The 144179-nt window shown below is 42.0% G+C and overlaps 1 protein-coding gene across 28 annotated transcripts; it reads left to right on the top strand.

Moving 5' to 3' along the window:
- Positions 1-31046: 31046 nt before the first annotated feature.
- LOC103695484 (putative peptide/nitrate transporter At3g43790) lies at positions 31047-97138 on the top strand. Of its 28 annotated transcripts, XR_005509712.3 has the most exons (19): positions 31344-31513; positions 31644-31917; positions 35143-35183; positions 36233-36293; positions 36433-36535; positions 36658-36760; positions 36871-36924; positions 37007-37069; positions 43864-43913; positions 43994-44069; positions 47004-47216; positions 47529-47616; positions 48444-48529; positions 48619-48726; positions 61640-61684; positions 61826-61914; positions 65127-65306; positions 66201-66244; positions 77615-77936. XR_005509712.3 is itself a non-coding variant. In XM_008776824.6 (18 exons), exons 2-18 carry the CDS (start codon positions 31776-31778, stop codon positions 77716-77718), a joined length of 1470 nt encoding a protein of 489 aa, XP_008775046.3. In that variant the 5' UTR covers positions 31190-31513; positions 31644-31775; the 3' UTR covers positions 77719-77936. The 28 variants fall into 28 exon arrangements, 25 of the variants coding, with proteins under 25 accessions (XP_088571666.2, XP_008775046.3, XP_088571663.2 ...); XM_008776824.6 differs by lacking the exon at positions 65127-65306 and having other exon boundaries at positions 31190-31513; XM_088715535.2 differs by lacking the exons at positions 65127-65306; positions 77615-77936 and adding an exon at positions 96812-97134 and having other exon boundaries at positions 31257-31513; positions 31667-31917.
- Positions 97139-144179: the final 47041 nt, after the last annotated feature.

Raw genomic sequence — 144179 nt, 5'->3', positions numbered from 1 at the left:
TGCTTTTTCAATTGGTAGATATCGTGATAAAGTGCTGTGTGATGTAGTCCCTATGCATGCTGGTCATATATTTTTGGGGAGACCTTGGCAATTTGATAGAAAGGTGATACATGATGGGTTTAAGAATAGGTACTCATTTGTAAAAGATATCCAAAAGGTTACTCTTGTACCATTAACTCCAAAACAGGTCTATGAAGACCAATTGAAGTCGAAGAGAGAAAGTAAGGTAGAGAGTTCAAAAAGAAAGGAGAGTGAAAATGCTAGTAAGACTAAGAATTAAAAAAAAGAAATTCAAAAAGAAAAGAATGAAGTGGCGCAAAAAAAGGAAAGGCCACAAGAGAGAAAAGAAAAAGAAAGAGAGGAAAGAAAAGAAAAAGAAAGAGGAGAGAAAAGAAAAGGAAAAGGTGAGTTTTTATGCAAAAGAGAGTGATGTGAAAGTTGCTTATCTTGCTAAACAGCCTTTGTTTGTACTTGTGTACAAAGAGGCTTGTTTTGTTGCTAATGACCTTAACCCTTCTCTTCCTAGTGTTGTTGTTTCTTTTTTGCAGGAATTTGAGGATGTGTTTCCTAAGGATGTTCCTAGTGGGTTACCTCCCATTAGGGGCATAGAACATCAGATTGATCTCATTCCTGGAGGTGCCATTTCGAACCATCCAGCCTATAGAAGTAATCCGGAGGAGACAAAGTAACTTCAGAGGCAAGTGGAAGAGATCATGTTAAAGGGATATGTTAGAGAGAGTTTGAGTCCTTGCACAGTTCCTGTACTTCTTGTTCCTAAAAAAGATGGTTCATGGAGGATGTGCATTGATTGCAGAGCTGTGAACAACATAATGGTAAAGTATCACCATCCTATTCCTAGGTTAGATGATATGCTAGATGAGCTGCATGGATCTAGTATGTTCACTAAAATCGATTTGAAGTCTGCATATCATCAAATTAGGATGAGGGAAGGAGATGAGTGGAAAACTGCATTCAAAACTAAGCATGGACTTTATGAATGGTTAGTAATGCCATTTGAACTCACTAATGCACTGAGCACTTTTATGAGGTTAATGAATCATGTTTTGCGTGCATTCACTGGGAAGTTTGTTATGGTATACTTTGATGACATTTTAGTGTACAGTAGAGATTTTGATGAACATATGCGTCATTTACGTTGTGTATGTGCTAAGGAAAGAAAAACTGTATGCTAACCATAAAAAGTGTAGTTTCTCCATGAACAAGGTTATTTTTCTTGGTTTTGTTGCGAGTGCATAAGGAATAGAGGTTGATGACGAGAAGATAAGGGCAATTAAAGAGTGGCCAACACCTAAAAGCATAACCGAGGTAAGAAGTTTTCATGGTTTAGCTAGTTTTTATAGGCCTTTTGTCAAGGATTTTAGCACACTTGCCGCACCTCTCACTGAAGTCATTAAAAAATCTGTTCGTTTTAAAAGGGGCAATGAACAGGAGTATACATTTAATGTTATTAAAGACAGGTTATATTCTGCATCTGTAGTAGCCTTACCTAACTTTGATAAAATTTTTGAAATTGAGTGTGATGCCTCGGAAGTTGGTATAGGAGCTGTCTTGATGCAGGAGATGCAGCCTATTGCTTATTTCAGTGAAAAGTCAAACAGGGCAGCCTTGAACTATCCAACATATGACAAGAAGCTTTATGCACTTGTGAGGGTGTTAGAGACTTGGCAACACTATCTTTGGTCCAAAGAATTTGTCATTCACACAGATCATGAATCTTTGAAGCATCTTAAGGGTCAAGGAAAGTTGAACAAAAGGCATGCTCGATGGCTGGAATTTATTGAAATCTTTCGATACGTCATCAAATACAAGCAAGGTAAGGAGAATATAGTTGCAGACGCCTTATCCCGAAGGTATGTTCTTCTTACTTCTCTAAATGCAAGGTTGCTTGGTTTTGAGTATGTCAAAGAATTGTATGCCAATGATCATGACTCTGATGTGTTTGTTCCTTGTGAAAAGGGAGCATTTGGTAAATTTTATAGAGTTGATGGGTATTGTTCAAGGAAAATAAGTTGTGTGTGCCACAATACTATATGCGTGAATTGCTTGTCAAAGAATCACGTGGGGGAGGGTTATTGGGGCACTTTGGTGTCAAAAAGACCTTAGCAGTCTTGCTTGAACATTTCTTTTAGCCTAGGATGCGACGTGATGTAGAACGAATCTGTGATAGATGTATCACCTGTAAGAAGGCTAAATCCAAGGTCTTACCACATGGGTTTTATACGCCTTTGCCTGTACCTAGTGAACCATGGTAGATATCTCAATGGACTTCATTCTGGGGCTGTCTAGATCAAAGAAAGGTAAGGATTCAATTTTTGTGGTAGTTGATAGGTTTTCTAAAATGGCTCATTTTATTCCTTATCATAAAACTGATGATGCCACTCATATTGCTGATTTGTTCTTCAAGAAAATTGTGAGACTTCATGGTGTCCCTAAAAGTATTGTTTCTGATAGGGATGTAAAGTTTCTTAGTTACTTTTGGAAGGTCCAGTAGGGAAAGCTTGGTACTAAGTTGTTATTTTCTACAGCTTATCATCCACAGACTGACGGTCAAATTGAGGTCGTTAATTGAACTTAACTCAATTGCTTCGAACTGTTATTCAAAAGAATTTGAAGAGTTGGAAAGATTGCTTGCCTTTCATTGAGTTTGCATATAATAGAATTGTACATTCATCTACTGCATATTCACATTTTGAGATAGTTTATGGTTTTAATCCACTAACTCCTTTGGATTTGCTACCTTTGCCTATCGATGCAAGAGTTAGCCTTGATGGGAAGAAGAAAGCTAAAATGGTGAAGGAACTTCATGAACGTGTTAAATAGCACATTGAGAAGAAAAATAAGCAATATGCATCTAAGGCTAACAAAGGATTAAAGCAGGTTGTTTTTGAGCCAGGTGATTGGGTGTGGGTGCATATGAGAAAGGAGAGGTTTCCAGCACAAAGGAAGTGCAAACTGAATCCAAGAGGGGATGGTCCATTTCAAGTTCTTGAGAAGATCAATGACAATGCTTAAAAGATAGATCTTCCAGGTGAGTATAACATTAGTGCTACATTCAATGTTGCTGATCTTTCTCCCTTTGATGTAGTCACGATTTGGGGACGAATCCTTTTAAGTAAAGGGGGAATGATGCGACTCATCAAAAGGAACAAGCTGAGTCAAGTATATCAAGTGATCCTTTGCACATTCCAAGTGGGCCTATTACAAGGTCCCAAGCTAAAAGACTTAGAGAAGCTCTGATTGGGCTTGCTCTAAACAAATGGGCTAGGCAAGCTTCGAGTGGATCTACAAATATAAAGCTAGGCTTGAGCAATTCACAAGAAGTCATCAATGTCATTCAAGTAGAAAAGATGGGAGCTGTTGATGATACTTGGGCCAAATCTGCCATAAATGAAGAAGTCTTGTTGAATTTCATACATGGGCTAATTCATTTGAACCTGGACTTTATTAATTTGAGCTCAACATGTTTTTATCTTCATTTAGTGGCCTGCACGAATTCATGAAGACTTTTCATCATTTGAAACTTCTCATTAGTTGCTTTGTGTTTCCCATGCTTGGAGGGGCTGTCACGTACGAAGGGATTTCAAAGCGGATCCCAACAACGTGCGGCTCGGTTTACCGAAGATAACCGATCAGCCTTCCAGGCGTGGGAACCTAGTCTCTATGACTTAGGTCATGCCTAACAACAATAATGCAGCGAAGTACAACACCAGAAAATATCATGAAGGAGAGAGAGAAATGTAGGGGAAGAGAACTTTATTGAATAACCACTCAATTGTTTACAATGAGCTCTCCTGGTCTCTCTGGTCTCTCGATCTCTATCCGATACCAATCCCTCCCCTTTGAGGGTCCTCTTATAGAGGAGCAACCTCCAATTTCAAGTCCCTCACGAACTCAACTTCCCATGTATAAGATAAGGATCAAACCTAGGTAAGATAGGATAACCCCCATTTCCGCAGGATTCTGCGCAATCAGATAAAACGGCCCATTTCATGCCCCAAACGAACTCGGATTACCATGAAACTAGATTTGTTGGATTCGGGACCAAAAACCCCTCCAGATGCCCCCTTTCTCACTTTGAACGGACTTCTGTAGAGTTTCCAAAATGCCCCTCAAAGTAAAAGCGCATGGAAACAGCGTTACAGCCACGTCTTCTAACCATACACGTTTTCAGTTATAAAAACATGTTAAAACGTGTCCCTTGCCTTCTGGAGACTTATGCCACGTTCCTCCATCAGTGGCACATATTTCGATGCATCTCAATTTCCCGAATTCAGTCCATGCTTCGAGATAAGCCCACAATGCTGAATCAGTCTCGTTGCAGCAGCTTTTCTCCTGTGATGAACTAGCATGTATTCTCAACAATAGACGCCACGTGCCCACGGCCCCATGCTCTTGGGTATTCCTCCTAGATCTTGCGCACATTTTCCTAGGTGATCCTAGGGTCTAGATTTGGTCTCCAAGTTGCCCAAATCTTCAGAGAGCACGGTCAGACCTCGAACCCGTCCAGCGAGCAGATCTGGTTTATACCTTGATCCGTGTCCGATCCAGCCCCGATTCGAGGTGCCGTGACATATGTACGTGGATTGGGACAACCCAATTAACCTTATAGATCTATCTCTATAGATCTTCATCCCTAGGATGTGGGATACTTCTTCCAAATTCTTCATGGAGAATTGTGATATAGCCAAACTTTTATTCCTTGTAATGCAGGGATGTCATTCCCGGATAAGAGAATGTCATCCACATACAAAACAAAAAATACAATCACTGAACCATTAGCCCATTTATATATGCAAGGTTCTTCTTCATTCCTAATGAAGCCATACGTTCTGATCACTTTATCAAAACGTATGTTCCAACTCTGAGAAGCTTGCTTTAATCCATATATAGATCTCTGAAGCTTGCACACTTTTGATTCCTCTGTGGATGTAAAGCCTTCAGGTTGTATCATATATACCTCTTCTTCCAAATCTCTTTTCAAGAAAGCGGTTTTCTCATCCATCTGCCAGATTTCACAATCAAAATGTGCTGCAATCGCAAGCATAATCTGAATGGATTTGGGCATTGCCACAGGCAAAAATGTATCGTTATAGTCAATACCATAACGTTGACGATATCACTTGGCAATCAGACGACCTTTGTAGGTCTCCACCTTTCCGTGTGCGCCCCTTTTCTTTTAAAAAATCCATTTACACCCTGATAGGGGGAAAATGGATCGTCCAGCCCACAACTAAAGGCCGCCCTGCTTCAGCCAAATAAACATCAACACCAACCAGTCAAATCCACAGTTCAATCTAGAGTCAGCTCGCCTTCGGGACTTCGCCGAAGGCTCCACCAACTTCAGATAATTTGCCGACTCCTCCGACCAAGTTCGAGATGCCTTCAATATTCACCGACCTGCCCCGACTAAGCTCGGGTCGCCTACCTCAATTGTACGCCCCGACCCTCGAGCTCGGGGTGCTCCACCGAGCACGCCTCGGAACCCAGAAAGCCGAGCTACTCCCAGCACCCGCCAAGCCGACCTTGTCAAACGCATGATGCGACCTTTTAATGAGCTCGTTCTCGCCAACGACCGCACCCATGTGCGTGCCTACGTCCATCTGCGTGGCCGTACTATACAATACTACCGTTGTCAAGAATGGGTAGTACTACATGCCACCAGCCAGTCTAAGCTGCATGCCATCTAGCTCAGAGCCACGCCTCCTCATGATGAGGACTCACAGTGCCTCTATTAGCTAGGCCACTCCACTGAAACTATAAATAGCTCGGTCTACCGAAGATAACCGATCAGCCTTTCTGGGGTGGGAACCTAGTCTCTATGACTTAGGTCACGCCTAACAACAATAATGTAGCGAAGCACAACACCAGAAAATACCACAAAGGAGAGAGAGAAATACAGGGGAAGAGAACCTTATTGAATAACCACTCAACTCATTATAGTAAGCTCTCCTGGTCTCTCGAGCTCTACCCGATACCAATCCCTCCCCTTTGAGGGTCCTCTTATAGAGGAGCAACCTCAATTACAAGTCCCTCACAAACTCAACTTCCCATGTACAAGATAAGGATGAATCCTAGATAAGATAGGAAAACCCCCATTCCCGCAGGATTTTGCGCAATCAGATGAAACGGCCAATTTCGTGCCCCAACCGAACTCGAATTACAGCGAAACTGGATTCGTTGGATTTAGGACGTAATATCTTCTAGATGGTACCTTTCCCACTTTGAACGGACTTCTGTAGAGGTCCCCAAATGCCCCTCAACGTGAGAACGCGTGGAAACAGCGTTACAGCCACGTTTTCCAACCATCCATCTTTTGGTTATGAAAACGTGTTAAAACATGTCCCTTGCCTTCTGGAGACTTCTGCCACGTACCCCCATCAGTGGCACATATTTCTATGCATCCCAATTTCCCGCATTCAGCCCATACTTCGAGATAAGCCCTCAACACTAAATCAGACTCGTTGCAGCAGCTTTCCTCCTAATGATGAACGAGCATGTATTTCTTGCCAATACACGCCTTGGAGGATGTGCCCCCGGCCCCATGCTCTTAGGTATTCCTCCTAGATCTTGCACACGTTTCCTTTGGTGATCCTAGGGCCCAGATTTGGTCTCCAGGTTGCCCAAATCTCTAGAAAGCACGGTCAGACCTCGAACCCGTCCAACGACTCGATCTGGTTTATACCTTGATCCGCGTCAGGTCCAGCCCCGATTCGAGGTGCCGTGACACCCTCTCCCACCTAAGCCGAAGTCGCCCCTGACGAGGCTAGGCGGTACTCATTGATGTTGTCCTCGAACTGCCATAGTTCGTCACCATACTCCCTGCTTGCTTCTGAATCTGATAGTCCTTTCCATCAGACTAAGAAGTATTGCACACGGTTACCCTTTTTCCTATCCGCCTTGATTTCAGAAACCTTCTTGGTGTAATGAACTCGTACGGCCACTGGAGCTCGCCCGCTTTGAGCCCAAGAAGGGTCAGTTGTGTCCTCTTTGAACAGTTTCAACAGGGACACGTGGAACACTGGGTGCACTTTCAATTTGGAAGGCAGCGACAATCGGTACCCTGTCTCTTCAATTCGATGTGTGATGATGAAGGGACCTTCATACCTCCTCACGAGTGCTTTGTGGTAGCCTGACTTCAATTTCATGTGATGGTAAAGCTTCACCAATACCCGATCACCAACCGAAAATTCAGCTGCCCGCCACTTTATGTCAGCCCACTTCTTCATCCGTTTGGTCGCCTTCAACAAGGAGACCTGAACCAAATCTGTATCCTCCTTCAGATCCCTCACGAACCTGTAGGCAGTCGGACAGCTTAGTGCCCTTTCCATCCCCTATTTGATGTCTAATGCATCCATGAGCCAGCTCTCTAACTGATAGGATACTTCTCAAAACCCTAGAAGAAAAGTGGGGTTAACTTCAACCTCCCAAATGGACTGATTCTTCAGATATTTCTGTTGAAGCAATTGTGCCAGCTCAAGGGGATTGAAGACCAAGGCAGGGCTCTTGTTGACAAAGAAAGTCTAAAAAGGCAAATTAACGCATTTGAAGGTAACTGCCCTATGTACGTATAGTAGAAAGACCCATCGGACCTGTGAAAGTCTCGTTTTTGACTAAACTAAGAAACACGGGCTTTGCTGCGATGAGGATGCCTTTTTTAATCAGCCAGCGTCAAGACCTACAACAGAGTCCTACCATGTTAAGGGAGAGTACCCAACTTGCTCGTTGACACATGAGGGGAAAAGATAAAGAAGGAGTTCCAGCAGCAGGCTTTGGGGGAACTCATGGCATTCATAACCCTCTTTTGACTTATGTCCCATGTAGTCCGCTGCGATACTTCCCGGAGTGTCTGGTTGTAGCCCTGTAATCATCTCAAAGAGTGATTTACCCGTCGACTCTGATCGCTGTAAGTTGTAGCCGAATTTGGCTTGGTCCAAGAGTCGCACCCAATCCCACTGGTTGGCACTCACATAGTGCCTCAAATACATCTCCAATAATGCATTGGTTCGCTCTATTTGGCCATCGGTCTGAGGGTGGAAGGCCGTGGACATCTTTAGCTCTATTCCGAGTATCCGAAATAACTCCGTCCAGAACCTTCCTGTGAAGCGAGCATCGCGATCAGAAACGATACCCTGTAGTATCCCCCAATATTTCACCACATATGTGAAGAACAACTATGCCACGTCCTCCGCATGGCAAGTAGTAGGTGCTGGAATGAAGACTCCGTACTTGAAGATGCGATCCACCACGACCATGATAGAACTGTTCCTATCCACTGGAGGTAGTCTGATGATGAAGTCCATGGAGACACTCTCCCACAAATGCTCTGGTATAGGTAATGGTTCCAACAACCCCGCAGGCTGTCGATGTTCGACCTTGTCTTGTTGGCATTGCAGACAAGTGCGAACATACTCCTCGATGTCATCCCGCATCATCGGCCAATAGTAGTTATGTTCCATGAGAGCTTGGGTCCGATGCACCCCCTGGTGTCCCGCCCACATAGAATCATGGTGTTCTCGCAACACCTCGCGCCTCAGCTCTCCACCTGAAGGCACATAGACACGTCGCCCTCGTGTCAAAATCAGCCCTCCTTTGGTCCAGAAACGGCACGCCTTGCCGTCTTTGATGAGTTCACCCATGGAAGTGGCCCATGGATCCTTCTCCATCTCGATTTTGACCCTCTCCGTTAGTTTACTTACTGGTCCGGAAAATGAAGAATAGCAGCCAACTGTACCTTCCTACTCAAGGCATCAGGAACCGAATTAGTTCGGCCCGGCTTGTTCTCGATTTCGAAATCGAATTCAGCGAGAAATTGCTGCCATCTCGCCTGCCTGAGGGTGAGCTTTGGCTGGGTCTGAAAGTAGCCTATGGCCACGTTATCCGTGCACACCACAAACTTAGATCCGAGTAGGTAATGATGCCAGGTTCGAAGACAGTGCACAATCGCTGTCATCTCCTTTTCATGAACTATATACCTGCGCTCGATGTCGTTCAACTTCCGACTCTTGTAGGCCACTGGGTACCCTTCCTGCATGAGCACCCCTCCAACGGCAAAATCCGATGCGTCGGTGTGGACTTCAAAAGAAGTGGAAAAGTCCAGTAGCACGAGGACCAGCTCCACCATGACCGCCTGCTTGAGACGATCAAATGCCTCCTCACATTGGTTTGACCACCACCATGGTCGATCCTTCTTTAACAAATCCGTTAGTGGGGCGCATAACTTCGAATATCCGGTGATGAACCTCCTATAGTGATTTGCCAAGCCAAAAAAAGAGCGTGTGTAACTCGTGTAGGTACCTCCCACTCGGTTATGGCTGAAATTTTCGAGGGATCCATCATGAGCCTTCCATCCCCAATGATGTGCCCGAGGAACGGCACCCTTCGCTGCGCAAACACACACTTCTCCCTTTTTAGAAAGAGTTGGTGGTGCCGTAAGGTGGAGAAGACTTGCCTCAGGTGCGCCACATGCTCATCCAACATCCGGCTGTACACAACAATGTCATCTAAGTATACCACCATGAATTTATCAATGAAGTCGTCGAGTACATGCTGCATGAAAGCACAGAAAGTTGCTGGTGCGTTGGTGAGGCCAAAAGGCATGACAAGGTACTCGAAGCTCCCATACCTTGTCACACATGCAGTCTTCTCAATGTCCTCCTCCGCCACGCAGATCTGATAGTACCCGCTGCAAAGATCCAACTTGAAAATCCATCGTGCCTTACTAAGTTGATCGAACAAATCATCAATCGATGGAATGGGGTACTTGTTCTTCACCATGAGCTTGTTGAGGGCCCTGTAGTCGATGTAGAGTCACAACGAACCATCGTGCTTCTTCTGAAAAAGTACCGGTGCCCCATACGGACTCTTCGAAGGTCGAATGAACCCATTGTCCACCAACTCCGTTAGCTACCTCCTCAGCTACTGGAGTTTAGGTGGGGCCATTCTATATGGTGCTTGAGCTGGTGGACGTGCTCCATGCACCAAATCAATCTGATGATCGATTTCTCTTTTTGGCGGCAATCGCTTGAGTAACTCGAGGGGCATCACATCCTCGAATTCAGTGAGAACACCTTTGATGGGTGCTGGAATCTCCTCTCCTTCCAGTAGGTCTTCCTCCTGAAGGGACGCAATATATGTTGGAAGTCCTCTTCTCAACCCCTTAGCAAGTTGCATCGCCGATAGGACTCGCTGCGGAGGCTCTTTAATTCGCTTTCCTGGAACTACGCAAGCTCCACTCTAATTCAAGACCACACATCTGAATCCGGCTTTACCATGGCTTGTAACTGGGTAAGCAAAGACATACCAATGGCCACCTCGTAGTTGTCGATCGGGGCAACCACCACTGTCACCCGTTCGGTCCAAGTGCCGAATTGGATCTCGACATCCTTCGACATTCCGCTTGTAGCTACCTCTGTGTAGTTGACCGCCTTGAATGTGTGTTCATCAGGTTCAATCTTTAGATTGAGCCTCTTCGCTGGAGCTAAGCTCACAAAGAAGTTAGCGGCACCTGTATCAATGAGTGCCTGGAACATGTGACCACCAATGCTAGGTGCATAGAGCAGGCCTCGTGGCCCCTTGGCCTTCAGGGCATTGAGTCCGAGTGAGCCCATCCTTTGGTCGGTCTCTTGCTTCTCCTCCACCGCCATAGATGCTATCTTGCCCCTCAATTTCACCTTGTGCTGTCCATTGCAAATATAGCATGAGATAGTGCTGGTACCTTGCGCCACCCCTTTGCCCTTTGCTTGGGAAGCCCCTCCACTCGAGGAGCCCGGCTTCGAACCTTTTGCACCTTTCTTGTGACCTGATTTTGCTCCCCCACCTTTACCCTATTTCGATGCTTGGACTTTGGGAGCTGTAGGTTGAGTCTAGAACTCGATGAGAGCCTCCGCTTGAGCTATCGCCTCGTTCAAACTCTGGACTCCTCTTCGCTGCAGTTCCATCTTGGCCCACGGTTTGAGCCCGTCAAGGAAGGTGAAGAGAGAGTCTTCATTGCTGAGGTCTAGTACCTCCAACAATAATTCGCTGAATCTTGCACATACTCACGCACATCACCCTTTTGCGTGAATCGTCGTAGTCGTGCTATAGCATCATCCTTAGCGAACATGGGGAAGAATTGCTTTTGAAGTTCAGTTTGGAACTGTGCCCAAGTGGTGATTGGAACAGCCCCTCGCTTCACATCGTCAGCCCGACGTCGCCACCAAAGCATCGCCACGTCCCTCAAGAATATGGCCGCCGTGCTTACCTTCATGGCTTCCTCCCTCATGCCTGTAACCGGCAGGTATTGTTCCATGGCGAAAAGAAAGTTATCCACCTCCTTTGTGGACCGTCGTCCGCAGAACTCCTGTGGCTTGGGAACATCAAGCTTGTGCAGGGGGCGCGTAGCCTCTCTTGCGACCTCCATTGTCAATGGAGAAGAGGATACACCTGTGGTGGTACTCTCCTTTAAAAGGTCAACACCTGATTTTGGAGAGCCTTCACCATGATCTCCAACTCCTCTTTATGCCGCAGCACTTCCTTATAGCGCCACTCCATATCAAAGGAAATCGGGTTCAGCTGAGCGGCAATCTCACCTCGGAGGGTTGTGTACCTACCCTCAAGGTCCTCCATCCGCCCTTCAACCTCAGCTATTTGGGCCTCGCACCTCCGTAATCGATTGACGGCGGAGATAACCGGAGATGCAATATGTAACCCATGCAGGGAATCATCAACTGGATGTGCTCCACCCATCGCCGTACCTCCTCCTGAGGCTGGATTGGGATCCACGAAGATGCATCCGCCATTCCCATCATGGAAGTTACCGTAGAGGTCGTCTCCTTCATTTCTTGTATGGCTCTGATACCAAGTATCACGTACGAAGAAATTTCAGAGCGAATCCCAACAACGTGCGGCTCGGTCTACCAAAGATAACCGATCAGCCTTCCTGGCGTGGGAACCTAGTCTCTATGACTTAGGTCACGCCTAACAACAATAATGCAGCGAAGCACAATACCAGAAAATACCACGAAGGAGAGAGAGAAATACAGGGGAAGAGAACTTTATTGAATAACCACTCAACTGATTACAATAAGCTCTTCTGGTCTCTCTGGTCTCTCGAGCTCTACCCGACACCAATCCCTCCCCTTTGAGGGTCCTCTTATAGAGGAGCAACCTCCAATTACAAGTTCCTCATGAACTCAACTTCCCATGTACAAGATAAGAATGAATCCTAAATAAGATAGAAAAACCCCCATTCCCGCAAGATTCTGCGCAATCAGATGAAACGGCCAAGTTCGTACCCCAACCGAACTTGGATTACAATGAAACTGGATTCATTGGATTCAGCACGAAAAATTCTTCTAGATGGAACTTTTTCCACTTTGAACGGACTTCTGTAAAGTTTCCAAAATGCCCCTCAACGTGAGAATGCGTGGAAACAGTGTTACAGCCACGTTTTCTAACTATCCATCTTTCGATTATGAAAACGTGTTAAAACCTGTCCCTTGCCTTCTGGAGACTTATGCCACATACCCCCATCAGTGGCACACATTTCTATACATCCCAATTTTTCGAATTCAGCCCATGCTTCGAGATAAGCCCTCAACACTGAATTAGACTCGTTGCAGCAGCTTTCCTCCTAATGATGAACAAGTATGTATTCTTGCCAATACACGCCTTGGAACATGTGCCCCCGGCCGCATGCGCTTGAGTATTCCTTCTAGATCTTGCACACGTTTCCCTAGGTGATCCTAGGGCCCAGATTTGGTCTCCAAGTTGCGCAAATCTCTGGAAAGCTATTCCAAGGATGTCCTTTATTCTTTGGTTAGCCATCCGGGATACCTTGTATACTCAAGCTGCTTGCTTATATGCTTTGGCATTATTTAGGTCGCCCAATGTGTTTTGTGTGGGGGTGGACATGAGGATGTGGATCATTTATTTTTTGAGTGCCCATTCTCTCAGCGCATCTGATCCGTTCTTTGTGCTAAGTGTAATATTCCGTGGGCCTCGCGTAGATGGATGGATACGATCTCTTGGCTTTCTCATATGGTTGGTCGTTCACTCTTGGGTCGAACTGCAAAGCTTATGGTGGCAGCTGTGGTCTACTATATTTGGAGGGAACGTAATGCTCGTTTGCATGGCGATGGCCCTACACATGAGTGTGTTCTTCTGAGAGAGATTACTTTTTGTATTGTGACTCAGATTAATCTCACACGGGGTGTGATTCCATCTCCTGCTAATAGATGGCTTCACAATTCGTGGGGATTCTCTGATGATATCTTTTGACACTCTCGTCATTTTGTTCTTATAAGCTTTATAGTTAGTTGTTGTGGCTAGAGGGGTATGCCCTCCTAGCCTTTGATTTATGGGGTATGCCCCTGTGCATTTGTACGTCATTTCCTCAATTTGGATATATACACACTTACCTTTATCCCAAAAAAAAAAAATCTCTAGAAAGCACGGTCAGACCTCGAACCCGTCCAGTGACCCGATCTGGTTTATACCTTGATCCGTGTCCGGTCCAGCCCCGATTCGAGGTGCCGTGACAGGGCGTTCCAAGGTAGTTAATTAATGCTTTGTGTTTTCATGCTTGGGGGGATGTTCCAAGGTAGTTAATTTATGCTTTATGTTTCCCATGTTTGGAGGGGTTTTCCAAGGTAGTTAATTAATGCTTTGTGTTTTCCATGCTTGGAGGGGTGTTCCAAGACTAGTATTTATATTTGAGGTCATGTAAAGAATAGGACAATGAGTTTGTTTTGAATTTCAGATTTGAGAGAAGCTTTTTCTTATGTTCTTCATTGAACTGCCTAAACTTATCAAGGATTGATCAACTTTGTGGCGTTTCAGCACTTTGGATCCTTATTTCTTCATATTCAAGGGTTCTAGTGGATCATCCAAATCTGGTTTTAGCTTTCTTGGGGTTAGAATGCCATCTTGTTCGTGGGTTCTAAGGATCTAATCCTTGTGGGTTTGCATCACCAAACTTGTTGAAGCACCGGTCCTAGCACTACCAGATTTCTCTAAGCCATTCCAAGTGGAGCGTGATGCTTCCAAAGTTGGCATAGGAGCTGTTCTCTTGCAAGGGGGAAGATCTGTTGCTTATTTCAGTGAGAAATTCAGTAATGCAAAGCTGAAATATTCAACCTATGACAAGGAGCAATATGCAATTGTTCAATCCTTGCGGCATTGGGAACATTATCTTATTGGTGTCGAATTTGTGCTCTATTCCGACCATGAAGCTTTGAGATTCTTGAAGGGCCAAAAAAAGCTGAATTCTCGCCATGCCAGTTGGGTATCTTACCTTGACATTAATGTCATTCTAAATTTTTTTAGTTTGAATGAACCATCATTTTTCCCCAGATCAAACTGTAATCATCACCATCTACAGGCCTACGTGTGATGCCATATCTCCGTCGCCACTGTAGGTCCAGCCTAGCTATGGTAGGATGTAACGTTTCCTCCCCACTCATCTCAGTAGCCTAGCTATAATAGGATGTAAAAGAAGCCCGAGCTCGAGCCGAGCTCAGGCTCGGGCTCGAACTTGGGCTCATAATTGAAACGAGCTTCACAAGCTCAAGTCCGAGCTTTTGCTTTGCCAAGCAAGCTCGAGCTCGAGCCCAATACAGAGCTCGGTACCGAGTCCGAGCCCGAGCCCGAGCCCAGTTTCTGTAAAACGAGCCGAGCCCGAGCCTCCCCAAGCTCGGGCTCGGCTTGGCTCGTTAACAGGCCTACATCATAGGCTAGGTCATATTAACAAGAATTGGATGAATAGATTAAGTAAAGAGGGAATCCTCAATATTAATAATTGTGAATCATTGATAACCTGTGAGTCATGTCTTCTTGAAAAGATGACCAAATCACCTTCTACCGAAAAAGGTGAACGAGCCAGTGATTTATTGACCCTTGTACATACTGATGTATGTGGGCCAATGAGCACAAAAGCTAGAGGTGGATACTCGTATTTCATTATGTTTACAGACGATCTATCTAGGTATGGGTACGTCTATCATATGAAACATAAGTCAGAATCGTTTGAAATGTTCAAACTATTCCGTAATGAAGTGGAGAAACAAATTGGAAAGAGTATTAAAACTCTTCGATTAGATCGAGGAGGTGAATACCTCATCAGTGAGTTTATGACTTATCTAGGAGAGAATGGGATCCTCTCCCAGTGGACTCCTCCTAGTACACCATAGTATAATGGTGTGTCAGAAAGGAGAAATCAAACTCTATTAGACATGGTTCGATCCATGATGGGCTATGCAAGTCTACCGATATCCTTCTGGGGATATGCACTCAAGTCAGCATGTTATATTCTTAATAAGATTCCTAGTAAGTCTGTGAATAAAACACCACATGAGATATGGACAGGACGTAAACCGGTGCTCACTCACTTTAGGGTTTGGGGGTGTCCGGCCTATGTCAAACATTTGAAAGCGGATAAACTTGAAGCTAGGTCTGACAAATGTTTCTTTGTCAGTTATCCTAAAGAGACTAAGGCGTATTACTTCTATCTTACTGAAGAACAAAAGTTGTTCGTCAGCAATAGAGCAGTCTTCTTAGAGAAGAAATTCCTTGAAGAAGGAAGTAATAGTTCAAATGTTGAACTTAAGAAAATTCAACATGTAGAAGAACCGACACCAACCACTGAACGTTTAGAATATGAGTTGATTAGATCAAACCCAGAACCCATTATAGATACCCCATTAAGGCGATCAAGAAGAGTACCACGTCAAAGATACTACGATTTCTTGGTCCGGGATGGGGATCCTATCGAACTTTATAAAAACGATGAGGATCCGGTCACCTATATGGATGCAATGCAGAGGCATGACTCTGATAAATGGCTTGGAGCCATGCAATTCGAAATGGGGTCCGTGAAGGTCAATGATGTGTGGACATTAGTATTAGAAATGTGCCCTAGAAGCTAATGTGGCTGACGCATATTTGTAATCTGGGGCACAAATTTGTAATTTGACTTTTATTAATAAATAACATTGGGCAATTTATTTTTCATTCATCTTTGTATGTGTCCATGAATCATCTAAAAAATTAATAGATGATGACACATATTCTCAAGGAGTTGAGAATTTGAGGCACATGTCATTAGGGATTAATTTCTAAATGCTCCCAATCGATGGATCCATCACGAGGGTCGGTGATCGATTCGCTGAGATTAGTGCACAGATCACTTAGTTAGATGGACGAGTCTCGAGTCCACGGTGTAGAGACACTGGAGTGATTGTGCGAGTACTTGTTAGAGAATAAGATACTGAGCGTGACCAAAGAAAGTAGTCACATAGATGTCTATCCACTCGTCAGTGACTGCTTATGCAGTAGTTGTATGACTGATCATTTGACCTGCGATGCCTCAGCTATTCACTGTGAGGTTGCTGTAGTTTGACGAGCATGTGAACTTGGGCCCTAGCCATTCGGATCCTTCTAGTGCAGATTGGCTGCGGTAGGTTCATTTTGGAATAGAGTTGCATCTAGCTGGGATTTATCGACCTTTATAGATTTGGAGTGATCCTATGTGATTTATGAGACTAAGTTCGATAAATTCTTGGCTAGGTATTTTGAAAAAAGAGTTTTCCATATCTCGAACTCGAAGTCGAATAAATTTAACATATGACAGATAATGGGGTTTGACGAGTTATCTTTAACCTCTGTCATATCGAAATCCATGATACAGGAATTGTATCATACGCTAACTGCACCAAGAGGTTCAAATATTCCATTCTACTGAGTTGACATCACATACTGCTAGGTGTCATTAGTGGATTGTGAGACTCGAAGGCATTCACTTGGTGATCAGTGAACCCTAAGAGTAGAACTGAAATTGTTTTAGTCCACTGAAAGGAGTTTCAGTGATATTGAGATGGAGATGGATACGATCTCTTGGCTTTCTCACATGGATGGTCGTTCACTCTTGGGTCGAACTGCAAAGCTTATGGTGGCAGCTGCGGTCTACTACATTTGGAGGGAACGTAATGCTCGTTTGCATGGTGATGGCCCTACACATGAGTGTGTTCTTCTAAGAGAGATTACTTTTTGTATTATGACTCGGATTAATCTCACACGGGGTGTGATTCCTTTAATGTTTACACAATAATCTCAAATCAAAGCCTCTTTTGTCAATCCGGGGCAATACGAGTGGCATAATCTATTTCTTAGAAACGGGCTTTCGATGAGCAATTGGAGGACTACCGATTGACTGATTGACCCCGGGAGTCAAGAATCTAGGTTCGACGAGCTACCCACCAAATTGTTTGTATTCATGTCAGGATTTCGCGCTGAGGAGGCCTTCGCTCCGTTGGGACGAGCTGGTCGAGATGTGGTGCCCAGTCATGTGTTCTTCTGAGAGAGATTACTTTTTGTATTGTGACTCGGATTAATCTCACACGGGGTGTGATTCCATCTCCTACTAATAGATGGCTTCACAGTTCGCGAGGATTCTCTGATGATATCTTTTGACACTCTCGTCATTTTGTTCTTACAAGCTTTGTAGTTAGTTGTTGTGGCTAGAGGGGTATGCCCTCCTAGCCTTTGAATTTTGGGATATGCCCCTGTGCATTTGTACGTCATTTCTTCAATTTGGATATATACACACTTACCTTTATCCACAAAAAAAAGATGGAGATCTCAATATGTCTCATTACCAGTCAGAATAGAATCTACGGGGTCACACACATAGAGGATTTAATTAGTCAGACTATCATAATTGTGATTTAGAATCACAATAGATATCAATTATTTCTATGATTAGTGATTGAATTAATCCACTAAGTGTTAGTGAGTTAATGGAAGAAGAATTAAGCAGAATTGATTGCAATTGGATTGCAATTTGGGCTCGACCCAAATTAATTTGGGTTCATGATTGGGTCAATTTGATTAAACCAGAATTTGTACGGATTTTAAAGTCCACATGTCGTTGTAGGATGAATATGATTTAAGTCGTGCTCACACTATGCGGACTTTAAAATCCACATGGCATCGTAGGATGCATGCTCCCAATTAATTCTCCTAATAGGGTTAGGAGTTAGCCCAAGTCCTAATGTGATTAGGAATTGAGGATTAATCAAGTCCTAATGTGATTAAGAATTGGAGATTAATCAAGTTCTAATGTGATTAGGAATTGGAAAACCCTAGGGCCCTCATCTATAAATAGGAGGCGTGTGAGAGCCTTCTTCATGAAATTCCTCCCCATGCCTCCACCCTCTTCGTCTCCTTCTTCTCCACGACAGCAAGAGGAGATCTTCTCTCTCTTACGGCAGCAAGGTGAAGGTCCTTCTTCTTCCTTCAAGGCGTTGGAAAGAAAAGAAGAAGCAAGGAAAGAGCACTCCACACGGCAGCAAGGAAGAAGGAATTCTTCCTCATGCCAAGCCCCCTTCTTCCTTCTTCCCATGGCAGCAAGAGGGTCCTCTGCATCCTCTTCTTCCACGGCATCAAAGCAAGGAAGATTCCTGATTAAAGCTACCTCCATCTCTCCCTTAATTGCGAGGTTGAAGGAGAAAGCATTCTTCTTCAAAGAGGTATGCTGCAGATTTTTATCTTCTAAAATTATGATAATCATGAGAGGTCTTTGCAAGAAGCTAGCACTCCGGTAAGATCCTATCTCAGATGATTAGATCCTCATGTGGATACCTGTAAAGGCCGGACATATATGCGGCTTAACCAGGAACCTAGAAAGATCATCAGGCTGCGTTATTCTGCACCTACAGAATTTTTGAAGATGAAATCTTCAAATTTATCACTTCTGATTTTTATTTCAGTTTTATAAATCTTAATCAATCTTTCTCAGATCCTAATCTACCCTCCCTAATGAGTTCAAAGATCTTCTGGATTTGGATCTAGAAAAATTTTTGAATTGTACGATCCGAGGCACGTTCATGCGATGAACGACGTTCCGTACGAATTTCACTGCGAATGTCACATCGCACGGGGCGTATCTCAGCAGTGGTATGAAAGCCATGATTCTAGGGAGCATGATTAGGATTTAAGGATTGATTACCACATTATTAATCTGATTTTTAAGAGGATTATGCTTGCTGGATTTTCTGCGTGCTGAAATTTCATGTTGCTGAAATTTTCAGCATACAGATTTTTATTTTCCTTTGATCTTGTATCTTGTTTTTAGAATTGCAATAAGATTACAATGTTTGAAATCAAGTAATGCATGATCTGAAATCTAGAGAATAGCATAATAGGTTTAAAGTTTCAGATCTGAAAAATTATACATGAGATGCATGTGGTAATCATAATATTTATACTTGTTTAAAATTTTGTTTAATTCAATGTATGCATGAGATGTATGTATTAGTTAAACAAAATTTATTTGCATGAGATGTAAATAAAATTCTTAAACAATAGAACATTTACATAAGATGTAAACTGAAATAACTATGTCATTTACATAAGATGTAATCACATAATATATGAAAGAGTTTCATAATTACATAGGATGTAAACATAAACCAATGTGACATTTACATAATATGTAAATCAAATGACATATAGTATGGGGTAGATGGTTGCATTAGATGTAAATCCCAAGAGACCTAAAACCTTCCTGAATCAATCGAAAGTGAACGATACATTGAGCTAGCCATATTTGATTAATTGATCTAATTGGTGTTTAGAAAAGCTCAAAGGTGGTTGCTTAATTAGGACCTTACTCTCTAAGTAAGGGGAGCCTCCCACCTGCTTACCTGGCCAATTGATCGATTACCTTATATGAAAAGCTCAAAGTTGGAATCACTATGATCTGATTATCCAATATTAAGTCGATTGGTCTTCCACCATAGTAGAGTTGCTAAGATCTTTCCGGCGTTGATTAGTCTCAGCTGGATACAGTGGGCTAGTTGCATCGGACGATTGGACCTCTCTATTGATATAAGATGTTGTGGGGTAAAGATGGGGTTGGGCTCCAATAACTGTTAAGTGAGGATCCAATCACAGCTTTATTTCTGCGGGATATACAGTGGGTCTGACTTAACCAAGGAATGGGTCCAATAACTGTTAGATAAGGTCCTTATGATTTGGAGACCAGGTTAGCTCAATTTGCTTACGAAGCATTGTACAAGAGTTGTACACTCATCATCTATCTGTCTCCAATAACTGTTAGGTGAGGTGACATGTAGATTGGTGAGACCGTAACACCCCACTCGAAATCCTAAGTTGCAAGTTTCTGTATCTTTACCAGGAGAGTGTGAGAGATCCTAGAAATAGTGGAAGGATTTAATCCAATTTTGTTTTAAAAGTTTCTAAAATAAATTAATGTCAAATACAAATTTCTAATTCGAATCTTTACTCTCTGCAGATGCCAATGGCTTCCAACCCAATAGCTCGAATCCTAGATAACAATAGGTAGACCGGACCAAACTACAAAGATTAGCTTCGCAACTTAAAGATCGTCTTGAGTTGCGAAAAGATGCTTATGTACTCCCGGTGTTACCAGCCCGTGCAACCAATGAGCAGCGTGAGACGCATGCAAAATGGTTGGATGACGACAATAAGGTTAAGTGCTACATTTTGGCATCCATGTCCAATGAATTGTAATGCCAGCATGAGATCATGAAGACTGCTAAGGACATACTTGATCACCTACAAGACTTATATGGTGAACAGAGTCGAGCAGCGAGGTTTGAAGTGTCCAAGCGGCTCTTCAAAGCTAAGATGCACGATGGGCAGTCCGTCCATGAACATGGTTTGACCATGATAAAGGATCTTGAGGAGCTTGAGAAGCTTGGCATGACCATGCACAAGGATTTGCAAATGGATTTGATCCTACAATCATTGCCATCTTCATATGGGCAGTTTATTGTAAACTACCATATGAATAAAACTGAATGCACCAAGCTTGAATTGTTGAATATGTTGGTGACAACTGATGGAGTCTTGAAAAGTTCAAGGGGCACAGTTCTCACTGCTGAGCTAGCTTCTACTTCCAAGAGAAAGTCTACTAGGAAGAAGAAGAAGCCTGCGAAGAAGCAAAGACCAAGAAAAAGCCGAAGAAGGAAGTTCCTAAGAAGAAGGCAGAACCCAAAGAAAAATATTTCCATTGCAATGAAGATGGCCATTGGAAGAGGAACTGTCCTATCTACATGGGAAGCATAAAGAGCAAGAAGGGTGACACACCTTCTGAAGGTATGTCTAATATGCTCATTATTGAAACTAATCTAACGGTTTATTCTATTTCGAGTTGGGTTATAGACTCTAGTTCTAGTGTTCACTTGTGCACTACCATGCAGGATCTAAAGGAAAGTAGAAGGCTTACGGAAGATGCGGTAGCTCTACGGGTTGGCAATGGAGCAAGAGTTGCTGCTGTTGCTGTTGGTGCATTCTCTTTGCATTTACCGTCAGAATTTAGTTTGATATAGACTCTAGTTCTAGTGTTCACTTGTGCACTACCATGCAGGATCTAAAGAAAAGTAGAAGGCTTACGGAAGATGCGGTAGCTCTACGGGTTGGCAATGGAGCAAGAGTTGCTGCTGTTGCTGTTGGTGCATTCTCTTTGCATTTACCGTCAGAATTTAGTTTGATACTTCGAGATTGTTATTTTGTACCTAGTGCTAACAAAAATCTGATTTTTGTATCTTGTCTAGTACAGAAATATTATGAATTCAATTTCAATAAAGACTATATTTCCATTTATTTGCGAAATAAACTATTTGGACGTAGTTTTATGATTGACGGTCTCTATCACTTACATATGGATGTATCTGTGAACGTATCTGAGCATACAGTGAGTACCATAGGATCTAAAAGATCAAGAGACAAGATAAATCAAAAGTATTTGTGGCACCTCAGACTTGGTCATATAAGAGAAGACATAATTAACAAATTGGAGAAACATGGGCTTTTGAGCTCATTGACTTTTGAGTCTTATCCGATTTGTGAATCCTGCCTTCAAGAAAAGATGGCCAAATTACCCTTTGTAGGACACAAGGAGAGGTCCACCGAGATACTTGCCCTAGTACACACTGATGTGTGTGGCCCATTCGATGGGCAAGCTAGGGATCAATTTTTCTACTTTATTACTTTTACCGGTGATTACTCACTGTATGGTTATATCTATCTTATGAGATATAAATCTGAAGCATTTGAAAGGTTCAAAGAATTCAGATATAAGGTAGAAAAACAAACAGGAAAACTCATTAAAGTTCTTCGATCAGATCGAGGAGATGAATACCTTAGTGGAGAGTTTCGCGATTATCTCAAATAAAATGGTATAGTTTCATAATGGACACCTCCTGGTACACTTCAACTCAACGGAGTGTCAGAAAGGAGGAATCATATCCTATTGGATATGGTCAGATCCATGATGAGCTTTACTGACTTATCCTTATTCTTGTGGGGAGATGCCCTACTTACAGCTATCTACATATTGAATAGAGTTTCCTCTAAGTCCGTTCATACCACACCGTATGAGATATGGCATGGTAAAAAATCGAGTCTTGGTTATCTCAAGATTTGGGGATGTCCAGCCCAAGTTAAGCGACAACAGGCAGACGAGTTAGAGGCTAGGACAATTGGTGCTCGTTTCATTGGATATCCTAAAGAGTCGTTAGGATATAATTTTTACATCCCAGAGGATCACAAAGTATTTGTGAGCCGGCATGCCATCTTCTTGGAAAAACAGTTTATCCTTGATAGAGGCAATAGAAGAAAAATTGAGCTCGAAGAGAAAGTCTCTGAAGAGCAATGAGCAATGAGCAATTGAGCCTAGTGAACCTATCACATTGAACCAATACATGAAGAACCTCGTCTACTTCGTAAATCCAGTAGGATCTCCCATCCTCCTGAAAGATACTTAGATATGCTTACAGAGAAAATATAGAAAGAGTTCCTCATGGAAGAAAGAGATCATAGTGATGATCCCAAGACCTACAATGAAGTGATGTTAGACATCGACTCCGAAAAATGGATGGATGCGATGAAGTCAGAGATAGACTCCATGCATTCCAACCAAGTATGGACCTTAGTAGATCCACTTGAAGGTATAGTACCTATTGGGTGTAAATGGATCTACAAAAGAAAAATAGGTTTGGATGGCAAGGTAGAGACCTATAAGGCAAAGTTAGTGGCAAAAGGTTATAGTCAGCGCAAAGGTATTGACTATCAGGATACCTTTTTACCGGTAGCCATGCTGAAGTCCATTCGAATGTTGCTTGCCATTGCAGCTTATCATGATTATGAGATATGGCAGATTGATGTGAAAACTGCATTCCTTAATGGATATCTTGAGGAAGATATCTATATGAAGCAGCCTCAGGATTTCACTTCCAGTGATTGTGATCACAAGGTCTGCAAGCTGCAAAAATCCATTTATGAACTCAAGCAAGCATCTTGGAGTTGGAATACTCGTTTCAATGATGTGATCAAATCGTTTGATTTCATCAAGAACGAAGAGGAACCATGTGTGTGTAAAAAGGTCAGTGGGAGGGCTATAGTATTCCTCGTATTGTACATGGATGAGATACTCCTGATTGGGAATGATATTCCCATGCTCACATCGGTCAAGTTATGGTTGTTTAAAGAGTTCTCCATGAAAGACCTAGGGGAAGCATCCTATATTTTGGGGATTAAGGTCTATAGAGATAGATCTAAGAGGATGCTAGGCCTGTCACAAAAATTGTACATAGAGGAAGTGCTGAAGAGGTTCAGCATGGAAAACTCTAAGAGAAGATTGTTACCCCTAAGGCATGGGATAAATCTCTCCAAGAAGATGTGCCCCAAAACATCTGAAGAGATTCAGCGCATGAGCAGGATCCCTTATGCATCGGCAATAAGGAGCCTCATGTATGCCATGCTATGTACTCGACCTGATATAGCACATGCTCTGAGTGTCACGAGTAGATATCAGTCGAATCCAGACGAGGAGTAATAGATAGCTGTGAAAAATATCTTTAAGTACTTGAGAAGGACTAAGGATATGTTTTTAGTCTTTGGGGGAGGCACAGAGTTAAAGGTAGAAGGATATACTGATTCAGACTTCATGACTGACCTTGATGATAGAAAGTCTACATCAGGATATGTATTCTTATACAATGGAGGATCAGTAAATTGGAAGAGTTTCAAGCAACCGATTATTGCAAATTCTACCATGGAAGCAGAGTATATTGCCACATCGGATGTTACGAAGGAAGCGTTCTGGTACAAAAAGTTTGTCGAAGAGCTAGAAGTCATGTCATTAGATGCTATAACCCTTTTCTGCGACAACAACGGTGCTATAGCACTGGCTAAGGAGCCGAGGTCTCACCAGAAGTCCAAGCACATAGAGCGGCGATTTCATCTAATTCGCGACTACCTCGAAAAGAAGTATGTAGAGGTGCAGAGATTAGACTACACTGACAACATGGCGGACCCCTTCACTAAGCAGCTGAGTCAGAAGAAATTAGAAGTCCATCTTGACAAAATGGGACTTAACTACATGTCTGATTGGCTTTAGTGCAAGTGAGAGATTGTTAGAAGTATGCCCTAGAAGCCAATGTGGCTGACGTATATTTGTAATTTGGGGCACAAATTTATAATTTGACTCTTATCAATAAATAAGATTGGGCAATTTGTTTTTCATTCATATTTGTATGTGTCCATGAATCGTCCAAGAAATTAATAGATGATGACACATATTCTCAAGAAGTTGAGAATTTGAGGTACGTGTCATTAGGGATTAATTTCTAAATGCTCATGATCGATGGATCCATCATGAGGGATGGTGATCGATCCATTAAGATTAGTGCATAGATCACTTAGTCAGATGGACGAGTCTCGAGTCCACGGTGTAGAGACACTGGAGTGATTGTGCGAGTACTTGTTAGAGAACAAGATACTGAGCGTGACCAAAAAAAGTAGTCATATGGATGTCATCCACTCGTCAGTGACTGCTTATGCTGCAGTTGTATGACTGATCATTTGATCTGCGATGCCTTAACTATTCACTATAAGGTTGCTGTAGTTTAACGAGCATGTGAACTTGGGCCCTAGCCCTTCGGATCCTTGTAATGCAGATTGGCTGCAGTAGGTTCATTTGGAATAGGGTTGCATCTAGATGGGATCTATCAACCTTGATAAATTAGGAGTGATCCTATGTGATTTATGAGACTGGGTTCGATACCTGGCTAGGTATTTTGGAAAAAGAGTTTTCCATATCTCGAACTGTAAGTTGAATAATTTTAATATATGACAAATGATGGGGTTTGATGAGTTATCCATAACCTCCATTATATCGGGATCCATGATAGAGGAACTGTATCATACGCTAACTGCACCGAGAGATTCTGCTGGGTTGCCACCACATACTGCTAGGTGTCACTAGTGGATTGTGAGACTCGAAGGCATTCACTTGGTGATCAGTGAACCCTAAGAGTAGAACTGAAATTGTTTTAGTCCACTAAAAGGAGTTTCAGTGATATTGAGATGGAGATCTCAATATGTCTCACTACTAGTCAGAATAGAACCTACGGAGTCACACACATAGAGGATTTAATTAGTCAGACTATCATAATTATGATTTAGAATCACAATAGATATCAATTATTTCTATGATTGGTGATTGAATTAATCCACTAAGTGTTAGTGAGTTAATGGAAGAAGAATTAAGTGGAATTGATTGCAATTGGGCTGATTTAATGAGCCAAATCGAATTAGGTTCGATCCAAATTGATTTGAGTTCATGATTGGGTTAATTTGATTAAACTAGAGTTTGTGTGGATTTTAAAATCCACATATTATCGTAGGATGAATATGACTTAAGTCGTATTCACACTATGCGGACTTTAAAATCCACATGGCGTCGTAGGATGCATGCTCCCAATTAATTCTCCTAATGTGATTAGGAGTTAGCCTAAGTCCTAATGTGATTAGGAATTAGGGATTAATCAAGTCCTAATGTGATTAGGAATTGCAGATTAATCAAGTTCTAATGTGATTAGGAATTGAAAAACCCTAAGGCCCTCATCTATAAATAGGAGGCGTGTGAGAGCCTTCTTCATGAAATTCCTCCCCACGCCTCCACCCTCTTCCTCTCCTCCTTCTCCACGGCAGTAAGAGGAGTCCTTCTTCTCTCTCACGGTAGCAAGGTGAAGGCCCTTCTTCTTCCTCCAAGGTGTTGGAAAGAAAAGAAGAAGAAGCAAGGGAAGAGCACTCCACATGGCAGCAAGGAAGAAGGAGTTCTTCCTCACGCCAAGCCCCCTTCTTCCTTCTTCCCACGGTAGCAAGAGGGTCCTCTGCATCCTCTTCTTCCACAGCATCAAAGCAAGAAAGATCCACGATTAAAGCTACCTCCATCTCTCCCTTAATTGCGAACAAGGTTGAAGAAGAAAGCGTTCTTCTTCAAAGAAGTATGCTGCAGATTTTTATCTTCCAATATTATGATAGTCATGAAAGGTCTTTGCAAGGAGCTAGCACTCCGGTAAGATCCTATCTTAGATGATTAGATCCTCATGTGGATACCTGTAGAGGCCGGACACATGTGCGGCTTAACCAGGAACCTAAAAAGATCATCAGGCTATGGTGTTCTACACCTGCAGAATTTTTGAAGATGAGATCTTCAAATTTATAACTTCTGATTTTTGTTTCAGTTTTATGAATCTTAATCAATTTTTCTCAGATCCTAATCTACCCTCCCTAATGAGTTCAAAGGTCTTCTGGATTTAGATCCAGAAAATTTTTTGAATTGTACGATCCGAGGCGCGTTCATGCGATGACAACGTCCCGTGCGAATTCTGCTACGAATGTCGCATCGCACGGGGCGTATCTCAGTAATTAGTTGACCGACCCGAAGGAATAAAACCCATAGGGTGTAAGTGAATTTTCAAAAAGGAAAAGAGGCGCAGACGAAAAGGTGGAAACCTACAAAATTCGTCTGGTTGCAAAGGGATATCGTCAATGTTATGGTATTGACTATGACGAGACGTTTTCTCCTGTGGCAATGCTCAAGTTCATTCAGATTATGCTTGCGATGGCAGCACATTTAGATTATGAGATCTAGCAGATGAATGTAAAAAACTGCAATTCTAAATGGAGATTTAGAAGAAGAGGTGTATATGATACAACCTGAAGGTTTTACATCTATAGATGTATCTAAAGTGTGCAAGCTTTAGAGATCCATTTATGGATTAAAGCAAACTTCTCGAAGTTGGAACATACGTTTTGTTAAAATGATCAGAACGTATGGCTTCATTAAGAATGAAGAAGAACCTTGCCTTTATAAATGGGCAAATGGTTCAGTGATTGTATTTTTTATTTTGTATGTGGATGATATTCTCTTAATTAGGAATGACATCTCTGCATTACAGGGAATAAAAGTTTAACTTTCATTTTAATTTGCCATGAAGGATTTGGAAGAAGCATCTTACATCCTAGGGATGAAGATCTATAGAGATAGATCTAAAAGATTGCTTGGATTGTCCCAATCCACGTACATGATACTGTGCTGAAAAGATTCAACATGATTAATTCCAAAAAAGGCTATCTTCCGATGGGCCATGAAATTAACCTCTCGAAGAAGGATTGTCCGACAACTCCTCAAGAAAGAGAGAGTATGGATAGAATTCCATATGCTTCGGCAGTGGGATTTATAATGTACGCCATGACATGCACTAGACCAGATGTGGCATATTCACTAGGGGTAGTGAGTAGATACCAGTCTAATCCAGTTAGCAACCATTGAAAGGTTGTAAAAATCATTCTTAAGTATTTGAAAAATACTAAGGATCAGTGGCTTGTCTATGGTGATACTAACTTGAAACTAGTGGAATACACTAATTCCAGTTTTCAGTCAGATCGAGATGATAGCAAGAGCGTGTCGGATTATATATTTACCTTGAAAGGTGGTGCTGTCTGCTGAAAAAGTTTCAAGCAGCATACTGTGGCTGACTCAGTGTGCGAGGCAGAGTACCTCGAAGGAAAATCTGGCCAACCTATTTACTAAAGTCCTCGGCATCAAAGAGTTCAATGATCATAAGTTGAAGATGGGTATACGATACTATACCGATTGGCTTTAGTCTAAGTGGAAATTGCTGGGAATTGTGTCCTAAAAGTCAATCGTCAGCCTGTTGATGATTGAATTGTATATGAATTAATGAATTAATAAAAGATTATTTGGCATTATTCATCGCATATATTTTGTACATCTTCTTGAACTCTTGTAATGTGATGAATTTCTTAGAACTCTTTAAAAGATAAAGGAGGATTTGTTTATGAGTCCTTAAACTTGTTCGCGACCAAACGATGTGCTATTACTAGGATAATAGCATTATCAAGAATAGATCGTTGTGTGCCATATCGTTGGTTGTCCTCTTAACCAAGGAGTGTATAGATACTGATATGCCACATAGGTGAAGTATAGGAGTATACTTCACTAAACGTGACTAATTCCGGAATACTTTGCTGTCAAGAGATGTTCCGAGTGGATATGGATATATGTATCCCTCTGACCTGAGATCACCACGGTGACTAGCAAGCAACTCACTGTACTTTAGTACGAGACTATCTGAGTTTCTAATTTAGGGACGGAAGATTACTGAGTGCAGTCAAGTATTTGCGAAGTCGGTGTGCGAGTCAAGATGGAATTGACCCCTCCTGATGATAGGAGATAATTCCCTTGTGTTCAATTTAGCAAAACCTTGGCCAAGGTAATCCTTGTGAGGAGTCACAGAATTTCTAAGGTTGAATCTTAAGAGTGGATGTACTATTACAGAGTTGACAGAACTCTGATGTCATCCAGGCATTAGGAGTCATAGGGATGAATTATACGGTAACCATAGTCCAAGGGTTCCAGAATATTGCTTTGCAATTATTCGGCCTATCCGGACGTCGGGTACTATTGCTAGATGGTCACTTCAATTAGTATAGGAAGTCGTTCTTGTGCTACCGGCTTAGGTTCGAACCTATGGGGTCACATGCATAGAAGTTTCTAGGTTGATCAAATGGCTGATCGACGATTAAGAATCGTTCAAGGGTACATCGGTTAATTCGATTGATAAATTACCCTAAGCAAAAGTTGCAGTAAAATAATTATTGAATTATTGAAGGATTAATTAGCAATTACATTGCTAATGAACTCAGTTGATTGAATGATTGAGCTTAGGTTAAGCCAAATTGAATAAAATTCAATTTGGGCTATATCAGGGTTTGACCTAATTGGATTAGATTCGATCCGAGCTAATTAGGCTCGACCCAATTAATCGAACTTGACCCAATTGGATTGAGCTTGACCCAAGCCTATTAAAAGTCCTTATTTGATAAGGATTCTAAGTTCAAAAATTCAGAAATTGATAAGAAGAAGAATCCCTAAATTTTAGGACCCTAGCTTTCTTTTTTGGAGAAGAAATACACCTCATTCTTATCCCTAAAAGTAGTGATGCCTATCCTCTTTATTTTTGGCCAATTTTTGGCATGAGAAAAGAGGAGGAGTGGGGTTATTTTTCAGAAAAAATATGGCGCCTCAAATCTTCTTAAAAAGATAGGAATTAAATTCCTAATTTGTAGGGACTGCATGGCGCATCAAGCAGGGTGGCATACGGCTAAAGTTTGGGGTGCAATAACCCCATGATTTTTAGGGATTCATGGCACAAGAATAAAAGAGAATTTGTTCACCTCTTAGCTTTCGATTCACCAGAATTTTTTGAAAATTTTATTAGCCAAATTCGTTGGCCAAAAGAGGTGTGAGGCGTGGGGGGTCTTTTGGCTATAAAAAGACCTCCACACCTAGGGTTTGCATGAGATGGTCTTTAGAAAGGGCTCTAAATTTTGAAAAAATTCTGAGAGCCAGCCGCCCTCTCTCCTCCTTCTTCTCCTTCATCTCCATCCTTCATCCTCTCAAAGAAGAATCAAAAGTTGAGTATTTCAAGAGAGAAAAGTTCAGCCACTGTAGCATCTCTACACTGTAGCACCTCTACACGTGCTAGCACTCCTGCAGTTATAGATCTTCCTAGAGCTTCGCATGGACTATCCATAGAGGCCGGATGCATGTGCGGCTATACAAGGTGATCAAGGCATCATCAAAGTTCTCAAAGCAAAAAGGTATGAGATCTGTTCTCATTAGAAATTAGGATTAGAAATCAACTAGGTTGCTGAAATTCTACATGACTACATGATAGACATAAAATCATGCATACTTGTTTAGGATAAATGTTTAAAGTCCTGAATCTATTTTTGTTGTAGAGATATGATCTCTAGCATACATAGAAATTAAATAGTTTAATTTATGCTTCCGTTGTAAAATTTTTAAAAATATATGCATGCGACCACTAGGGGCTCGTTTGGTTCGCGGGAAAAGAAGGGGGGAAAGTGTGGTCAACGGGAAAGTAATGAGATGCCTCTTGTTTCGTTGGAGTTTTCAAAGGAGAGAGAAGGGAAAATTATATTCCCATGGGAATGTGATTCCCACATTTCATGGGAAAGTCTTTCCCATGAGAAACATGGGAAAGTTACTTTCCCATGAGGCGGGAATCACTCCATTTTTACTTTTTCCCAAAAAGTCCCTTCAGCATTAAAGAAGCATTAAAGAGGCATTAAAAACCTAATTTTTATTAAGGGCATAATAGAAATTATATATAACTTTCCTAGGAAAGTGGATGGCCAACCAAACATAAGCACCTTGGAAATTTGTCACTTTCCCATGGTCAACCAAACATGCCAAAAGTACTTTCTTAGGCATCCTTTTCCTAGGAATTTGTTTCCCAGGAATCATATTCCTAGGAAGGAAAATGCTTCCCGCGAACCAAACGAGCCCTAGAGTTCCCAACACTCCGACCACAGGGGCTTCACCATTGCTGTTGTTCGACCACCCTCTCCATCTGCCTTCACTGTCTCCGTCCCCTTCTCTCGCCCATCCACCGTCGCCTTGCTGCCATCTGCCGTCGCCCGCCGGTCCTCCTCCATCCTGTTGCCATGATCGGTCGTCGCCACCGCCTCCACCCCGCTCCCATGCGCCATCTCTCGCCCCACTAGCGCCGCCCCACCTTTTCACTCCAAGCCCCTCTCACGATGCACCAATTTCTCTTGGTCAGCCAGAAATAGCGGCCATAACCAGACCGCAGGATTTTCTCGTAACGGAGTTATAGCCGAACCGAAGACAGTCAAATAAATCAACGGCACGGCATCCAACTCCCGTAGTCTCCGGCTCTGCGGCATACTTTGTCGGATCTGGTTCGATGCACCTATGAATAGATATGAAAAGTGCCCAGAAACAGGGACACTACTTTGTCGGATCTGGTTCGATGTCTCTATGAATAGAGATGAACAGTGTCGAGAAAAGCGGACACGTTTGAAGCCCGGGCGTTCATGCCTGCTTGGGATACGATCACCTCCCCGTTATGTTTGCTCCTCTCCCCCTTTTTGATTTCGCTGTTCTCTACTTCTTCGATTTGGATTCTCCTCCATATTTTTTCGCCGCTGTTTATGGAGAGGAACAAGGAGGGCTATTTGTGGCTTTTTGACCGTCTGTTATTCTCATCGATCGGGAGGCCTGGACCACTTTCCTCAACCATCGTGACGCATGAGCTGATGCATATCGGTATGTAAAGTCTAAATAGGCGAGAGTTAGCCTTTCTTTTTCCCTTTTCCATTAAACAATAATTTGGAATAGAAGAGTGAGAAGATAAAAGAACCGGAATCTGATGCTATACTTTTTGACTTCTTGATAGTAGTGGATTCTTCTTTAATCCAGCGGACCTTTTGATCTCCTGATTCCTCTGGGGCTGGAAAGAGGCTTGTTTGGTTGAGCAGAGCCAGAGACGCTTTATTTATTTATTTATTTTCTCGGATTCCTGATAGCTATGGCGGCGAACACGAACCCATTGTTGAAGAAGGTGTACTATGAGAACTGCCCGGGTTGCAAGCAGGACCGGAGGAATGAGGTCCATCTGGGAATACCTTATAAAGAATTCTTTTATATATGGGTCGTCACACTGTGCTCTGGTAAAAGAATTTTCTGGAATCTAGTTTCTTCTCTTCTAACATCTTTAAGCTCTTTCATTTGTCATATGGCCTGTATATTAGTTGTTCTTTTACAAGCATGGCGCCAGAACATTTGCTAAAACTTTGAAGGACCCTCTTTGCGTATTTAGCTTGTGATATGATCATGAAGGTGTTTTCCTTCTTATTTTTGAATAATATTTCTACATTTTGTTTACATGTTATACGATTGAGAATTCATGTGCAATGAGTAATGAGCTGATATAAGTTCATCAAAGGGGTGGGTAACCTAGAATTGATCCATTATTTGAAGTTTGAACAGAGAAGGCGGAAAGTGGGATATCAATGAAACTTTTTATCATTTGGGCTTTTTGGAATTTGAAGCCATTACCCTTTGAAACCAGATAAGTAGATGCCTTTCTTGGCTTGATACAGTCCAATTTAAGATTTGGATGGATCTTTTTTCTAAGTTTCAACCCTTAAAATTTGTTACAACGGAGTATAAGAATTTGTAAATAAAAATAAACTAAAGATCCCTAATAGAAATTTGACAGCGAATTGATGGAGAACTTGGAAGCAGTTGCTTGGCCTGAATGGACTTGAATGCTCTGCACCAACTCTCTTTGATAGTGGAAGATATGATCTTTAAGCTCGCACTTAAAGCACTTGCATATTTCTTGTTTTTCTCTCTCTTTCTTTTCTTTTCTATTATCAACTCTTTTCTTCTCCTTATCACTTCTTTTTCACTCATTGTCTTCCTTAGGTATTCTTATACATTTATAACTTCAAAAAGTGGTTGGAAGACGTTTATAGCTGTTAGACAGGCCGAAAGAGCTGTTGGGAGGTGAAACAACCATTTTGATTTTATAGAAAAGCTAGCTGTTAATGTTGTCAGATGCAGACGGGTCGACTCGACTTCTTCAGAGGTCGACTTGTGATTTTCAGGATTCGACTCGAGATAGCTCTTGTTTCTGTTGTGCTCTATCTTTCACCTGTGGCCATTGTGGGTTTGACTCTTCTACTCTTTGGGGTCAACTCATCTATGACTAGGGATCGACTCGTTGTCCTCTAGGGTTAACTCGCTAATATATTGATTTTGGCTTCTTTCTGTCTTCTGTCTGTGGCCATTTTGGGGTCGACTTGTTAGCTTCTGGGGTCGACTTGTATTTAACAGGAGTCGGCTCGTGATCTTTAAGGGTCGACTCGCTAACATGCTGAGTTTGACTGATTTTTGTCTTTCTTCTGAGTCTGTTTTGAGGTCGACTTGATTGATCTAAGGGCCGACTCGTGAATGCATGGCAGTCTTTGTTGATATGCTGGGGTTGACTTGTGTTTTTCTGAGGTCGACTCTTAAAACTGCCCGAAATTGAAGTTTTCTATTTTTGCTTGTCGACATTGATGAGTCAGCTAGTAGTGTTTCTGGGGTCGACTCCTCTTAATTTAGAGCTTCATAAACTTGAGTTTCATTCTTCTACATTAAGAGTTTTGGATTGATATGTTTTTGGTTTTCTATGAGCATTCTAGGACACTCCAAATAGGTAATTAGTAAACTTTTTACTCAAACATTTTGTATCATCAAAATCAAACCTTTTAAGTCAATAGGTGCATTCCGTTCCATGGAAAAACTGGGATAGCTTTGTCCCACGAAATTTAAAACCTTGACATAGGTTCTCTAGGAAGAAGGCAATAGCTTCAATCAAGTTGCATTTATACTCTATTGATCCATTTGAGCTACTCTTGATTTGTTGAACTGCATGTATTGTATGTGATCAAACCAAGTAAGAGTAGAAAACCAAAAGTGAAAATTATCCTGATTCCTGATGTACCTTATGTGATCAAAACAAGTAAGAATAATAAACCAAAATTGAAAATTATCCTGATTACTGATGTCCTCCTAATTTTCCAAAAGATCTAATGAAGTGATTTCGCATAAAACTCATAAAATGGCAGTTTGTGAACAAGAGCAATAACTACCGCACGGTCGATTGATGGTAGTCCTTGCAACTAGAGCAGCATATCTCTTACAGGCTCTTGGAAAAAGACAAGGATATCAATCAAGTCTCATTACATTTGACTGATACTTTGAGGTATCCTTGCTTTTGTAGATGCACATGAATGAGATAAGGATATTGATCACCAATAAAGGAATAAGATCCCAAGCCTTAGTGTGCAAGTGAGAAGTAAAATTAGTTGTAACCATTTGCCATTCAGGAAGACCGGTACAATTGTGATATTTCTGTGGCTTCTAATGCGATTGGATAACTACAAATTGAAAAATTAACAACCTTAAGGAGTTTGCTATTCAAGAAATACTAATATGTAAACCTCTTTATAAATGGTGATCATAAATATGTTAATTAGATTCTAGAGAACTTGAAAGCCGGAACAAACAAACCTAAACTGAGAATATAATATGGACTATGAATGGCCTTTCAACAGACACGTCAACATCTAGTTGCCTAAAGAAAATCTCAAAGATGAAAGTCCCATTGATATTATAAATTGAATTGTCTATGATAGGGGCAGAGAAAAAGGATCAAGAAGAAAACTTAAATAAGAAGATTCCATCTTAGTTAAGAAAGTTTAGGTTAATGAAGACAAGTCAATTGATATGGGAAGGAAGATAACTGAGCATGATTGTGAAGGTATATTACCAATATAAACATGAATTTACAAAAGATCAACTGTAATATGTTAGTTGTTTTTATATGTTAAAAGGCAGATATAGCTGAAACAGACATGTGCATAGTTAACTCAAAATATGGAAGAAGAATGATGAATCATGCATGCATGTCCAAAAATGAGAAGAGTGATGAAAGTTGGTGGTACACTTTTGATAGGTTGACATGCCTGCAGTTAGCATTTGGCAGGCAAGCACTAATTTAAGAAACATGCACACACATGCACACATATATGCGCACACGTACACACACTTGTACCTGTATATGTATAAATACATGCTTAAGTTAAGACAGGAAAATATTTTACTTATAACATGAGCAGTACAAGGGTCGCCTGTTAACCTGTGTACATTCGTGCACCTTGTAATGGAAATATCTGTTGCAGATCATTCAATTTTTTTGTACTTTCTTTTGCTTGCTTGCATGCATCTCTTCTTGATTAGTTTATCCACATTAAATTTTGTTTTCAACAGTTTTCTCATATTTATTTTTCTCTCAACATATCCCTTAACTCGTCGTATTTTAATTTTGTGATTGCCTCTTTCAGCCCTACCAATATCATCATTGTTTCCCTTCCTTTATTTCATGGTATGTATACCACCATCCAAATTTTTTATTTTTCTTTTATTAGCCATGCTAATGTGTTTCATATAATCTTAAAATACTAAACTGATATAGTCAAGATTTCCTGATCTTTAGAGGGAAGAAAGCAAAAATTTGATATGCACCTTGACCTTAATCAACAAGGATCGGATAATAATCTATAAAATTTAGCAATCTTTCTCTTCTCAAATTTTGCAATTGTTTGGGATTACATTTCTCATTCTTGGCTAAGAAAACTAAGGACCTACCACGAAATCTCGAAGGTGAAGCTTTGTGGCAAGAGCATTAACTGAATGCCTGGTTTATTATAATGATTCTTTTTCTCGGCATATTTATTTGTCACTATGGTAGTTAATCAATTAATTTGCATAGCCTCTTCATGGAAGGACCATTCATTTCATCTAAAAAGTATGATATATTAAGCAAGGCAATTTTCCTCCTAGTTTCTTTAACAAGAAAAACAAGAAAGCACACATATACTTTGCCAATTATTCTTCCCAAGTATAGCTATCCCCTCAAAAGAAAAGAACTAGACATCATATTCTCCCTCAACAACTTCAGCACAACCTTTCCACCCTCAAAGGTGATTGCCATTACGATTGGCACCATGATATCCTTAGTTCCTATCTCTCCTTGTTTACCACATGGTAACTTTCACCATCATCACCTTGGTGCCACAAAAATTAACCAATTGTTGGTGCTACCATTTTCCCATTCACATTTCAATGACCACCATAATGACACGGAAAGATGGGCTGATGGGTGGGATTGCAAGATGGTGTTAATTGTCATAGTGGAGTAGTGGGATAAATGGGAACAATTGTGTGGTGCTTGACTGGTGATGTGAGTGGTGATTGTAATAACTGTATATTGGCTGATAGCTATGGAATATATGGAAGCAAGCCGGTATTAGTTTGGTGGGATCATGGCAGTGGTGGCCTGTACATTGAATGGAAGATGAATTAGTCCTAGAAAATTCTTTTTTAGATACCATAACTCATTAAATGCTGGATGTTTAATGACAACTGGCGCAGATAAGAGACTTGCATATTGCCAAAAGAGAAGAAGATATTGGATTTTATGCAGGCTTTGTGGGTGAGTTTTTTACATGCTGCATTTGTTACACTTTATGTTGCATATGCAATATGTTTCTCTTAAATGATCAAAGAAGAGTCCCTATGTCCCCCTTGATTTTATTCTAAAAAAAGATCTTCTTTTTTTTATTTATTTGAAGGATCTGCATTTATGTTTGGGAGAGCTTTGACATCTGTATTTTGGGGAATGGTTGCTGACCGATATGGGAGAAAACCAGTTATAGTGATTAGTATTGTTTCGGTGTAAGCATTTTTTGTCCTGTTCGCTAAACAATTTTAATTTGTTGAAGTTTGGTCTGTTCTTTGTTTGATGTATATGGCTTTTCCATTTCCTGATGTTGACCTTGTTACATTGACTGTGTCAGAATTGTGTTTAATACACTTTTTGGGCTCAGTACTAGCTATGTGATGGCGATTACCACAAGATCACTTCTTGGATTTTTATGCGGATTACTTGGCCCAGTAAAGGTACTCTTTAAAATGCATATGGATGGTCAAGTAGGTTAATTCAAATTGTTGAAGATGTTGGTTTTGTTTTGTATAGTTGTTTATCTCATTCTAAGCTTGTGCACTTGAAGGCTTATGCTTCAGAAGTCTGCCGAAAAGAACATCAAGCTTTGGGATTATCACTTGTATGCTCTTATACATTTTCTCCTTAGGCTTTTTTATTCGGGTTCCGTTTCACTTACTTTCCGAAATGTAATTGAATTTTAGGTTAGTACGTCACGGGGCATAGGTTTGATTGTTGGTCCAGCAATTGGAGGTTTCCTTGCACAGGTAATGATACATTTTAATCTTTTCCATGGATAACTTGTACAAGCACGTTGTTGGATATGTATAATTGCAGTTTGCATCATTATGTTTGATGTCGCTTGGGTGACGAAAGGGGTATGAAGGTTAAATACTGTTAAGAGTAATCCTAAACTAAAGGGATTTAACAACTCGGTGAAATAATTTGAATTGATATTATTGTTCCATGATTTGAAATTATATATAAACATTAGAATTGAGAGGAAACTAAGTTATGAATTGTTTTTACATGTATTATATATAGAGAATCCAGTATAATTTTGTGAAATTTTTACAACATTCATGCCAAACATGCAAACGAATACAGGAAAGCAAGTGTTGCTCCTCTTTCCTGGTTTTAGCAATTAGAAAGCGAGTTAATTGGCATCCTTGGGTAGATTGAGGGACGTCAAAAATATTTCAGCTGAAACTTGAGAAACTGATTTGCACTATTGCTAATGTTTGTTGCCTGGACACTTAGGCTATTGCCTGCACAATATATAGATGTCGACGAGCCCAGGCATCCTTGTCTACACTATCATTCATAGATATGTATGTGCATACGTTATAGACTATAGACACTATGTATATGTAAAGTGTAAACATATATATAGTTGGCATATTTGTGTTTGTGGACATGTACATATGTATGTGTGCTTGTAATTATATCTCAACTTTATGTACTCAAATCCTAGCAAACTCACCTAAGAAAGCCTTAATAATAAACCCAGAGTTAAAGGTACTTAAGTTGTATATACATCAAATGGCTCTTCTAGATGCTTTGCCTTTGATCAAAAATATAATATATACTCTTGACTCTTGAGTGTTGAGTTTGGGATTAGCAACTGAATCTGCTGGTAGCCCAAAAGCAGCAAAAATTTGATAATTTCTTGACAACTCAAATAGCTCTTCCCCCTACAGCAATATCATCTGGTCCTTCACAGTTTCTATTTCTTGTAACACCTTTAAGCAAAATACTTCTTTGTTGTGTGTGTGACTAAAGTGTTCTGTTCTTTTGATGAACTACACTTAGAAGTTTAAAAGGGATTCAAATATATCAGAATTGTGATCATAAGGAAAAATGGTTTTTTATTCAAAACTCTAGGTCTAAGCTCCACCCTCAAGCAAGATTGATGATTGAGTAGCTTGACAATTTCTACAACTTGAGTTAAAATAACAATGACTTGTTGTCGCTTATGTTATTTTTTATCTATGAACTACAATATGTTTTGAAAGTGTTTTTAATTATTTGAGTTTAATGTTGTGCCTCAAGACATGCTAAAATGTCTAATATTGAACTTTGAAAACTGGTATTGTCGTATGGAGTAGTGGGATTGAAGACTTGTTTGGTTACTTCATGCTAATCATGTTGCCTATCAGTCACCAGGATGATATGCTACGTCCATTGCCTAGGATCCCATGAACTACTTGATGGTATGCTAAATTGGATGGAATGCAGCATGTAATTGTACGTCAAAAAAATGTTGTATACATACAAAGCTCTTTCCTTCTTGTGGATACTGCTTGAAGGCCAAGCAAGGTCATTAAGGTCTGTAATTTCGGTACTAGGTTGTACTAGGTATTGGGTACCTTACTGGTACTATCAAATAATACCATATTGACACTCACCGGTTTAGTACTGGTACAACATTTTCTAATTTTTTGTTTTTTAAACTTTTTTTTGTTTTTGAGGATCATTTAAAGTTTTATAGATGTTTAAAAGGAAAAAAGGAGGGGAAGAAGAGAAAAAGAAAAGAAAGAATGGAAGGAAGGAGGATCTTATGAGAAAAGATCTTGGTTCCAGGATGTGAACCTAATATGTAAGGCTAATTTCATCTAAATGATAAGACCTGGATGAAGAATTACAAGATTTTAAATTATGCCTTTTGGTATATTGTCATCTTTATTTTTTTAATTTAATTTATGTAATCTTGAATAATAATGATCTTAGTATTTTATTTTGAGATTCATTTGGTGTTTATATGGATTTAATATCTAGTTTCGTCTTTGGAAAACATCTCATGCATCTATTGATGAATTTTAGAAAATAGAGAAAAAACATTAAGGGCTAGGCGTATTTTTATATATTTTAGGTTTTAGTAATTCATGCCATGTAGGCCCTCTATGATCTTTTCAGTTTTTTTCCTTCTTCTATAAATAGTGGTACTTAGAAATACAGTATCTTTTCTTATTTATGTTTTCCTCATATGCTGATTGTTTTGTATACTGCTTAACACCAAATTCAGGTAGCAAAGAAGAAGAAGGAAAGAAAGAAAAGGAAAGAATAGGAAAAGAAAAGAAAGAAAGGAAGGAAAGAATAAGGAAAGGAAAGAAGAAAGGAAGGGAAGAAGAAGAAAAGAGAAAGAAAGGAAGGAAGGAAGAAGAAAAAAGAAGGAAGGAAGAAAAAGAAAGAAAGAAGAAGAAAAAGGAAATAAAGAAAAGAAGAGAGAATAAAAAGGAACAAAGTAAGGAATGAAAGAAGGCAAAGGGAAGAAAGAAGAAGGCCAAACCGCTTCAAACAAGTGGAACTGGGTGGTTTTGCTCGGTTCCACCAAGTTCGAGTTAGTATGTCCTGAATTGGGCAGTTTGAGATGGTTTGGCTGATCCTGAAGGCCATGATTATAGGTAATACACATGGAGACAAGTATGTGGAACTCAAAATGTTTTTATCATCCCATAAACTGATGGTGAATCAACTACAAAGAGTTTTAGATATCAAAGGTAGAGTATGTATCTCACAAACAGATCCATAATTTGGAAAAATATCTCACATATAGAGATCTTTCCTTCTCATGGATAAGATGTTAAGATCATACTATCGGACCAAGTTTGCACTACTCTCTAGACTTTGGTGGGGGGTTGCTGCTATGTATAATATTAAAATGGGCTCCGCCATTGCATCCTACTACAGCAAAGCTCGATGATCACCATCAGACAGTTGGCTGTCGAGATGCCTTGACTTGCTTCAAGAGAAATGTGATAGTACGTGGGTCCAAAATTTCTGGGACAACGTACACCAATCCTAGGTGTTTTCGCAGGGATGACTGCAAAAGAAAGAGAGGGATTAGTCTACATAATGGAGTAAATCATTCAGTGAATGGATAAAAAAGACTGATACTAACATAAGCGACACATACTAGGAAGATTGGCAGGGAAGGAAATGGAAGTCACTATTTCTTTCCCTATTAAAACGTCCGAAACAAAAACAATATGTAGAAAATGATTGCCGTGTTATGCAGAGGTGTTATGCAGAGATTAACCAGAGCGCATGCATGAATTCAAAAGTGAGAACATTATAGGAGAAAAAGAAGAGAGAGGGTGGAGTCATGGAGAAGAATGAAGCAGCCCCTCAACGTATGATTGCCACCATTGCCTACACTTGGGGGAGGACCTTGCTGGAGTTCCCTTTTAGCTTCTGTAGGCATCGGAGCCATCACCAGATCCTTTCCATTGCTTACTCACTCTTAGATATTTCTTGGATGTGGATGTAATGCCTAGAGTGGCGGACTAAAGGGGTACTGATCATGGTCTGCCGTACCGGTCCGTACCGGCCGGTATGGGCTGATACGTACCGGTCCGGACTGGGACCGGTACCGGATCAGCGTGAAATCTGGTACCGGTAGTTTATTGTTGAAGAACCGGTACGGGGCCAGTACGGAACCGGTTCGGGACCGGTACGCCACCGGTACGCCACCGGTATGGATCCCGATTTCGTACCGGTCCGGGCCGCCACCGGTACCGATACGGCGGACCTTGGTACTGATAGTAGGGATCTCAGTGGGTAGATAAGCTCAAAATCCATTTAAAAAGGTCAATCAAAGTGGGGATCAGATAAGATAACTTAGTTACAATGTGTCTTTGCAAATAATGTTTCTTTGCAAAATATATTTGGATGGCAAGATTTTGCCATTAGAATGTTGGGACAGCTGTGCTGGCAGCTGGAGAATCAGACCTTGGGATGGCATGGTTCTACATCCAAGCATTTTGCTCTGTGCAATGCTCAGTAAATCGTTATAACTTTCAGTAGAAGCTTCATTCCTGAGTTGATGCCCTTTCCAACAGGTATAACATTGACTAAATTTGAATTTAATCCAAATTGAGTGTTGTAGAATATGCTGGTTTTTTGATTTAATGCCCTTTCCAAAAAGTATAATTTTGATTTCGTTTAGGCTCATAGAAAAATGTGAAGAATTTCCAAAAATCAGGGACTTATTTTGTTCAAAGCATGTGAGCTATGCATGCATGTTGGATGCGTATGGGTGATGCAGTTGGCCTTTGAGGGTTAGTGACACCAGATTAATAGCCATCACACATATGAACACTTCTTTTTTCTTGGTAGAGTGCCAAAAGTAGGGTGTCTACATATATGAGGCTATAATAGTACGTAGTACATGTGAAAACAAGCATGTAGAACATAAAAGTCATTATCCCATATATTGATGATGAATTTAATTGTTGAGAATTCTAGATACTAAATGTGGAATAATGCATTTTGCAAAAATATCCATAAGTTGCTTAACGAATTAGACATGAGGAACAGCTAAAGTAATAGGACGTAAGCAACAAATAAAATAGCAATCTGTTTTATTATGCTTATACACTTCGAAAAGACAAATTAGTAGGAGGCTAAATATTGCTACCACATAAAGGGGGGAATAGGACAGAACATGGTTTGCCGTACCGGTCGGTACGGGCCGGTACGGGCCGGTACATACCGGTACCGGACTCTACCGGTACGGTACAGCTACATATTTCGGTACCGACCGGTACCGGCCCGTACCGACCGGTACCGGCCCGTACCGACCGGTACCGGCCCGTACCGACCGGTACCGGCCCAAACCGACTCGGTACCGGCCCGAACTGATCAGTCCATACCGGCTCCAATTTTTTTTTGATTTTTAGCCCCATCGGTGCACTATCGGTTCGGCTCGGTTTGGTTCGGTACCGTATCGGTGCCCACCGGTACGTCGGTACAGTCGATACCGCGTACCTTGGGACAGAACAATATTATTCCCATGTCGGTCAAAGCCTAATAACATTTTGAGAAGTATTGGATTCATGCAATACTTGATGTCAATATTGATGAAAAATCAAACATTCCTTTTCTTTCTTTCAGGGAGACGAGATTTTCAGCAAATAAGAGATCACCAATCTGTAGGATCACAGGTCAGTCAGTGTTAGTGCTTATGTGAAGCTCGATGGCTGATGTTGACCAACAGAAGAGAACAATAACTAATGCCCAGAAATTGTCAAGAATGGAGAAATGGTTTCATCGTGATGAGGGGATAGTAATCAAGGAGAAGGTAGTTAACCATGCAGCAAAATGGATAATGTCTGATAAGAATCTCATATATAATGAGCCCCAGCAAATTCCTGACTGACAATATGATGCAGCACTCTATCCTCCTAGCAGAATGATACATATAGACATTCCGATGTATTAAGTAATTGTATCATAAGGAATCTGAAAACTTCTAATGTTGTACCAAATGAAATTATTAATACCAGACAAAAATAAGGAAAAAAATGAATATATTTCTTTAAATTGGATCATGATATCACACATTTTCTGTTTTATAGGATTTCAGGAGTGCTTGGGAGGTCAGGTTTAACTTCTCCTTGTGTTAAGTAAGATCCATCTTTCCTCAGAAGAATATAAGTTTTCCTTGAGTTAATGATAATATGTATGACAGGCTACTGATTTTTCTCTGTTGGAGTAAAATCAAACTCCGGGAAACCAATATTAGAACCATGGAATGCCGTACCGGTCCTTACCGGCCGGTACCGGAACGGATAAAAAACCGGTATTTTCCGGTTTTTTATCCGAACCGGCCGGTACGGGTGCGTACCGGCCGGTTCGGGCCCGTACCGGCCGGTTCGGAGCCCGTACCGGCCGGTTTGGGCCTCGTACCGGTGCGAACCGGCCACGATTTTTTTTTTTTTTTTTTTTAGAACCACAGCGCCGCGCGCTGTGGTTTTTGAAACCACCGGTACCGGCCGGTACGGACCGGACCGGACCGGTACCGTACCGGTCCGGCCGGCCACCGGTACGCCGACCGGTACCGGTACGGCGGACCTTGATTAGAACCATAACAGAAGACTTGAGATACATTCAACATTATTCTCTATAAATGTACAAGACTCTGGAGGGCGAACAGGGGTCAAAATGCAAAATAATTCAAGGAAATGACTGAATAAAATAGGATCAGTTACACTGGAACAATTTCCATATGATACGAAAAAATTGGAGGAATGAGATGTCTATAGGTCATACTTTCATTAGCAAGAAGCACATGTTAACAAAACTATTTTTGACAGTACAGCTCCAGTATGTTTATAATATGAAGATACTAGCCTTCATAGTAGACAAGAAGATTTAGAGGCTTCTCATAGTTTTGATTGTATAAGTTGTATTGTCTTGTGATTATCATGAACAAACTTGATGTGTACCTAATACTTGAATTACAACTTTCTGAACATGCCTTTTGCTCTGTCGTCTTTTTCTCCAACTTATTGTTGTCTATATTTATCTTTCCGTTTATCCTAATATGTTCTCTGGTAGCTTCATGCAAATGATATGCCATCTTATGAGTTCATGCTATCAATTTTAGATGTTCTTCTTTTAAATAAAAAAAAGGGTTTATATTATAAGCTAATGTAATCAACACTGAAAATCAATTTTGGTAATATAAAAACTCTTTTCATATTTTCTGCTGTACTTTTTTTTAAAAAAATATGATGCGGCGTCTTAATATAGTGTTTGTGGATGCATATTATGCCAGCCTGCAGAGAAATATCCAAATATATTTTCTGAAGATTCTTTATTTGGGAGGTAAATTATGTCCATAATTCAATTTTCTTACCCAAATTATTCATTCTTTGGCTAAAAAACATTGCCGCAATTAATTGCAGATTTCCATACTTTCTGCCATGTCTTTGCATATCACTCTTTGCAGTTGGCGCATTTATAGCCTGTTTTTGGCTTCCAGTAAGTTTTCTTTCTTATGGCTAGCATATAAGGATTTTAGTATGTAATCTAGTTTATATGAATAATCTCAAGTGCAATGCTGGTGGCGTATGTGCATCATGTGTCAGATTTTTTTTTTTCGGGCCCTATGTGAGGATCCGTGCGAGCGTGTTTAGTTCTACATCGGTTATTCACCGGAGAGATCTTGAGTACTTGTACAGGACTAAGGAATCTAAAAAAATACCTTTCGGCTAGCCTTTTTGGATGAAGTGCTGGGTTGTTACAAATGGTATCAGAGCGGACCCAACCTATAACCCATGTGGATTAAGGAACACTGCAGCACAGACTCATTAATGCTGACCATGGGCCGATCGTGGTGCTCGTGATTAGATTTAAATGGATTTGGACCCTTAGCCTGACGAGGACGTTAGGGCTTAAATGAAGGGAGTATGTAAGGATCCATGTGGGCATGTGTTTAGTCCCACATCGATTATTTGGCGGGAAGATCTTGGGTACTTATACAGGACTAAAGAATCTAAAAAAATACCTTCCAACTAGTTTTTTTGAATGAGGTCCTGGGTTGTTACACCAAACATGGGACTACCTACTAATTCTCATAGGGCCATTCCTAATCTTACTATTTGTAGACATGTTAACCTTGCTTAAGTTGCTTGTTTGGCTTCCCTACTTTGTGACCCAAAATATGCTCTGTGATTAACTAGTCAATGCTATGTTATATGGAAGCGTTGATATTATATCAAAGAGAGAGAATAAAAATATTTGAATTTAGTTAAAAGTGTTCGAATGGTTTGTATCATTCTTTTCAGCACTCTGTGGTAGTACTCCAACTGGATTCTCCTATAGTATAAAAGATAATCTAAAATTCCATATACAATGTTTCAATAATTCATGTTGAAGTAAGCAGGACACACCATTTTTGATGTTCAACGGAATGCTATTCTTAGTCATGTCCTTATCCTAGATTCTAGGAAGTTTTGGCACTCTATGGAGTTGTAAATGCTTAAATATCCACATAAATATAGCTAAAAGCTAACCATATCAAAGCATTATATTGAAAGATAATCTGAACATTCTCTACGCAATTGACTTCAACTTCTGCATGCTTTTTCTTGTCTTTTAGGAAATAACCTTCCAACTATTGCCAAATCTTTATGATTGCTTAAATTATCTCATTTAGATCTACCAAAATCCTACATTTTTCCTCTAGAGCGCTTAACAATTTTGGACTTGAATAGAATTTTTATGTTGGAGCAAGGTTTGTCGAACCGGTACCGGGACCCATACTAGTCATGAAACTAGACCATACTGACACACAGTATGCAGAGGCGTGCCATTTCTGAACCGGCATGCCAATTCTTTTTTCAATATTTTTTTAAGTTTGAATTATTGGTAATCTTTTTTTTTGATTTTTCAATGATTTTAACTATAATTTGATATTTTTTGATATTTTTTGATTTTTCTATGATCCCGATACATCCTAAATGATGCCTCTAGATATTTTAGAGTGATGCAAGGTATAAAATGATTATTGAGATATTGCATGCTAAAAGAAGCAACATAAAATATCCTAAAATCAATTAGTGAGATAAAAAAATAAAATAATACAATCAATTATATATATTTAAAATGCTGCATACATATCAATATCTAAAATCTTATCGAGTGCCAATGTCCCTCATAGATATTTGGATCATTAGCATAATCAGGAGGCACATCAACCCACCTAACCAAGTAGCATTGTAGTCCTGTACGCTTATCCCATGAAGAACCCGCTCTAGGTTATAACCAGTCTAGGGTCTCTGGCTGAAGCTCTGGCTTTGCGAAGTGTCTTCTGATTGATAATATGACTGTGGAGGGGTCCATCCAAATATGCCAACATTAAAATCTGATCCATAAGATGCTCTAAGTTGCGTAGGATAGTAGTCACCGGAAGACGATGCGTTGGACCATATCCATATCCGTATTTATATATATCATAGGCTGCATGTGGCTGCAGATAAAATGATTTAGTATACGACTCGAAATTTGATACATCTATGAATTTTACTCCACGTGCGAGGTCATCTAGAGCTGAATTGTATCCTTCTGAATAACCTCAAAAAGCCCAACTTTTATATGCAATTGTTCCTCGCAGGATCTACCAGATCGTACATCGTGGTCCCTATCATATGGAGCATGCCTTTTCTTTTTCTTTTTTGCTGCACTGAGCAGCTGCTCGCTTTTTCTTTGTGCCTTTCTCTACCTGGTTATATTGGGGGATGGATGTCACCCTCCTGACTGAGTTGACTGGATAGCGTGGTGGCTTCATCTAAGCAACTCTCGATCATATCTTTGGGAGGATGTCCTACGTACCCGAATTTATACTAGTATCATATTAGTAACCATCTAACGTCAGGTAATAGTTATCGTTGATATATAACATAACTGTATTCATACTTTTCTTACTTATGATAGCTGCTGAGACACCAAAGCTGTCAGTGCCCTTCCTAAATATTTTTGTCTGTTCTGCTTGGAATGGTTTTGAGCGGTTCGGGGCTGGTTCCAAATTGCATCGCCAAATCGATTGGTCTTGGGCCGGTTCGGCTCGGTACGGCATGAACCGTGTAGTTCGGTCTGGTTCGGCAGACCATATGTTGGAGAGTAATGGGAACTTTCTTCATGTTTGATTTATGTGGCTATTTTCTTGCATGCATAAGTTTGGTTCACTTTGCAATTCTGTTTTGAATAGTACCCAGGAATTTCAAATCTTCAAGATTCAATTATCTCTTGTTTCAGTAGTCATTTTCTCATTTACATTCTAAGATTATCCAACACTTTTTCTTCCTTGAGTAATTTTAATTGCAGGTCATAAATAACTGGTTCAAAATTGACTGCAAAAGCGGATGGCTTCATTTTAACCAATATTTATCTTCTAAATCTTAATTGATTTTGTAGGAAACTCTGCATATGCACAAGGGAAATAGTTTGGGAGATGGTACAGTTGAATCTCTTGAAGCTTCCTTAATTGGCTCTGATCTGAAAAGAAACAGTGAAGAAACTGAAGGAATAGAATTGGCTTCTAATAAGAACTTACTAAAAAATTGGCCGCTGATATCATCAATCATTGTTTATTGTGTTTTCTCTCTTCAAGACATGGCCTATTCAGAGGTAGTAGCTTTTATGTGCCTTCTTATATTTTAGATCTTCGCTATGATGTCACCGTCTTATCTTCTTGCCACATGCCTTCATGCCACAACTTACCTGGCATGCTTATGTTAATACTACAAAACTATACATAATAGAGTTATACTTGCTCATGAGTAACCGCTAGAATTTTCCTTCGGGGTTTCAATCTGCTAATAATTTGCTTGGTGATGCTGGCTTGCCTTTGTTTCCTCTTAGAATAGGTTAATTTGCTTATTTAATTTACTTCCTCATTTTTATCTCTAGAGTTTTGTTTAGCACCAATTCTGTTTTCAGATATTCTCCCTATGGGCTGTGAGCAGTAAAAGGTATGGAGGATTGAGCTTTTCATCTCAAGATGTTGGTGAGGTGCTTGCAATCACAGGTAAATATGCAGGTACCTGATAAAAGAAGTGATTCAGAATGATCAAAAAATGAGTAGTGTTAGGGTTGCCTGTTCAGTCACATGAAAAGTTCCTCCTGCCATCCACACCTCACATGTGGTTCTGGAGATCTTCTTGTGTGAGTTAGCAGTGCCCAAAGGGTTTTCCCTAAGGAATTGAATATTAATATATAGCCTCATAAAACATGGGCAATTGAAAGCAATTTTTATGTTGGCAGTTGCTTGTATAATTTGTTTGCATGCCACTTGCTTTATATGCATTTAAGGGTCTCTTATAGTAACCAGTTTCTGGAGTTACTTAATTGCAGTACAGTAAGTTGGTTTAGGTCAATTTATATTCTTCTAAAAAAAAATAGATGTAGAAGCAAACATGCAATGTCAGCTGGCCTAAGTAATAGCGAATAGGCAGCTGGACTAGTGGAAATCTCTGTCTGGCTTCTTTCTTAGCAAGGTCAAATGAGGAGCCTTCCCTTGCTAACCAACATAGTATTTGATGCAGAGAAAACTAACTGGTGAGGCTAATCCCTAGATCAGAGCTAGTCTTTACAATTGTTTCCTAATGCTTTTTTGACAAACATTTCCTTATGCTTTTTTACCATTTAAAAAGTAAAGCAGTTTTTCAGCAAGTTACTGATCCAATCAGTAACAGGGGCTTATGCCTGTCTGTCACTTGTTATGATTGAATTAGAGGGCATGTTGCAAACTTTCTAGGTTGCCTATAGTTATATCATACTATCTCATGTCTTTTCACATTTTCTCAAATTTGATCATATTGAACATTCAATTTCTGATCTATTACTTGTCATTAGGTTTTAGTCTGCTTGTTTATCAACTGCTACTTTATCCACGTTTTGTGAAATGTTTAGGACATATCACTTCAACTCGTGTGGCAGCGGTATGCATTTACTGTCATTTATTTTGATACTTCAATTTCATATGCGATGTTTAAATTCTTTTGATAATATTACATGCTTTGGTATGCAGGTTTTATCTATACCATTGCTTGCCAGCTATCCATTTATGGCTAAGCTATCTGGATTTACACGTTCCTTGATTGTGAATTGTGCGTCCTTGCTGAAAAATGTTTTTTCTGTAAGTACAAATTCAATGCAATATCTTTTCCTCTTGGCATAAGGAGGAAAGCTGAATATTATGATCAATCATGACACTTGCAACATAACTTAAATGCCGATATATGCTCGGTTAAGTTTGCCAGTTTTTGCTATACGGAGTGCAAGCTATTGCTGACCCAAGTGGATTATGTTCTTTGATATAAAGTGTAGACATTTACATATATATGGTTCAACAATATTTGTCTTGTATGATCATGATTCCGTGCATTGACTATATTCTCCTCTAATATGTAAATATCAGTATGAAAGTGAAGGCATTGTACGAATGATGAAATGTTTCTGCATAAACTTAGACTTGTCTGTGGATGAAGTCATTAAGGGGCTGATAAGAAAGAGTAGGCAGAAATGTGTATTGTCATTAATATTTCTGCAAACAAAGATTTAGGTTGTCCTTGGCATCACAGTTACTTTTCTTATTTTTAAAAATAAAAGCAAAGTTTTTGTTTCTAAGTTTTTTTTCCTAAATTTTGAAAAATGAAAACATCTTTGGCATAGTAAACTATTTTTTTTTTTTGTAAAACAGAAAACGAAAAACAAAAACAGCTCCATCTTCCAACCTTTGGTGGTGATGATAGTGCTGGTGGCATAGCCAGCTGTGGCACGTCGTGTTTGTGACCGTGGTGCTGGTGGTGTCGGCAGAGTCAGCAGTGACAGTGACGGTGGTGGAGGCGATGGTGGTGACCATGGTATTAGGAACTGAAGCGGTGCCGACAGGCACCGGTATGGTACAACATATAAAATCGGAACATGTACGGAACCGATTGGTTTCGTACTTGTCCCGATGCGAACTAGGCCGGTTCACACCGGCCCAAGCGCATTTTCCCCATGCGCGGCACCTGCGCGTGGGGCAGCGCGCCCATGCGGGCTGCCCATTTAATGCCACAGAGTTAATGCCACTCTGGCATTTACGTGTCTGCGCGCACCCGCGTAGTTTTTTTTTTGGGAATCGCGCGAGTGGAGAATCGCGTGCCCACGTGCGATTCACCACACTGGGAATGGCACCCGTGGCTGGTTTCCCAGCAGGGAGCCGCGCCTGCGCGCGGTTCCCCGCGCGGGGCAGCGCGCCTACGCAAGTTGGCATCCCGCGTGGGCCATTTAACGTGCGGACGCGTTGTTTTTTCTTTTTTTCGCTTCATTTTTTTTGACGTCCACGTGCGGTCACGTCTGCGCGCGCATCTTTGGTTCGGTACCGGTGCCCACCGGTACGTCGGTATGGTCGGTCCGGCGAACCTTGGTGGTGACTATGGGTTTTGGTGGTGACAGTACTTGTGGAAAGGGTATCAAGGAGATGGGGAGGTTTTTCTTGTAAAACTTGAGTTCCTTTTTCCTAAAAGGGCAAAGAGAAGTTTTCTTGTTTAAGAAATAGTGCAAATAGATTTCAGAAATAGAAATAGAAATAGTATGACATCTTTTTGTCTCTTTTTCGTGCTAAAAGAAAATCGATCCCAAATGGGGACATTTTTGAACATTTCCTAGAATGGGCTCAGATAAAACTATTTAGAGGCTTATGTTAAAGGCTGACCATGTCCATAATGACATAGTCAGTGTCACTTTTACATATTTAGGGATTTTTCCACTTCATTTGCCAATTCATCCTCTGTGGAAAGCAGATATTGGAAAACATTGCCTAGGCTTCTGACCGAGCTTTGCACTATTTACATGAGAATTAGGAAATAACTCTCTAAGATTTATATTTTTCTTAACTTCTCTGTTGGCATAATGTTACTGTTAGGATCTGTCACATGCCGCTGAAAATTCAAAAATTTTTCAGATGCGCAGCGGAAGGACATGTGCATATCCCGTTCATCGTATGAACGTATTTTAAAACCATTTATAGATAGATTAGGATTAAATTCTTATTAAATTATTTTAAAATCATGATTAAGAAGATCAGATCTTCACCTTGTGCGGGTAGATGGTCTCCGCAAATCTGATTCACGTGGTATTTAATGAAGGTTCAGTGGAAGCCGCACACGCGTCCGGCCTCTACGGGTATCCACATGAAGTAGTGAGTCGATCAAAGCCTTTGGACCTCCCCGGGGTGCTAGCTCCCTTGCAGAGAAGGCTTTAGATGGCTGATATCCTCCCTATCATTCAACTCTTGAATGCCTAAGTGAGGAGGAGGAAGAATGATGGATCAAAGGAAGAAGAAACAAGGCTCTTTTCAGCCTTTTCTTTTTCTCCTGCGCTGGATCCAAGGAAGAGGAAGAAGAAGGCCACGCCACCCTTTCTTTTTCTCCCTTTTCTCTTGCGGCTGGAAGGAGGAATGAGAGGAGGAGGGGTGCTGCCGAAATGCTTAAAGAAAGCACGAGAGGAGGGGCCGAAATCCCTCCTCCTTTTGAAGCCTAAATGGATAAGGATGAGCTCCTACATTTTAGGAGCTCATCCTTATCACTCTTTTGCAAAGAGAGGAGGGGCGTACGCCCCTCCTTTTCTTTTCACGCAAGCAAGGGGAGGGGCGTACTCCTTTTCTCCTCTCTAATCCCACGCCCCACTTAATCATATTAAGTGGGGTGGGTTTAGCCACATAGATAGGGACCCAATCCTTTTCTAAAAAGGATTAGGTGAACTCAATCTTCCTTTTTATTTAAATCCTAATCTAATTGGGATTTAATTGAACCAAGACTCTATTGAACTCTTCAATCCTAATCCAATTAGGAGTCTTTTAATTAATTAGATTAAAAATTAAAATTAATTAGGACTTAAGAAAATCCTAATCTAATTAGGACTTATTAAATTTCAGCCCTAAGGCAATTAGGACTTTAGAAATCCTACTCCAAGTAGGACTCTAATTTAATTTGAAATTCTAATCCAATTAGGACTCCAATTATCCTACTCCAAGTAGGACTCGTAATCAAGTCCAATTAATGAAATCCAATTAATTAAATTAAATTGCAATCTGATTGCAATTTTTCTTCTTCTAACTACTAACTCTTAACGGGTTATCCATTTATCAATCTAATTGATCATATGTGATTCTTAATCATAATTCAACCATCGGATCGATCAATACTTCTAATGTGTGTGACCCCATAGGTTCTATTCTAACTGGTAGTGAGATATATTGCGATCTCTATCACAATATCATTGAAAACTCCTTTCAATGGGTTGAAACAATTCCAACTCAACTCACCAGGGATTATCGACCATCAAGATGATCCTTGTGAGTCACCATCTACCAGTGACACCTAGCAGTATGTAGTGGCTACCCAGCAGAATAGAATGATGAACCTCTAGGTGTAGTTATCGTATGATACAGTCCTTCTATCGTGGATCCCTACAGACCAGAGGTCATGGATAACTCGTCAAACTCCGTCGTTTGTCATATATCTAGATTTATTCGACTTGAGTTCGAGAGTGAAAAATTCTTTCTCCACTGTATATACTGCCCTTGCCAAGATCTTAGAACTCAGTCTAATAAATCACATAGGATCACTCCTCATCTATTAAGGTCGATAGATTCCATGTAGGTGCATATCCTACTCCTACAGTGAACCTACTACGGCCAATCTACACTAGAAGGACCCATATGACTAGAGACCATGTATATGTGCAGTCAAACTACAATAACCTCACTGTGAGTAGCCGAAGCACCGCAGGTCAAAGGACCAGTCACACTACTGCAACATCAAGTAAGTCACTGACGAGTGGATAGACATCCAAGTGACTTCTTGTCTTGGTCACGCTCAGTACCTTTGTTCTCTAACAAGCACCTGCACTATCACTTTAGTGTCCCTACACTGTGGACTCGAGTCTCGTCCATCCATAAGGAAAGTGATCTGTGCACTGATCGGATCGATCACCGTACTCGTGATGATCCATTGATCAGGAGCATTTAGAAATTAATCACCAATGATACATGGCTCAAATTCTCAACTCTTGAGAATATGTATCATCATCTTATTAATTTCTTGGACGATTTATAGACACATAAACAATATGAATGAAAAGATGCCCTTTTATTATTCAATAATAATAAAGTCAAGTACAAATTTATATTCCAGAATTAATAATGTGTCCGCCAGATTGGCTTCTAGGACATACATCTAACAGTTACATCATGTGTATGCTATAATAGTTATTACTGCAGGAAATCTTCATGGTTATCTTCTCAATCTTCCTGAGAAAACCAGGTTGGCCCTGCTAACCTTAATGTACCAATCCTACTCCCACTTAGGAATCCGATAAAATTCAGTCCAACTCTTGAATTGATTTGCATGAATGTCTCTTTCCTATCTTAATTATTTCTGTTCAACACTACATGATCTTCATTGGTTTTTCCCTTTTATCTAGAACTTCAATGGTAGCCATTGGTCCCATTAGGAATTTAAATGTGATTGGTCATGTAAGATATGACCCATTAGAATTATCTGCATACTTATTCCGCTATTGCCGTTGTCACCGCCACCACCATCGCTACTTTCACTACACTGTCATCACCTTCATTATATTGCTAACATCTTGCCACTACCATTTTCATTGCCACCATACCACTGTCACCATTATTACCGCCTCACGGAATAGCCAACACTTGCCATCATCAACGCCACCACCATAGCCTTCACCATACCACCGCTGTCATCATCATCATCTCCACCATATTATTGGTGTTCCTACCACCACTACTACCACCACCGCCAGCATCGCCACCTCCACCGACCACCGCGAGCATCGCCACCTCCACCATATTGTCGCCACCCCCATCACTCCTATAATCAATGCCTCCATTGGATCCATCATTGCTACCATCACCTCATCCACTATCACTATATTTATGTTTTTAAAAATAATTGACTATACCAAACATATTTGACGCAGACAGGGGTGGGTAGGTTGCTGAAGATTTGGGATGGCGGCTGATTCTCTCCTTTTTTTGTTCTCTTTCAATGGCGGCTAGGATTTCTTGTGGATGGGAAAAGGAAGAAGATGATGGATGGCTAATTGGTTCAATTGGGTTCAATGAATGGTGGCCGAAATTGGGGATTGTGCTTGATTAGATTAGGGGCGGATGGAATTAGGTTGTGACCCAAAGTTTATTTGGGTTTGGGCTTAGTTGGTTTGGGACCCAAAGAGTGATTGGGTTGGGACGTGGGATATGGATGGCATGAGATAGGGATGAGGATTTTCAATGGGATTAGGACTCTAGGTTGGTGGCGTGATAAGAATGGGTTGTTGGTATAAGAAGGGGAGGAGTTGTTGACTTGAGAACAAGGATAGGGCTAGGAGGGCGTGAGAATGAAGGGAGGAGTCCTCTTGCTAGAACTCTTAATTAAGGAAGGATATGGCGGGAGGAATGGGTTGTGGCATTAGGATTGGGAGGAGTCCTTCCACAAGGACTTTCAAATAAGGATGGGTATTGCGTGAGGAAAAGAAGGGATATTGCTGAAAACGTGGAGGAATAGAAAATAAATATGGATTTGGATAAGAGAGTCTCACCCTCACACAAATCCAAGGGATGGCGTAAAGGAGGAGTCTCACCTTCACCAACTCCTACCAAGGCTTGGCATCTCACCAAGAAAAAGAAAAGGGAAGCATGTCACTTTCTTCACGAGAGAGGCTCTCAAATGATTTTGCAAAACTCTAATCTCTGCATTTTATTCTTCAACCTTTTCTTTATATAGAGTAAGAGGTTGGGATAAGTTGGACTCTAACAATCTGAATTTGTGGACTCCTTTAACAAGGACTCATTCTTCAACTAGGACTTCTACTTGAACTAGGACTCCTAGTTGACATGGACTCTTTTAATTTAAACAATTGACTAAATCAACTAACAAGATAAGACTCCCACTCAATTTGGACTCTTCATGGTGCATGGAATAAGAGTCCAAGTTGGCTAGGACTCTTCCTAAACGTCATGAGGACTAAATGACTAGACTCCACACACACACACAAGGACTCTTCAACACCTTGGACTCAATATGATTTAGGCATTGGACACTAACTCAAGGGGACTTAACACGCCCCAAACAAAAGGACTTAATGTAACATTGGACACGCCCAATGTTAGACCCAAACTCCTTAACTCAAGACTCCTAATCAACTTGGACCTTTTATTTGACACATGACTAAGTTGGCTAGAACTCTCACACGACACATGGACCCATTACAAAGACTCCAAATAAATTAGAACTCTTCAACACGACTAGGACTCAATGTAACTAGACATGCCCAAGGATGAGGACCCATCTCCATGCACGCCTCCATGCTTGGGCTCATGCTCTTGCATCAATTTCTCCTGCTGAGAAGAACTCGACTCCGTCGAGTTGGGGCTGATTTGAGGAATCTTGGCTCGGATGGGATCCGCCATCTAGTGTGCACACGGATGCAGGCTGATGCGCGCCGGAAGAGCCCTGGTGGAATTGGTGCTCTAGGCTGGCGTGCCGGCAGGCCGCCAACTGGATGGACATGCACGGACGCAGGTCCGGTGCGCACGGGACGCGGTCCGGTGCGCACGGGACGCGGTCCGGTGCGCACGGGATGCACGTCCAGGTGAACGCCGGGAGATGGTGCTGCATGCGGCTACCGTGGCTGCTGCGCTTGGTTGTGACCTTGCACGCGGGTGCTCGGTGTGGCACTGCGCGCGGATCGGTTTGGCACTGCTTGTGCTCTTCGTGGCTTCCATTAGCTATCAGATTATCCTTCTTGAAATCCGATGTCATCTCTTCTGAATTTTCAGAACCATCTTCCTTAGCAATCGATGCGAACATGTCTCAACTTCATGATTGATACCAATTTTTGGGGCACAAGCGGACTCCGAAGGCACATTGTTGCAGCGGACGAGATCTGAAACCACTTTTGGTGGCGTAGATGAAGGGGCAGCGATGGAGAAGAAGGTCTTGGGGAAGACAAGGGTGGGGAAGAAGGGATAACTAGGAGGTTGGATATACTAGATCTCGAAACGAGATCTATGGCATGCTGAATGTCGCGCATTAGTGGAAGTTCCTTGGGTAGATCTTCAGGTGTTGCATCAGAAAAGTCCTCCAAAATCGACTTGAAATCAGATAGGATTACCTTTGGAATTTCAGATCCAACTTCTTCGCCTTGCTTGCAACCCGAAAGGACCCTGCGATCGACACAAACGGGTAGATCTGAACATTCTGGTTCCACCGCAGGTGCTTCTTCCTCGTTGCCTTCCTCTTCTTTGATCTCAGTGGGTTTAGGAGGAACTTCAGATGTCTTCGCGATCTCGTCTTCTTTGCACGCTAATGCAAAGCGCTGGTCTTTGGTGGGGCAAACATCAGCAAAGTGCCCTCGACCACCGCACTTGTAACAATCGGATTTGCTTCCTCTTTGTGGCATAGGACTCTTTCTTTTTCCTGGTCCTTGCTGCTCCTCGCTCCGGATTTGTATCCTATTTGCAGAGATTTCAGATATTGAGAAAAAGAGAATACCTCGAGGAAAAGAAATGCCCTTGTTGCTGCGTTTTGGAGAGCATCGCCCAACTTGAGTATAGGTAGGGCGACGTCGTCGTTGTGCCTCCACACAAAAAGCATCCATCTTTTGATTCAAGGCAACCATTTGATGGAGAACTTCAGCTATCATCTCTATCTCATCTCGTTGTCGATCGATGTTGTAGGGGCGGCTGCTTCTCATACTCATGATGATGCAGAATCTTCGCTCTGATACCAATTGACGTAGAGGGGGTAGGTAGGTTGCTGAAGATTGGGGATGACAGCTGATTTCTCTCTTTTTTTCTCTTTCAATGGCGGCTAGGGTTTCTTGTGGATGGGGAAAGGAAGATGATCGATGGCTAATTGGTTCAATTGGGTTCAATGAATGGTGATCGAAAATGGGGATTGTGCTTGATTGGATTAGGGGCGGATGGAATTAGGTTGTGACCCCAAGTTTGATTGGGTTTGGGCTTGGTTTGGGACCCAAAGAATGATTGGGTTGGGGCGTGGAATATGGATGGCGTGAGATAGGGATGAGGACTTTCAATGGGACTAGGTTGGTGGCGAGATAAGAATGGGTTGTTGGCGTGAGAAGGGGAGGAGTTATTGACGTGAGAATAAGGATAGGGCTAGGAGGGCGTGAGAATGAAGGGAGGAGTCCTCTTACTAGGACTTTTAATTAAGGAAGGATATGGCATGAGGAATGGGTTATGGCATGAGGATTGGGGGGAGTCCTTCCACAAGGACTCTCAAATGAGGATGGGCATTGCGTGAAGAAAAGAAGGGATATTTACTGAAAACGTGGATAAAGGAAAGATAAATATGGATTTGGATAAGAGAGTCTCACCTTCACTAACTTCTACCAAGGCTTGGTGTCTCACCAAGAAAAAGAAAAGGGAAGCGTCTCACTTTTTTCACGAGAGAGGCTCTCAAATTTTTTGCAGAACTCTAATTTCTGCATTTTATTCTTCAACCTCTTCTTTATATAGAGTAAGAGGTTGGGATAAGTTGGACTCTAACAATCTGAAATTGGTAGACTTCTTCTTTAACAAGGATTCATTCTTTAACTAGGACTTCTATTTGAATTAGGACTCCTACTTGACATGGACTTTTTTAATTTAAACAATTGACTAAATTAACTAACAAGACTCCCACTCGACTTGGACTCTTCATGGCGCATGGAATGAGAGTCCAAGTCGGCTAGGACTCTTCCGAAACATCATGAGGACAAATGACTAGACTCCACATACACACAAGGACTCTTCAACGCCTTGGACTCAATGTGATTTAGGCGTTGGACACTAACTCAAGGGAACTTGACACGCCTCAAACAAAAGGACTCAATGTAACATTGGACATGTCCAATGTTAGACCCAAACTCCTTAACTCAAGACTCTTAATTAACTTGGACTCTTTAATTGAGACATGACTAAGAATCCAAATCAGCTAGGACTCTTTCACACGGCACATGGACCCATTATAAAGACTCCAAATAAATTAGGACTCTTCAACATGACTAGGACTCAATGTAATTGGGCGTCGAAACACTAGGACCCAATATAACTAGATATGCCCAAGGATGAGGATCACATCTCCACGCATGCATCCATGCTTGGGCTCATGCTCCTGCATCAATATTTATATGTTTAAAAATTTAGGAAAGAATGAAAATGAAAATTCTATTTTTTTATTTCTGAAAAAATGAAAATGATGCCAAATGGCACCTAAATGCCTTGTTGGAGAAATATAAAGTGCACCTTATAACAATAGAAATGCATTGCTAGTCTCAGAAAAAAATATCAAATAAGCTTCGCCGAACCAGTAACAAGGTCATACCGCTGGCTACTAGTTTGATATAGTTCCAATATGTACCATATTGACTCAAGGCACAATGGAATCCAAAGGGGGGGAGGGAGAGTGTGGAGAGGGAGGAGAGAGAACGGGGTGGGGAGAGAGGGACGGATGGAGGGATAGTGTGTATCCAACATTGTTGTCGTTTTGGTAGGTTCGTGGTCATCATCATCGTTGGTGGCATGGTTCGTTGTACCACCTCAAACCGTCCGATTCCGGGCATGAGTCATACCAAAAGCGGACCGGTATGGTTTCACCCCATAGTTCGAGACACGAGCGAGGGAGGAGGAGAGGGAGAAGGAAAGAGAGGTAAAGAGAGAAAGAGGGAGGGAGAGGGAGAGGGAGAGGGAGGAAAGGAGGGAGAGAGAGGAAGAGGGAGGGAGAGGGAGAGGGAGAGGGAGAGGGAGGAAAGGAGGGAGAGAGAGGAAGAGGGAGGGAGGTCGAGGGAGGAAGAGGAAGAGGGCTTTCGAGCCTCCTTTTCTCTGAATATGGCGTAATAAAAGAGAGAAAAAGAGAGGGAGGGAGAGGGAGAGGGAGAGGGAGAGGGAGAGGGAGGGAGGGAGAGAGGGAGAGGCCGCCGGGTGGCATAATAGGGGTGGAGCCTCTGTTTCGAAACCAAAATAAAGGCTCCACGCTTGTTATGCCGCACTGGAGGAGAGGGGTTTCGAAAGCTCTCTCCCTCTCTGTCTCTTGACCTCTCTCCATCCCTTCCTCTCCCTCAACCTCTCCCTCTCCCTCCCTCTCTCTCTTTTCCTCTCTTTCATTATGACATAGATGGAGGATAGAGGGCTTGAAAGCTCTCTCCCTCCCTTCTTTTCCCTTTTCCTTCCTCCCTCTCTTTTTTCCTCTCTTTTCTTCTCCCTCTCCCCTTCCCTCTCAGGCTCCCCTTTGTCGTATGCCACAAGTGGACGCGGCATGGTAATGTACCATATCATACTATTGGGCAACTGGCATGGGCCCGGGTACCGGTTCTACCAACCTTGGTTGGCGATAGTGGCAGCGACAGTGATGAAATCCTAATTCTAGCAAGGGTTCATGATTCACGAGAGACGAGGATGATTGATAGAGTGGGGAGAGGAGGATCGAGAGAGGGAGAGAAGGAAGAGGGCAGAGGGGAGAGGAGGATCGGGAGAACGGGAAAGAAGGCATACACAAGCAAGATCGGGAGAAAGGAAGAAGGATCGAGAGGAGTCGTGACTCAAATTTTAAATAACCTAATCTCCTAGTTTAGTCCATTACAATCTGAAATAGCTTGAAACTAGGTAGAACCAAATAGTTCAACCCAATTCAAGTTCCTGGATGGTTTGGTTCAATACACACCAAATCGCCTAGTTCGGGATAGTTCGACCATCCTTGATAAGAAGTATAGAGATAATATCTCACTGGCTTGTAACACTCACTACTTTTATGGGAAGAAACAACTCACTAGTGGTATTATGATATTACAGATCTTATTGAGTTTCCCTTTATTGTTTTGCTTGTCATCTCTCACTCACTACTAGAATAACAAAGCTGATGTGCAATAGTCTCATATTATTTTAACTTGTGTTGTCTATTTACAAGAGTTGTTGGAGTTGAGAGTAGGTAAAATTTGTTGCACTGGTATTTGGGGTTGTACTAGCTAGCAACTAGCTTGGTGTGGTATTGGTATGTACTATACCATCCGACATACCAAAGCTGGTAGAGGGAGAGAGAGAGAGGAGAGAGAGAAAAAGAGAGGAGGGAGAAAGTGAGAGAGAGGGGCCCATAGAGAGGGGGGAGGGAGGAGTGGAAGAAAGAGAGATAGAGGGAAAGGGAGAGAAAACCCTAACCCTAACACTAGGATGAGACCGAGGGTGGGGAGGCAAGATGAAAGGAAGAAAGAGAGATGTGGAGAGGAGGGAGAGGGTGGGAGAAAGAGAGGCGTATAGGACATTGACGGTGATCAAGTGCATTGGAGTCAGAGTCGGCATTGTTCGAGATTGTTAGCATTGGCATTGGTGTCGATCAATCATGGTGGCCTTGACATCAGGTACTGGTGGAGCCTTTGACATTGGGTACCTATGGGGCTTTGAAGCTCCGATCATGGTGGAAGTTGGGGGGGGGGGAGAGAATAGGAGGGAGGGTGCTCGGGGGATTTTAAAGATCAAACCGTCCTGATCGGCTGAATTGTCTCTATCCTTTAAGAGTAGGTGTTGTTAAATCTGCCATGTCAGAATTTATTTACCTAGGTTGCAGAAAGAACTAATGTATTTTTTTTGGAAATCCTCCCCCACCCATAGTTGCAGTTAGCTCCACCCTGCACCTGCCACCATTTATTTACAGCATTTGCCTGTGACTACGAACTAAGTTTATCAAACAATTCAAGTCATATGGTAATCCAGTTTGGTCTATTATCCTGCCATTTTTTTTAAAAAAAACTTCAAGTCATTGCTTGTAAATGGTGAGCCATTAAACTTTGTCTACCGTCTTTTGTCAAGATCTATTTTTTTTCCTCATTAATAATGCTTTCGATGAATTGGACATGAGAAATTCCTTTTTCTTAACAGCCACGCTAGGCTTCTATCATATGCTCAATCCTTTTATATGAGTGTATCAATTGATCTTTGCCTTTTTATGAAGAACTAGGAAACAACAATATCAAGCTTCTCTCATTCTTAGTCCTCAGTGGAACTCATACCAATTGATCTTTGCCTTGTTATAAGGTTTAATGTATAGTTGGGATGGCATGGCCCATACCTATAGTTGTAGGCAAGGGCTTGTGAGGACTCATGCAAACATGTGTTTAGTCTCACATCAGTTATGCAATAGGTAGATCTTGGGTAATAATACCTTCCAACTAGCTTCTCGGGGGAGGTCTTAGGTCATTATAAATAGTATCAAAGCAGACCTGGTATGTAGCCTATGTGGACTAGGGAACATTGCAGCATGGGCCTATTTGGAGCTGACCATGGTTCAATTATGGTATTTGTGATTGGATTTGGATCATTTGTTTAGCAAGGATACCATTGCTTAAATGGATGGAATGTGGGATCCATGTAACTCATATCGGCTATACACTAGCCAGATCTTGGCTACATAAATAGGGCCAAGGAATCAAGAAATATTTTCTGGCTAGTCTTTTTGGGTGAGTTCCTAGATTGTTACAAGGCTTGTATAGGCTACAATTCTGTTAAAGCATGATTGGCTGACCAACAAAGATTTAACTCAAGTTCTCATGAGAAGGAGTGGGAGGGAGAGGGAGTTTTCCTAAATGAAACTAATGAGCATGCATAACTCTATAATCAACTTAATTTTGTGTCAATGCATTTTGTTTTCTAAGCTGTTTCTCAAGCAGAAAATCCTGTTGTTTTTATGATGCACTGGTATTGGATCTCCGCAAAAATTGCTTGGAATATAATCAAATTAATCGGGCAATTACTGGTATTATTGACCTAATTCAGTACATGCCTAAAACAACATGATGCTGTTAAAGAACCTCATCAAATGTTTGTGGATTAACAGTTGACATTGCATTCTTAATGTTATTTACAAATAATCAAAATAAATTTGTATCTGTTTGCTTTTCCATGTAGGTTACTTCTTTAATATTACTTCATGTCATTTTTTTTGAAATGCTCTTCTTATGTGTATTAATTTAAATGAAATCAGGTAACAATAATCACTGGGTTCAACATTCTACAGAACAATGCTGTGGTAAGTTCCCTATTCCTCTAAATGTAACTATGATGCATTTTTGTTCTTATTCTCCTATAACTTCTAAGAAAATAAGCTTTATTAAGAATAATTGTTATACATAACCATTTTTTATTTAACCTTATACGTACATGGTTGCAGTCTCAACAGCAAAGAGGTGCTGCAAATGGTATGTCTGTAACTGCAATGTCTCTTTTTAAAGCAGCTGCACCTGCAGGTGGAGGAGCTCTGTAAGTATTCACAGTGTCTTCCGTTCTATATTAATGCTAATACTTGATAATATGATTCTGACTACTAGTACAGCTTGTGCTTTTTGCTAGTCATAGTGCAACTTCTGAATATGAAAATCAATGTTTTCCAGCATAGCATGCAGTTTCTTTTTCAAAAATCCTGTCAATTTACATCCAGTATTCTTCACCTTTTTATGTCTATAGAATTTCCCTTTCTTCTTTCTATAGTTTTTTAATTTGATAGTAACTGATTCAGTGAGCTAAACATATTTACTGTACCACAAAAGGTATGTAAAAGGATATTTATTGGCAGTTGGCACTCTTGGATACAGACATACTTGACTGTTGGACTTGTTGCAAAGTCCTAGTTGAAATTATACAGGGCTAGCTCAAGCTTATCAAGAGTTAAGAATGGCTAAGCTTAAGCATGGTTCATCTCCATTCAAGCTCACTTGAGCATGGTTTGGTTGGGTTCATTAATGGTTAAGGCACTCAACAATGAGAGAGGAGGTATTAATTGTTAAGGGAAGGGCGTAAGCACTCAACAATGAGAGAGCAGGGCATGATGTATAGAAAATGGCATGGGTGAAGAGACCTAGATCATATATTGACAATTCAAATCATGATACGCCATATTGTACAGGGTATACCGTACTATACCGGTTCGGTACCAATACACAATACGGGGGGCATACCGACACTATACCATACTGTATCGGTACAATGATAGGGTGGCACCAATATAGGGCTCGGTATCGAGACGATGTACCTTGGTTTAGATTAAGTTCATAAAAAATCTTGAGATTGAGGGTGGATTTCAATCATTTTTGTTTTATATCTTGAACCTATTGTCATTGTCACTGACACCCTGATACTCCGTTGTGGAAAATGAAGATAAAATGAATGACCAGTTTCATTTACCCTTTTTACTGCATGCTGTAGAGGAAGAACATACAAGGAGAGGAGAGGAGATTGGGAGTGCCACTCTTTTCCAACATTGTTTTTCACCTTTGGAGAAGAGGAAAGGGAAGGAGATGAAGTTGGGACTTGGGAACCTTAGAAGATTGGGGGCTTCAGGGCAATGGAGGGATACAGGTAGTGGGTTGCGCCATTGAGACACTTCTTTTGGAGTTTGGAGAGAAAGGATTACCTTGGGAAGATTTTATAAGGCTAACTGATCCAAGCTGTTAAATCACAATCTAATTGCTAAGGTACATGCTCTACCAAGGCATATAGGCCATTTTGTTCCTCTTGCGAGAATTATTTACTGAACAAATAAATACTAAAATTTGTTGACAATTAGCAAATTTATGTTTCAAAACATATTGAGTGAACACAAATGAGCTCTTCATAGCTTGTGTTTGGGTTGCTTATATTTCTAGCTTAGTCCTTGGCTCCCATTCAGGTTGCTTGCCACTCGAGCAAGCCAAATATGAGTGAGCTTCTCATCATGATAGCTTGTTCTTTTGGCAGCCCTAGGTGTGGAGTTGCGAAGCTTGTGCTTACTTTCTTCTTCCTCCTCCCTTCTCCCTTCTTGCTTTCTACTTTTCTCTTTGCTTTTTTTCCTTTGGCCAATGAAAGTATGCTGGTGGTGAAAGCAGGCCAATGGTGGGAAACTAGTAGTTCAAAATGGATGAATCCAGTGCCCATAAGAGAGGAAGAGAGAAAGGTAGAGATTAGAGACTAATCACCAAAAAATCAAAAGGGAGGAGTAAAAGTAAGGAAAAAAGATGTTGCAGCACTAGCGGTTCAGTGCTGCCTGTTTCTCTCTTCTCTTTGATGGAGGACGTTGGCAGCAACCACTAAAGACCTATAAAAGTGTCCTAAGGCTGGTTCTAATGCCTAATCCTTGATTTGGAATGTGTTATATGATTCGGGACCCTGTTAGGACCTTGCTTAGGATAAATTAGTCATTATAGAATCTTAATTTTATGTTTTCAGCAGTACTATAATGCTAGTTCAGTTTTATAAACATTTTCGTAAGTTTTTAGAGTGAGGTGTAGTTTTGTAATATTTCAGATTTTCTGGACATGGGCTTGTCATAGGGCTCATGGGTTGTATTTTAGGTCTATTTATGTTTTGAGGCAATTTTATAGTCTTTAATGGGGTCTTATTAGTCTAAGTTGCATATTTATTATTTGGAGTCCAAGTCCTAGTAGGAGTATTAGAACTATATAAATAAGGGCGTAATCTCTTATTATGAAGGTAATCAAAAATTTATTTTTAAGCAATTATGCTTTCTTCTTGAGTTATGTGATGCAATTCTAATCCTTGGTGGCCTACGAGATTCTAGGTGTGATTCCTAGAAAATCTATCTATTTTCTGCTTCTTTTTCTTTAATTACAGAACCCTAAAAGCTCAAATTCGCATCTGATTGCATGCCCGCTAGACCCTAGCAACCAAAAGCAACAAACCTGTAGCCACCCATTCGCCAATTATCCTTCAAATTCACAAAACAAACAAAATTTTTATTCCTGTTTTTATTTTTCCAGCTCACGTGAAACCCTCAAAACTTGATCTTTTTGACCCTATTTTGCACCCAAATCACTTCCCATCTGTATACCAACATGAACCCTAGCTTCTTACACATATTCCCTACCTTTTTTAGGCCAAAACAACCTATTAAGCATCCATGAATTTTTCCTAATCAACCTATCCTTTTTTTTCCTCCATACTCTCTTTATCCTTCTCTTCATCTCTTTACCTTTTCCAGCATGGCTAGGGCAAGAAAGTTCTAAATTTATTCTCATTCTATATGTAAATGCTGAACTCTTTGAATCCGACTCAACTACCATAACCTTCACAAACCCAGTTAACCAAAAAGGCCTATCCCCTTTTGGTCACATGCTACTGCTTAGTCACATTGAGTCTGTAGTAGGTTTAGGCCTGCAAAGCATGCTAGGGACCAAGAGGGAGTAAGCACCACAACACGGCATCAAGGGCCATACTATGGTGGTGGGAGCTCAAAAATTGCCATGAAGGCCATGGCCTAGTTTTCTGTCTCTTTTAATGAATACCAAAGTCAAAGAAAGGATTCACATAAACACATTGGACTAAGGGTGCTCAGAAGGTGCACACCCAGAAATAAAACTATAATTGAGTAACAGCAATTATTGAGTCCTAATGTAATGGGTTCTAGCTCTCTAACACTGACTGCATCTGGTTGTATTCTCTCACCGGGGATATATCTAATAGCTGAATTCTGTTACCAGGAAGTATACATTTTGGTGGGCAAGTGAATGCAATCTTGAGCAGGTGCATGTGGGGATAAGACAGGATTCAACTGCTTTTGGTGATTTGTGGTGAATTGAGGAGGATTTAGATGTTGATGACAAGTAAAAAATGGAGATCACAAGGGAGTGACCTTTGGTCTTATGAATTTTCTTATTCTGGTTAGCTTTTCCCCTTGAATGGGAACCATTCATGTTTCTTGTTTGCATTTCATAAATGAAAACAGAGTGACTGTTCACTTTTTCTTTTAAAAGAAAAGGTATATGCAATGTTACTTTACAAATACAGCATCATGAGTTGAAGCATTTCTATTTTATTTAAATAGTCTGCAACTAATAATTCTTGACTTGAACCATAATTTTAAACATAAAAAAATTCAAATATAATTAATAAATGATGAGCTGAAAATGGATCTTTAAATTGTCAGGACATTTTTGTTTTCTTCAAGATAAATCCAGATGATGTAATAATTGTTTTATGTTTTGTTTTTATGTACTGAACAAATCCAATCCATGTTATGAAGTTGTATGGTTGTTTAGCTAGATGCAGTAAATTGCTTTACTCAACAATATCAAACGCTTGCATGACTATGGTGATAGATAATTGCTGACTCATATGATTATAATTTGAAAGACTTCACTTGAAAATCAGAATGTTTCAACAAGTGACAAAAGAAACTTGTTCGTGGCAACATTTGATTGCTCTTACTAGGTTTTTTAAAATGTGCAAATTATAGACAGCATCATAAGCTGCACCTCAGCTTGACAAGTTAGAAGTGACTTCAACTATCATTTGTTTAATCAGTTTACATTAGATGATAGAGAAAAACCGGTAGGCTTCAAATAGTCTCCTGGAAGTCATTAGAAACTCCATTGATCAGGACATCTGGATGATCCCATATTTAAACGGCTTGTCAACCACATAATCTGAAGATTTATCTTTTAATTTCAGTTAATGTTCCTAAATTTTCTTAGTTGTCCGTACTAATGTTGTGCTTGAACACCAATTATCTTTTTCTTTTTTTTTAAAAAAAATCGTGTTGCGTGTATCTGCAGATTTTCCTGGGCACAAAGCCGTCAAAAAGCTTCCTTCTTACCAGGTATTACTTACTCTTGCCTTGAATGTGCACGACAATGCATAAACCTGCTCTATTTCAAGAAATTATACATAGAAGTTTAACTGTTAAAGCGGATATTGATGGGTTCTAGATTTGCACAGTGGAGTTCCTCTAGATGCCTATGGTGTCCTGTTGGTTCGTTGATGGTTCTAAGTATGTTGCAGAGCTTATATTATGATATACTAATAGTAAGGCTTTATTAATTAGCTTTGATGTTGTCATATAAAGTCCCAAAGAAATCAAGTACAGCAAACATGCCAAACATCACAAATAAACCTCCTGGCATCTAAGCAGCAAATTATTGCTTGTAAAGAGCCTTTTTAATCATGTCAACTACCTTCTAGTTCATACTTAGTTTATTTTGCATATATTAAATCAGAGAAAATTATCAAATTAGCCTAAATTCAGTCAAATTCAATTCAAATATTTGCACATCTTAATTGGAAATGTTCCTAATCCACTAAAACAAATCATATGAAGTTTCCGATGTGATGACACCAAAATATATTCCAAAATATATTTCTAAGGTAGCTTAAGTGCAAGCACAATGGAGAATAAATCTCAAGAAAAAACAAAAAAGAGAAAACATTTCATTTCTTAGTACTATTAAGTAATGAAGAATTACTTTTTGTCATCATAATTAAGAAATGAATAAATAATTCCAAGGAAAAGCTAACCAATGAATGGTGCATTTATTGCTAAATTATTACTGATTTCACTTAAAGATAGTGTTTTGGTGGAAGGTTCAGAAAGCAGGTGCAGATGTAGAAGCAAGGTTATTGTGGGTGCAACACCCTATTTCTATGAAAGTCCTACCACTCCATCCTTAATATCTTCACTTTGCCATCTTTTAAAATTCAGTGGCAACATGAAAAATGTTATTAATTGAAAAATAAAACAAAAGCCAACACAAGAAACTGCAGAAGATTAGTTTTCTACAATAAGAAGACATCATTGGTAAAGCTCACGTGATCCTTGCAGCACTTGCAGGGTCATGCTACAATAGAATATGGGTGCCAATTTCTTATGCTTGCTCCGAACTTTAGCAAGGATCACCAACTGTCGGCAATTTTGGACAGTTGGAGATGGTGCAATGTGGCATGACATGGTTAGGGACACTTCAATTGTCAGTGTTCTTAATATAAAGTTACCACAGCTATTTGTGAACTAGATCCGATCTTTCAAAGCCCATTCCCTCATGTTTGGGGTGTCTTATCTTTTGTTAGGCTGTTCTTACAATGATTAGGTAGCATTTCGTCAAAAGGATATTGTTTAGGTATTTCCATTATCTATATTCATACATACAGACATACATAAATTCATGTATGTGCACATAGACAAGCACACATGCACACATGCACACATGCACACATGCAAACATGCACATGCACACGAGCAGTTTCTATGTATGTGTGTGAGAGAACGGTATACAGAAAGAAGCCAAAGGGGGTGGGGGCATGCCACAGTGGGGTGGGCAGAATTAGTCAACATTCACAGAGAGAAAAAGATGAATTTTCGTCAATGAGAGTGGAGCTCATATCTGCTAACAACAAAAGAAGATCATTAGTTGGTTTCGAAACAATATTGCATTAGGGATCAGGTGGGAGCTGCTTGAATGGAGAGGCTTTAGTTCAAAATGGAGGGAGTGGATTCGTATGTATAAAGAGACATATTTATGCACAAAGATTAAATACAAAAAGAAAGAGTGAGTGAGGTCATATATAATATATCATGTTCCAGTGCTAACGTTGTTGGAGGTTTCCACGTCAGGCACTTAGGGACACCTTAAGATGCAAGGCACCTGTGCCGAACACCCAGTTCACAAATGTTAAGGATCTATGCAAGTAGATACATAGAAGTACCAATTTATCTATGCGATACATAATCATCTCAAATTTGATTTGAGTCCCCTGTATTTTTATATTAGGATGTATGCTAACATCAAAAACTGATCCTATTTTACCAGAACTTTGGTACCATAGCAATTGCGTTATTGAAGCTAAATGTAAATCAGAAAGTAATTTTAACTTCTGACTTTGTGTTGTCCAATTCCTGTCTACCTAAAAATATGCTAGACAGATCGTTGTTAGAACCGACAAACAAAGTTTAAATTAATTTTACTCTTACCTGTTCTACTCGAAGAATAGTGATCGTAAGAGGTCGATCCACAGGAAGGCGATTGGAGTTGCATAAAAATTAAAACGTTCACTCGGATTTGAAATCGATTTTTGAATGATAGAAGAAAAACATTTCGTCGGGGATGTTGACTGATTTTCTGGTCTACCAGAAAATCTTCATTATTTTTAAAATAAAGAAAAGACAAGTACTTAGAAATCGAAGAGCATTTATAAATTTCATGAAATACTTAACTATTCAAAAGAAAACTTTGGCATGGATGAAAATAGTGATTAAGAAGATTAAAGCCTGGAACCTAGATTGCATGAGAGAGAATTTCATATATTGCATGAAAAGAAAAATTATAGAATGTGAAAAACATAAATTAAAATTGCAAATCTAAAGCTCTTAAAATAAAACTCTCCAGTAAAATTGTAACAGAAAGAGTTACAAATAAAACTCTTAATTAAAATTAAAAACAACACTGCTTTTAATTAAAATAAAACAAAAAAAATAAAAAGAAAAAAAAGAACAACAAGGTGCCCTGTTTGAAAACAGAGCACAAACTCAAAACTCTCTCTTTTTTTTTCTTTGGAATAGAGCTTCCCTTCCCCTGTTTCTTTGGCCCACAACCGAGCGCTCCCCTCCTCCCTCTCTGTTTCTTCCCCCCTTCTTATAGCCCTTGGAGAGCGGTGAATATGGAAGGCGATCTGGGCATTTTCACCGCGTGTAGAATGTGGTTGCTGGGCGGATCGCTCATCTGGAGGACTTTCTTCTTTGGACCACGGATGCGGGATCGCCGGACGCCTGATGCGGAAGGCGCGGATGGCTGTGAGGCGCGGTGAGGACGCGTTGGCAGCTACTGTGAGGCGCTGGGATCACGGACGAACGCGGGATTCCGGGAGGAGAATCAAGAGCGGCGGGGACACGCTGAAATGGAAGATGCCACGGGATGCTGTGGCGTTGATCACAGAAGATGAGGACGTGCGGACGGCTGTGAGTCGGGCGTTGCTGGGATCACGGAAGAGGGGCTGGCCTCTAGGATTTTGATCGCGTAAGGAGATCACGGAAGAGCTGCTGAGTGCTTCCTATTTCCTTCTTCCGGTGATTTGGGAGGCGGATCCGGACGATGGCTTGCCAACGGAGGGAGCCGGTAATCCAGCTGCTGGGATGCGGATGGGCTGGCACTATGACGTGGCTTGAGGCGTTGGGATTGAAGGCTGAAGATGATGGTGATCCGATGGACGGCGCGGATGCTGGGACATCGCTACGTGTTGAAGATGTGATGCTGATGAACCGTGGGATGGCTAGCACAATGTGGGAAATCGCTCGGGGGCAAATGTGCTTGACCAGGTCATAGTAGGATTGGGCCCGTGCGGTTTGGGCTGTTGCTGGCTGGCACACTGGGATGAGCTGAGCTCAAACCCAATGTTATTGGGTCTCTTGGATTACTTGCACTCAAATACAAATACAACGTTAATTAGTTAATTTTATCATTAATGATTAACTATAATACTAATTAAGATGGTATGACGATTGCACTTTTGTGCTCTCATCACACCCCCCAACCAGCTTATTGCTAGTCTCTAGCAATTTAGTGCGAAAATGAGAAAATAAGATTGCAAAAGTTTTATTATTATTATTATTATTATTTAGTATTAATTATTATTATATATATGAACTAAAATAAATACTCACTTTCGTAGAGCACCACGATTGCACTTAGCACGTGCGACAAGCCGTTAAACCCCTAGGTTACCCTAGTAGACGAGTGTTATCTCGTGAGGGTTTGCAGTGAAGTTACCCACAAACTTCAATCCCTTTTTTTTTTTTGAAATGAAAGTCTAATTTCAAGTATATAACTGATAAGAATTTCAAAAGCACACAAGGTTTTAATTACTAAGTAGCCCAAATTCTAGGTTAGTATGCAATTTAAGTTAAAGTCATTAAGTTTTCTGTTAGGAAGTTGTCAGACTTATTTATACTTGAGTGCTCAGTGAAGTCTGGACCATGCACAAGCTAAGGTTTTGGATCTCCAAAATATCGCTAATGCTAGTAGTTTCCAAGAATTGGTCGGACAAGACCTAATTGCTGATTCAAAATCATCTTATCTGGAGAATTTCGAGAGTTGTGGATGTTTACTTTAATACCTCATGGGCTTTATCTGTAATATTCCAGTTTATTCGAATTTTTGCAACGATGGCTTTCACACTATTGTCTTTCTTAAGGTCAATATACAGAATTTATTTATTTATTTTTTTTAAAAAACATGATAATGTATATATTGTGCACTTTTACTCCTGTGATGATTCCTCCATGTAGCGAGCAATTAGTCGACAATTCTCACACCAGTTGGTTTGAGGTGTCGGGCATCAAGAGTCTCCTACGGACCTATACTCGGGTTCCTCATCACAAGCCCGCTGACTTTTGATAATAGGTAGCCCTTTTCGATGTACCTGACTAAATCCACCATTTTTTTTTTGGATCAGAAAAAGATGGTTCATCAGGATTCGAGGTTGCTCCCATATTTTCAACACAATGTCGAACCTATACCTTAGAAAATGCAGGCCAGATGTGTTGTGAAATTCAAAGCACTAATTAGCTTACACCTCACTAAAAGGAACTTAATAAAAAGAACTCACTTTGCACTACTTTCGACTAGTCATTGGGCTCTTAGATTTTATATACCTTGTGTGTTGTAATTTTTTTTTCTAATTTCAAAAATTTTAACTAAAAACTTTTTTTTAAAAAAAATTCCAAATGCTTAAAAATACCTCCAAACCTAAATCTAACATTGTCCTCAATGTTAAAGACAATTTAAAGCAGTAAAAGGACCGAGAAGAAGTTACCTGATATGGGTGGGTAAATTGAAAATTGGGGCAAAATCCCCCAAACCTGCATGTTAGTAATTTATTGATTTTTTTTAATTAATTAATTAATTTATTTATAATATTTACATGTTGGGTTGCCTTCCAAGAGCGCTAAGTTTTATGTCTTTAGCCAGACAATTCTAATTCATTCATATAGACAGGGTCGGTCAGAAGTGTTTTTTCAACTTCTGGACTCAGATACTCAAGGTATGGTTTTAAACGATGTCCATTGACTTGAAAGGACCTACCATCCTTGGTATTGCATATTACTACTGCATCATGCGGATGCACTTTCTCTACTATGATGGGCCAGTCCAGCGAGATTTAAGTTTTTCAGGGAATAGATGTAATCGAGAATCATATAGAAGGACTTTTTGTCCTTGGTGAAATTCCTTACGAATGATCATTTTATCATGCATGATTTTCATGCGATCTTTGTACTTCTTGGTACACTCGTAAGCATCGTTTCTAATTTCTTCAAGCTCATCGAGTTGAAGCTTCCTATGTTCTCCCGTTTTGTCAAGATTGAAATTTAAATTTTTAATCGCCCAATAGGCCTTGCGTTCTAACTCGACAGGTAAATGGCAGGCCTTGCCATAGACAGTTCTATATGGAGACATTCCAATTGGTGTTTTGTAAGCCGTCCGATATGCCCACAGTGCATCTGTTAGCCTAAGAGACCAATCCTTCCGAGATGTATGAACAGTTTTTTCAAAGATGGTCTTGATCTCCCGATTGGAAATTTCGACTTGTCCACTTGTTTGTGAATGATATAGTGTACTGACCTTGTGATTAATGTTGTACTTTCTCATAAGGGCTTTAAAGATTTTATTACAAAAATGTTTTCCCCCATCACTAATGATAGCACGAGGGGTGCCAAAACGAGCAAAGATAGATTCTTTAAGAAACTTGATCACTACTTTGTGATCATTGGTCTTACACGCGATTGCCTCAATCCATTTTGATACATAGTCAACTGCCACAAGAATGTACTGATGCCCAAACGACATAGGAAAAGGACCCATAAAATCAATACCCCAAACATCGAAGATTTCTATAATTAAGATAGGGTTCAGGGGCATCTCATTCTTTCTCGAAAGTTTTTCTAATCGTTGACATCGATCGTAAGATTTACAATAGTCATGCGCATCTCGAAAAAGTGTGGGCCAATAAAATCCGCACTGCAAAACTTTTGCAGCAGTTTTCTTCCCACTAAAATGACCACCACAAGCATAGTCATGACAAAAGCAAAGGACATTCCTTTGATCGTGTTTAGGGATGCATCGTCTGATGATTTGATCGGGACAGTATTTGAACAAGTATGGTTCATCCCAAAAATACTATTTTACACGAGCTAGAAAGCAGAATTTCTCTTGTTTGGTCCATGAACTGGGTATTCGTTCAGTAACTAGATAGTTGACTACATCAGCATACCATGGAACATTGATATGGGAAATCATCATTAATTGTTCATTAGGGAAGGTCTCGGACACAGGCATGGATTCTCCAGATGATTCAACAATTAATCTGGACAAGTGGTCAGCTACAATATTTTCAGATCCCTTTTTATCTCGTATTTCAAGATCAAATTCTTGAAGCAATAGGATCCAACGAATGAGTCTTGCCTTGGCATCCTTCTTTGTGAGAAGGTACTTAAGGGCGGCATGATCAGAATAAATAAGGACCTTGGATCCTATTAGATAGGGACGAAATTTGTCAAGAGCAAAGACAACAGCCAACAACTCTTTTTCAGTGGTAGAATAGTTGAGTTGGGCATCATTCAGAGTTTTGCTCGCATAATGAATCACATGGGGAAGCTTCCCCATTGGCTGACCTAGGACGGCACCTATTGCATAATCAGATGCATCACATATGATTTCAAATGGCAGATTCCAATCTGGGGACCTTATGATGGGTGCTGAGGTTAGTTCAGACTTTAGTCTTTCGAAAGCAGTTATACAAATTGGCGAAAAATTAAAAGTAGCATCTTTCGCCAACAGATCGCATAAGGGTTTCAACAATTTACTGAAATCCTTGATAAAGCGGCGGTAAAAACCCACATGCCTTAAAAAGGATTCGACTTTCCTAACAGTTTTGGGAGGTGGTAACTTGGCAATTAATTCTGCTTTGGCTTTATCCATCTCGATTCCCCTTTGTGACACAATGTGTCCCAAAATAATACCTGATTGGACCATAAAATGATATTTTTTCTAGTTAAGAACTAAATTTTTCTCTTTACATCGTTCTACAACAAGGGTCAAGTGATGGAGACATTCATTAAAATTAGATCCGAATACAAAAAAGTCATCCATAAAAACTTCTAAAAATTTTTCCACCATGTCGGAGAAAATGCTCATCATACACCGCTGGAATGTAGCCGGTGCATTGCATAACCCAAAAGGCATGCGACGATAGGCAAAAGTGCCATAAGGACAGGTGAATGTGGTTTTCTCTTGATCCTCACGTGCAATTGGAACTTGGTTATATCCAGAATAACCATCAAGAAAACAGTAATGAGAGTGGCCAGCTAGACGTTCTAACATTTGGTCAATGAAGGGTAGTGGGAAGTGGTCTTTTCTAGTCATGACGTTCAGTTTTCTGTAGTCGATGCATACTCGCCATCCAGTTTGGATTCGAGTTGGGACTAATTCATTGTGGTCATTCTTAATCACAGTGATTCCAGATTTCTTTGGTACGACTTGAATTGGGCTCACCCATTGGCTGTCAGAAATAGGATATATAATCCCTGCATCTAAGAGTTTAATGATTTCAGCTCGAACCACATCCTTCATGACTGGGTTAAGTCGTCTTTGTGGTTCTTTAGAGGTTTTTGCATCCTCTTATAGATGAATTTTAGGTTGGACCACAGAAGGACTAATTCCCTTAATATCAGCTATAGACCAGCTGATTGCTTCTTGATTTTTCTGAAGGATATTTAACAACTTCTCTTCCTGTTCTTTAGTTAAATTTGATGCAATAATCACAGGTAAGATGTTGTTGTCCCCGAGAAATGCATATTTTAAGTTTTCAGGCAGATCTTTAAGTTCAAGCTGGGGAGGTTTGACACTTGAAGGTACTAGCTGGGATTCAGGTATAGGTAATGATTCAAATTTAGTAGCCCATCTGCTAGTATCCATTACAGGAATGGAATCTAACAATGCATTAACCTCCTGATTCGACTTTTCCTCCTCACAATCTTGACTGAATTGGGCCAAACATCTTTCTAGTGGATTAGAATAACTTGATTCCTCGAAGGATTTGCTGCTTATATTCTCAATCATGTGAATTTCTTCTAAATCATCCATCTCAGATGGTTGATTATTACTGTGAAAGACATTGAGTTGGACGGTCAAGTTTCCAAATGCTAAGGTCATTATTCCATTTCGGCAACTGATCACAGCATTTGAAGTGGCCAAAAATGGTCTGCCAAGGATTACCGAGATGTGACTACCTAGATTTTTCACTGGTTCAGTTTCGAGAACTACAAAATCCACAGGATAGTAAAACTCATTTACCTTTACAATTACATCCTCTACAATTCCCTTAGGATACTTCACAGTCCTATATGTTAACGAAAGAGTGATGTTTGTGGGTTTTAATTTTCCCAAACCCAACTCTGTGTAAACAGAATAGGATAACAGGTTCACGCTAGCTCCTAAATCTAGGAGAGCTCTCCGAATGATGGTTTCTCCTATTTTAATTTTAATAGTGGGGCAACCAGGGTCCTTGTATTTTGGGGCAATCTGTTGTTGAATAAGAGATGAGGCTTGTGCCGCCATCACAGCTTGTCTAGGAATACTGGTTTTTTTTTTCACCGATCACAGCTTGCCTAGGAATACTGGTTTTCTTTTTCACCGTGGTTAGGTCTTTTAAGAATTTGGTATAGGAGGGGATCTGTCTAATGGCATCTAGGAAGGGTAAATTTATTTGGACATTTTTAAAGACTTCCATGATTTTATCGTACTGAGATTTTTTTCTTTGAGTCTTGTAGTCTACTAGGAAAGGGAGCCTTGGGTGTGTATGTCTCTATTGGTTTCTCCTCTATTCCTTGTGTTCCCTGTTCTTGTGCCTTTTTCTGAGTGGGGTTCGGTTCATGCTTTTCTTCTTTTTCTTGTACAGGAAGTTGAACTTTGTTGTCCACTTTCTTGCCAGACCGTAAAGTGGTAATTGCCTGTACTTCATGGGTAAGGTTTCCATTAGAATCAATCTGAAACTGGCCTCTTGGCTCTTGATTCTGTTGCCTACTAGGGTTAGGCACTGGCTGACTAGGTAGTTCACCTTTCTTCCTATCCTCTAGAGAGTTTGCTATTTGGCTTAGACTAACTTCAAGTTTTGCAATTGCTTGCGCATGGAATTGGTTAGTCTGGGTTTGAGCCATGTTGGTCTGTTGTTGCTGTTGGATAAAATCTTGTTGTTGTTTCATCATGTTAGCCATCATGGTTTCTAATGGTGAAGATTATTGTGGGATAGGGGTATTGTAAGGAGGTACAGATGGAACTAAAGGTTGGTTCATTTGTGATGGATCTATTCGGGAGAAGTTTCTATGAAAACCTGGTGGACCACCTTGATGCTGAATAGGTTCATTTTGCTTGTATGAGAAATTTGGGTGGAACCTATTATCAGGATGGTAGACTGGGCTGAATGAATTGGGAGTGGGCTTCTTGAAGGCACTATATAAGTTTAGAGCATTTGCCTGCTCAGCCTTAATGTTGAGTAAACTAAGACAACATTCCACTAAATGCTCAGAACTGTTACACAAGATATATAAGTCATGTGATTCGTATTCCACTTTCATGATGGGATTTAACTCTTTATATGAATCGAGCTAGTGAAAACAGTGAAAGCATCAAACTTTTTACTTAAGTTGTTCATTTCAGTCACCAGATTGGACATGACATTAAAATAACACTGCTCTTAATTAAAGTAAAACAAAAAAAATAAAAAGAAAAAGAAGAACAACAACGTGCTTTGTTTGAAAACAGAGCACAAACTCAAAACTCTCTCTTTTTTTTCTTTGGAACAGAGCTTCCCTTCCTCTGTTTCTTTGGCCCACAACCGAGCGCTCCCCTCCTCCCTCTCTGTTTCTCCCCCCCCTTCTTATAGCCCTTGGAGAGCGGTGAATATGGAAGGCGATCTGGGCATTTTCACCGCGTGTAGAACGCGGTTGCTGGGCAGATCGCTCATCTGGAGGACTTTCTTCTTTGGACCACGGATGCGGGATCGCCGGACGCCTGATGCGGAAGGCGCGGATGGCTGTGAGGCGCGGTGAGGACGCGCTAGCAGCAACTGCGAGGCGCTGGGATCACGGACGGACGCGGGATTCCGGGAGGAGAATCAAGAGCGGTGGGGACGCGCTGAAATGGAAGATGCCACGGGATGCTGTGGCGTTGATCACGGAAGATGAGGACGTGCGGACGACTGTGAGTCGGGCGTTGCTGGGATCACGGAAGAGGGGCTGGCCGCTGGGATTTTGATCGCGTAAGGAGATCACGGAAGAGCTGCTGGGTGCTTCCTATTTCCTTCTTCCGGTGATTTGGAAGGCGGATCCGGACGATGGCTTGCCAACAGAGGGAGCCGGTAATCCAGCTGCTGGGATGCGGATGGGCTGGCACTATGACGTGGCTTGAGGCGTTGGGGTTGAAGGCTGAAGATGATGGTGATCCGATGGACGGCGCGGATGCTGGGACATCGCTACGTGTTGAAGATGTGATGCTGATGATGAACCGTGGGATGGTTAGCACAATGTGGGAAATCGCTCGGGGGCAAATGTGCTTGACTAGGTCATGGTAGGATTGGGCCCGCGCGGTTTGGGCTGTTGCTGGCTGGCACACTGCGATGAGCTGAGCTCAAACCTAATGTTATTGGGTCTCTCGGATTACTTGCACTCAAACACAAATACAACGTTAATTAGTTAATTTTATCATTAATGATTAACTATAATACTAATTAAGATGGTATGACGATTGCACTTTTGTGCTCTCATCACTTTGTATCAGAACGTGATAAAATTATCTACTTCTAATGGACTCATTTCGGCTACATCTGAGTTATGTTCTGGATTCAGATCTTCACTTTATCAGCTTGTTTATCATTTAACACATGCAAATACATAAGTCTAATATTAAACATGTTAATTTTATACAATATATGGTCAGCAACTTGCCCATCAAGGAGGTCCATATACAAATCTGGGGGATTGCTTTAGAAGAGATAAAAGATAAATGGGATCTCATCATCTGAATTTGACTTCTTGAACCAAAGGTTCAATAACTTGAACTATTTGGAGTAAAATCTTTAAAGTTCATTATGCTGATTTCTGTGAATTGAACTCATTTTTCTAGATATCTAATTGGTCCATTCTTTGTAGGTGATCATATGGTTTTTTTCGTCTTGAATATTGTTGGATTTGTGGGGCTCTTACTGACCTTCAAACCCTTCTTAACTCAACCAAGTAGAAAGAGTACTACCTAGAGGTCTGAATGCCAGGTTGAAGAAGTGATGTATGCATGGGCTACACAACTGAAACAGAGTTGATACACATTTTTAACATTTTTTTTTTTCTTTCATATGATTTTGATGTTATAGAAGTTGAGGTGCAATTATGAGCAAATATAATGGTAAAATGTGATATTTTGGTAATTGTTCATCTTATCCATATATATAATTCAGGAGATTGATTACTCATCAAATGAGTCTGCACTGAAATCTAGGTAACCACAATTCTCTGAGCGTATTTCTTGTCAATGTAAATGGATTCATCTTCCCTTTTTTAGTGCAGAATTGCACTCGGAGAAAATCTTTCCAACAGATGTCATGATAGACCGTATAAACCTCCCAGATTTATGTTGCCTTGTCCCTCTGCCTGTAAAGAAGTCTGGTCTTATTAGTTAAAAAGAAAAAAACAAAAAAGTGTCAGTCCATAGGTGACGCTATACCTCAACCATTTTAATGTTCTGCAAAAGTTTGCCAGTTTTGAGGTATGATGATCCCTATTTGATATGCACTGCCTTGCAAACCCACACGATGCAAGGGAAAGTAAGAGGTTTGGGAATATTTTCACACTAGATCTTATGCAATGCATGCGAAATGTAGAACCCTTTTTTGTGATTAAAGATTATTTGGCATTACTATTTCTTTTAAGCAGAGAGACTAGGGAGATGTTAACGTAAGATGATGCGTTTTCCCCTTTTTTTCTTAGTTCTCAAAGTTTAGGTTTTAGAGTGCTAGATGGACAATTGTGGGATTTCTTTATCTGGATATGAATGGAGTTGCTGGTTAAGAGATTGATTGTTTAGTATCTTTCTTGTTCGGACTTTTATGAGGAAATTCTTGTTTGGACTCTGTTTACCGGATGTTTAAGGTTCTTCTTTCTAATGGCAGACCAACTGATAGATGAGGAGTATCTTCAGTGTTTACTTTCTACCGTGAGGTTATTATAAAAGGATGTATCATATATTTCCAAGGTTGTGAAGGTCCCAAGTTTTCTTCCCACCCATCAGTTTTGGCCTCCATTCCTGAGGGGAAGCAAAGATAAACAAGAAGTTACAAGGGCAGATTGTATATATTACTAACTGAAAATCAATTATAAATCAGATTAATGAATCGTAGGATAGATTCAAAGATTCATGAAAGCGCAGTCTGTTGCAACTTGGTGCTTAGAGGGGACACTACACAAAGATACGCAACAGGTAATGCGAATAAAGGAAACTAAATTTATGCGTAGATCAGAATTTACATATAGGTCTTACACGAGGGAAAGTGAATAAAGAGATTGATGAATGAGAGACCTAAGAATTATAATAGCTCAAATAGTATTGAATTGAAAGTTGCTTGAGGTTCATTGTAGTGCACTCATTCCAGTCACGTCTAAAATTGAACTGTACTTACATCTATCAGAAAAATATCCCCAAAAAGTTAATGATTATTTTTGAGAAAAAATAATCTAAAATATAGATACACAATAATACCTAGTCATCTAATAGACATCTTAAAACATGTAAAGGGGATGCTGTAGGATTGGTTCCCCTAGATCACCGTGGTCTACATTTATTCAACCCTACCTATTGAAGAAGTAGGTCAAGTTAGGGTTTGAGTATTGAAAAATATGGTATTTGTTTCCCCACCATTTTTTATTTTTCGCAATGTCCACATATATTGTTATGGCCCCAACCCAAGATCCGAGCTAGGCATCGCGGCACTTGCTGCATACTCATAGAGAATCTTCCTCGTAAGCATTTAAGGTATCTTATTGTAATATCATAAACAAATAGTGGAATAAATAAATAAAATTAAATTTTAATATTTTAGAAAACCAATAATATTTAAAAAGTCTTACATTAAACTTTAGTCAAATCTTGAGCTAAACTAAAGATGTCAAAGTTGGCCTCTAGCCACTCTCCGATCATAACCCCGTGTCATCTTAGTTCTCAAAATCTGAAAAAAAAGAAAGGATAATGAGCTTGACAGCCCAGTAAGTACTGAATATCCTAACTAGATAATTTATTTAATAGCACAAGATACAATAATAAAATACAAATTACCACGAATCAATGTAAAGATATAACCAATTTTTTTTCAATATACAAATACATTAAAATCCATATCTTTTAAATATTCATCTATGTATCGTAAATCCAATTCGAAATAAATAACATTTAACTCAGTAGCTTTTAACTATAGCCATACTTATTCTCATGGCTAGGCAAAAATAGAATCGCACTTATACCTTGTGGAGTGGGTCGTAATACAATATTTATATCCTGTGGTAGGGCCAAAAGCAACATCAATGACCTTAATAATAGTCAAATGGTCAATGCATAATCCTCAATTGGAAGTGTCTAGTACATAATTAGGTTAAAAGTTCAAATCTGATCCATATCAAGGCTTTTTTACAAAATAATATATATCATAATCCAATCAAAATATCCATATACGATATAAGATTAATAATAATATAACAATAGTCCGAAAAAAATTACTATGAATTACATATCTATTTTTCATTTGAAACATCATCTCATTAAATTTCTAAATTACATATGAATTGATTAACAATTTATTTGATAAATAAAAAATCTAGAAAAGTATATCATTACTTACCTAGTTAGCGAAACTAAACTATAGATTTAAATAATTTTGACAATCTCTCTTAGAACCTAAGACTCTAGCGAGTGTTTAACTAAAATTTCTAGTTAAGCAAAGATCGTTAGAAATCAAGAGGAGAAGGGGCAAGGAGCCGACAGTTGTCTAGCAGCGGTGATCAGCAAAACCTATTAGCAATGAGGTAAAAGGAGATATAGGAGTCTTAAAAAAGTCAATAAAAGCTAGGTTTTCTAGCTTTCGTAGGAAATCGAAATGAAGGAATTTGTCTCCTACTCTAAGTCGAACAAGCTCTATCTTTTTTTCATTCATCTCATACTGCAACTCTTACACATGAACCATTCAAGTGGATTAGGCGCTGCTTTTTATTAGTTAGGCTGGGTGTTACATATATGAACTCAACAACCATTCAAATAGGAGAAAAACAAATGAGAATTTGTATATTAATAGGTTTAGAACGTTATCAAACTTAAAAATTTTCAAATTCAGAACTTATGGGGTAATGAGAGAGAGATTACAGTTTGTTTCTATGTATTTGTGTGCGTGTGAGAGAGAGATTAACATAGTTTCCTATAAAGAGAGAGACACGAGTTTCTATGTATGCGTGTGATAGAAAGAGGTATAAGGGCTTTAAGGTAACAGGGTGCGGGGCTTTGGATTAGACAGCTGTGAGTTCTTTTTGGAGTTGCCTGAATGGAGAGGCTTTCGTGCAAAATGGAGGGAGAGGGTTTGATCCTACCTATCTTCTGGCAAGATTGCTTGCTGTTCGAAACCAAATGGAGGCTGGATTTAGTGCAAGAGGAGCTGAGGTAGGGGGACCCACTCCCCTTGTCTCTTCTTTCTGGTGATTGATGTTCTAAGCAAATACTTCAGAAGAGCTATGGAATCTAATTTTCTGAGGAGCGGGCAATCTAAGAGATTATCAAGAATCTCTAAATTTGCACCGTGGCCTTGTTTTTTTTGTGAGGATGGAAAGACTAATCTGAGGGCTCTTAAGTTTAATGTAATTGGGTTTAAATTGGTGTCAAGCCTTACGATAAATCTTGGGAAATCTATTTTGGTCCACCTGTATGATGACATTGAAAAAGCCCCCACGGGTGGCCGGCGTGAGCACGGCCAAGGCGACGCGTTCGTCGTCAATGGTGGGCCTGCGGCTATTGCCGGCGGCGGAGGAGATGGGGCTCAAATGAAGGAAGGCGGATGGCACGGGAACGGGGAAGGCCGACACTGTTGAGAGCCGTGGAGGAAAACCGGGAGTATGGCACCCGCTTAAGAAGGATGGGGGGGCGTTTGGCACGGTTCAAGGGTCGGCTGGCACGGGAGGGCCTGTGGTGGACGCTACAGTGGAAGGGGAGAAGTTATTGCTGCCATGCTCCCAGCACAAGCAGATCCTAAAGCAGATCGGGAGGAGGGCCGATACGGTAGTATGAAGATACTTATGTGGAATCGCCGTGGGGCCGGCAAACCACCTATCGCCTCGGCTTTTCGGAGATTGGTAGAGCTTCATGATCTGGAGGTCTGCATTTTATTTGAGACTCGGTTGTTCGAATGGAGTTTGATTCAGGCCAGGAGATGTCCCCCGAGGAGGTGGGTTTCTTATGCAGTGGAATCAAAGGGTTGTCTGGTGGTATTTTGGTGGCGTAGAGGAGAGAAGCTTACAATCTAGATGTGCTCAATGTTTGCAATTAGCAGGTAGTTATGGTGATCTAAGAGGGCACTGGGGTGCCATGGGTGTTCGCGGCGATATATGCTAGCACGGAGTTCAAGAAAAGGAGGGTGATGTGGAATGAAGTAATGAAGCTGGCTCAGCATGGGCAACTGCTGATGGTGGCCGATGACTTTAATGTTATAGATGGGCCGCAGGAGATGGGAGGAAAGCCTTTCACCAATAAGAGGGAGCTGAAGGAGTTCCAAAACTTTATTGCTGGGAACGGGCTGATTTACCTTGGTTTTGTAGGCATAGTGCAACAACTGATAGGGCCAGGCCAGAGTATGGGAGAGACTTGACAGAGTGTTTGCTACAACAGGTTGGATCCAGAGTTTCTCGAATTACCAGGTGATCCACCTCCCCCAGATTGCTTCAGGCCACTGCCCGATACTGGTGTGCACCTCAATCTAGATCCCTTTTCATTGTTCTTTTTATTTCGAAAAGTTCTGGTTATCATATCCCAGATCATGGGAGGTGGTTCAGGAGGCATGGACGGTGCCAGTGCTGGGGGACGCGATGTACAAGGTGTCCCAAAAGTTGGAATTAACCAAGCGGTGGCTACAACGGTTGAATAGGGAGGAGGTGGGGATATATTTGACAGGGTGAAGGAGGCGAAGGCGGCCATAGCAGAACTACAAGCCCATGAGGAGTAGAGGGGGGGTTTGTTTGGGGCGGAGTTAGGGGAGCTTATACAGGATACTTATACAGGATCAAGGAACTCAAATAATAACCTTCCGGCTAGCCATTTTGGGTGAGGTCCTGGGTTGTTACAAATGGTATCAGAGCGGACCCGGCCCATAACTTATGTGGACTAGGGAACACTGCAGCACGGATCCATTAGAGTTGACCACGGACAGATCGTGGTGTTTGTGATTAAATTTGAATGGATTTGAACCCTTAGCCTGACGAGGACGTCAAGGCTTGAATGGGGGGAGCATGTGAGGACCCGTGCGGGCGTGTGTTTAGTCCCACATCGGTTATTTGCTGGGTAGATCTTGGGTACTTATACAGGATCAAGGAACCCAAACAATACCTTCCAGCTAGCCATTTTGGGTGAGGTCCTGGGTTGTTACAATATCTCACTACCAGACAGAATAAAACCTATGGGGTCACACACATTAGAGGTATTGACTGATCCGATGGTTGGATTGTGATTTGGAATCACAATAGATTATGATTATCAATTTGATTGATAATTGGTTTAACCCACTAAGAGTTAGTAAGTTGAAGAAGGAATAATTGCAATTGGATTGCAATTTGATTGAATCAATTGGACTTAATTAAGTTGGGCTTGATCTTATTAGATAAGGTTCAAGAGTCCTACTTGGAGTAGAACTTCTAGTATCCTAATTAGATTAGGACTGAAAATTATAAGAGTCCTACTTGGAGTAAGGCTCCTAGAGTTCTAATTAGACTAGGACTGAATTTTAGGAGTCCTACTTGGAGTACGACTTTTAGAGTCCTAATTGATTCTTGATCTAATGGATAAGAATTAAGAGTCCTTATTGGATAAGGACTCTTTGTGTTCAAATAATCCAAATCCTCCTTGGAGGAGGATTCACACCCAAAAGAAGAGGTACGCACGCCCCTACTTAATTTGATTTTCTTGGGGCATGCATGAGATAGAGATCAAGGGGGCTAGGGCTATTGGGGAGAGATCTGGACCGTAGAAAACAAAGAGAAAAAGGAAGAGGGGGCCGGCGGCCTTGCACTCTTTTTTTTTGGTTGCTCACGGTTGAACCTCCTTCTCCCAATCCTTTTGGGCGTGCGGCCTCCCTTCCCTCCTCTAGCGTGTGGCCTCTTCTTCGCTCTTCAACCTTCTTCTTCCTCTCAAAGTAATCAAACAGTTGATTGAAAGAGAGAGTATTTCAGCAATCAAAAGCAATCTCTGCAAGGAAGCTAGCACTTTGGTGAGATCTAGATGCTTGGATCGGTTCTCTTCCTCGTGTGCATACCCATAGAGGCCAGACACGTGTACAGCTTCAAGTGAGCCTTTCAAGATAACCACGATACTCAAATTGCGGTGAATATCTATCCGCACAAAGTGAAGATATGATCTTTCCCCTCTAAAGTTTTAATCTTAATCTATCTACGAACGGTTTGTAAATACGTTCATGAGATGAACGAATCGTACATGCATCTTCTGCTATGGTTTTAATTTTCTGCGGCATGCATAGTTTTCCAACAGTGGTATCAGAGCCATGGTTATATAGATTAAGATTTAGATGAAGATTAAAGATTAAAACCATGTTAGATCTGAATATTTAAAGATTATGTTTGCTGATTTTTTCTGCATGCAGATTTTTTAGCTTGCTGATTTTTCTGCATGCTGATTTTTTAACTTGCTGATTTTTGCATCTTGATGATTCTATTGCTGCGTTGATGAGACTATGAGTTATTAGAATCATGTCTTGCATAATCAGCAGACCAGATGATGGCATAATTAATTAAATATTCAGGTCTTCATATTGATTAATGCATGAGATGCATGTGGTGATGATCATGGATGGATCCCTTTGCGTTGAAATGTTCTGCGATATTCTATGATGTTATGTGATGACATGTAATTCAGTAATTCAGATGTCTACGTGCATCTTATATTGATGTATTTAGAGACCTGCGAGTCTCATTAAAAAGGGAACGTAACTATTGTTTTAATTAGCATAGTTTTATGGGTTGTAATCTGTGATGTGTTTGCACGTCAATGGTTGATCGATGCATACTTCCACAAGCATAATTTGCACGGATAAGGATGAGCAGTTGATTGGCGATAGATCAAGGAGTTGATCGTGATTGGATCAATGATGCTCAAGATCGAATCAAGAGTTGAAGACGATCTAACCAATTGATGTGCATGTGCTTGTACTATAACCCTCGTCCTAGATCCATGATCATCACCAGTTACTGTTTATGTTTATGTTTATGTTTAGCGGATAAATCATTATTTGTATGAGATGTAAATAATTAAAATGATAAAAGAGAGCTGCTAACGTCTTTCCGATGTTGACTTGTCTCGACTGGTCATAGTGGTCAGTTGCATCGGGGGCAGGACCACCTTATTAGCATGAGATGTTGCGGGGTAAAGATGGGGTTGGACCCAATAACTGTTAGGTGAGAGACCCAATGACGGCTTTACTTCTACGATTATACGGTGGGTCCGACTTAACTAAGGAATGGGGCCAATAACTGTTAGGTGAGGCCTTCATGACTTAGAGACTGGATATCGCTGCAACTTGCTTGAGAAGCATTGTAAAATAGTTGTACACTCATCATTTTATGTGTCGCTAATAACTGTTAGGTGAGGTGGCATGTAAATCGATGGATTCGCAATACCCACTTGAAATCCTAGTCATGAAGGGTTTCCTTTTCTCTACCTGAGGAGTGTGAAAGATTCGAGAAAATAGTGGGAGGTGTATTTGTTTTAAAAGACCCTAAAAATAAGTAAAGATCAAGTACAAAATTATAAGAGTCCTAATTGATACTTGGAGTAGGACTCCTAGAGTTCTAATTAGATTAGGACTGAAAATTATAAGAGTCCTAATTGATTCTTGATCTAATATATAAGAATTAAGAGTTCTTATTGGATAAGGACTCTTTGTGTTCAATTAATCCAAATCCTCCTTGGCGGAGGATTCACGCCCAAAAGAAGAGGGTAGCATGCCCCTACTTATTTTGATTTTCTTAGGGTGTGCGTGAGATAGAGATCAAAGGGGCTAGGGCTATTGGGGAGAGATCTGGACCGTAGGACAAAGAGAAAAAGGAAGAGAGGGCCGGCGGCCTTGCTCTCTTTTTTTGTTTGGTTGCTCACGGCCGAACCTCCTTCTCCCAATCCTTTTGGGCATGCAGCCTCCCTTCCCTCCTCTAGGGCGTAGCTTCTTCTTCCGTCTTCAACCTTCTTCTTGATCTCAAAGCAATCAAAGAGTTGATTGAAAGAGAGAGGATTTCAGCCATCAAAAGCAATCTCTACAAGAGAGCTAGCACCCCAATGAGATCTAGATACTTGGATCGGTTCTCTTCCTCGTGTGGATACCCGTAAAGGTTAGACACGTGTACGGCTTCAAGCGAGCCTTTTAAGATAACCATGATCATCATATTGCGGTGAACATCTACCCGCATAAAGTAAAGATATGATCTTTTTCCTCTAAAGTTTTTATCTTAATCTATCTACGAACAATTTGTAAATACGTTCATGAGATGAACGAACCGTGCATGCGTCTTCCACTGTGGTTTTAATTTTCTGCGGCATGCACTTGTTTTCCAACAGTAATATCAGAGCCTTGGTTATGTAGATTAAGATTAAGATTAAAGATTAAAACCATATTAGACCTGAATATTTAAAGATTATGCTTGCTGATTTTTTCTGAATGCAGATTTTTTAGCTTGCTGATTTTTCTGCATACTGATTTTTTAACTTGCTGATTTTTGCATATTGATGATTCTATTGCTGCGTTGATGAGATTACGAGCTATTAGAATCATGTGTTGCATAATCAGTAGATTAGATGATGGCGTAATTAATTAAATATTCAGATCTGCATATTGATTAATACATGAGATGCATGTGGTGATGATTATGGATGGATCCCTTTGTGGAGCCGTGCCACTACCAACTTATCAGTCTTTGCACCACCCTGTATAAGGCCAAGACTGAGATATTAATAGCCAAATTGAAGTGTATCTTACTGAGGCTCATTAGCCCTGAGCAGGGTGCCTTTGTCTGGGGACGGAGCATCTCTGAGGGGTTAAGCTAGATATGGAGAGGGTCTATGACAAGATGCCCCATGTCGGAGGAGCCTTATAGAGATTAAGCTAGATATGGAGAGGGCCTATGACAGGATGAGCTGGAACTTCTTACAGTACTCACTTGCCAGATTTGGCTTCCATGTGGATTGGATTGGTTGGGTCATGGGGTGTGTTCGGTCTCCCTCCTTCGCTATTCTGATCCATGGCTTGCCCACACATTTGTTTGAGTCATCTGTTGGACTGCGGCAGGGGTATCCTTTGTCACCATTGCTCTTCATCTTGTGCTCGAACGCGCTTTCCATAGGTTTGTGGCATGCAGCGGAGTCTCGGGTATTGGAGGCGTACAGCCGGGGTCAGCGACCACTCAGGTATCACACTTACTTTTTGCTGATGATTGTTTGCTTTTGGTGCGAGCTATAAGATCGGCTGCAAGGGTTATACGGAGAATTGTGGGGGAGTATTGTGCAGCTTTAGGCCAACGGGTAAACCTAGTCAAGTCGATGATCAGCTTCAGCCCCAAAATCAAGGCGCAGGTGAAGGCATTTATTAGGAAGATATTGGGGGTGGGGGAGCAGGAGGGGTCCATGAGGTACTTGGGCATCCCTATCACGGGTCGTCGGCTTCAAAGGGGGGATTGTGCGGATGTGGAGCTCAGTATCAGGCGCAGCAGACTAGAGGGGTGGCAGTCCGGAGCTTTGTCGTTGATGGGCAGGGTTATCTTAGTGCGATCGGTTCTTAATTCCATACCTATCTATCTATTGTCAAATACCATAGTGCTGATTTCCCTACTAAGGTCGTTGGAGCAGCTGTTTGAAAATTTTATTTGGGGCAGCTAGGGAGAGCGAAGAGGTATACCCCTGATGGCATGGGAGGTTGTGTGCTAGTCGGTATGTCAGGGCGATCTGGGGATCCAGTCCTTGGTGATGAGGCAGGAGGTTCTCGCAATGCGACTTGCAACTAGATTTTTACTGGAGCCCGATTGTTTATAGAGTGCCCTATTGAGGGCCAAGTATAGAGTTTACATGGCGACCAGAGAATTCCAGGCTAGTCGGCGGTGCTCCTTTATTTGGAAGGAGATTTGCTCCTATGAGCCGATGGTGTGGGCTGCGGTTTGGTGAGCGGTGGGTGATGGGCGCTCGATAGATGCCCTGGAGGACAGCTGGGTATTAGAGGAGGCACTGTGCCATATACCGACTTTCTACGTTCTATTGAGGCTAAAGGGCCATCAAGTGAGCGATCTGATTGTCCTGGGCCGGAGCAGGTGGGACGAGCCACTGATTTGGGAGATCTTTGGGGTGCAGCTGACTGAGCTGATCTTGGCTACTCCGCTTCCCATAGTGGAGGTGACGGACAGGTTGGTTTAGGCGGCTACAGGCAGATCCAGGGTATGCATCACGGATATTCAGGGGATGATGGGAGGCAAGGTTGCTAGGCGATGGATGGTACCATCCCCGACTTTGTCAAGTAGTATCAGAGCGAAGATCACCATGAGTACCAGAAGTGGCCGCCCTTGCAATAACGAGCGGCAACGTGCTGAGGAGATGGCTGAACTTTTCAAATAGATGGATGCCATTAATCAAAAGTTGGAAGCCGTTTGGGAGTGCATCTTTCCTGAGACAAACAACTTTAAAGATGTCCATGGTGCCCATGAACACCCAAAAAATTCAGAAGCGCCACAAGGAGGAGATCCTGATGTCGAGATCCATTCTCCTAGGGGTCTTCCACCCCAACGCCACCCAAGGGATCGCCGAGTACCACCTCCAATCAATCCTCGCATGGGTATTAATTTTGGAAACCCATATTGGCAGCAACATTAGCAAGAATGCGACAAGTTCGACGATGCATTTAAATGGATATGTGTTGATGTTTTAATTACAGCGGAAGCATGGATCCAAGAGCCTTTCAAAGTTGGCTGATGTCACTCGAAAATTACTTCAAGTGGTACAACATGACTAGCGAACGAAAGGTTCAATTCGTGAAGATGAAGTTGAAGGGACAATTGTGTGTTTGGTGGCACAGCGTCGAGAAAAAGCTTCATCGCCTTCATCAGCCTCCCATCACCGATTGGAAAGAGATGAAGCTTCGATTGAAGGAGAAGTTTCTTCCCCTTGACTATGAAGAGACCCTATTCGAAGATCTTCTGAAGCATCACCAAGAGAGTTCATCCGCAGAGGACTACATCGCCCGATTTCATGAACTGACGATTCACAGCAATGTAACAAAGATAGAGCGGCAAGCCTTGGCTCGGTCCCGATCTGGGCTGAGGGACGACATCCAAAGAGAGTTGGTGATGTCTCGTATCTTTAGTTTGGAGGAGGCATATCAACTCGCTCTTCGCTTGGAGGCACAGTTGCGACAACGGTGCTCTACCAATTCATCAGTTGGGCGACGACCTCCAGAACGCAGTGCCAAAGGTACTTCTTTCCCTCAAGGTAACCCGCCTTTTTGATACATCTGCAAATAGGGGTCCAAATATGGAGCGAGGAGCAGCAAGGTCCAGCAAAAAGAAAAGGGACCTATGGCACACAGAGGGAGCTAATTCGAGTGCTACAAGTGCGGTGGACGAGGGCACTTTGCCGTCGTTTTTCCTACCAGAGACCAGCAATTCACGTTGGTGTGTAAAGTGTGGGCACAGGTGTGCCGCATCTAAAGCAAGAAATGCAAAAAATTGCAATTGAAATAGTGCAGGGGTCGACTCATGCAGATCTGGGGTCGACCCTTGAAGAGCTGGGGCCGATTCATGCTGTTAAAGGGTCAACCCCAAGCCTGCGCCAGATTTAGGTAGAGACGGAATTTGGTCTTTTACCTACTTGAGACTCAGGTAATTTAGGTCTTGAGGGGGCTAATCATTATTGGGCTAGGTTTAGGCTCAACGGGAGAGAGAGCATACAAGTCATGGGTGTACATGGGCTTGGGTTGAGTGCTTTCTCATGTGGTTTAGTCTAAAAAAGTTTTTGGGTTTGAGTCATAATTGACCATGTATATATACACTCACGTATTTTGTATATGTGGTAAAAATAAAATCAGATGATACTCCTTTCTTCCTTAAAAAACTCTATTCTCTTTCTCTCCTCTTCCTCTCATGCACATAAACTGCCATCTCTAAGAATCCTAGGGCACGCAGCCATCAGAGTAGAATAGCCTATTTATGCTTGGCCCTTGTTCTCCTCCACTATCAAAGAACCAGTGATCCATGTCTCTAGCAGCCAAGGGAACGCCCCAGGTGTTGTGGTTTGAGGCGGTTCATCTTTCCACGATTGGGATCAGAGCATTTCTATCCCCCTACAATTGGTATCAGAGCCATTGGTTGCTGATTTGGTGGAGAAAAGATCAAAATCTGCGGGTAAGATTTCAAAACAGAATTTCTGCATTGTTTGATTTTTGTTTTGTGGTATGGCATCTAGCAATCTAAAGGCAGACTTTAAGAAGTTTGATGGCAAAGAAAACTTCACCCTATGCAGCAAAGGGTGAAGGATTTGCTGGTACAACAAAGGATCTATAAGATCTTGGTAAGAAAAAGACCGAAAAAGATCAGCATTGAAGATTGGGAGGAGTTAGAGGAGATATCCTTTAGCACCATTATGATGTGCTTGGCTGATCAAGTTCTACTTGAGATTTGCACAGAGACCATGGCCAAAAGGCTATGGGAGAGGTTAGAGGAAGAGGAGGAAAGCAACGAAGAAGAGGCACCTGCGGTAGAGCTAGAAGGCTCAGATCTGCCTGTTTGCATTATTCGCAGGATCCTTACGGGTAGCAAACAAGAGGAGGACGTGGAAGAAGATTGGAGACGCACCAATATCTTCCACATCCATGTCAAGCACAACAACAAGGCCATGAACCTCATCATCGACAATGGGAGCGGCATGAACGTTGTCTCCAATAATTTGTTGAAAGTGATGAAGCTGAAATTAGAACCGCATCCCAAACCTTATCGAGTAAGTTGGATCGATGACACTCTATTCTCGTCAAGCAAAGATGCGTAGTTAGTTTTCACTAGGCAAGGACTTCCATGATTGATGTAGGAGCATGAGCCCAAGCTTGGAGCGTGCGTGGAGATTGAGTCCCCTCCTTAGGTGAGCACCAAATTACATTGGGTTCACAAAGTTCCAGCACCTAACTATGCTGGGTCCAAGATTTCCAGCACCGAATTACATTGGGTCCAAGAGTTTCAGTACCGAATTACATTGGGTCCAAGAGTTCCAGCATCGAATTACATTAGGTCCAAGAAGTTTCAACGTCAATTACATTGAGTCCATGTAACGTTGGAGAAGTCCTAGCTTATTTAGAGTCCAAAAGTCCTAATTTATTTGGAATCCAAGATTTCTGCTATATTTGGAGTCCAAGAGTCCTAGTTTATTTGGAGTCCATGAGTTCTAATTTGTTTGGAGCTTGCTTATTGAGTCCATGTATCATTTGAAAGAGTCCTAGTTGATTTGGACTCTTAGTCCATGTGTCTTTAAAGAGTCCTAGTATTTGAAAGTCTTAGTTGGTTTAGTTGTTTTTGTCAGTTAATTTCGTCAGTCGATTTCGTTAGTTGATTTCGTCAAATAATTGATTTGATTTTAAAAAGTCCATGTTTTGTTGGAGTCCTAAAATTTTGGTTGTAAGGGTCCTTATTTTTTCAACCTCTTACTCTATATGAAGGAAAGGTTGAAGAATAAAATTCCAAGAGATAGATTGATTTGTGTTTAGAAAAAAAAAAATTAAGAGTGATTCTCTTTTTTCTTAGAGTGCGACGCTCCATCCTCTTTTCTTGGTGAGATGCCAAGCTTTGAAAGAAGTTGGTGAAGGCGAGACTTTAGACTAAAAATTCAGAACTTAATCTAACATTGGACACACCAATGTTGGACCGAAACTTTTTAATTCAAGACTCCTAATTAACTTGGACTCTTTAATTGACGCATGACTAAGAGTCCAAATTAGCTAGGACTCTTTTACAAGACTCGTGGACTCAATGTGACTCGACTCATGGACTCGTTACAACTTGACTCATGCACACGCTGCATCATGGCTGCTGGAACTCTTGAAACTCAATATGGTTTCGTGCTCACCCAAGGAGGGGACATAATCTCCACGCACGCCCTATGCTTGGGCTCATGCTCCTGCATCAAAGAGGTTAGAAATAAGGACTCTTACAACCAGAATTTTAGGACTCAACGAAACATGGACTCTTTTATATCAAATCAATCATTTGATGAAATCAACTACCGAAATCCACTAAACCAACTAAGACTCTCAAATAACTTGGACTCTTTAAAGACACGTGGACTAAGAGTCCAAATTAGCTAGAACTTTTTCAAACGATGCATAGACTCAATAAACAAAACTTCAAATAATCTAGGACTCTTTCTAACTTTGGATTGAAAATTCTGGATTCAATGCAACATTGGATACGCCAAATATTGGACCCAAACTCCTTAACTCAAGACTCCTAATCAACTAGGACTTCCAAAACAACTAAGACTCTTTAAGACTCATGCACAAGCTGCATCATAGTTGCCATCTGTGAAGTCCCCAAACGTGAACTTGACGTGCCACATGGAGAGTCCTTTGAAGTGAATAGGTCCCCGCATTGGCTCCCCTTGGACTGATGGTTGACACCATTGGAAATCCCAAAATACTGTGAAACAAATCTGCTGGTTGGCACCCTTTGGAGAGTCCTTCTGCGATTAGAATTCTTCCTAATGGTTGGCGCCCTCAAAGAGTCCCAAACCGAGTGGAATTCTGCTGCTAATGGGTGCCCTTTAGAGTGCCCTAAATGGCATGTAATCATGCTGCTGCACTGGCCTCTGAATGGCGCACATGTAGAGCCCCAGCTAGGGTGGAATTAGGCTAATGTGTGGTGCGCTTCATGAAATCTAAATGGTGATCGCTGATCGCTTGAATAATCCTCGTTGGACTGGAACTCTTGGACCCAATATGTTTTGGCACTAGAACTTATGGACCCAATGTGTTTTGTGCACGCCCAAGCAAGGACCCAAACTCCATGCGCATCTTTGATAACTTGGGCTCCTGCTCCTGCATCACTGAGCACCTGTAATGTTAATCTTTTGTGTTTCACAATAAATCCTGAAACAAAAAGGTTTGGAACAACCTTTATTAGTACTCACAATTCAAATGAATTTATGAAAATGTGGAAATCAAATATAAATAAAGAAATACAACTATGTACAAATATGGATATAGAAAGTCTATGAAAAGAATTACTTATCAAGTTATTTTGATGCTAAACTATTGATATTCTTGGAAGGCATGCTTAATATACTGATTCTAATTATAAAAAGTCAACACCAAGAAAATATAATTGCAAACAAAAAAGACAATGTAAAACACTAAAAAAATCACAAAAGTTTGAAAACCTAAGTATTAAAAATTAAAATTTTGGGCTTTGTTACATAACTAAAAAATATCATCTACACTATCATCTTCTGTTTCATTATCTTCCATGTGCTCCTCTTCTATCTCTAGCGTAACCTCCTGTCCTTCACCATGATCTGCTACTTCATTTGTAATCCAATTTGAATTAAATGCATCTTCAAACTTTTGCTCATTTACTTGCTCTCATCTTCAACATAGAATACCTTTTTGGCTTGTGACGCCAACATGAAAGGGTCATCAATCAAATTGTTATCTATGCATGACAAATGGGAGAAATTCACAAGTGTGTATTCAAAGTTATCTTTCTTGCAACCCCGTTGATATCTGTTATTCTCAAAGGATTGATTTTGATGATAACAAAACATTTGAGAGTTCTTAACATGTTTGGAATTGGACTAGTGAAGGAAATAATAAGAATGCAGGAAAGCTAAGTGAAGCGCCATTTCCCAAGAAGTTGGCCCTTACACATACAAAGGAAGCTTCACAAGCGAGAAGCTGTCTCCACCTCAAGTAGAACCATCTCACAAAATAGAAGGAAAATGCTGAGTAGGCAAGAGACATCTCCAACTTGACTAGGTCAAATGGAGGATAGAGAGTAGCATGGGTCTTGAAGTCTCATCCTTCAAGAACTTTCGTTGCCATTAAACTACCATTCAAAGTAGTTGGATATGAATTGAGAGTGGAGTGTTGAGTTACGATGGAAATGATGTAGTGCTGGGCTATGGTGGAAATGTAGCATTAGGCTGTGGTAGAAATATAACACTATGTTATGGTAAGGGTATAGCACTAGGCTATGGTAAGGATGTAGTGCTCAGCTATGATTGAAAACTAAGTTACACTTACTCCTAGCATAAATGATGACACAGAATGGAGGTGGGATATTTGCTCTGATATCAATTGACGCAGAATGGGAGTGGGGTTTATGTTAGAAGTATGCTCTAGAAGCCAATGTGGCTGACGCATATTTGTAATTTGGGGGCACAAATTTGTAATTTGACTCTTATCAATAAATAAGATTGGGCAACTTGTTTTTTATTTATGTTTGTGTATGTCCATGAATCGTCCAAGAAATTAATAGATAATGACACATATTCTCAAGAAGTTGAGAATTTGAGGTACGTGTCATTAGAGATTAATTTCTAAATGCTCCTGATCGATAGATTCATCACGAGGGACGGTGATCGATCTGCTAAGATTAGTGCACAGATCACTTAGTCAGATGGACGAGTCTCGAGTCCGTGGTGTAGAGACACTGGAGTGATTGTGCAAGTACTTGTTAGAGAACAAGATACTGAGCGTGACCAAAGAAAGTAGTCATATGGATGTCATCCACTCGTCAGTGACTACTTATGCTGCAGTTGTATAACTGGTCCTTTGACCTACGATGCCTCAGCTATTCACTGTGAGGTTGCTGTAGTTTGACGAGCATGTGAACTTGGGCCCTAGCCATTCGGGTCCTTATAGTGCGGATTGGCTGCAGTAGGTTCATTTTGGAATAGAGTTGCATCTAGATGGGATCTATCGACCTTGATAGATTAGGAGTGATCCTATGTGATTTATGAGACTGAGTTCGATAAATTTCTGACCAGGTATTTTGAAAAAAGAGTTCCATATCTCGAACTGGAAGTCGAATAAATTTGACATATGACGGACGATGGGGTTTGATAACATATCCATAACCTCCATCACGTCGGGATCCATGATAAAGGGACTGTATCATACGCTAACTGCATCTAGAGATTCATACATTCTATTTTGCTGGGTTGCCACCACATACTGTTAGGTATCACTAGTGGATTGTGAGACTTGAAGGCATTCATTCACTTGATGATCAGTGAATCTTGAGAGTAGAATTGAAATTGGTTCAGTCCACTGAAAGAAGTTTTTCAGTGATATTGAGAGAGATCTCAATATGTCTCGCTACCAGATAGAATAGAACCTACGGGGTCACACACATAGAGAATTTAATTAGTCAGACTATCATAATTGTGATTTAGAATCACAATTAAAGTCAATTATCAATGTGATTGGTGATTGAATTAACCCACTAAGCGTTAGTGAGTTAATGGAAGAAGAATTAAGTGGAATTGATTGCAATTGGATTGCAATTGGGCTGATTTAATGAGCCAAATAAAATTGGATTTGACCCAAATTGATTTAGGCTCATGAGTGGATCAATTGGATTAAACCAGGATTTGTGCAGATTTTAAAGTCCACATGTCGTCGTAGGATGAATATGATTTTTGTCGTGTTCATACTATGCAGACTTTAAAGTCCACATGGCATCGTTGGATGCAAGCTCCCAATTAATTATTCTAATGTGATTAGGAGTTAGCCTAAGTCCTAATTTGATTAGGAATTAGGCTTATCTAGGAAATTGGTCAAGACCTAATGTGATTAGGACTTGACCATGGCGCCATAAATGGGTTCAAGCCTAATTGGATTAGGCTCTAATCTCTAGATCCAATGACACTTGTCATGCATTGATTTGATGGCACCTTAGGCACATGGATTGGACACTTGGCATTAATCCAAGGGTGGATTATTTTGAGAAGTTTGTCTCCTACTTCTGATAGACTTTGGAAAAAAGCCCTAAACCCAATCTTTTTAAAGGACCCATGGAGGCGTATGAGGTATAGAATTCTCCTCTTCTTCCCTCCACTTCTCCTCCCTCTTCCCTTCTTCCTTTCCCACGGCAGCAAGAGTGTGGAGTGATTGATTATACCTCTATTTGATTTCGATGAGCTCAAAGCATTTGAGTATATTTCATGTTGTACTAATGAATTCAATCTAGTGTTTCAGGCGAATATATGTGAATTTATCTTTAAGAGCATCGAGCCTTGGTTCAAAGTCATTTGGCTAAGTGTTGAGCTCAATTAAGCCAAAGTCTGAAGTTCGAGTCGACTCCGGAAGATTGCGAGTCGACTCTAAGTGTTTCAGAGGTTCTGGCACAAGCTCGAGTCGACTCCGGTACACTACGAGTCGACTCCGACTGAGAACAGACAGAAGGACAAAAAGATGAATTTTAGACCCTATCACCAAGTCGACTCCGAAGATTTCGAGTCGACTCCGATGCTTGCCGAGTCGACTCCCGACGGTTCCGAGTCGACTCCAAGGAGTAACAGACAGAAAGACAGAGAAGTATTTGAAAGTTATTTCTAGGTTCTTCGGTGTTTAGCATGCTGAATTTTTTTTTTTTTTTGAAAACCATGGCTGAACCTGATCGGGTTGCCTACGTACCTCTTCACAAGGGAAATCAAGCCACACGTAGTTCTTTTAAAGTTTCAAAAATACAGCGAAAAAATGAATCAAACAATTTAATTCATGCATGCTTACAAGATCAAATCTAGAAATCAGCACATTAAGAACACATAGGATTATGCCGGAAACGTTTAAACAGTTATACTAAAACTTTTATGCATGATTAACTATCAGATCTGAAACTTAAGAACTCTATTCCAATTAATCTCTGAATATCCATCGAATGGATTCTGGAGATATCTCCGTGAGGAGCCCCAAAAGAGGGTAAAACCTCGGGAAATCGGACCTAGACCTTGACACCATAATAAATGATTAATGCTAGATTAATACCTTTTATGATGGATGAAAGTTGTGAATCTGATTCTTGACTTCGCAGCCACGCACACGAATGGCCTCTACGAGAAGTACACGCGAAGTCCTGAAGGATCTTCTTCCGCAACAGTGCTAGCAGCTGCAGAACACTTGAAAGCTGAAATCTGCCCGCCGGGATTCAATCAACTCTTGATCAATCGTCTTGAAGCAGATAGAGATGAGGTTTGTAAGGAAAGTAGAGGACTCAGATCTGATCTTGAATCTTCTAGATATTCACCCTGAAAGCCCTATCTAAAATGGAGAAGAAGAGGAGGAGGAGGCGGGTGAGGAAGAAGGCTGCAATGGATGTGTTTTCGGTGCCCATGTTTGACCCCTTTTAATGGCCTCTGAATTTTCATTCAAAATTCGAAATTTATTTTCAGAAAACCTCCTTTAGTTGGCACATGCAAAGAAATAGGAACAACCCAAATCAGATCTCAACCAAATCTGATTTAAATTCAAATTTTAAACACATGTGCAAGAGGGGAGGAATTTGAAATCCATGCAGCAGAATTTTCCTACCTCTTGTCGCATATATTTCATTTGAATTTCGAATTTAAATGATTCAGAGGTTCACACGCCAGCTAGAGAAGTTATTTGATGTATGAAATCATTTAATATATTGCTTAATGTTTGAATTCAAATTCAAACAACAAATAATGTCGCCATGTGTCAAGCAATGGGTCCATGCGCCATGCAATAATTTTGGTTTATTTAAAATTCATAAAATCCAATTCCATGTCACCACTAATTGCCACATCATCTGAGCCTAATCCTCTTGGGTTGCACCTAATCAAATTTGGTCAAACCGGATTAAAACAAAGCAATTTGGTTGAACCCAATCTAATCAGGTCAGACCCTGATTAAGCTCAAATTGAATCCAATTCAATTTTTGGCTCATCCAAACTCAATCAAATTGAATTAATTACTTTGTGTTGGACCTAATCCAATTAGGTCAATCCCCAATTAAGAACAAATTAATTTAAAATTAATTTGATTAGCTTAAGTCCTTTTTGGTTCTAACCTAATCCAATCAGGTCAAAATCCTGATTGAGCCCAAACTTGAATCCAATTCAATTTGGCTCATCCTTAGCACAATTACTCAATCAAATTGAGTTTATTAGTAATTTAATTACTAATTAATTTTTCAATAATTACTTTAATTATTTTATAAGATAATTTGCTAATCAAATTGACCAAATTACCCCTGAATGATTCTTAATCATTCATCAGCTTTCTTGATCAATCAGGAATCTTCTATGCGTGTGACCTCATAGATTCGAACCTAAGCCAGTAGTATAGAAACAATTTTCTACACTAATCGATGTGACCATCTAGCAATGGTACCCGACGTCCGGATAGGCCGAATATATGCGAAGCAAATATTCTGGAACCCTGAACTATAGTTACTGTATAATTCAATCCCTTTGACTCCTAATGCCAGGATGACTTAGAGCTCACTGTCAACCTTATAATTAGTACATCCATTATGTGATTAACTTTAGATATCCCGTGACTCCTTACTGGGATTACCCTGGTCAAGGTTTTGCTAAATTAATCACAAGACATTATCTCCTGTTTTCAGGAGGGGTCAATTCCATCTTGACTCACAACTGACTACGCAAGTACTTGACTGCACCCAGTGACCTTCCATCACTGAATTAGAAATTCAGGTAGTCCGGTACCAAAGTACAGTGAGTTGCTTGCTAGTCACAGGTTGCGGTCTCAGGTCAGAGGGCCAAACTTATACCCATATCCACTCGGAACATCTCTCGACAGTAGAGCATTCCGGAATTGGTCACGTTCAGTGAAATGTACTCCTACACTTCACCTATGTGGCATACCAGTGTCTCCACACTTCTTGGTTAAGAGGACAACCAACGTATATGTCACACAACGACCTAATCTCGATAATGCTGTTGTCCTAGTAACAACATATCATTTAGTCGCGAACAAGTTTAAGGACTCAAAGATAAATCCTCCTTTATCATAACATAAGTCCTAAGGACTTCATCATATAAGAGTTCATTTGAAGATGAAATGATGAATAATGCCAAATAACACTTTATTAATTTGTCAATTCATTTACAAAATTCAATCATCAATATGCTGACGATTGACATTTAGGATACAAATCCCAACAACTCCTACTTAGCCTAATGCCAATCGGCACAGTATCTAATACCCATATTCGACTTGTGTTCGTCGAACTCTTTGATGTCGAGGACTTTGGTAAATGGGTCAGCCAGATTTTCTTTTGTGTCAATCTTCTGAAGATCAATATCACCTCGATCGATGATCTCTCGAACCAGGTGGTAGCGACGTAGAATATGCTTGGTCCGCTGATGTGCTTTGGGTTCTCTTGCTTGAGCTATGGCCCCAGTATTGTCACAAAATACAGGCACTGGACCATCAATGGAGGGTATCACTTCAAGCTCGGTGATGAACTTTCGCAACCATACAGCTTCCTTGGCGGCATCAGATGCTGCGATATATTCTGCTTCACATGTAGAATCTGCCACTGTATGCTGCTTGGAACTCTTCCAGCAGATGGCCCCACCCTTAAGAGTGAAGATATATCCTGACACGCTCTTGCTATCATCTTGATCTGACTGAAAACTTGAATCAGTATATTCCTCAAGTTTTAAGTCAGAATCACCATAGACAAGCCACTGATCTTTAGTATTTCTCAAATACTTAAGGATGGTTTTTACAACCTATTAGTGGTTGCTACCTGATCAGACTGGTATCTGCTCACTACTCCTAGTGAGTATGCCACGTCTGGTCTAGTACATATCATGGCATACATTATAGATCCCACTGCCGAAGCATATGGAATTCTATCCATACTCTCTCTTTCTTGAGGGGTTGTCGGACAATCCCTTTTAGATAGGTTAATTTCATGGCCCATCGGAAGATAGCCTTTCTTAGAATTAATCATACTGAACCTCTTCAGTATAGTATCAATGTATGTGGATTGGGATAATCCAAGCAATCTTCTAGATCTATCTCTATAGATCTTCATCCCTAGGATGTAAGATGCTTCTCCCAAATCTTTCATGGCAAATTGAGATGATAGCCAAATCTTTATTCCTTGTAATGCAGGAATGTCATTTCCGATTAAAAGAATGTCATCCACATACAAAATAAGGAATATAATAACTGAACCATTTGCCCATTTATAAATGCAAGGTTCCTCTTCATTCTTAATGAAGCCATATGTTTTGATTACCTTATCAAAACGTATATTCCAACTCCGTGAAGCTTGCTTTAATCCATAAATGGAATTTTGAAGCTTGCACACTTTAGACTCATCTGCAAATGTAAAACCTTCAGGTTGTATCATATACACTTCCTCTTCTAAATCTCTATTTAGAAATGCGGTCTTTACATCCATTTGCCAGATTTCATAGTCTAAATGTGTTCCTATCGCAAGCACAATCCGAATGGACTTGAGCATTGCCACAGGAGAAAACGTCTCGTCATAGTCAATACCATAATGTTGACGATAACCCTTGGCAACCAGACGGGTTTTATAGGTCTCTATCTTTCCGTTTGCGCCCCGTTTCCTTTTGAATATCCACTTACACCCTATGGATTTAATTCCTTCGGATGGGTCAACTAATGTCCAAACATCATTGACCTTCATGGATTCCATTTCGGATTGCATGGCTCCAAGCCATTTATCAGAGTCATACCTCTGCATTGCATCCATATATGTGATCGGATCCTCATCGTTTTCATCAAGTTCGATAGGATCCCCATCCCGGACCAAGAAACCGTAGTATCTGTCCGGCTGACGTGGTACTCTACCCGATCGCCTTAATGGTGCATCTAATATGGGTTCTGGATATGATCTAATCAAATCCGACTCAACTGGTTCAGTAGATGGTGTTGGATCTTCTACATGTTGAACTTCTCTAAGCTCAACATTAGAGCTATTTGTTCTTTCACCAAGGAATTCCTTTTCTAAGAAAATTGCTCTATTGCTTACGAACAACTTTTGTTCTTCAGTAAAGTAGAAGTAATATCCTTTAGTTTCTTTAAGGTAACTGTTGCTGGTGGTCCAAACCGAGAACGATTGGCACAGCGGTGTGAACGGGGTTCCGTTTGAGTTGCCTTGGTTGGTGTTGATTGCGCTCCACCTTCCACCGGAAAACCTGCAAGCAAGCCTCGCACCACCACTGGGGTAGTGGGGGCCCTCCGACGATCAAGTCAGAGGAGATTGGAGGAGAAGGAGAGATAATAGTAGCAAGTAAGAGAATGCTCTGAAAGTTCTTGCTTACCCCCCCTCCTCTCCCCAGCCGCATATATACCAGGCTGGGGGGTCTTTCAGGGGGGTTCGTCATCGTGGGGCACGATGGAGCTGCCACTGACACGGCCGTTACAGGGCGTCGTGGGGCAGCGCTGGGTACGGCCATGACAGGGCGTAGTGGAGCTCCGCCTTGTACGGTTGTTACAGGGGATCGTGGAGCAGCGCCAGATACAACCGTTGCAGGGAGTAGTGGAGCAGGAGGCTGCGGCGTGCCTCTGGGGAATAGCCTGTCGTTGTCGAGAGATGTCCGACTCGGGGTCGGGCTGCGGAGACGAAGATGTCCGACTCGGGGTCGGATTGCTGGATCAAGGGGCAGCCGACTCGGGGTCGGGCTGCGGAGCCGAAGATGTCCGACTCGGGGTCGGATTGCTGGATCAAGGGGCTGCCGACTCGGGGTCGGGCTGCGGAGCCGAAGATGTCCGACTCGGGGTCGGATTGCTGGATCAAGGGGCTGCCGTAGTCTTCCTAGGCGCGCGTGCCGGTCACGTGGGGCATGGTGGCTAAGTTCCCCCGTAACAGTAGCCCCCCACTTCCGAGCCCGGAACCAGAAGGGGAACGGATGAAGGGAGTGATGCTTCGAGATTGCCGCCATCCCTCGGAGAGGCGCGCGCGCTTTGAGCTCCCCGCCTTCTTTATGGCGTATGGCGGTTGTTGCTGACCCGGCAGTCTGAGGATTTCGGCGGACATCCTTCCTTAATGGCGTCGATTCGCCTTTGGGGCTCGAGCGACCCTTCGGCAGCCAGGCGTCCTCTGGCGTCACCGAGGCGTCACCCACCTTTCCGCCTATTTAACCGGGGGCCCTCCTCCGTCCGCCTTTCTCTTTACAGACATCTTCGAGTTTCTCCTTTGCGCTGCCGTCATTGCCGTCGGACTGTTCGCTTGCTCCTCCTTTGACGCTCTCGGAGCCGTTCTTCCTTCTCTTCCGGTGAGTTGCCCCATTCTTCAATTTAAGGCTCTCCATACTTTCTCCTTTTGTATTAGTGTACTCCAGTCGTTCCGGTCCTTTCCCCCTTCTTGGCCCCGTCCTGACCGTAGATTCACTGGCCATTAGGGATGGGCGAAGTGAGAGCAGACCGCATTAAGTCGGAGCTGGTCGCCGAAGACCTAGATAGGTTCGTGGCTCGATACCACCTTCCCGAGGCCTGCATTGTTACGCTCCGGGGCCTGAGGAGAGGATGTCCCATCCTCCTCCAGGGAAGGTTGCCATCAATGAGGGCATTCTTCAGGCCGGGTTCCGCTTTCCCCCCTCGGACTTAGTCGTTCAGGTGCTTCGGGGTTTAAGAGTGGCGCCGACGCAACTGGTGCCGAACTCATGGCGCGCCCTGACGGCCTTTCAGGTTCTCTGCCGCATGCACGAGGTTCCCGCCACCCTGAATGTCTTTTGAGAATGCTACGGCCTGAGCGGCCACCCCCAGGACAAAGGATGGTGGTGCTTTGCGGCGCGGCGAGGGTGCGGCCTCGTCAAGGAGGCTCCTACCTCCATTCACGGCTGGAAGGGGCGCTTCTTTTTCGTTGACGCAGATCCCTCTTGGGGAATCAGGGCAACCTGGGAGACCCCGATGAAGTCCCCGATTGGCCTATCGAGGTTGTCGAGGGAGGAATCCGATGGCGTCGCCGTCTTGAAGGGGTTGGTTGCCGAGGGCCGGCTCCCCCCGGTGGCTCGCCTTATTTCCGAGGATACCTTGGTGAACGTCGGTCTGAGCTCGGTCCCCGCTGACCGTGAGCCCGCCACCATTTCTTTTTTAGCTCTTTTCTCCTCTTTCGTCTCGTTCTTTCCTTCAGTTTCTCAACCTCCGACCACCTCGTCCTTTTTGCAGAGATCGACGACGTCATGCGGTCGGACAAGGCAACGGCTGTTGGTAGGACGTCCCTACTGGAAGCAGTCCGGAGGAAGAAACGAGCTCCTCCGAGCGGGGCCCCACCGGCGAAGAAGTCCCGTCGGCAGGCGACTCCGACGCCGACAGACGGGTCCGGACCCACCGATCAGGGGGACGCCGCGGGCGCGGACCGGCAGTTGACGCTGTATCAGCCCTCCGATGCCGAGACTACCGTTTCTCCGGAGGCATCACCCGGGCGCGCCCGAGATGGACGGGTCGGACGTGATCGGTCCCCAGCCCAGCCTTCGACTCGGTCGGCTCCGGATGATACGAGGAGGGACGCGCCGAGGCCCCGGCCGAGCGGGACCCTGTCAATTCCAGGGGCGGTCCCCGCCCCGAGCATGGTCAGCATGACTCTTCCCCAAGCGATGGGTAAGGGTAAGGCTGCAGAACCACCGTCCGACTCCGGGGAGAAGTCGAGGTCGGCCTTCACTTTCGCCGGCGCCCGAAACCTCATCGAGACGGTGCTGCTGGAGAAGGACCGCAGGCAGGTCCGGGAGATGAGGGTCCCTGACGTTGGGGCTGCCAGCTGCGTCTGTCTCATGTCGGTGAGTGTTCTTTTGGTCGCTTTCATCATTTATAGGCTCTGTTGATCCCCGCCTGACGCCCTCGTTTTTCCTATCTCTTAGCTCGCCCAGTACATGATCCGCCTGGAGGAGTGCTACGAGGAACAGGCGAGGCTTCTGGCGAGGGCCGAGAGCCAACTGAAGGCAGTAGAGGAGGGAGGTCAGGCTGCGGCGGGGAGGACGACCAGGGACCTCGAGATGAGGCTCCAGGTGGCCGAAGAGCGGGCACTCGGCTTCGTCACCCTCGAGAAGCAACTGTTGGAGGCTCAGGAGCAACTCAAGGTTGCCTCGGGTCTCGAGGGCGAGATCAAGAAGGCGGAGGAGCGGGCCGAGAAGCAGTCCCGGAAGGCTGCCGACTACCGGGAGAGGTGGGAGAAGGCCCAGCGGTTAGCCGACAACGCCCGCAACCGAACCCGGTCTCTTGAAGCCAAGCTGGGCGAATTGGAGTCGGCCTTGGAGAAGTCCCGCGCGAGCGACCAGGAGCTTCATTCGCGCCTGGAGGAGGCTGAGGCTGCTCGCATTGCTGCCGAGGCGAAGCATAAGGAGGCTCAGGCTGATCTGCTGAGGGTCTCCTCCGAGGCGGACGACCGGATTGTGGCGAAGGTCTTGGAGGCGAAAGCTCAGATTATGGAGCGGGCAGAGGCGGCGCTGGCCGAGAAGAGTGCGGAAATCGGGCGTCAGGCGGTACAGGCTTATCGTCAGTCCGCCGAGTTCACCCGTGATATGTCGGAGGCGGTACAGGCCTATCGTCAGTCTGACGAGTTCGTCCGTGACATGTCGGACGCGGGGTCCGACTCCTTTGTCTTAGGCTTCGAGGAAGGCCTGGCAAGGGTGTCGGCTAAGTACCCCGAAATTGACCTGAGTGGGATCTCCCTTCTCGACTCTCCTCCGGCGCCATTGCCTGCTGATTCTCCAACCGTCTTCCTACCCCTTGCAGACGTGCCGGGCGTTCCCGACCCGGGGGTTCCTCCAAGCTGACCCTCTGTACTTTTCTTTGTGTGTTGGCGTTTTGCCAAGTTGTATGGGTCTTGGCCCTGAAACAATGAAAGTTAATGCAAATAGAGTTTCTTCATTTCACTTTCGTCCTTCTTCTTTTTAACTCTTGGTAGCGTTTCGCTGACTCCCGACTCTTGAAATTCTTCTGGCGCTAGGCCAGGTATCTGAGGGTTAGGCCTCAGGGAATTCTTCCGGCGCTAAGCCAGGCATCCGAGGGTTAGGCCTCAGGAACTTCTTCCGGCGCGAAGCCAGGCATCCGAGGGTTAGGCTTCAGGAAATTCTTCTGGCGCTAGGCCAGGCATCCGAGGGTTAGGCCTCAGGAACTTCTTCCGGCGCTAGGCCAGGCATCCGAGGGTTAGGCCTCAGGAAATTCTTCTGGCGCTAGGCCAGGCATCCGAGGGTTAGGCCTCAGGAACTTCTTCCGGCGCTAGGCCAGGCATCCGAGGGTTAGGCCTCAGGAACTTCTTCCGGCGCTAGGCCAGGCATCCGAGGGTTAGGCCTCAGGAACTTCTTCCGGTGCTAAGCCAGGCATCCGAGGGTTAGGCCTCAAGAAATTCCGCTCGTTGGTCGGCCAAGGCTGGCGCAAGCCGAGGCGACCGGTCGGGGCTTCAGGCTAGTCTGCTCCCGGGATGATCATCGGGTTAGCCTGGCATCCGAGGGCCAAGCCTCGGGAGATTCTGCTCGTTGGTCGGCCAAGGCTGGCGCAAGCCGAGGCGACCGGTCGGGGCTTCAGGCTAGTCTGCTCCCGGGATGATCATCGGGTTAGCCTGGCATCCGAGGGCCGAGCCTCGAGAGATTCCGCTCGTTGGTCGGCCAAAGGCTGGCGCAAGCCGAGGCGACCCGTCGGGGCTTCAGGCTAATCTGCTCCCGGGATGATCATCGGGTTAGCCTGGCATCCGAGGGCCGAGCCTCGGGAGATTCCGCTCGTTGGTCGGCCAGGGCTGGCGCAAGCCGAGGCGACCGGTCGGGGCTTCAGGCTAGTCTGCTCCCGGGATGATCATCGGGTTAGCCTGGCATCCGAGGGCCGAGCCTCGGGAGATTCCGCTCGTTGGTCGGCCAAGGCTGGCGCAAGCCGAGGCGACCGGTCGGGGCTTCAGGCTAGTCTGCTCCCGGGATGATCATCGGGTTAGCCTGGCATCCGAGGGCCGAGCCTCGGGAAATTTCGCTCGTTGGTCGGCCAAGGCTGGCGCAAGCCGAGGCGACCGGTCGGGGCTTCAGGCTAGTCTGCTCCCGGGATGATCATCGGGTTAGCCTGGCATCCGAGGGCCGAGCCTCGGAAAATTCCGCTCGTTGGTCGGCCAAGGCTGGCGCAAGCCGAGGCGACCGGTCGGGGCTTCAGGCTAGTCTGCTCCCGGGATGATCATCGGGTTAGCCTGGCATCCGAGGGTCGAGCCTCGGAAAATTCCGCTCGTTGGTCGGCCAAGGCTGGCGCAAGCCGAGGCGACCGGTCGGGGCTTCAGGCTAGTCTGCTCCCGGAATGATCATCGGGTTAGCCTGGCATCCGAGGGCCGAGCCTCGGGAAATTCCGCTCGCTGGTCGTGCGCCTGTCGCTTGCCGCCCGACGGGATTTCTCCGTGGCCAGCTGCGATTGTGTTTCTCCTCCTCTCCAAGCGTCGCCTGGGGAACACCAGATGGGCATTAAATGCTAATTGATGGGTTACCTGAGAAATCGGATCGCCAGTTGCTGCTTGCGAGGAGTGTCAGTTAAGCGGCCGCGATACGCGCATTCTTCGAGGCGGATGCGGCCTAGGCGCGAGCGGAGATACGTGGACCTAGGGGTACAGGCCACCCGGAGTGTCCTGCACAAAGAATGCGATTAAGGAGAATAACGCTTAGGAAATCGCGGGAAGATACGCCTCGAGAGCCGGATCGGCTCCGGATTCAATGCGCCCGCATTTATTGGAGCCATCCGCATCGGAACGACCGGGGGGCCGCAGTTTGGCTATAAATATAGGTACAGGTGCGATGGAGCCTGCCAAGCCGGAGCTGTTCAGGTTGCCATGGATCGTGGGCCTCCTCTCCGGTGCATGGTTGAGAGACCCCTACCGAAGGAACGGGAGGCGCGCCCTTCGCGACTTCCGCCAACTAGCCGTTTCATCTGGGATCAACAAGGAGGTTCTCTCCGGCGGAACTCCGCTCTAGGCATTTCATCCGGGATCACGTCTCTCCTCCTTGAAGTTCAGCCTCCCGATTGAGCTCCGCGCCAGACGCTTGATCCGGGACCGCGCCTCCATATGCTCTTCTCCCTTGTATTCCTTCTCTCCCCTAACACTGGGGAGGACCGGAATATCCCTTGGAGGTGGCGTTCCCCTGGAGGCAGCGGGAGCTTCTTCTGCGGCGGCTCCTCGTCTTTTTCGTGAGGCGTGGATGGCGCCTCTGGGTAGGAGCAGTGTGGACTTCTCCTTCGTCCACTTCTTCTTCATCTGCGCTGGCTCTTCGTCTTTTTCGTGAGACGTCGATGGCGCCTCCGGTTGGAAGCACCCACTTTCGGTGGGATTGCAGCCGCTTCGGATGGAGGTTTCGGGATCCCAGATCTTCAGCTCCTCGGAGTCTCCACCTCTTCTTTACTTTCTTTACACCCTAATTCCCCTCTAGGAATTCCTTGTAATCACACGAGCACGCCATTGTAACCAGAAATTATTGAAATGAAAAGTGTTATACATTTTTGAACTGTCTTTCTGGCATTGTCGTTCTACTGGTAATACATCCGCAGGTTAGCGGAATTCCAGCTCCTTGGAATTTCTCGACCATCTAGGGCCTCCAACTGGTAGGAGCCAGGTCGGTTTATCCAGCGAACCCTATACGGGCCTTCCCAATTTGGCGCTAGCTTCCCACCTTCCGCAGGTTGAGATGCTTTAGCTCGCCTTAGCACCAGATCTCCGATTCTGAAAAGCTTCGGTCGGACCTTGGAGTTGTAATATCGGGCCACCCTCCGCTGATACATCGCCATCCGAACCTGCGCCATTTCCCTCGCTTCTTCCAAGAGATCCAGGTTCCCTCGGAGTTGCTCCGAATTGGCCTCGGGTCGATGCGCGGCCACCCGAGGTGAGGGGAGTCCGAGCTCCACGGGGACAACGGCTTCCGTGCCATAGGTTAGGCTGAAAGGCGTCTCCCCGGTAGGGGTCCGATGCGTGGTCTGATACGCCCAAAGGACATTCTCGAGTTCTTCGACCCAAGCTTGCCCCGTCTGACCGATTCGCGCTTTGATTCCTTGGAGGATTGTCTGATTTGTGACCTCGGCCTCGCCGTTGGTTTGGGGATGCGACACAGATGTGAACCGATGCTCGATCCCGAACTCCTCGCAGAAGTCACGGAAATGCTTGTTGTCGAACTGTCGACCATTATCCGAGATGAGGACCCGAGGTACCCCAAATCGGACAATGATGTTCTTCTTCACGAACTTCCGGACTTGCGCCTCCGTGATAGTGGCCAGCGGCTCTGCCTCCACCCACTTGGTGAAGTAGTCGATTGCAACAATCAAAAATTTTCGCTGAGCTGAAGCGACGGGGAATGGTCCGAGGATATCCATTCCCCACTGGGCGAAGGGCCAGGGTGCAGTGATTGGTGCCAAGAGGACAGAAGGGACTCTCTGGACGTTGGCGTGGCGCTGGCAGGCGTCGCATTTCCGTACATGATCCTTTGAGTCCTCCAACAAGGTAGGCCAATAATAGCCTTGCCTCATGATCTTGTGTGCCAAGGACCTAGCCCCCAAGTGTGATCCGCAAACGCCTTCGTGGACTTCGCCGAGGACGTAGGCCGCTTCCGAGGGGCGGAGGCACTTTAAGAGGGGGGCGGTGAACGAGGTCCGATACAGCCTCCCTTCATAGAGTACGTAGTGGGCGGACTTCATAACAAGTCGCCGAGCTTGATCTTCGTCTTCAGGGAGGATCCCTTCGGCGAGGTAGGCGACAAGCGGGTCCATCCAAGACGGCTCCGGATCAATCGCCATCACCGCTCCAGCCTCGCCGATGCTCGGGGCATCCAGGGTCTCCAGGTAGATCGCCCTCGACAAGTTGTGCGCGTCTGCGCCCACTAAGCGGGACAACCTGTCGGCCCTGGCATTTTCACTTCTTGGGACCTGCTGGATGTCGACACTGCCGAGGTCGGGAATGAGTGCTTGCACCTTCCGGACGTAATTCTGCATGGTCGGGTTCCGGGCCTCGAACTCCCCACGGACCTGCCCGACCACCAGCTGGGAGTCGGTGAAGACCTTCAGGCGCCGGATGCCGAGCTCCTTGGTGAGTTTGAGTCCCGTGACTAGGGCCTCGTACTCCGCCTCGTTGTTGGTCACTGGAAATCCGAACCTCAAGGCATACTCGGCTATTACTCCATCAGGACTGGTAAGGACCAGCCCGGCCCCTCCACCTTCGGGGTTCGACGACCCATCGATGTGAAGCGTCCAAATCGGGAGGTCGAGGCTGGGTGTTTCCGGCGACCTAGGTTCCGCCTCCTGCACCGTGCACTCAGCGAGGAAATCCGCGAGCGCCTGGGCCTTGATGGCGGGTCGGGGCTGGTAGCGGATGTCGAACTCACCAAGTTCTACTGCCCACTTCACCAGCCGTCCCGCATTCTCAGGATTGCTGAGGATCTGCCGCAGCGGTTGATCGGTCAAGAAGGTAACAGAATGGGCCTGAAAATAGGGGCGAAGCCTCCTGGTCGCGGTCAGCAGCGCGAAGGCGATCTTTTCAGCCTTCGTATACCGCGTCTCGGCATCCCGTAGGACCCGGCTGATGTAGTACACAGGCTTCTGGAGCTTTGCCTCTTTCCGAACCAGTACCGCACTGACTGCGGTTGGGGAGACCGCCAGATAGAGGTAGAGCATCTTCCCTTCTTGCGGCTTGGACAGCAGGGGAGGAGACGCCAAGTATTCCTTGAGCTGGTCGAATGCTGCTTGACATTCGGCCGTCCAGAGGAAGTCTTTCGGGCGTTTCAACACCTTGAAGAAAAGTTGGCAGCGTTCGGCCGATTTTGCCACAAATCGTCCGAGCGCGGCGACCCTCCCAGCGAGCTCCTGAACCTCCTTCACTTTGGTCGGAGGGGACATATCTTGGATGGCCTTGATTTTGTCCGGGTTGGCTTCGATCCCCCGCTGGTTGACAATGAAACCGAGGAACCTCCCGGCCGAAGCGCCAAAGGCGCACTTCGCTGGGTTCAGCTTCATGCGAAACTTCCGCAAGGTGGCGAAAGTCTCCTCCAGATCCGCGATGTGCTGGTCTGCATGGCGGCTCTTCACCAGCATATCGTCCACGTACACCTCCATGTTCCGGCCGATTTGCTCTTTGAAGATTTTGTTGACGAGGCGCTGGTAAGTGGCGCCAGCATTCTTCAGACCGAAGGGCATTACCTTGTAACAGTACAGCCCCCGGTCTGTTATAAAGGCAGTTTTCTCCTCGTCCTGTGGAGCCATCATTATCTGGTTGTAGCCGGAGAAGGCGTCCATGAAAGACAGCAGCTGATATCCGGAAGTCGCGTCGACCAGTTGGTCTATCCGCGGAAGCGGAAAGCTATCCTTGGGGCATGCCTTGTTCAGGTCGGTGTAGTCGACGCACATCCTCCACTTTCCGCTCGCCTTCCGGACAAGTACGACATTTGCCAGCCATTCGGGGTAGCTGACCTCCCTTATGAATCCTGCCTCCAAGAGCTTGTCTACCTCCTGGTCGACCACTCGGATCCGATCCGGGGCACAGTGTCTCTTCTTCTGTTTTACCGGTCGGTGGGTCGGGTCGACGTTGAGGGCGTGAGAAATGACCTCCGGGTCGATCCCAGGTACATCGGCCGCCGACCAGGCAAACACATCGACATTGGCTCGGAGGAATTCCACCAACCGGGCCCGAGCTCCCGGGTCGAGATTGGCGCCGACCCGGATCGTCCTGTCCGGGCGACCTTCCTCGAGGGGAACTTCGATCACACCCTCGGCCGGCTCCCCGTGCCGCAAGGCCACCTCGTCTCTGGCGTCGAGGGACTCGACGCTTAAGGCTTCTACGGGTTTCTTCCCTTTGAGAGTTGCTAGGAAACATTGCCTTGCGGTCGGTTGGTCACCTCGGACCTCTCCAATCCCGGCCGCCGTGGAGAACCGCATGAGCAAGTGGTACGTAGAGACCACCGCGCGAAGGGCGTTCAGTCCGGGTCGTCCGAGGATAGCGTTGTAGGCCGAGGGAACACGGACGATCAAGAACCCGAGCCGCACCGTGGCTTCTGCGGGTGCAACGCCCGCAGTCACAGGCAGCTCAACGACACCTTCGGCCGAGATAGCGTCACCAGTGAATCCTATGAGGGGGGTGGATGTTTTGTGCAACAATTGTCTGGACAAGCTCATCTTTTGGAAGGCCTCGTAAAACAAAATATTAGCTGAGCTTCCACTATCCACAAGAACACGCCTTACATCATAGTTTGCCATAGTGAGGGAGATCACCATGGCGTCATCGTGGGGGGTCTGAACCCCCTTTACATCTTCATCACAAAAAGTGATTACATTACCGACCCTCTGCCTCTTCGCGACGGCCACCCCTGATGCTTCCACCGAGCCCCCTGCGTTCCTCACGGGCCGAGAGCAGCCCCCAGTGATAGTATGGATCACGCCCGCGACGGGGCGATTCTGCTCCCGAGGCTCCGGAGGGGCCGGGTCGGCCGGACGCGAGTCTGCGGGGGGACGTCAGTCGTTCACATATCGACCGAGACGCCCCCGGCGGATGAGAGCCTCGATCTCGTCCCGAAGCTGGAAGCAGTCTTCGGTGTCGTGGCCGTGGTCTCGGTGGTACTCACAGTACGCCCGAGAGGGCCTCCTCCCAGGAATCTTCTTCATCTGTCTCGGGACCGGGAGGTCCTCCCGCCCCTTGATTTCCATGAGGATCTGGGCCCGGGGAGTCAGGAGAGGAGTGTACCGGTTGAAACGTCGGGGCGGAGAACGAGGGCGTAGGGCGCCGTGGTTCCTCGCCGGCGACAGGCTTCTGCGCCGACGTTGAGGCGTCGGGCTCCTCCTCTGGCGTGCCTCTTTTCGCCTTTTCTTCCCGAGCTTTGGAGGGATTTCGGCGGCCTCCTTGCTCCGGTGGGTGGCCGCCTCCTCGGCGTCCGCATACTGGTTCGCCCGGGACAACAGCTCCGGGAAGCTCCGCGGCAGGCGTTTGTCCAGGGAGAAGGTGAGTCTGCCCTTCCGGAAGCCACGCTTCAGGGCTGAAAGAGCCACCTCCTGGCTCAGGTTCCGGACTTCCAGCGTAGCCTTGTTGAAGCGGGTAAGATAATCCCGCAAGCTTTCTCCCTCGTTTTGCCGGACATCAAAGAGGGAGTCGGAGACCAGTCGCCGCCGACTACTGACGGCGAAATGGGTGATGAAGAGGCGAGTAAACTGGTCGAAGGACTGGATTGAGTTAGCCTCCAAGCCGGCGAACCACGCCCTTGCCGGGCCACGGAGGGTCGCCGGGAAGGCCTTGCAGAGGAGAGGATCTGATGCTCCGTGGAGGAGCATAAGGGTCCTGAAACTCTCGACGTGATCCCGCGGGTCCGCCGCCTCGTCATAGGGCTCGATCGCCGGCATTTTAAACCCCGGCGGATTCGGGGTCCGCAGGATCCTCGAGGCAAGCGCCGGCTGGGAGGAGATCTCCAAGTCGGCGAAGGGATCTTTGGAGTGGCCCTTCAGGACCTGGAGTTGTCGGTGGAGATCGTCCACCCGCCGGTCCAGGGAGCGCGACCGATGGGTGGGAGACAAGGAGCACCGAGAGGGGGACCGACTGGAGCGCGGGTTCCTTGAGGACTGGGGGGTCTGGGAACGCGCCCGGGCCCGCCTCTCGTACCCCGCGCAGTTCCGATGGGAAGGTCCCGGCAGAATGGACCGTGCTCGAGAATCTTCCTCGCGCCGGCGCTCCTCCCCATGGGAGAGGAAGGAGCGCGGGTTGAGGAGGACAGGTGAGCGCTCAGGGAGCAGCGGCTCCTGGGCTCGCTGCGGCGCCCGAGACATCACACCCTGCAGGTTCTGCACTGCCTCCGCGAGGGTGCGAACCTGCTGGGCTAACTGGTCGAACTGAGCGGCTTCGACCATCTGAATGGGAGGTGGAGCGGTGGAGTGTTGCTGAGAATGTGTTGGAGACGCAGCGGCCTACCGGCCGGAGGCGCGAGAGGCCCCGCGACCGGAGGCATTGGAAGCTCCACGACCACCTCGCCGTGCCATTACGATCGCTCTGAGATTCGTGCCCTCCTTCTAGCGCCAACTGTTGCTGGTGGTCCAAACCGAGAACGATTGGCACAGCGGTGTGAACGGGGTTCCGTTTGAGTTGCCTTGGTTGGTGTTGATTGCGCTCCACCTTCCACCGGAAAACCTGCAAGCAAGCCTCGCACCACCACTGGGGTAGTGGGGGCCCTCCGACGATCAAGTCAGAGGAGATTGGAGGAGAAGGAGAGATAATAGTAGCAAGTAAGAGAATGCTCTGGAAGTTCTTGCTTACCCCCCCCTCCTCCCCCCAGCCGCATATATACCAGGCTGGGGGGTCTTTCAGGGGGGTTCGTCATCGTGGGGCACGATGGAGCTGCCACTGACACGGCCGTTACAGGGCGTCGTGGGGCAGCGCTGGGTACGGCCATGACAGGGCGTAGTGGAGCTCCGCCTTGTACGGCTGTTACAGGGGATCGTGGAGTAGCGCCAGATACAACCGTTGCAGGGAGTAGTGGAGCAGGAGGCTGCGGCGTGCCTCTGGGGAATAGCCTGTCGTTGTCGAGAGATGTCCGACTCGGGGTCGGGCTGCGGAGACGAAGATGTCCGACTCGGGGTCGGATTGCTGGATCAAGGGGCAGCCGACTCGGGGTCGGGCTGCGGAGCCGAAGATGTCCGACTCGGGGTCGGATTGCTGGATCAAGGGGCTGACGACTCGGGGTCGGGCTGCGGAGCCGAAGATGTCCGACTCGGGGTCGGATTGCTGGATCAAGGGGCTGCCGTAGTCTTCCTGGGCGCGCGTGCCGGTCACGTGGGGCATGGTGGCTAAGTTCCCCCGTAACAGTAACCAACAAAGAAACATTTGTCAGACTTGGGTTCAAGTTTGTCTGTCTTCAAACATTTGACGTATGCCGGACACCCCCAAATCCTAAGGTGAGAGAGCATCGGCTTGCGTCCAGTCCACATCTCATGTGGTGTTTTATTTACAGACTTACTTGGAACCTTATTTAGAATATAGCAGGCTGACTCAAGAGCATATCCCCAAAAGAATATAGGCAGATTAGCAAACCCCATCATGGATCGAACCATGTCTAACAGAGTTCGATTTTTTCTTTCTGACACACCATTATATTATGGTGTACCAGGAGGAGTCCATTGGGAGAGAATCCCATTTTCTCCTAGATATGTCAAAAATTCACTGGGAAGGTATTCACCTCCTCGATCTGATCGAAGAGTTTTAATACTCTTTCCAGTTTGCTTTTCTACTTCATTACGATATAATTTGAATATTTCAAATGATTCAGATTTATGTCTCATTAAATAGACATAACCATACCTAGAAAGGTCGCCTGTAAACGTAATGAAATATGAATACCCACCTCTAGCATCTGTGCTCATTGGCCCACATACATCAGAATGTACAAGGGTCAATAAATCACTGGCTCGTTTATCTTTTCCGGTAAAAGGTGATTTGGTCATTTTACCAAGAAGACATGATTCACAGGTTGTCAATGATTCACATTAACATCAAGGATTCCCTCTTTACTTAATCTGTTCATCCTGTTCTTGTTAATATGACCTAGCCTATGATGCCAAAGGTAGACATCCGTGACATTATCTATTCTAGGGCGCTTATTGGATTTATAAATTACATGAACAGGCTGTGACAAAATGTAAATGCCATTACTCAGAATTCCATTCATTACAACAACACCATTCCAAATGACATTGCAATAATCCTTTTTTATTGATATTTCATAACCATTTTTGGCCAAAAGGCCTACAGAAATGATATTCAATAGAAAACTTGGACAATAGTGACAATCACTAAGGACATTTACATAAGAGCTGAATTCAAGTTTAAGAATTCCTAAAGCTAGAACTGGAATTGGTCTTCCATCTCCAACATTCAGGAACCTTTCTCCTTCTTCAAACCTCTTACTGACTTGTAGCCCCTGCAACGAATTGCAAATATTAAAAGGACTACCGGTATCCAATACCCAGGTCGAATTATCACAAATAGAAAAATTGCAAGGTGTTATCATATAAGTACCTTGATTGGCAATTGATTGCCCACTTTTTTTAGGCCGGTTCGGATCGAGGGATGCAATGTAAAGAGGACAGTTCCTCTTCCAATGTCCTTGCTTCTTGCAGAAGAAGCACTCCGCCTTGCTCTGATCAGCCTTTTTATTCTTTTTCTGACTAGGCTGAGCATGGTGCACCTGTTTCTTTTGGATTTTATTTTTCTTTTTTCCTTTCTTAAAGGAGCGACCCTTGGATGAACCTCCCACTAAGTTTACCGTCTTCTTAAGAAGTTGGTAATCATTCTCAAACGTCTGTAGTAATCCCAATAATTGGTGATAATTCACTACAGGTTTCGTCATACGAAAATGAGTGAGAAAAGGACGGTATGATCCAGGCAATGAGTTTAGTATGGCATCCTTCCCTAATTGATCATGAGGGAAAAGCCAAGAGAGCTTAGACGCTCGATCAACTCAATCATGTACAGTACAGGATCAGTTACCGAGGTCCCAACTTTCATTCGGGCGCTGAAGATGGCACAACTAGTTTTGTGCCTCTCAACATCGTCAGGAACGCCGAATGATTCATTCAACACTTGAATGATATCTTCCGGCTGCGTATTCTCAAAATGCCTACTAAACTCATCACTCATTGCTGCCAACATGATGCATCGAACAGTGATCCGGTCACTGAGCCACTTCTAATAAGTGTCTCTGGCCGATCTTGATGCATTAGCAGCGGGCTGCTCAGGTGCTTGATCCGTTATCACATAAAGGATCCTCTCATGCTCTAGCACTATTTTCAGTTTTCTATGCCAATTATTGAAATTTGGACCAGTCAACTTGTCATTGTTCAACAATGAGCGAAGTGACAAATTAGTGGCCATTTCTGCATAAAAAAAAAATTGGCTATTAGTATATGAATTGACTAAACTCAATAGACTTGGACTTTAGTCTAAAGGTATTCCCACTATTTTATACAAATTGGTAGCCTCTACCTCTAATTCGAAAAATTACTTCTAATTCTTTAGTGGGCACTAGAACCCAATAGATCACATATAGGCCCGAGTGTGGCTCGGCCAACCCATATGCACCTATTGGTAGGTTCTTAACCAATTGCTTCACCAAGCAACTTCTAGTGATGATTTTGCCCTAGGTTTTTCGGCAGGCGTGTCGCGCCTCCACCGAATACCCTAGTCAGGTCCAACCATTAAATGATAGGGTTAAGTCTAATCAACTAATAGACGACCAAGCCCGAGTGTGGCTCGGCTCACCTGACCGCCTATTGAAGGTACACTTAACTCATTATATATTGAATGACAATTCCAATGCTTGATAAGTACCAGGCGTGTGGCGCCTCCAATAATTATCAAAACATTGGACCTATTATCACCCAACTTAATGGGAGGCTATGACCTAGTTATCCCCATAATCATTTCATTTTAAGGACCTAATAATTTTAGAGGATTTCATAATTAGGATAGATGAGAAGATCTGGTTAGTCTAATTTCTCCCACTAACTTCACCAAATCAGATTAGACTCAAACCGGTTAAGGAGACACCTAAATAGTCATACTGATTTTTCTTAAGGCATGGGCTAACTCGAATCATTAAGTGATCCAATCAAAATGTGATTGACCATGTCGGCCAGGTAAGTGAGATCGATGGAAGGGATATGCCATTAACTCGACAAAGATGAATCAGTGCGAGTAGCTCCCAATTAAAAACCACCGGTCAAAACTGCCAAGCTTACCTTAGACACCGACTGATTAATCAATTTCGATTTGATTACTCAAATGACTCGGGCTACACCTCTGAGCCTAAATCAAGTTCCATCTTGGTCTAATCAAAGATATGGAATTGATCAATCTACAACTATTGTATTTAACCTAGAGTTTTCTTGACCTAATCTAGTTACTACTTAATTAGATTTGATCAATTAACTCTAATTAGACCATGTTTGATTCTAACCTTAGGTCTAACCCAATCCTAAGAACTTGATTCAAGCTAACCCATATGCCCAAAGAATTATGCAATGTCAATTAATTGAGTTACAATTCTATTTCATAACACTTAATTCTCAATTAAGTTTAGACTTATGAAAGTTTTGATCATTGCATATTTCTTTTTAATTACATATTAATTACAATCTTTCAGTTCTTAAAACATATTTTCAGATCCGAGTTTTTGTAATTAATCACATGTAATCAGATTTAATTCATTTTAAGTCATTATGTTTTATGTTCATGCATCACATATACATAACAACATGAATTAATACAAACAACATACATCTTATGTATTTGTTTTTTCACTTTTATTTTCAGATCTGATTTGTTCATTAAAATCAGAGATCATATGAATCATAAACTTTATTTAGATCTAATCTAAATAATATTATGATTTCAGATTTATTCATGTTACCAATCCTAACACAAACATGCATCATATGCATCCAAAATTTCAGATCTACTTAATCACGCATAATCAGCAATTAAATCAATCATAAAAATCACTTTAGATCTAATCTAAACATGTTAATGATTTCAGATTTAATTGCAATAATTAAAACATAAAATTTTAAGGATCGAAACCTGGCTCTGATACCACTGAAAGTTATTCCTAGGTTCTTCGGTGTTTAGCATGCTGAATTTTTTTTTTTTTTGAAAACCGTGGTTGAACCTGATCGAGTTGCGTACGTACCCCTTCACAAGGGGAATCAAGCCATACGTAGTTCTTTTAAAGTTTTAAAAATACAGCGAAAAAATGAATCAAACAATTTAATTCATGCATGCTTACAAGATCAAATTTAGAAATCAGCACATTAAGAACACATAGGATTATGCCGGAATCGTTTAAACAATTATGCTAAAACTTTTATGCATGATTAACTATCAGATCTAAAACTTAAGAACTCTATTCCAATTAATCTCCGAATATCCATCGAATCGATTTTGGAGATATCTCCGTGAGGAGCCTCAAAAGGGGATAAAACCTCGGAAAATCGGATCTAGACCTTGACACCATAATAAATGATTAATGCTAGATTAATACCTTTTATGATGGATGAAAGTTGTAAATCTGATTCTTGACTTCGCAGCCACGCACACGAATGGCCTCTACGAGAAGTACACGCAAAGTCTTGAAGGATCTTATTCCGCAACAGTGCTAGCGGCTGCAGAACACTTGAAAGCTGAAATCTGCCCGCCGGGATTCAATCAACTCTTGATCAATCGTCTTGAAGAAGATAGAGATGAGGTTTGTAAGGGAAGTAGAGGACTCAGATCTGATCTTGAATCTTCTAGATATTCACCGTGAAAACCCTATCTAAAATGGAGAAGAAGAGGAGGAGGAGGCGGGTGAGGAAGAAGGCTGCAATGGATGTGTTTTCGGTGCCCATATTTGACCCCTTTTAATGGCCTCTGAATTTTCATTCAAAATTCGAAATTTATTTTCAGAAAACCTTCTTTAGTTGGCACATGCAAAGAAATAGGAACGACCCAAATCAGATCTCAACCAAATCTGATTTAAATTCAAATTTTAAACACATGTGCAAGATGGGAGGAATTTGAGATCCATGCAGCAGAATTTTCCTACCTCTTGTCGCATATATTTCATTTGAATTTTGAATTTAAATGATTCAGAGGTTCACACGCCAGCTAGAAAAGTTATTTGATGTATGAAATCATTTAATATATTGCTTAATATTTGAATTCAAATTCAAACAACAAACAATGTCGCCATGTGTCAAGCAATGGATCCATGCGCCATGCAATAATTTTAGTTTATTTAAAATTCATGAAATCCAATTCCATGTCCCCACTAATTGCCACATCATCTGAGCCTAATCCTCTTGGGTTGCACCTAATCAAATTTGGTCAAACCCGGATTAAAACAAAGCAATTTGGTTGAACCCAATCTAATCAGGTCAGACCCTAATTAAGCTCAAATTGAATCCAATTCAATTTTTGGCTCATCCAAACTCAATCAAATTGAATTAATTACTTTGTGTTGGACCTAATCCAATTAGGTCAATCCCCAATTAAGAACAAATTAATTTAAAATTAGTTTGATCAGCTTAAGTCCTTTTTGGTTCTGACCTAATCCAATCAGGTCAAAACCCTGATTGAGCCCAAACTTGAATCCAATTCAATTTGGCTCATCCTTAGCACAATTACTCAATCAAATTGAGTTTATTAGTAATTTAATTACTAATTAATTCTTCAATAATTACTTTAATTATTTTATAAGATAATTTGCTAATCAAATTGACCAAATTACCCCTTAATGATTCTTAATCATTCATCAGCTTTCTTGATCAATCAGGAATCTTCTATGCGTGTGACCTCATAGGTTCGAACCTAAGCCGGTAGTATAGAAACAATTTTCTACACTAATCGATGTGACCATCTAGCAATGGTACCCGACGTCCGGATAGGTCGAATATATGCGAAGCAAATATTCTGGAACCCTGAACTATGGTTACTGTATAATTCAATCCCTTTGACTCCTAATGCCAGGATGACTTAGAGCTCACTGTCAACCCTATAATTAGTACATCCATTATGTGATTAACTTTAGATATCCCGTGACTCCTCACTGGAATTACCCTGGTCAAGATTTTGCTAAATTAATCACAAGACATTATCTCCTATTTTCAGGAGGGGTCATTTCCATCTTGACTCACAACTGACTATGCAAGTACTTGACTGCACCCAGTGACCTTCCGTCACTGAATTAGAAATTCAGGTAGTCCGGTACCAAAGTACAGTGAGTTGCTTGCTAGTCACAGGTTGCGGTCTCAGGTCAGAGGGCCAAACTTATACCCATATCCACTCGGAACATCTCTCGACAGTAGTGAAGCATTCCGGAATTGGTCACGTTCAGTGAAATGTACTCCTACACTTCACCTATGTGGCATACCAGTGTCTCCACACTCCTTGGTTAAGAGGACAACCAACGTATATGTCACACAATGACCTAATCTCGATAATGCTGTCGTCCTAGTAACAACATATCATTTGGTCGCGAACAAGTTTAAGGACTTAAAGATAAATCCTCCTTTATCATAACATAAGTCCTAAGGACTTCATCATATAAGAGTTCATTTGAAGATGAAATGATGAATAATGCCAAATAATACTTTATTAATTTGTCAATTCATTTACAAAATTTAATCATCAATATGCTGACGATTGACATTTAGGATACAAATCCCAACAGTATTTTCTAGACCCTGTTACCGAGTCGACTCCAGAAGGATGCGAGTCGACTCCAACGTTTGGCGAGTCGACTCCTAAACATGCCAGAGTCGACTCTTAGAGGAAAGCGGACTGAAAGACAGAAAACCAAACTCAGTGACCCTGTGAACGAGTCGACTCCGAGAATTTGAGAGTCGACCCCAACAAAGTGCGAGTCGACTCCAAGGCAGCTCAGATCAACAGACAGAGGATCGGTTTTTCGGGCTCTGAGAGCCGAGTCGACTCCAAGAGGATCCGAGTCGACTCGAGAGAGAAATGCAGAAAAATAGATCTCTGAAATCCTGAGAACGAGCCGTCTCCAAAATGCCGAGTCATCTCTAGATCTTGGCGAGTCGACTTCAGGGTTGGCCTGAGTCGACTCCAGATTGGAACGCCACTTTAATTCAAATTCTGAACAGTGGGTGAGTCGTCTCCAGTAAAGCATGAGTCGACTCCAGCAACAGCCGAGTCGACTCCAGATCGAGCGAGTCGGCTCCAACCCCAACGGATACATTGTCAGGAGGTGCAGACTGTGCAGAACGACCACAAATCAGTGTCTAACGGCTATTTTTCAAAAGGGACTGTTTAAATAGCCAGAGAAAACAGTAGTAGACAATAGGAGAGCTATTCCATTCAAGTAAAAAGGCATTTCCACCTACCAAGAGTTCTCAAGAGTAAATACAAGCAAAAGAAGGAAGAGGTGCATTCAACTCCATCCGACAAGCACTTCCTTCGCTTTCAAGGCTCTCCTACTGTCCTCAAATCTTCAGTACTTTCTAGAGGAGACCCAGAAATCGAGAAGTCCCTACTTCCCATTCCAAAATCTGTTTGAGGGCTTCTAACCTTTACTTTGCATTTATTGTTTTCACATCTGCTTGTTTAGAAGCTTTCTCTGTGAAATCCCAAACACTACTTTCTTACTTGATTTAATCAGGGGATTGAATCAAGGGTTGTAAGGTTAGTTGGTGAGCCGAAGTTAAAACCAACGGTGTAAGGGTTTGATTGTGATCCCGGAAAAACAATCGGGTGGTTCTAGTCAGTGAGCCTGTGAAAACCGACCGAGTTCATTGTGATCTCGCAAAAACAACAAGTTGGGTTGTGAACTTGTAAAACAACCGGCTGTAATCCAAGGGATTATAGTGAACTCCCAAGTGAAGCTTAGGAAGTGGACGTAGGAGCAAGGGTTGGCTCTGAACCACTATAAAATCTCCTTGCATTTGCATTGGCTATTTGTCTCTTCCAATCTCCTCATCAAGAAGCTTAATTAACTTGCTTGCATTAGATTTAATTATTTACTAATCAAGTTTTTAATTGGTCGAGAATTAATCCAAACCCAATTCACCCCCCTCTTGGGTTGTCTCTTTGGGCAACAAGTGGTATCAGAGTCGGAGCTCTTATATTAAAAGAGTAAAAGATCAAAATGACAACCCCTTTTGGATCTACTTTTAGTGAGGGGCAATCCACCAATAGGCCTCCATTCTTCAATGGAACTAACTACACTTATTGGAAGGCTAGAATGAGGATATTTATTCAAGCCCAAGACTATGATGTTTGGAGCATCATAGTTAATGGACCATATATTCCTCCTATCTATGTAGATAACATTACTATACCCAAGCTTGAAAAAGATTGGGATGATAGTGATAGAAGGAAGGCACAACTAAATGCCAAAGCAATGAATGTACTTTTTTGTGCCTTAGACCATAATGAATTCAATAGAATTTCTACTTGCAATTATGCAAAAGAGATATGGGATAGACTTGAAGTGACCCACGAGGGCACGAATCAAGTCAAGGAATCTCAAATAAACATGCTAGTTCATAAGTATGAACTGTTTAAAATGGAATCTGAAAGAGTAGATGCCCTACAAGCCAATCGCAATATGTATTGCGAAGGGTTTTTCTTTTGATTTGTCCAAATCATGTACATGACATTTAAATATGAATAAAGGCGTTATGTTTTATCATATACTGTTGATTATATTTATGATAAACTCCTTAGATTAGGGCAATGGTTTTAAGACTATGATGAGATCATACTAGTGAGACTTAAAATCCTAAAATCCTAATCTTAAATATTCCCAGTCATTGGTACATTGAGTCGGGGATCAATGATTACCGGAAAGACTGGCATGTCTTATGTATGCTCGATGCAGAGGATGATTGATCTCACAATCATTTGTGTGGAGACACTAATACAAAGATATGGGTGCTCATTAGAAGAATGAGTTCACTGAATTGACCAACAAAGAGAAATCTTATGAAGTCTTACTTACATGTCGAAAGATGATTCTCTTAGTGAGAGTTGTGCAACTGATCCTTTGACCTGAGATCACCATGGTATCTTGTGCACATGAACCTATGTTTTGGTTTACACTCATTCATGACAATAAGTTATGTACGAGGTCTTCTGGATATGGTGGATTGTGTACGAAGATTATGAGTAGGTCAACAAGGAATTAATCACTTCTAGTAAGAGAAGATAGCATCCTATTTATTCTAATCATATGATAATTCAGGAAGCCTTTGATCAAAGCAGAATGAAAATTAGAAAGAGTTTCTAATGTTTCATTATTTGAATTATCATTAAAAGATTGAGAAAAATATGAATATGAAATTGAGTTTGACATATATTCATACTCATATACATATTTGGGATGCAGTTTGATTAAAGGATTGAATTGCATGGTAACTTGCCACTGAAGGGTATTTTTGGTATTTCCACCAAATTCCATATTTTTCGGGTAGACATGACATGTTGCTAGACGTCAATCTTGTCTTATAGGTTTGATCGAATTAAAGAGTTTAATCGATCACCAATTAGAAAGGATTCTAATTGTTAAGTTCGGGTTCGCGCAGTTTGGACTTAAATCGATTAGAAGAGTTCTAATCAAGTTGGGTCAACTCGCACTCACACCTATTGCTGGCTAAGTATGGAACCCAATGGGTCACACACAAGAAAACTTATCAAGGGTCTAATTGGATTAGATCATGTTTGCAAGATAAACATCCTAGCAGGTGTTGCAAACCTTAGCTCCTGATTCGAACTGGATTCGAATCTGATTCAAATTGGATTCGAATCTGATTCTTAATTGATCTAATTTGATTAGATCATATTCTAATATGGGTTAGCCAAGAGTTGGCACCTAATTGGCTTGGTTTGAGTCTAATTGGATTAGATTTGATAAATCATTCATTTTTGACCGTTGGATCAACATTTGGATGAAGAGATGGATCAAATGGATGGCGCCATGAATTGGAGCCATTGGATTTTCATCATAGGATGATGGGAGATCATGATGACGTGATGGATATCATTGGGAGGCGTGGAGATGAAAAATAGGTGAAGGAAAGAGAGAGAATACGTGAAGATTAAATGGATAAGGATGAACCATTTATTTGATCTTATCCATTCTCTCTCTTCTCTCTTCATCACGCCTAAGGGATATATGGCGCCTTCTTTCATGGCCTTTGGATCATCATCAACCCTTGATGAATGGATAAGGTTGGTTACTATTTTTCTTGCGTGAGAAGAAGTGAAGAAAGGGAAGAGTACGGCGCATTTTCATGAAGAGGTGCTTAGGGAATCAAGCGCCACATCATAAGCGCTTGATCTTATCTTAACCACTTTTGATACGCCTCTCCCTATTTTTGTGGCGCCTTCTCTCCTCTTATCACGCCCCATCTGAAGAATGTGTGGATGGGATGCATCCTTTGGTGATGCATCCCCACGCCATCTATAAATAGGAATGCTCCAGGTGTTTTCTAATCATCGGAAATCAATCCAACTCTCTCTCTCTCATATCCCTTCTTTCTTACATTAGTTTCTTTCTTTCTAACATTGCTTCTAGTGTGTCCTAAACCAAGAAAAGGTGGTTTTCCTTAGGACAAAAGGATTAGAAGTGATTTTAGAAGGCTAAAGAAAAATAGAAAGGAAGGAAAGCAAGCCATTAGAGTTCTTTAGAAGAATTCTGCATTAAGGATCAAAAGTCTTTGGAGCTAAAGTCTTGATCAAGTTTTCGTGTGGATCACCATTGGAGGGCGGACACTTGGACGCCTCGTGGAGATTGTACACTTTGGATTAGCGTTTGAGGTATTCTACTAATTCTGCATTTATTTTATATTATTTGATTGTAATCATTAAGGTGATCTAGGCTTAAAAGGGTTTCATGCATAGGGACTTTATTAAGAAAATTTTTAAAATCCCTAGCTTCCGCTGCCCATTATGACATGCTAGAACCCTACAGAATCTAATGAAACCATCACTTGCATGTTCACTAGATTTACTGATATTGTCAACGGCTTAAAAAGCCTTGGCAAAAGTTATACTAACAGTGACCTTGTTAGAAAAATTCTTCGATCTTTACCAAGATCATGGGAAGCCAAGGTAACGGCGATCCAAGAAGCTAAAGACTTGAACAAGCTGCCACTCGAGGAGCTCCTTGGATCTTTGATGACACATGAGCTCACAATGAAGCAACACAGTGAAGAAGAGTCCTCCCACAAGAAAAATGTAATTGCCCTTAAGTCTACTTCTTCTAACAAGGATCCCTCTTGCAGTAGCAGCAGTGAAGAAGAAGACAATGAGGGAGATGAAGATGAGGCTCTTCTCATGCGAAAGTTCTGAAGATTCATCAACCGGAAGAAGTCCTTTCATCAGAAGAGAGGTTCCTCTAGTTCCTACAACAAGGATAAAGATAAGGAAAGGGAAAGTGAGGGAATCGGATGCTATGAATGCAAGAAGTCGGGATATTTCAGAATCGACTGTTCCTTGCTGAAGAAGGGCAGCAAATACAAAAAGAACAAAGCTCTTGTCTCCACTTTGACAGACTTCGATCAATCATCATCATCATCGGATGAGGAATAAGAGAAAAAAGCAAATTTTTATTTTATGGCGAACGAAAATGAGGCAATATCTGAAACACATTTAGATTTTACCTTTGATGAATTGTATGATGCTTTTAATGAACTAATGGATGAATATAAGACAATAAACCTTAAAAATAAAGAATTGAAACTAACTAATTAATCTCACACTCATAAGTATGATAAATTAATTAAGGATAAGAACTCTATCATCAAAGAAAACTTAGAACTTAAAACAAGCAACCAATTGCTAACTCAAAAAACTAATACTTTAATTAAAGATAACGAAAGACTAACTAAGAAAGTTTCAGAACTTAAAAACAGTAACCGAGCTCTAAAAGATAACTTTACAAAAGATCTAAATTTACTAAAAACAGAAAAACTGAACTCAACAAAAGAACTTGAAAAATATAAACCTATAGTTGAGAAGTTTACCTTTAGTTCTGAAAAACTAGAAATGATTCTTAATAGTCAAAGAGTTGTATTTAATAAAGCCGGTTTAGGGTATAAGCCTAACAATAAGCAAAAATTTTTTAAAAACTTTTTTGTAAAAGCCGGAAAAAGTAAAACCAAAAATGTAACTTGTTTTTGTTGTGGTAAAGTAGGACATATAACAAATGTATGTAACCACAAAAAATTGAAGTTAAAAGAATGATTAAAAAGATTTGGGTTTCAAAAGGAACCAACATTACTAACCTTGAAGGACCTAAGAAAACTTAGGTACCTAAAACTATATGATTTCCTTGTGTAGGAGTGTCTTGCAGCCAAGGTCAACAAACACTGTTGGTACTTGGATAGTGGCTGCTCAAGACACATGACGGGTGACAAGGAGCAATTCTTCACTCTAGAGCCTAAAAAGGAAGGTGCGGTGACTTTTGGAGATGACAACCAAGGTCACATCATTGGTATAGGTAAAATACAAATCATCCCTTCAACCTTCGTTGATAATGTACGGTTTGTAGATGGTCTTAAGCATAACTTACTTAGCGTTAGTCAATTATGTGATAGAGATTTTGATGTTCTGTTTAAGCCATCTTTACGCATTATAACTAACTCAATTGACAATAGCTTAGTATTCAAAGGAATAAGACGTGGCAATGTTTATGTAGTAGATCTTGAAGATCTCGCCAATAATAGTCGTTGCTTAGTAGCTAGTGATTCTAAAGTCAATGATGCAAGTTGGTTATGGCACCGTAAATTAGGTCATGCAAGTATGGATACAATATCAAAATTAGTTAAAAGAGATTCTGTGATTGGTTTGCCAAAGCTAAAATTTGAGAAAAATAAAATTTGTGAAGCATGTCAATATGGCAAACAATCTAGAAGTTCCTTTAAATCCATAAATTGTCTCTACTACTAGACCCCTTGAACTACTTCATATGGATCTTTTTGGACCAACTAGAACTACAAGTCTTGATGGAAACAAGTATGGCCTTGTCATTATAGATGATTTTTCTAGATACACATGGGTCATGTTTTTAGCTCATAAAGATGAAGCATTTTCAGTATTTAAGAAATTTCATAAGGAAGTAACTAACTCAAGAAATGCTTCAGTTATAGCTATTAGGAGTGATCATGGAACGGAATTTGAAAATCATCTATTTGATGAATTCTGTAGTAAAAAGGGAATAACTCATAATTTCTCTGCACCTAGGACACCACAACAAAATGAAGTTGTGGAAAGAAAGAATAGAACCCTAGAGGAAATGGCTAGAACCATGTTGTGTGAAAGTAACCTCCCAAAGTATTTTTGGGAAGAAGCCATTAACACATCATGTCATATATTAAATAGAGTTCTATTAAGACCAATTATAAAGAAAACACCTTACGAACTTTGGAGAGATAGAAAACCCAAAGTAAACTACTTTCATGTGTTTGGATGTAGGTGTTTCATTCATAATAATGGCAAAGATAACTTAGGTAAATTTGATTCCAAATCTGATGAAGGTATCTTTTTGGGATATTCTACATCAAGTAAGGTTTATAGAGTCTTCAACAAAAGAATCCTTGTAATTGAAGAATCCATCCATGTTGTTTTTGATGATTCTAATGATGCTTCCTCCAGCAAGAGAGTAGTATTTGATGATGATGCAGGAATAATTGAAGAAAAGATGGATCACATGACTCTACAAGAGGATGAACCTAAGCAAGTTGAAGAAACTACAACAAGCCAAGATGTAATTGCCGAACATGGGCTTACAAAGGCTTGGAGGTATGCTCACGGTCATCCTAAAGAATTAATCTTAGATGATCCATCTCAACCTGTTAGAACTAGAGCCTCTCTTAGAAACTTAAATAATCATCTTGCATTTGTTTTACATTTAGAACCTAAAAACATTGAAGAAGCTGAAAGTGATGTAAATTGGATAAATGCTATGCGAGAGGAACTTAACTAATTTACAAGAAATAAAGTATGGAACTTAATTGAAAGATCCACTGAATACTCAATAATAGGAACTAAATGTATATACAAAAATAAACTTGATGAAAATGGAGTTGTGGTTAGGAACAAGGCTAGACTAGTAGCAAAGGACTATAATCAAGAAGAAGGTATAGATTTTGATGAGATTTTTGCTCCTGTAGCTAGATTTGAGACAATTAGATTGTTACTAGCATTTGCATGTAATAAAGATTTCAAATTATTTCAAATGGATGTAAAAAGTGCCTTCTTGAATGGGTATATTAATGAGGAGGTTTATGTAGAACAACCTTCTGATTTTGAGAATCATCAATACCCCAATCATGTTTATAAACTAAATAAAGCACTATATGATCTAAAACAAGCCCCTAGAGCATGGTATGAAAGACTTAGCAAATTTCTATTAGACCATGAATTTTTTAGAGAAAATGTTGATACAACTCTATTTTTGAAAAAGAAAAATAAAAATATGTTAGTAGTGCAGATTTATGTAGATGATATTATTTTCGGTGCTACTAACAATCGCCTTTGCGAAGAGTTTGCTGAATTAATGCAGAGTGAATTTAAGATGAGCATGATGGGAGAATCGAACTACTTCCTCGGACTTCAAATCAAACAATCCAAGGAAGGAATTTTCATCAATCAAGCTAAATACATCAAGAAAATGCTAAAGAAGTTTGATATGGATGGAAACAAGTCAATTGGCACTCCCATGAGCTCATCATGCAAACTAGACAAAGATGAATCAGGTAAATCAGTAGATCAAAAGCTGTATAGAGGTATGATAGGATCTTTATTATATCTTACAGCAAGTAGACCTGATATCATGTTTAGTGTATGCATGTGTGCTAGATATCAATCTAATCCTAAGGAATCACACTTAATTGCAGTTAAGAGAATTTTTAAATATCTCATAGGAACAAAAAATATAGGTCTATGGTACTCTAAAGAATCAAGCATAAACTTAATAGGGTACACTAATTCAGACTTCGCTGGTTGTAAACTTGACAGAAAAAGCACCAACGGGTCTTGTCAATTTTTAGGAGAAAATCTAATTTCATGATTTAGCAAGAAACAAAACTCGGTTGCACTATCTACGGCTGAAGCCGAATATGTTGCTGCCGGAAGTTGTTGTACTCAAATTTTGTGGATCAAGCAACAACTTGAAGATTATGGCATTAAACAAAATAAGATTCTCATAAATTGTGATAATACAAGTGCCATAAATCTAACTAAAAATTCAATTCAACACTCAAGAACTAAACATATGGAGATAAGACATCACTTCATAAGAGATCATGTGTTAAATGGTGATGTGATGCTTGAATTTATTTGCACTGATGATCAACTTGCTGATATCTTCACAAAATCCTTGAGTGAAGATCGATTTTGTATTCTTAGAAGAGGGTTAGGAGTGATTGATCTATTCTTGTGATACTCCCCTCTAATTCATTGATTTTGATGATTAGCTTATGTTAGACATAGGATTTCTTGTCTATGGTCATCAAATCAGTCCTTAAGTCATAAATATTTTCATATCTCTCACTATTGGTACGAAATTAACTGAGTTTTTGGTTATGTGCCAGAGTTCGAGTCGACTCGCACATTTCAGAAGTCGACTCGCGCCTTACTGGAGTCGACTCGAGGTCGGGAATCCGATTTTTAACCCTAATCGAAACGTTTATTCTTCACTTCTATTTTCGGCCGCCACTGTTCCAAAACCCTAGAGTCGTCTCCGACCCATTTTAGGTCCTTTCCCTCGAGTTTTCTTCCATTTTTCTTGTCCTTCCTTCGATTTTAAGGTCAAAATGCCTAGGAAATCCGTTGTCACTCGTCGGAAGAGACCTCTTGCGTCGAGCGGCGCCGCGCGACGGTCCAAGGCGCGGAATGAACCCGTGAGGGCATCCTCTCCGGTTCCTTCTCCGCCGAGGCCGATTCCCTCGCATTCGTGCGTCAGGAGGGTAGTCTCTACCGGGAGGAATGTCAACTTTGACTTCCTCTCCCGGGAAGGGTTCATCTTAGGGCATCGTCTTAGGGCTCAGGGCTTAGAGTTCTTCTGTTCACTATACCTCCCTACCTACCCAGGGTTAGTTAGGAAATTTTATGGCACTGTCGCACGAGGTAGCGGTGGTATCCAGGGGACCGTAGCGGGTGTGCCTGTTTTCATCTCGGAGGACTTCATTGCTCGAATCCTCCATCTCTCCCGAGAGAGGATTTTTCCCACTCATCCCCATGATAGGACTGAGGCCCTTACGGCCATCTTAGGGAGCCCACCTCAATCCCCTATAGAGGAGGTGTTTGCAAATCAGCTTTCAGCTAAAATGCGGCTTCTCCTAAGTATCATTTCTAGGATTCTCTTTCCCAAGACTGGTAGATTTGACTTCATATCTGAGAGAGACCTAGCATTGATGTTCCATATTCTCCAAAAGACTCCCATCAACTTTTCCAAACTCATCTACAAATATATCTATGAACCCCTAGATAAACCTAGGTTGAGTCTCCCATATGGCATGCTCTTCACACTCATCTTTAGAAAGTTAGAGGTTCCTATCCCTGAGAGAGAACCCACACGCTCCCTTAGGTTCACTAATCATATGAGTGAGGGGACTCTCCACAGAATGGGCTTCCATAAAGTAGAGGATGTCTGGGTTAGGAAAACACCCACTCCTCACCATTCACCTAGCCCTGACCATGACCAGGACCACTACACAGCTCCTCCCACTTTTTCATCCACTTCTGGTCCCTCATTCCCATCTACTTCAGCTGGACCATTTACAGCTCCACCACCTCAGCAACCTCTAGAAGTCCGGATCAGCACTGAGCAGCTCCGGGAGATGAGATAGGAGATAGTGAGGGAGCTGAGAGATGATATATTGAGAGAGCTGCGAGGTCTACTTAGTGCTCCCTCCACTGACGTCGTTCCCTCCACAGCAGCGGTGTCCAAGATGATAGCAGACCTTAAGGAGGAAATGTACAATATAAGGAGCCTAGTCCAAGATCAATACTGGAGCCTTAGCGACATAAAGGATGACACGAGGAAGATGCGAGATAGCATCAGAGAAGAGTTGGGTAGCCAGAGTCAAGGAGCGGAAAGGCTTGCAAATGCCTTAATGTTCAAGCTTGACACTATTCAGGAGAGTGTGACCCAGCTCACTGAGATATAATCTAAGGCCACCTCGGAGATCATCGAACAACTAGGGAATGTATCTGAGGGGATAAGATTGGTCATGCGACACTCTAGATTGAGTACGGGAGCCACATCCTCCACTACTAGACGACCCTAGTGTATTTTTGATTTTATGATGTACAGTCCCTTGAGGACTTTTCTGATATGTATTCACATTTGTACTCAATTTGACTTTAATACAATGAAGAGAAATTTTCTTTCAAAACTGTGCAATTTGACTTCTTATCTTTTTCTGTGTTTTGTGCCTTTTTGCTATGATGACAAAAAGGGGAAGAAAATATGATGAATTGAAATGTAAAGGGAATAACTAAAAAGAAAATTCTTAAAGCAAAATATAATTTGTTCTTAGTGGATTCAATACCTCGAGGCTCATTATCTCTCTGTTGGGGCTCCTCAAGGAGTAATCTCCAGAATCTATTCAAGGGATATTCGGAGATTAGTTGAATCGTACTCAAGAATAAATTGTCAGATTTTTTCTCTGAAAGTAAGAATTTAAGCTTAAAAGTTTCAAAATATTTAAAGTAAATTCAGAAAACTTAAACAAAATTGAATGCACATGTTGAGGGAAAGAATCTGAAATCTTAAGAAAGCAAATTCATTAATCACATATAAGCCAAACAATTGATTGCATGATCTGAAGGCTTATATAATTCCAAATGAAAGGGGGAGCTTTAATTTCAGGATTTACTATTTCATATCTTTCAATTTTGGATAAATTAAATGACTAGACATTTGAATTCATTTCAAAACCTTACTATAAATCACCTCTTAGTTGAGCAATTCACTTTACAAATACTCAATATTTTGTCATCATCAAAAAGAGGGAGATTGTGGAGTGATTGATTATACCCCTATTTGATTTTGATGAACTTAAAGCATTTGAGTATATTTCATGTTGTACTAATAAATTCAATCTAGTATTTCAGGCGAATATATGTGAATTTATCTTTAAGAGCATCGAGCCTTGGTTCAAAGTCATTTGGCTAAGTGTTGAGCTCAATTAAGCCAAAGTCTGAAGTTCGAGTCGACTCTGGAAGATTGCGAGTCGACTCTAAGTGTTTCAGAGGTTCTGGCACAAGCTCGAGTCGACTCCGGTACACTACAAGTCGACTCCGACTGAGAACAGACAGAAGGACAGAAAGATGAATTTCAGACCCTATCACCGAGTCGACTCTGAAGATTTCGAGTCGACTCCGATGCTTGCCGAGTCGACTCCCGACGGTTCCGAGTCGACTCCAAGGAGTAACAGACAGAAAGACAGAGAAGTGTTTTCTAGACCCTGTTACCGAGTCGACTCCAGAAGGATGCGAGTCGACTCCAACGTTTGGCGAGTCAACTCCTAAACATGCCAGAGTCGACTCTCAGAGAAAAGCGGACTGAAAGGCAGAAAACCAAACTCAGTGACCCTGTAAACGAGTCGACTCCGAGAATTCGAGAGTCGACCCCAAGTCAGCCGAGTCGACCCCAACAAAGTGCGAGTCGACTCCGAGATAGCTCAGATCAACAGACAGAGGATCGGTTTTTTGGGCTCTGAGAGCCGAGTCGACTCCAAGAGGATCTGAGTCGACTCGAGAGAAAAATGCAGAAAAATAGATCTCTGAAATCCTGAGAACGAGCCATCTCCAAAATGCCGAGTCATCTCCAGATCTTGGCGAGTCGACTCCAGAGTTGGCCTGAGTCGACTCCAGATTGGAACGTCACTTTAATTCAAATCCTGAACAGTGGGCGAATCGTCTTCAGTAAAGCATAAGTCGACTCCAGCAACAGCCGAGTCGACTCCAGATCGAGCGAGTCGACTCCAACCCCAATGGATACATTATCAGGAGGTGCAGACTGTGCAGAACGACCACAAATCAGTGTCTAACGGCTATTTTTCAAAAGGGACTGTTTAAATAGCCAAAGAAAATAGTAGTAGACAACAGGAGAGCTATTCCATTCAAGTAAAAAGACATTTCCACCTACCAAGAGTTCTCAAGAGTAAATACAAGCAAAAGAAGGAAGAGGTGCATTCAACTCCATCCGACAAGCACTTCCTTCGCTTTCAAGGCTCTCCTACTGTCCTCAAATCTTCAGTACTTTCCAGAGGAGACCTAGAAATCGAGAAGTCCCTACTTCCCATTCCAAAATCTGTTTGAGGGCTTCTAACCTTTACTTTGCATTTATTGTTTTCACATCTGCTTGTTTAGAAGCTTTCTCTGTGAAATCCCCAACACTACTTTCTTACTTGATTTAATTAGGGGATTGAATCAAGGGTTGTAAGGTTAGTTGGTGAGCCGAAGTTAAAACCAATGGTGTAAGGGTTTGATTGTGATCCCGGAAAAACAATCGAGTGGTTCTAGTCGGTGAGCCTGTGAAAACCGACCGAGTTTGTTGTGATCTCATGAAAACCACAAGTTGGGTTATGAACTTGTAAAACAATCGGCTGTAATCCAAGAAATTATAGTGAACTCCCAAGTGAAGCTTGGGGAGTGGACGTAGGAGCAAGGGTTGGCTCCGAACCACTATAAAATCTCCTTGCATTTGCATTGGCTATTTGTCTCTTGTAATCTTCTTATCAAGAAGCTTAATTAACTTGCTTGCATTTGATTTAATTATTTACTAATCAAGTTTTTAATTGGTCGAGAATTAATCCAAACCCAATTCACCCTCCCTCTTGGGTTGTCTCTTTGGGCAACAAAGAGGAGACCCTCTTCTCTCCTCACGGTAGCAAGGTGAAAGGGCTCTTCTTCCTCCAAGCGTTTGAAAGAAAAGAAGAAGAAGAAGCAAAGGAAGAGATCAAATCACGCCAAGAAAGATGTTCTTCCTCACGTCAGCCCCTTCTTCCTCTTCTCCTTCTCCACGGTAGCAAGGGGTGTTCTTCATCCTCTTCTTCCACGGTTGCAAGGCAAGGAAGATCCACGAGCAAATCCACCTCCTTTTCTCTCTTAATTGCGAGCAAGGTTGAAGAAGAAAGCGTTCTCCTTCAAAGAGGTATGCTGCAGATTTTTATCTTCCAATATTATGATAGTCATGAGAGGTCTTTGCAAGAAGCTAGCACTCCGGTAAGACCCTATCTCAGATGATTAGATCCTCGTGCGGATACCTGTAGAGGCCGGACATATGTGCGGCTTAACTAGGAACCTAGATAGATCATCAGGCTACGGTGTTCTGCACCTGCAGAAATTTTTGAAGATGAGATCTTCAAATTAATTACTTCTGATTTTGTTTCAATTTTATGAATCTTAATCAACCCTTCTCAGATCCTAATCTTCCCTTTCTAATGAGTTCAAAGATCTTCTGGATTTGGATGCAAATTTTTTTTTGAATTCTATGATTTGAGGTGCGTTCATGCGATGAACGACGTCCCATGCGAATGTTGCATCGCACGGGGCGTATCTCAGTAGTGGTATCAGAGCCATGGTTCTAGGGAGCATGATTAGGATTTAAGAATTGATTACCATGTTTTTAATCTAATTTTTAAAAGAATTATGCTTGCTGGATTTTCTGCATGCTGAAATTTTAGGTTGCTGAAATTTTCAGCATGCAGATTTTTATTTTCTTTTAATTTTGTATCTTGTTCTTAGAATTGCAATAAGATTATAATATTTAAAATCAAGTAATGCATGATCTAAAATCTAGAGAATAGCATAATAAGTTTAAAGTTTCAGATCTAAAAAATTATACATGAGATGCATGTGGTAATCATAATGTTCATACTTGTTTAAGGTTATATTTAATACAATGTATGCATGAGATGTATATATTAGTTAAACAAAATTTATTTGCATGAGATGTAAATAAAATTCTTAAACAATAGGACATTTACATAAGATGTAAACTGAAACAATTATGTCATTTATATGAGATGTAATCACATAATATATGAAAGGGTTTCATAATTACATAGCAAGTAAACTTGAACCAATGTGGCATTTACATAAGATGTAAATCGAATGACATATGGTATGGGGTAGATGGTTGCATTAGATGTAAATTTCAAGAGACCTAGAACCTTCCTAAATCAATCGAGAGTGGACGATACATTGAGCTAGCCATATTTAATTAATTGATCTAATTGGTGTCTAGAAAAGCTCAAAGATGATTACTTAATTAGGACCTTACTCTCTGAGTAAGGGGAGCCTCCCATCTGCTTACCTGGCCAATTGATCGATTACCTTCTATAGAAAGCTCAAAGTTGGAATCACTAAGATTTAATTTCCTAATATCAAGTCGATTGGTCTTCCACCGTAGTAGAGTTGCTAAGATCTTTCCGGCTTTGATTAGTCTTAGTTGAATACAGTGGGCTAGTTGCATCGAGGGATTGGACCTCTCTATTGACATGAGATATTGTGGGGTAAAGATGGGGTTAGGCTCCAATAACTATTAGGTGAGGACCCAATCACAGCTTTATTTTCGTGGGATATATGGTGGGTCTGACTTAACCAAGGAACGGGTCCAATAACTGTTTAGTGAGGTCCTTATGACTTGGAGACCAGGTTAGCTTAATTTGCTTCCGAAGCATTGTATAAGAGTTGTACACTCATCATCTATGTGTCTCCAATAACTGTTAGGTGAGGTGACATATAGATTGGTGGAACCGCAGTACCCCACTCGAAACCATAAGTCGCAGGTTTCCGTATCTTTACCAGAGGAGTGTGAGAGATCCGAGAAATAGTGGGAGGATTTGATCCAATTTTGTTTTAAAAGTTCCTAAAACAAATTAATGTCAAATACAAATTTTTAATTAGAATCTTTACTCTCTGCAGATATCAATAGCTTCCAACCCAATAGCTCGAATCCTAGATAACAATAGGTTAACCGGACCAAACTACAAAGATTGGCTCCGCAACTTGAAGATCGTCTTGAGTTGCGAAAAGATAGCTTATGTTTTTGACCATGAACTTCCGGTGGTACCAGCCCGTGCAACCAATGAGCAGCGTGAGACGCTTGCAAAATGGTTAGATGACGACAATAAGGTTAGGTGCTACATTTTGGCATCAATGTCCAACGAATTGTAATGCCAGCATAAGAGCATGAATACTGCTAAGGACATACTTGATCACCTACAAGAGTTGTATGGTGAGCAGAGTCGCGCAGTGAGGTTTGAAGTGTTCAAGCGGCTCTTCAAAGCCAAGATGCGCGATGGGCAGTCCGTCCATGAACATGGTTTGACCATGATCAAGGATCTTGAGGAGCTTGAGAAACTTGGCATGACCATGCACAAGGATTTGCAAATGGATTTGATCCTACAATCGTTGTCATCTTCATATGGGCAGTTTATTGTAAACTACCATATGAATAAAATTGAATGCACCAAACTAGAATTGTTGAATATGTTGGTGACAACTGAGGGAGCCTTGAAAGGTTCAAGGGGCACAGTTCTCGCTGCTGAGCTAGCTTCTACTTCCAAGAGAAAGTGATGCGAACCCATAAGGATTAGATCCTTAGAACCCACGAACAAGATGGTTTTCTAACCTCAAGAAAGCTAAAACCAGATTTGGATGATCCACTAAAACCCTTGAATATGAAGAAACAAGGACCCAAAGTGCTGAAACGCCACAAGGTTGATCAATCCTTGATAAGTTTAGGCAGTTCAATGAAGAACATGTTAGATGTATGCCCTAGAAGCCAATTTTGGCTGACACATTATTAATTCTAGGACATAATTTGTACTTGACTTTATTATTATTGAATAAATGAAAGGCATCTTTTTCATTCATATTATTATTGTGTCTATGAATCGTCCAAGGAATTAATAAGATGATGATGCATATTCTCAAGAGTTGAGAATTTGAGCCATGTATCATTAGTGATTAATTTCTAAACGCTCCTGATCGATGGATCTTCACGAGGACGGTGATCGATCCGATGAGATCAGTGCACAGATTACTTTTCTTATGGATGGACGAGACTCGAGTCCACAGTGTAGCGACACTGAAGTAATAGTGCAGGTGCTTGTTAAGAACAAGGGTATTGAGCGTGACCAATACAAGAAGTCACTTGGATGTCTATCCACTCGTCAATGACTTGCTTGATGTTGCAGTAGTGTGACTGGTCCTTTGACCTGCGGTGCTTCGGCTACTCACAGTGAGGTTATTGTAGTTTGACTGCACACATACATGGTCTCTAGCCATATGGGTCCATGCAGTGTAGATTGGCTGCAATAAGTTCACTGTAGGAGTAGGGTATGCACCTATAAGGAATCTATCGACCTTGATAGATAAGGAGAGATCCTATGTGATTTATAAGACTGAGTTCGTAAGACCTCGGCCGGGGCAGTATGCACAGTGGAGAAAGAGTTTTCCACTTTCGAACTTAAGTCGAATAAATCTTCACATATGACAGACGATGGGGTTTGACAAGTTGTCCATGACCTCCGTCCTGTAGGGATCTACGATAGTAGGACTGTATCACATGATAACTGCACCTAGAGGTTCATCATTCTATTCTACTAGGTAGCCACTACATGCTGCTAGGTGTCACTGGTGGATGGTGGGACTCACAGGGATTATCTCGATGATCGATAAACCCTAATGAGTAGAGTTGGAATCGTTCTAATCCATTGAAAGGAGTTTTCAATGATATTATGATAGAGATCATAATATATCTCACTACCAGTCAGAGTAGAACCTATGGGGTCACACACACTAGAAGTATTGACCGATCCGATGGTTGGATCGTGATTAGGAATCACAAGTAATCAATTCGATTGATATTCAATTGAAGAAGGAACAAAGAAAATTAATTAATTGGACTTAAAACAAGAGTCCTACTTCGAGTAGGATTCCTAGAGTCCTAATTGGATTAGGACTGGGAATCCTAGTTGGAGTAGGACTGGGATTCCTACTTGGAATAGGATTCCTACAATCCTAATGAGATTAGGAGTTTTAAATTAAAATCGGATTCCTACTTAGAGTAGGATTCCTAGAGTCCTAATCAGATTAGGACTTCAGATTCAAATAGAGTCCTAATTGGATTAGGACTAAAATTAAATATGTCCTAATTTGGATTAGAATTTCTTAAGTCACAATTAATTATTAATCTAATGAATCAATAAGACTCCTAATTGGATTAGGATTGAAGAGTTCAATTGAGTCAAAATTGATTTAAGTTCTAATTGGATTAGGACTTACCTAGATTGGATCCAAATTGGTTCACCCTTGGGCTAAGCCTAATTGGATTAGGGCTTGACCACATTAGGGCATCCTAATCCTTACTTAATAAGGATTAGGGCAACCATGAAGGAGGGGCTCACGCCCCTCCTCCTTTGATCCCTTGGTGCGGCAATAAGAGGGGCCGGCGCCCCTCTTGGTAATACATCAAGGGCTCCTAACTTGTAGGAGCCCTAGATGGCTATAAAAGAGGGCAAGGGGGCTGACGCCCTAATTGATTGAAACCCTCTCCCTCTTGTGCCGTGGCCACCCTCTCCCTCTCCTTGGTTCAGCCGCAAGCAAAGGGAAGAAAAGGAAAAGCCATTGGCGGCCCCCTTCTCTTCTCTTCCTCCTGCCAACGCAAGGAAAAGGGAGTAGGCTGCAAGGGCTTTGGTTCTTCATCCAGTTGCCTTCTTCTTCTTCCTCCTCTCAAGCACAATCAAGGGTTGATTGATAGAGAGGAAATCAGCCATCCAAAGAAGTCTTTGCAAGGGAGCTAGCACCCCGGGAAGACAAGAAAGCTTTGATCGGTCCTCTGCTTCGTGTGGATACCCGTAGAGGTCGGACGTTTGAACGGCTTCAAACGAACCCTCTTTCTAAAATCACGAACTCAGATTTGCGGTGATCATCTACCCGCACAAGGTGAAGATCTGATCTTTAAATTAGTTTAAAAGTTTTTAATCCTTATCTATCTACGAACGGTTCATGAAACAACGTTCATGCGATGAACGTCGATCCCGCACATGCCTCTTCCGCTGCCATCTGATTTTATTTTTGAAATATCAGCGGCATGGGCGGGTTCCCAACAGAACATAAGAGAAATTTTCTCTCAAATCTGAAATTCAGAACAAACTCATTGTTTTTTTCCATTCTCTACATGACCTGAAATATAAATACTAGTCTTGGAACATCCCTCCAAGCTTAGAAAATACAAAGCATTAATTAGTTACCTTGGAACACCCCTCCAAGCATAGAAAATACAAAGCATTAATTAACTACCTTGGAACACTCCTCCAAGCATAGAAAACACAAAGCATTAATTAACTACCTTGGAACATCCCTCCAAGCATGGAAAACACAAAGCATTAATTAACTACCTTGGAATACCCCTCTAAGCATAGGAAACATAAAGCATTAATAAGAAGTTTCAAATTATGAAAAGTCTTCATAATTCGTGCAACCCATTAAATGAAGATAAAAACGCCATGTTGAGCTCAAATTAATGAAGTCCAGGTTCAAATGAATCAGCCCATGTATGATATTCAGCAAGACTTCTTCATTTATGGTAGATTTGGCCCAAGTGTCATCAACAGCTCCCATCTTCTATTTGAATGACATTGATGACTTCTTGTGAATCTTCTTGTGATTTGCTCAAGCCCAACTTTATAGCTGTAGATCCACTCGAAGCTTTCCTAGCCCATATGTTTAGAACAAACCCAATAAGAGCTTCTCTAAGTCTTTTAGCTTGGGACCTTGTAATAGGCCCACTTGGAATGTGCAAAGGATCACTTGATATACTTGAGTTAGCTTGCTCCTTTTGATGAGTCGCATCAGAAAGTCTACTGGGAAGAAGAAGAAGCCTGCGAAGAAGCAGAAAATCGAGAAAAAGTCGAAGAAGGAAGTTCCTAAGAAGAAGGCCGAACCCAAAGGAAAATGTTTCCATTGCAATGAAAATGGCTATTGGAAGAGGAACTGTCCTATCTACATGGGAAGCATAAAGAGCAAGAAGGTTGACACGCTTTCTGAAGGTATGTCTAATATGCTCATTATTGAAACTACTCTAATGGTTTCTTCTATTTCCAATTGGATTATAGACTCTGGTTCAAGTGTTCACTTGTGCACTACCATGCAGGGTCTAAAGGAAAGTAGAAGGCTTATGGAAGGTGCGGTAATCCTACGGGTTGGCAATGGAGCAAGAATTGTTGTTGTTGTGGGCACATTTCCTTTGCATTTACCGTTAGGGTTTAGTTTGATACTTAGAGATTGTTATTTTGTACCTAGTGCTAGCAGAAATCTGATTTTTGTATCTTGTCTAGCATATGAATATTATGAATTCAATTTCAATAAAGACTACATTTCCATTTATTTGCGAAATAAACTATTTGGACGTAGTTTTATGATTGATGGTCTCTATCACTTACATATGGATGTATCTGTGAATGTATTTGAGCATACAATGAGTACCATAGGATCTAAAAGATCTAGAGATGAGATAAATCAAAAGTATTTGCGGTACCTCAGACTTGGTCATATAGGAGAAGATAGAATTAACAAATTGGAGAAACATGAACTTTTTAGTTCATTGACTTCTGAGTCATATCCGATTTGTGAATCCTGCCTTCAAAAAAAGATGGCCAAATTATCCTTTGTAGGACACGGGGAGAGGTCCACTGAGATACTTGCCCTAGTACACACTGATGTGTGTGGCCCATTCGATGTGCAAGCTAGGGATCAATTTTTCTATTTTATTACTTTTACCGATGATTACTCACGGTATAGTTATGTCTATCTTATGAGACATAAATCTGAAGCATTTGAAAGGTTCAAAGAGTTCAGATATCAGGTAGAAAAACAGAAAGAAAAACCTATTAAGGTTCTTCGATCAGATCGAGAATGTGAATACCTTAGTGGAGAGTTTCGCGATTATCTCAAACAAAATGGTGTAGTTTCATAATGGACACCTTCTGGTACATCTCAACTCAACGGAGTGTCAGAAAGGAGGAATCAGATCCTATTGGGTGTAAATGGATTTACAAAAGGAAAATAGGTTCGGATGGCAAGGTAGAGACTTATAAAGCAAGGTTGGTGGCAAAAAGTTATAGTTAGCATGAAGGCATTGACTATCAGGATACCTTTTCACCGGTAGCCATGCTGAAGTCCATTCGAACGTTGCTTGCCATTGCAGCTTATCATGATTATGAGATATGGTATATGGATGTAAAAACTGCATTCCTTAATGGATATCTTGAGGAAGATATCTATATGGAGCAGCCTCAGGGTTTCGCTTCCGGTGATGGTGATCACAAGGTCTGCAAGCTGCAAAGATCCATTTATGGACTAAAGCAAGCATCTCGAAGTTGGAATACTCGTTTCAATGATGTGATCAAATCTTTTGATTTCATCAAGAATGAAGAGGAACCATGTTTGTACAAAGGTCAGTGGAAGGGCTATAGTATTCCTCGTATTGTACGTGGATGATATACTCCTAATTGGGAATGATATTTCCATGCTCACATCGGTCAAGTTATGGTTGTCTAAAGAGTTCTCCATGAAAGACCTAGGGGAAGCATCCTATATTTTGAGGATTAAGATCTATAGAGATAGATCAAAAAGGATACTAGGCCTGTCACAAAAATTGTACATAGAGGAAGTGCTGAAGAGGTTCAGCATGGAAAACTCTAAGAGGGGATTGTTACCCCTAAGGCATGGGATAAATCTCTCCAAGAAGATGTGCCCCAAAACATCTGAAGAGATTCAGCGTATGAGCAGGATCCCTTATGCATCGGCAATAGGGAGCCTCATGTATGCCATGCTATGTACTCGATCTGGTATAACACATGCTGTGAGCGTCACGAGCAGATATCAGTCGAATCCAGATGAGGAGCACTGGATAGCTGTGAAAAATATCCTTAAGTACTTGAGAAGAACTAAGGATATATTTTTGGTCTTTGGGGGAAGCACAGAGTTAAAGGTAAAAGGATATATTGATTCAGACTTTATGACTGACCTTAATGATAGAAAGTCTACATCAGGATATGTATTCTTATGCAATGGAGGATCGGTAAATTGGAAGAGTTCCAAGCAACCGATTATTGCAGATTCTACTATTGAAGCAGAGTACATTGCCGCATCGGATGCTGCGAAGGAAGTGTTATGGTACAAGAAGTTTGTTGAAGAGCTAGGAGTCATGTCATCAGATGCCATAACTCTTTTCTACGACAACAACGGCGCCATAGCACTGGCTAAGGAGCCGAGGTCTCACCAGAAATCCAAGCACATAGAGCGGCGATTTCATCTAATTCGTGACTACCTCGAAAAGAAGTATGTAGAGGTGCAGAGAGTAGACTCCACTGACAATGTGGCAGACCCATTCACTAAGCAGCTAAGTCAAAATAAATTAGAAGTCCATCTTGAGAAAATGGAACTTAGATACAAGTCTGATTGGCTTTAGTGCAAGTGGGAGATTGTTAAAAGTATGCCCTAGAAGCCAATGTGGCTGACGCATATTTGTAATCTGGGGGCACAAATTTGTAATTTGACTCTTATCAATAAATAAGATTGGACAATTTGTTTTTCATTCATGTTTGTATGTGTCCATGAATCGTCCAAAAATTAATAGATGATGACACATATTCTCAAGAAGTTGAGAATTTGAGGTGCGTGTCATTAGGGATTAATTTCTAAATGCTCCTGATCGATGGATTCATCACAAGGGATGGTGATCGATCTGCTGAGATTAGTGCACAGATCACTTAGTCAGATGGACGAGTCTCGAGTCCACGGTGTAGAGATACTGGAGTGATTGTGCAAGTACTTGTTAGAGAACAAGATACTGAGCGTGACCAAAGAAAGTAGTCACATGGATGTCTATCCACTCGTCAGTGATTGCTTATGCTGCAGTTGTATGACTTGTCTTTTGACCTGCGATGCCTTAACTATTCACTGTGAGGTTGCTGTAGTTTGACGAGCATGTGAACTTGGGCCCTAGCCATTCGGATCCTTGTAGTGCGAATTGGCTGCAGTAGGTTCATTTTGGAATAAGGTTGCATCTAGATGGGATCTATCGACCTTGATAGATTAGGAGTGATCCTATGTAATTTATGAGACTGAGTTCGATAAATTCCTGACCAGGTATTCTGAAAAAAGAGTTCCATATCTTGAACTGGAAGTCGAATAAATTTGATATATGACGGACGATGGGGTTTGACGAGATATCCATAACCTCCATCACGTCGGGATTTATGATAGAGGGACTGTATCATATGCTAACTGCACCTAGAGGTTCATATATTCCATTCTGCTGGGTTGCCACCACATACTGCTAGGTGTCACTAGTGGATTGTGAGACTTGAAAGCATTCACTTGGTGATCAGTGAACCCTGAGAGTAGAACTAAAATTGGTTCAGTCCACTGAAAGAAGTTTTTCAGTGATATTGAGATAGAGATTTCAATATGTCTCACTACCAAAGAGAATAGAACCTACAGGGTCACACACATAGAAGATTTAATTAGTTAGACTATCATAATTGTGATTTAGAATCACAATTAAAGTCAATTATCAATGTGATTGGTGATTGAATTAACCCACTAAGTGTTAGTGAGTTAATGGAAGAAGAATTAAGTGGAATTGATTGCAATTGGAAACAAATTGGGTTTGACCCAAAATGATTTAGGTTCATGATTGGGTCAATTGGATTAAACCAGAATTTGTGCAGATTTTAAAGTCCACATGTCGTCGTAGGATGAATATGACTTAAGTCGTGTTCACACTATGCGGACTTTAAAGTCCACATGGTGTCATTGGATGCATGCTCCCAATTAATTATCCTAATGTGATTAGGAGTTAGCCTAAGTCCTAATTTGATTAGGAATTAGGCTTATCTAGGGAATTGATCAAGACCTAATGTGATTAGGACTTGACCATGGCGCCAGAATGGGTTCAAGCCTAATTGGATTAGGCTCTAATCTCTAGGTCCAATGACAGTTGTCATGCATTGATTTGATGGCACCTTAGGCACATGGATTGGACACTTGACATTAATCCAAGGGTGGATTATTTTGAGAAGTTTGTCTCCTACTCCTGATAGACTTTGGAAAAAAGCCCTAAACCCAATCTATTTAAAGGACCCATGGAGGCGTATAAGGTATAGAATTCTCCTCTTCCCTCCACGCCTCCTCCCTCTTCCCTTCTTCCTTTCCCATGGCGGCAAGAGGAGGCCCTCTTCTCTCCTCATGGTAGCAAGGTGAAAGGGCTCTTCTTCCTCCAAGCGTTGGAAAGAATAGAAGAAGAAGAAGCAAAGGAAGAGATCAAATCATGCCAAGAAAGGTGTTCTTCCTCACGTCAGCCCCTTCTTCCTCTTCTCCTTCTCCATGGCAGCAAGAGGTGTTCTTCATCCTCTTCTTCTATGGTTGCAAGGCGAGGAAGATCCACGAGCAAATCCACCTCCTTCTCTTCCTTAATTGCGAGCAAGGTTGAAGAAGAAAGTGTTCTCCTTCAAAAAGATATGCTGCAGATTTTTATCTTCCAATATTATGATAGTCATGAGAGGTCTTTGAAAGGAGCTAGTGTTAGAAGTATGCCCTAGAAGCCAATTTGGCTGACGCATTATTTTATTCTGGAACATAAATTTGTACTTGACCTATTAAGTTGGGCATTCTTTTCATTCATATTCTTATGTGTCCATGAATCGTCCAAAGAATTAATAAGATGATGACGCATATTCTCAAGAGTTGAGAATTTGAGGCATGTGTCATTGGTGATTAATTCCTGAATTGCTCCTGATCGATGGATCATCACGAGGACGGTGATTGATCCGCTGAGATTAGTGCACATATTGCTTTCTTTGATGGACGAGTCTTGAGTCCACAGTGTAGGGACACTGGAGCAATTGTGCAAGTGCTTGTTAGAGAACAAGGG

Source organism: Phoenix dactylifera, chromosome 2 (assembly GCF_051530095.1).
Source record: "Phoenix dactylifera cultivar Ajwa chromosome 2, Ajwa_hap1_PhDact_Kaust_v1.1, whole genome shotgun sequence".
Classification (NCBI taxonomy): Eukaryota; Viridiplantae; Streptophyta; class Magnoliopsida; order Arecales; family Arecaceae; genus Phoenix; species Phoenix dactylifera.
The sequence above is the reverse complement of the archived record's forward strand: the minus strand, read 5'-3'. Positions and strand labels throughout refer to the sequence as shown.

Bases quoted from the DNA above. Each gene is read 5' to 3' on its own strand.
- LOC103695484 (XM_088715535.2), top strand. From the start codon at position 31,776: ATGGCGGCGAACACGAACCCATTGTTGAAGAAGGTGTACTATGAGAAC. The intron at 36,536-36,657 runs GTAAGCATTTTT...TGACTGTGTCAG, and splicing joins GTGATTAGTATTGTTTCGGT to AATTGTGTTTAATACACTTT. The intron at 43,914-43,993 runs GTAAATTATGTC...AATTAATTGCAG, and splicing joins GAAGATTCTTTATTTGGGAG to ATTTCCATACTTTCTGCCAT.